This window comes from Epargyreus clarus, unplaced genomic scaffold (genome assembly GCF_041222505.1).
Source record: "Epargyreus clarus isolate Ecla_fem2 unplaced genomic scaffold, WU_Ecla_fem_2.2 ptg000002l, whole genome shotgun sequence".
Taxonomy (NCBI): domain Eukaryota; kingdom Metazoa; phylum Arthropoda; class Insecta; order Lepidoptera; family Hesperiidae; genus Epargyreus; species Epargyreus clarus.
The window spans coordinates 4,986,294-5,130,472 of NW_027332210.1; the positions used below are offsets into that span (position 1 = coordinate 4,986,294).

Below are 144,179 nucleotides of genomic sequence, written 5' to 3' on the forward strand. Positions count from 1 at the left end.
AGCATTTTTTAAATCAATTAACGAACATAAATACTTCAAAATAGGCGAATAGAATGCAAAAAACAACAAGCTCTTTACGACTTAGCGTCAATAAAGACAAACAGTTATCTCTCGCAGAAATCAGTTTCGTCCTTTGATCGGTACCTTTGTTAATACCTCTAGCGTTTGCGACTCAAATATCGAGTTTATGGGTCGGAGTTAGGGTCCATTATGTGAAACGTGGACTCTATTATGGGGCTTAGAATGGACCCCATTGTTATTTTCGTACGTCATAGTCATCAAGGAGCGATGAAGGGAGCCAGTTAAATATAATTAGTTGTTTGTTATCTCGATTTTACTATTCGCATTTGGATTTATATAGAGATGTTAAAAAACATTGTTTAAAACATGAAGATAATGAAGTTGTTGAAAATAATCAAAATAACTAAAGAACTTGTTCTATACTACATAACATTTAACTTCATATGTATGGGTATATATTACACCAACGAGTTGACTTATATATGAGGCGACCTTACTCCTTAGGAACAGCAAGGCTTCAATTAGGACCCTCCTTATATGTATCTAGAGCTGTTTAAGAACCTCTATGATCTACACTTACCATCAGTAGCACTGCATACTCATTTGTCGTGGATCTTACAAAAAATAAACAGGTAAGGTTGTAGCAGCTCTCTATAAATCTAAACAAACACGACAGTCTCTTATCACAAACTACAATCACGGTTGATGTGTGATGAATGAACGTTTTGTCATGTTAATACACAGTTTATATAAAACTACAGATCGTCTGTTTCTCTTTTAAAGCGACGTGGACCTTAGAATAATAACATTGGGTTTAAATTACAATGCGGGAAGATGGACATTTTGGACGTTATGAAATTTTGGCGATGATTCAGGATGTTTGGATTCTTAAAAACAAATACATACCGTTAACTGCTTATTTTTTATAATATAGGAGTAGCAGACGATCATGCAGTGCCTTTGATTGTAAGCAGCCGTCCATGGACATCTGTAATCAACCCCTAGATCCTACCTGAGGTCACATAGATATGCCGCTACTCCTGAGGACTAAGCTGAAACGACTCGGAACACTAGGTTTCCGTTGCCACAACCTTCAAACCAGAACACAGCAGCGCTTTACACTGCTGTTGTTAGGCAGAAATAGGTGTGGTGATGGTGCCGCCGGAGTCGAATCACAAAGGGTTCTGCCACCTTCAAAAGTTTATTTAAAGTGACGTTAACAGAATAGCCGTATCGTACATCCATATAACAAAGTAATATATTTAAACTGTGCTAAGTGATCATAAGCTTTAGGGAAGTGCATTACTCTTGGCTCTTAGGCAAAAACAGATATAGTGTCTCCAGAGTGGAACAACGAAGGCTACAACCACCTTTAATTTACTTTATTTACAATAGACATTTTCTTGTTTCATACTTTTAGAGCGTTATTTTTCAGTAGCTGCGTTTAAGTATTTGAACATTCTATTAATAATTTTGCTAAATAATATCACACACTATAAATCCTATATCGAACCCCCTGTATAAGCTTAAACAGAACACGTGTACAACCTTATCTGAGATTGCTTGTCAAAGCTTAGCGCTAAGCATAAAGTAGGGACGATTGTGTAAATTGCTCGCAAATGATTTATTAGACATATGCTGTAATTGATCAGCGTAATGTTTTGTTAAAATAAATCAGCACACTTAAACTTGACAGAGTATGTTAATATTAAGCTTAGAGTTAAATCTATCATTTATATTCTGTGTTGGTTTAAATTATGTTTAGTATATTGTAAGCAAATTTATTGTTAGTTATAGGTGTAAAAAATGTTGAAAATTTTGTATAGGTTTGTAATTACTTCCTTATTTCCGTGTGTGTATATATTTTTTGTTCATTTATATTTAAGATGCTTAAGCGCGTGACGACAATTATTTGAAGGTGAGAGAAAGTTTCTTGGTTCAACTTCTGAGACAACCGCCGTGAAAACTACTTCTGTAGGTACAGCAGTACCTATTAAATGCTGTTAAGTTTTTGAAGTTCTTTAAGACTACTTCACATACTTTGAGAATTTTTTTTAAAGACCTTTCAAGGTAAGCTGGAAGTTTCTTTACCATGTTTTCTTTTAACTCTCAAGTTAGTGAAAATTAATTTATTAATTTTTGATACACACATAACTTTAAAAAAATATAGATTTAAGACGTCTGGGATTTAAGACTTGGACCTCTCGTTTGACCGCGTTTCAACCATTAGGTCATCACTGCTATTAGAACACACAACCTTCAATTTCATATTGCATATACCATCAGAGTAGATCAGCGAACTATCACTGTATAAGCTCCAACTACCCACTACTACAACCATAACTATTTATAGTAGACTCTCCCCCGTAATTGAAGGCGATATATCACGCCGTTATTCGATCTGCCCACCGATTGATTTTCGGAAATCGTCCCGAATGACCCTCCAATAAAGTGATTTACACTTGGGACACACGGTTGCTAAGTTTGGCAACCAAAACAATGATTGTTTTCCCGAATAGTTTTTCGTGTCTTTCTATATTTGATGATAAATGGTTACTGCTGCCCTCATATCTTATCTGTAATCAACCGAAAGTAAGATGAGTTTCCTACCCGAGGTCAGAGCTGAGGTGTTCCGCTACTCCTAAGGACTAAGCTAGAATGCCTCATAAAAGAAAGTCTCCCTTACCACACCCTTTCAACCATAACAAAGCGGCGCTGAACATTGCTGTCATTAGGCAGAAATATAGGCAGAATAGTGAGGCAGTGGTACCACAAAGGGTTGTACCACCTCCCTGTTACCGTTCCCTCAGTATAGTAAGCGTAAGCGTAAAACAGCTAATCCGCTCTGAATATAGAAATATCGCGTCGCCATAGCAAGTTGTATGATCACACCCGCTCACAACAACTTCAGAGCGGACTAGCAGTTTGGTGCGGTCTGTACTTAATGTTTAATTAACCGTTTCCTCATTTTTTCATTGTAAATGGTAAGATACTAAATTATAAAAAGCTTTTTTAAATATTAAATTACACAATATACACTTTAGAGTCTTACTTTATAAATTACGTTAAATTGAATATCCGATTTATTTCCTGTATGTAAATTCGTTTGGTGTTCCAATCTATCCGACCGTATGTACCCTTCCGTTATCGTTTTCCAATCCGGCGTCCCGATAGGCTCGGTAATAACTTCATTATCACATTATGGGCTACTAATTTACGATAGCGCTACTCGTTTTTGAATTTTTATTGTTTCTGTTTTAACCGTTTTCAGTTAGGTACAGATAAAATTGTGTCACTTATATTGCTTTTATTCCCTTATGTTTGGACAAATAAATACATGTACATACTTAAAGTATGTAAACTAAACTTTATCATAATCATTAGGTAATGTTTCAAAGTTTTAGAAATAACACTCGAGCATGCAGTCCAGCTGATTATAAGTAACTACTGTACACGTAACTACATCTGTAATCAACCCCAGATACGATTACTACCCTTGAGGACTAAGCTGGAATTTCTCAAAAAAGTCTGCCTTACACTCTTCAAACCATAACACAGCAGCACTTAGCACATTCTAAAGTAAATACATAAATGGAAATATACCTATGTATATATAGAAATTTAATGTTTTAATTACATAACAATTTACAGCAGCCTCCAAAAACGGAGCGTCCATAAAACGGGAAGAGGCAGTGGAAATTAAACAGGTTATTAGTTGAAAATTACCGCGCTCCCGGTACATAATGTCGCCTGCAATAAAGCCTACTCGGCTATAGATGATGGGACAACTGGATGCGCCTCTGCTTTATATAATCCTTAATATTTTTGCGACATCTTTTGTTAGTAATATTGATAATAATGAAGGTGGTAGACAGGCGGCATCACCGCCACAGTTATTTCTGCCTAATAACAACAGTGTTGAGCTCTTTTGCGACACTTTTCCGTTACTAAATTATAATGATAATAATGAAGGTGGTAGGAGACTGTGTTTCGACTCCGGCGGCACCACCGCCACACCTATTTCTGCCTTATAACAGCAGTGTTAAGCGCTGCTGTGTTCTCATTTTAAAGAAAGTGAAGGCACATCCGAGGCATTCCAGCTGAGTCCTCACGGGTAGCAGCACGATTGTGGGCGACCTCAGATAGGAATCTAATTTTATCTGGGATTGATTACAGATGTCCATGGGCGACAGTAGCCACTTACCATCAAGTGGACTGCGTGCGTTGCTACTCCTATATCATATTATACGGGATACCTATATAGGTGAATAATAAATATAATATTACACAGCTCAGGCCACATTTAGTTATCTTACTTTCTTGTTTAAACAGTAAAAGGGGAGTAACACCCCCAATCCTGCCCTCTGGGGGTCGGAAGGGGGCGAGCGAGGGCTGTGGCCTTAATTACCGCCGCTTTTATAGTTTTAATGAGTTCATTTTGGACCCAGCCTAACAAGCGCCGTAATACCTATTTAAACCAATTTTGAAATTAATATTCTGAGGGGTGTTCGGTATTTATCGATAAATTGAATGCAAGTGAAAATATATTAGGTATAAATAATGATGTACCTACTTATCTATATTGTTATTGTTGAAATGTATCCATGCTGTCAATCAAGCGTATTTTCCCATACATACATACATAGTACTTACCTTTTTTTTTGTTCACGAGGGGGAAACCTTAAAAAGGTACCCGGCGCCGTGGGAGCGACGCAGGGTTATGTGGGATTTTTACCGCACTAAAACCCCCCCGGTGGCCGTCCTCAGCGCTGCGTAGGGGGCTCCGGGATCTCCAAAGGAACGCAACCGGAGTCCTCTTAGCGCGTTGCCCCGTCGGGCTCTGCCCAGGTGAGCTTGACGCTCGCCACACCATCTGGTGTGTACGACGGTATGCGACCACACATACCGCCGCCCTTCCCGGGGTCGCTTACCGAGCGGTTCGAGCTCCCAGACTTACCGCCCGCAACCCCGGAAGCCCCCTTTTAGTCGCCTCTTACGACAGGCAGGGGATACCGTAGCCCTATTCTGGTCCGTAAGAAAAATCGTAAGAAAAATTACACGCCAGCGTCGCGAGCACCTTCTAATTTTTTTTAAATAATTGTATTATATTATTTTTATAATTGTAGTATTTGTTTTTCTATTTTCATTAAATCACTTTTTCAACAATTAGGTAGTTTAGTAATAGGTATTAATGAATAAATATCGTAACACAATAATATCAGGCACATCCCTAAACCTTTATCAGCGCCCCGCTCGCGGTCGACTCGACTATTTTGTCGATATTAATTAAAAGGGGCCTACAAGTTAATATTTAAGAAAATTAAGCAATCTCCGCCCGCGAACTTTGTAATGAATTTTCACAATATAACAAGAGTCGCGACTTTACCGTCATAAGCGGTTTGCTTATACAGCGCTTTTTGATTTAACTTTTGGTTTAAACGGAACTTTGGTATTTTGTAGTTTGATGTTTGTTTTTATTTATTTATTTATTTATTTACTCTTTATTGACCATGTTAAAAACAATGTGGTGCAAAAGGCATCATGTGGGCAAAAGGTTAACATGTTTCTTTTAGATATACATTTTTATTAAGACCCTCTGTTTGGTAGGACTTCCTATAGTAACTATGGCAATGTTTAACATTATTTATGTGCCGGCCCACTACCATTGAATAAAAGGTACTTATATACTTATTTCTATTTGTCTTTCTTCTAATTTGCAATTCCTTATGTTGGTTAAACTAACCTATTATGTTTGTTTTTCTAGAGTTTGCTAACCCTTTTTTATTTTATTTTTAAAGGACGTTGCCAACTCGCATGCAGTCTATCGTGGTAAGTAACTCCCTATTACCACCCATAGACATTTTTAACCAATCCCAAATTAGATTGGAGTCCTGATGACGGTCACTGATGCATTTCTACCCAAGAGGAATATTAGAACGCCTCCGTTCGACTCCGGCGGCACCACCGCCACACCTATTTCTGCCTAATAACAGCATTGTCCGTTTTGAAGGGTGTGGTAAGGGAGACATACTTTACCGAGGCATTCCGGTTTAGTTCTAAGGGGTAGCGGCGTATCTGTGGCCGACCTCAGGTAGGAATATCTCTATCTGGGGTTATTTACAGATGTCCATGGGTGGCAGTAGCCACTTACCATCAGGTGAACTGCATGCTCATTTGCTACTCCATTATTAAAAAAGAAACTCTTCAAATCAGTATACAGCAGTGCTTAACATTGCGGTTATAAGGTAAAAACAAGTGTAGGTGAGGTGCCCCCGGAATCAAATCACCACGGGTTCTACCAACCTTTTGTTCTATTTTAGCGTAAAATAACTTCATTACTAATTATAAGTATATTGTATGCACCAAAGCATTTATATAGGTATCCACTGATTATAAGTCCCCATGAACTATACCTACGTTTATAGGTAAATACCCCTATCTCCCCTCGGAAGCTCAAGACGGGGAGGCAGGGGGTAATAGCCGCGCAATTATCGCCCTATTAAGTTGTTTAGGACCGCCACTGAGAATGATAGCCCCGCTGGGCTGTATGTACTAGCTTCACGCTTGGGTTTGTTTGTGGGGAATATAATCACTTTTCCTAGAATTTTTCATAGAAGGGTTTTTTGTTACTATTTCGGAAGTACCTTAGTATTTATTCACTACGGGAGAAGTTATTTTGCCGGACAATTTTAGTGACTATTCCGGACACCTTCTAGCATATTGTAGATAAATTTCAAAGCCTAGGAAACCTTTTTTTGTTATTTTATGCTATTAACTTAGGTAGGTAGTTATGAGACAAAATTCGTAAAATATAATAAAAGCTCATTTTTTGTAGAGCCAATGTGTGCATAAAAAAATCCATATTAGGAATTAGCAGGCAATTAGTTATGTAAAGGAAATTTCAAATAATACCTCATAATACGCATTAGGTATTATTTGAAATTGGAATTTCAAATGGGAATTTTATCAGACTATTTTAAAATGAAATGACTAGACAACATGTTAAATAAAAACCGATTAGTACCAAAATAATAATGTACCTAATAATAACATCGCCTACAAATGTACCTATAAAACGACCTACACTTACATTCAGTGAAAATCGAAAACCGGAACCGTGTACCCAATCGTTATCGCAACTACTATCATGCATTTCGTGCAATCAATGCAACAAATAGAATAATAATTGCATAAATGTACATAAGTGGATAATTGTGCACTTACAATTGTTTTATTAGTTACAGCAAAAATGTAGAAAATGTGACGTAAAATACATCGCACTTATACACTTTGTGCACCCCAATTCACTTTCAACAAAGTGGCTAGTTAATACGACTGATTTTCGAACAACACTTTAGAGAATATACGTCCTTTGGTTATTTAAAAATGGGGTCCATTGTTATAACTTCATTTGCTCTCTCAGCCTTTTGGAATATTGATTTAAAATGCCTCGTAAGTGAGAATGTAAGGAATTTACGATTCTCGAATAAGAAAAAATGATCGCCGTCCTCTGTTTAAAGGGTTTAAATATTATTGGCGTTTTACCATTTACATAAAGGTCGATTTTTACGTGCTTTTAAAATGTAGTGTAAACTTTTATTAATAGTTTAACTGTTAAAACTTTTCCTAAATAGGTATTAAACTTAAATTAGTACCCTAACATGTGATTTAAGTCAAAATGCGTCTTATAAAAACGTTCTCAAAAGTGTAAAGTGTACCAAAAGTGTACAAACGTGTTTAATAAAATACTTATTATCTAGGATCCATGGGCTACTTACTATTTGATGACAACATACCTTTTAACGGAGACAGAGTAAGTTTAGGTGGTAGAATCCTATGTAGTTCGACTTTGGCGGCACCACCATCATACCTATTTCTACCTTATAACAGCAGCGTTTAGCTCTGCTATGTTCTGGTTTGAAGGGTGTTAAAGGAGACATATTTTTCCGGGGCGTTCCAGCTTAGTCCTCAGGGGTAGCGGCGCATCTGTGACCGACCTAGAAATCTAACTTTATCTCGAGTTGATTACAGATGCCCATGGGAAGCAGTAGTGCTCATCGGATACTCTTAATTTATTAAAATACCATGTACCTACTGCTGTTTCGGGTAGAACTATGGTCCGTTTGCTTTGATCGATCAGTCACTACTCTTACCACAGTAGCCAATACCGATATTTATTTACCGGATATAGTTTATTTATTGCAAAAACGTTTTAGTGCATTATATTTATATATAGCTATTTTATTGCAAATTACTTTCCGAGCGATATTAAGACGATAAAGTTAATGTGGTAGTGATTTCTGACCACGGGGGTCCAATTCGAGCGCAATTTTAGCGCCCCGGGACACTGCCCGGCTAATGTAGTAAGAGCTATACCATATTTTCAATAAATACTAATAATATAATGCTTTACGAAATATCTACGTATTTATTTTGAAGTAGTAGTAATTTGAATGTAAACGATATGAATTTCAAAGTTAAGCAACATCGAGCAAACTCGCTCTCGCTCCTGTTTTCCACGTGGATTAGCCGTGCTACCGCGTATGACTTGTGAAGTGCAAAGAGACTACTCCTCAGGAAGATCAGGCCGTGCTTGCTTCCTTGAGCCCCGTGACAGCGTCGTGCGCATCACCCCGTCATGTTTGTGTCCGCAAATCAACTTGGAAGGCAAGGTTGGTGGTTTTATCTAGTCATCTGCTGGGACGAGGATTGAGTCTTACCTCTTACAATCATACACCATACAGTCCACTACATCCCCTTAGGATTGCGTGGCCGTGCCCGCATACCTACAATTTCGGTCTGTTTTTCGAGCTGCACAATATTTTCTGGCCTTCAAGCTGGATCGTACATATACATTATAAATATCACTGAAAAAGTGAACATTTAATATTTCCGCACAAGTGCCACTGACCCTTTGGCGCAATAACTCAATCAACATATTGTAAGTATCACAACCTATCACTTAAAACATGCGCTTAAGTTTAGAATAATTAAACCAATTCAATTGTGACCTTCTCAATATGTCAGATCCTCACGTCACGAGGCCAATACTTTGCCACACAAAATTGCCACACCGGAGCATGCCAACAATATTTTATTAACCGCTCATCAATGGGCAGATAATAACAGTTTAATAGACACAGATTTATAACTAACACCAACTTCCATACCGTTTTAGAAGCAAAACTCATTTGGCTTTGAACCATATGAGTGGATGGTAAGGGCGGGTGTTGCTTTAGTGGGTTTTATTAAGTTGGTTTTGACTATAAGAGGCATATCATCGTCATTTTGAATCACGTGCCATGATTCGGCGTTTTTATCAAAGCAACGCCGGACCACCAATGTGTAGTGCTCTATTAGTGATATTTGAAGAGGTGTCCCATGTCGATATCGATATTTTGCAGTCGATAAAGTACTATCTAGAATATAAATATTATTTAAATATTAACTTAAGTATTATTTTTAAATATTGCTTTTATATCTTATTGCATTTTTTATTATATAGGAATAGCAGACGAGCATGCAGTCCACCTGATGGTAAGTGGCTACTACCACCCATGGACATCTGTAATGAACCCCAGATAGGATTAGATATTCCTACCTGAGGTCGGCCACAGATGCGCCGCTACCCCTGAGGACTAAGCTGAAACGCCTTGCAAAAGTTTGTCTCCATTACCACATCCTTTAAACCAGAACACAGCAGCGCTTAACGCTCCTGTTATGGGGCAGAAATAGGTGTGGCGGTGGTGCCGCCGGAGTCGAACCACAAAGAGTTCTACCACCTTCATAGATTGAGTAACACAGTAGGTAGGTAGGTTGAATAAAATATATGCCTATGTTTAGCGTTTATGTCTACTCGCATGTGCTCAGATGTGTGTAATGTATGTTTGTATGTAAATATACATTACAATACGAGGTAATAAAAATGTAAAATAGTAATATTGTAATAATTAGATACGTACCTAGGTATAGTGCAAAATTATATGATTTGCTACCTCATTAAGCTAATTATATGATACTTAATGTACCTATATATTAGACAATTCATTATACATACTTATTGTCTATGCTTCATCAGTTTTGAAAAAGGCAAGCTGTATTATGAACCCTTTGTTATTCGACTCCGACGGCGCCACCGCCACACCTATTTCTACCTAATAACAGCAGTGTTAAACGCTGCTGTGTTCCGGTTTGAAGGGTGTGGTAAGGGAGACAGACTTTTCCGAGGCGTTCCAGCTCAGTCCTCAGGGGTAGCGGCGCATCTGTGGCTGACCTCAGGTAGGAATATCTAATCCTATCTGGGGTTGATTACAGATGTCCATGGGCGGCAGTAGCCACTTACCATCAGGTGGACTGCATGCTCGTCTGCTACTCTTATATTATAAAAAAAAATATAGGTATATATACGCATTATGCCTGAGCGTGTAAAGTAACAATAACGATCAAAGTAATCTAATTATCTCAATGAGTTTCTATTCTCAAGATTTTCCGAGAAATTTATCGTTGTACGCCACAATAAATCAAATTAATGACCTACAAACAATTAGATCACTCATCACAACAATACGACTAATTAACAAGCAGTTAGTTATTGGTGGAGTAATGGAAATCTCTTGTTAAGCTTACTTTTAGTTTGATCGACGTCTTCAACACATGCTTGCGTGATATGCCTTGCTTTTTGTTCGCTTCTGATCCGAGACGGCCATATGTGAAAATTTATTTTGCATTCAAACACGATCGTTATAACTTGTGTAGTCAAGATTTGAATTGATAGTGGCATTTCTTTGCGAGCCTGACTTTTTTTTTTGTTGTTGATGAGGGGGAAACCTTCAAAAGGTACCCGAAGCCGTGGGAGCAACGACGGGTTATGTGGGACTTTTACCGCACTAAAACCCCCCCGGTGACCATCCTCAGCGCTGCGTAGAGGACTCCGGGATCTCCAAAGGAACGCAACCGGAGTCCTCTTGGCGCATGGCCCCGTCTGGCTCCGTCCAGATGCTTATGAAGCTCGCCACTCCGTGTGGAGCGTACGACGGTATGAGGTCACACATACCATCGTTCTTCCCGGGGTCGCTAGCCAGGCGGTTAGAGCTCCCACTCTTGCCGAGCCTGACCTATCAAAATATTAAAAAAAATGTTTTTTTATTCTGTCACGACCAATGTCGGTTATGATATAGTTATGATATAATCTGACAATGAAAATATTCAAAATTTATCATCAAAGCTTTTATCACAGTGAAATTTATACAATTTTACATTTTTATAAATTATTTTACATTGATATACAAAAATATGTTTTACAAATTATGTTTTATACAAATTGTATAAACCAGATATTGCAAAATATCTATAGGAAAAAGGAAAATCGGATGAACGAATTTAAAGTTAATTTAAAAACTATTTCACTTATTTATTAATACTTAACAGCCTATCGATAACGTAACGCACATCACTACACAGCGTTACTAAAACGCGTTCTCAAGAGGCACAATCAAGACACATTGAATCTGTTATTGTTGCGAGTGATTTATTGATTGCGTCTCTGTCAACATGCCGGCACTTTACACTGAATACTTCATTTGATCCGGATTTTTATCGATAAACCTCTGTGAGTCACATCACTCGTTAAGTGTATTTAGTATACAAATGATACGAATGTCGGTTTCTCTTTATGTGAGGAATAGTTTGAATTCCTGGCCAGAATAAAATGTACGTTTGATTGTAAATTTTTGTAAAGGATTGATTGCGTGTATGAATAAATGGGAATATATTGGTGCTTGGTTTTATAGATAGAATTTATCGCTGTTTCAGATAATATTTTAACACCTACGATAATACTTATAGTTTTGGATCCTTAATTGTATCAGGCGTTACTTTGCGGAAATCCATTAACTTAGGAGGTTGACTTAGCGATTAACCGTCGTAGTCAACTTACCCTGATGATGCTCCGTTTTGGAGCGAAACACGTGTTGGTGGTGGTATGTATGGTGGTGTATATTTTTAATTTTTGCATCTGCATGCATCCTTTGAGGGAGGGAGGGTAGTACATACTGCAAGGTTTAAAATATATACCATCATACATATTTGTAGCGGATTGTTGCGAAGTAGTTTTAATCTTAACTTAATAGTTTTGGATCCAGTTAAAGTAAATCGCCACGAATGTTGTTCTCATTGGTGTTGTTATTCAATACGGCACATAAGCAGACTTTAACCAAAAGAGGCGTGCTGTCATTGTAGTCATTCTCTACTGTTCCTATATCTGAGCTTTTTTACGGATACATATTTACATGTATTTTAAGTTATTCTATTAGTAAAAGGTGATAGGATCCTTTATGATTCGATTGAGGTTATTAAAAACAATATTACTTAAATGCTTATGTGTTGTAGCATGAAAAGGCTTGTTATTGTTTGAAAGCAAAAACAGATTGGGTAGGTACATAGAAAGCCAAATGGATTTCAGAAACTGACACTATAATTATAAATTTGATACTTGCAATGAATTCTCATACACTTATAACATAATACTTAAAGAGAAAATGAAGAAAATACAACAAATTACATTAACTGTCAATTTGACACGAAAGCAAACATTTGTCAAATGTGTGTACCAATCTGGCGGATATTTGGTTGGTAGGTACTTTGCAATGTATTTGAATCTTCTAGTGTGTTGCCGCTTTAAAAATCAACCTTTATGCGCATAACTACGAAAATCAGGCTCCAATTTTCATCCAGTCCTTATTAGAAACGAATTCATACAACTAAGCTATTGCGACTTAGTTTCTAACCACATATTTAATTAAAAACTAATAAATATCCAATTGGAAAAAAACACCGCCGCTGCTGTCCAAGTAGCCACCAATTAGCGGGGCCGACAAAAAGTATGGCTTGTTATTCGCACATAGTTGCATCAAATATGGTGTACGTTTATTACTGTGGGTGGTCTTGACTTGAACCTCATTCTTTGTTTGTTACACGTGTCCAAACGTTTGTGGGAATTTGGGATTTAAATACTAATTTTGGTTTTGTTAAGCTTTGACGTGTGACGTCACCAACACATTGCACTGTACAGCTGCTTAGTTCTAGTTTGAGGACTATGGTAATGCAGTACGTAACTTTGTACATCCAAAGGCGGTTTCTAAGAAGTCTGATCTTGGTTCTTAAATGTTATAACGCATATGTGAGCAACTGTAAGCGTCTTCCACCAATCTAAGGTATTTGATGTTTACTAGGAATAATCTAGGAACGTTTGCTACTTTTTATATAAAGAAAAGTATGCATTTACATATGTAAATTATAATTATAATTAATTTACTACAAAATAAGTATCTACAATAAGACAGCATAATTTTCATTAAGCTTTTCTAACTCATTAGTTAGAAAATCTGAATGCAACTTATCCAATCTATATTATTTTTGTGTGTCTTTAGTCCAGACCTGCACCAGTTGGACTATCTCACAGTCGCTCATCAAAACTAGGTATTTTTTTATAATATAGGAGTAGCAGACGAGCATGCAGTCCACCTGATGGTAAGTGGCTACTGCCGCCCATGTACATCAGTAATTAACCCCGGATAAGATTAGATATTCCTACACCTGAGGTTGACCACAGATGCGCCGCTACCCCTGAGGACTTAGCTGGAACGCCTCGGAAAAGTATGTCTCCCTTACCACATCCTTCAAAACGGAACACAGCAGCTAACACTGCTGTTATTAGGTAGAAATATGTGTAGCGGTGGTGCCACCGGAGTCGAACCACAAAGGGTTCTACCACCTTCACCTTAGTTCAAATTTAACATGAAAGTACCTAAATATTGGCATTATTATCTATTTTTCCACCAGCATACTCACTCTACACGACATAACGGTCGATCCCACGTTGTCCCGATAATTGCCATTATTTACTGCATTATAATCGTTTCTACACTTTTTCTCGAATTAAGTAGGTACCTACAGTATACCCTTTCTCAACTTTGAAAAACAACGATAATCCGTCATGTCCTCATACGTCACTGTAGGCGAAAAACTAGGAAAATTCCTTAGATTATACTTTAGTTAATCATCGTTTATTGCCATATATGGTTAACTTAACCGGAGATTTCTGTCTTTCGGTATAACCACGCTCGTATATCGTATAATGTAGATTGACTTAGCTACATACCTATAGCTTAACTTACTTAACTTAACATACATGTCATGTGAGCATCTCCTTAAGGAGGAGGCAACGTATATTATTATCTGTGATCGATCAAATAAAACCGATGATCTATAAAGAGCTAGGCTACAATCCCCCGAAATCTTAAACAATCGTCTGTGATTATCATAAATATAGGATAGACTACACAGGATGTGTAGTCTATCCTATATCAGATTGTCAAGTTTATACATATTATATAACATATTTAATATATCTTGTCTGTGAACCAGACTTTACTTCTCCCAATCGTAAACTAATATTTGAGACTACATGAGGGGAGTATACCTCTTCCTAACTACCTAAAAACATGTAAGAATTCTGAATACATAACTATATATATATATATTTTTTCTACCTTAGTATATAGGTTGGGTGGTAGGTACGTGGAGCTATAACTTTAAATGCCTACTGGCCAAAACTTTAAAATAAAAATTCTCAGAGACAACCAAAGCCTGCAATATCCATGCTTATTTGAAATTCCCGCATTTGCCCCCATATTTTTTGCACCAAGCAATTATGAGATTAGAAAAAGATAAATTCAATGTCGCTACTGACATACGGAAACATACGAAGAACGATAACAGACGAAGCAATAGATAAAACGGTTCACATTCTCATACTAGACCTATGATTAATAAAATAGAAAGATATACCGCCTTGGAATTGAATGAACCAAAAGGATTTTATCATTTATTGTTTGAATTCTTGACAAATAAAAAATCATTTAAAAAAAATTACGTCATCATCATCACCATCAGCAACCCATTACTGTCTCACTGCTGGACACAGGTCCCCTCTCATAATGAGAAGGATTAGGCCATAGTCCCGCACTGGCCAAGTGCGTATTGGTAGACTTTTTTTTATTTTTTTATTTTATAAATCTCTCAGGTACGCAGGTTTCCACACGATAGTATCCTGTCTATAGTAGGTCTGGGAATCGGCTAGTATCTATTTTTCATACCCCTAAGTGGGTTGTTCACCCCCAACATTTTTTTATTTATATGGGAACACAACGTTTGCCGGTTCAGCTAGTACATCCCTAAATTCACACGATTTATATTTTTTATAATGCCGACATAATCTTCTGTCTGTCTAAATAACTTTGAAAAAATCAGCGTGCCTGGGATTTGAACTTCGTACCCCTCGATCGAGAGGCCGAGTTTCTTAGCCACTATGCTATCACTGCTTGATTACACTTTCTTGTTAGGAGTGATCAATCTATGTATTTACTCATCAAAGTACTAGACATAGATTAGCAATTCTAGTTTTTTGCTTATTGATACATGTAACTAATCACGTGGGTTCCGCTTTATAATTAGCACAGTTATTTATAAAGAGGTTAAAATAGAATTACATTCATATTATAACGTTTAAATATTTCTTCTACAATTTTACACACAAATTTGTTGTGTTCTGCCTTCTGGTTCGAAAGGGTGGAAAGTATTTCCAAGGTGATAGAACCCTCTATGGTTTGACTTTGGCGGTACTTAGGTACCATGGAACAAGAAAAGTGGGAAATACCATCGCCTCGGTTACTTCTGTCTTTTTATAATATAGGCAGAAATAGGTGTCTAATAACAAAATGTTACACGCTGCTGTATTCTGGTTTGAAGGGTGTTGTAAGGGAGACTTTTCCCAGGTGCTCCAGCTTAAACCTCAGCGGCACATCTGTGGCCGACCTCAGCTATCAATCTAATCTTATCTAAGGTTGATTACAGATGTCCATGTGCGGCATCACTTGCCATAAGGTGGACTGCATGAGACTGCTACTCCTATACTTCAAAAAATTATAAGGGGCTTCAGAAACAGCTAGACATCTAGGCACCGTATGTAGGATTCTTGTCCTATATAATTGGTAATAAATAACCATGTTCAATTACAATCAGGTGGCAGCTTGTTTGCTGCCATTTGGTACGTAAAGGGTGGTCATTGCCGCCCACGGACATTTGTAATCAACTCCAAATAGACCAGGTATTTTAACTGTAGTCTAGATAGCCTTACAAATGCTAGGTAGCTTTTTGACGAACTTACAACAGATAACTTGAAAACATAAATATACACTTTGAACCTATTAATCTTGCAACCTGTCTTACGGTTTTTTAAACATGTCGTTAACCCGTTACAGTCCCACTGCTGGGGTCAGGTTTCCTGTCAGAGTGAGGGACGTGGGACCGAAGTGCACCACACTAAACTGCGAATTGGAAGAGTTTATTATACCTTATTTTTTTTCTAAAAACACGTGAAGGATAACATTACGATGGTTTCCATCACGATTACAAATGTTGATAAAGCAATTTCTAATATGCATAAAGTCGAAAAATTGGAGACTTAGGATTTGAATCTCGGACCGCGAAACTTACCTAAAGACCGAATTTCATAGCACTAGGCATTATTAAAAATGTAAATCGTGTGAATTTAGTGATATATAAAAAATACAACACCTTGGCATTTTAAAGATCTTCCACCTGCGTGGTTTCACAGACTCAGACCACTTTTTTGATGAATCCATCATTTTGAGATTTAAATTTGTCTCTTTGAAAATAAATCCGGGAATAGCCATTGTATTATAACGATAATGTGAAAATGATTGACTTCCCATTGTTGGCTTTCAAGTGCACTGCACCGAGCAAAATCCAATTTTATTGGATAATTTTACTATGCGTAGGCGGTCCTGGTATAAAGACAAAGGGACATAACTCAGAAAATAAAATTTACGAATTTATCTGAACAAAAATTCTTCAAAAATTTTTAATAACTATCCCGTAATAAATTTAATTTGTCCTAGTTAAAAGTAACTCAGAATTCACTATGAATAATAGGTAATTTTAATCATTTTCATGCTGAGAGGAGACCCGTGCCCAGCAGTGGGACAGCAATTGACGACAAATAATTTTATTTCTATTATAGTGAAATATAATTGCCTTTAATAGTTGATCTAATTGAGAAGCATATTCATTATTTTCTTATAGATATTTAAAAGACATTCTACGAGTATTACATAAAAATAAACTATCGTCGAGATAGATAGATTTAGACATTTTTCACGCATTTTTTATGTAGGTATTTTCTATAACATAAAGTACGTTATAATATTAATACGTAATCCAAGTGTTGCCAAGGAAACAGTAAAATTAATTATAAAACACTAAAATGAATCATTTTGAAAATTCACATTATCTTACTTAGCTCCCTTTACCACTAAGGCTATTGGACAAAAGCTCAAAAATCCTTTGTTTACAAGTAAACCCGTGTTCGAAGTGACAGCCACGTCGCATCCGCTGGTGGCCACAATGCGCCAATCAAAGCACAAAGCCAATCTCAATTCGCCAGATTGGCGTAAACATTTGCCAAATGTTTGCTTACTTGTCAAATTGACAGTTGATGTAATTTCCGTTTATTGTATTTTTACATTTTATTTACTTACAAGTAATCAATTCTAAAATCTAAATTGTTTAAATAAAATTAATTTTAAGCAGCACATTATATTTTTACAAGTGGATAAATAAATAGCAATAAATGAAGAAATAGCAGGTTAAAGTTTTAATTATGAAATGAAATTTGGAAATTCTTCAATGAAAAAGATCTTTGGAATGCGAATAAGTATTTTCTATTGTACATAGGTATATTTAAATCAATATAAAATGGCACACATGGCAAAGCCTATATTTCATTACAATATACTTGCAAATTAAAAATAAATAACCAACAAACAATTTATTACGTACAACCCAATCACGAAAACTTCATTCCGATACAAAACTTTTATAACTAAGCTCATCGAGGGGATCCTGACAGCTCAATCTTAATCCTTTTACAATTCGAATTTGTAAGTTTCGGATTACAACACCTTACGGCAAACACGCTTAAGTCCATTTGAAGCCTTTGTGCTTATAATTGACTTAACAATAAGCCACGGGACTTGACGTTTCGATTTGACGTTTTGTTCCCTCATTGAGGATTAAAATTTTGTTTGTAAAATATTGAATGCGCCATTCTAAGTGTGGGCCCGAGCGGATTATTTCTGGGAAAACCTTGAATACAATTAGAGGAAAATATTATTATTAGGAAAAAATGGTTTGAGTTTCTTAAGTAAAAAATAAAAATTATCTACTTACATATTTGTATTTGTTGTAAAAATGACTAAAGGCTTAATTAAGGCTCATGCTTCATGTATCGAAGTATACCTAGTTCATCATTCTTTATTTCCACCGCCACACCTATTTCTACCTAATAACAGCAGTGTTAGGTGCTGCTGTGTTCCGTTTTGAAGGGTTGTGGTAAGGGGGACATACTTTTCCGAGGCGTTCCAGCTTAGTCCTCAGGGGTAGCGGTGCATCGGTGGCCGACCTCAGGTAGGAATATCTAATCCTATCTAGGGTTGATTACATATGTCCATGGGCGGCAGTAGCCACTTACCATCAGGTGGACTATATGCTCGTCTGCTACTCCTATAGTATAAAAAAAAGGTTTAAATAGCACTAGGATACTAAAATAGATCCCTTACTTATCTGTTACTAACATCCAATAACATGAATTTCAAGCCAATCATAGGATATAATGTTTACCCTGGTAACAAATTGTAACGCCTCATATTAGCAAATGTAACACAACTTACATATCAAATCCCGAACTGCGACTAAATATAACATTAGCGAATACATCTTAATATATTTTTATTACAAATCAATACAAACATAACCGTACTAATTCTAAAGGCCCTAAGTTCGATCAATCGAACTAATGACTTGAAAAAACGAATAAAAATTGTAATGGACGACAAAAAATCACCCGCCATGCCTGTCTGTTGACACAAACCACTGAAATGAGGCCGAGTCTTAACTAATTTCTTCCATCGCTACCGTATACAGTGTTAATTGCTGTGTGTGACAGAGATGGATATATTAAAACAGGGTGTAACAGAAAGGGATGGAGAGTCGCACGGCATCGAAATAAAAAAGTTGTTTTTACCAGTCTGAGCACTTACAGTAGCTGCCTCGTTAAACTCTGTCCAACCCTTTAATGACGGGTACATTATATAATTAAGTTTTTATTTATGGATACAGGATAAGTATTTATTGTGTTGCGTAATTTATAACTACTAGGCATTTTTATGTCTACGTTTCATAGTTTAGAACTGCGAACGGTAACAAATTTGAATGGTTAATTGTGTATGAGTGTCAAAATCATTATTTTTTTATTACTTACTGAACGGGCTTTTAGCAGCTGATAAATTATTTTAGTAGCCGGTTTAAATTCCTTTTTACTAGTATCGGTTTTCGATCCGTAGTATATTAGTCCTAACAGGCTTATAACATTATCGTAACTTGTATTTTTTTAAATAAATTTTTTAATTTTATTTTTATAATTTTAATAAAATGTTCCGATATTCTATTCACATTTTATCCAATAATTTTTCATAACATACGTCAAACATATTAAGGCTTTCGATAAATGATACACAAACAAATTCATCTAATACCTATTTGGAACTTATGTATTACAGATATTACTTAAAAATGAAATTACATACTTAAAAAAGACGTTGATTACTGAATAAATAAATTTATCACTATTGTTTGAGGAGACGGTGTACGTCTCCTCAAACAATACAAATGCAATATTTAATTGTACAAACTTTAAAAAAACATACAATATTTTTGCCAAGGGTACTTTATGACTGGGTACGCCACGAACGGGTTACAGGTATATATCAAACAGCTGACAAGTTGACAGCGATTGGCACCGCGCGGGCACATCGGCATTCGCGATATGGTTAATTAGTAATAAAACCTACTGGGGTCGGAAACGCACCATAGCGGGCGGGGGTTCAACATTGTAGTGCAAACCTTTTGAGTACCGTAAATGTTTTGCTGCGAGATATGAGTGTACTAATTGATGTAAGTTTTTACGGAAACTTTATTAAACTTAAGTATTATATAATAATGTAAGTTTTATAATAATAGTATGTTTGTATTTAAGTTTTATATCGATAGTTATTTTCGAAGTACGTTGATGCATGTTTTTATGAAATTGAAAATTAACATTTAAATTTAAATAAAATGTTTTTAGTAATTTTGTTTTTTTTTTAAGTGGTACCGGGTATAGTAAAACCGCCACACGTGTGACGGTGGTAGGTACCTTAACGAGGTGACCACCTCAGTCCTAAGGAGTGGCAATTCATCACTTATCAACTTCAGATCGACTCCCTGTTTTATGCAGAGTCAGTCACCCAAGTCCATGGGCAGCAGTATCCACTTACCATCAGGTGGACTGCATGCTCATTTGGTTTACGGAGATAGAGCCCTGTGACAGACAGACAACCGGACACCGGAACAACCGGCTTAGTAATAGAGTTGCGTTTTTACACTTTTCATACGGAACTCTAAAAAGCAAAAGAAAACAATCAAAAAGATAACTTCCTGTGACAGATCGAGAGACGGACAGATAGCAGAGGCTTAGTAACAGACTTGCGTTTTTACCCTTTTCATACGGAACCCTAAAAAACAGTAAAAAGACATTCTTAACCGATCAGTACACTTTCTTCAGTAATTTTGGCATACATTTTTTGGGTAGACCAACTTTTAACATTTCACTTATATTTCAGTGCTCATAAAAATTACCAGAATATTATAAAACGGTGCAGAAAAACAAACTCGCACACTTATCGCTCAGTGACTCGTAAAACGTTAATTGTAGGGGTAATTGCAATTAAAATTAAAACTTATTGCATTAATGTAATCTGTAGGTCAGGCCGATTAACTGAAGTACGATAGGACCATATCTATAAATGTAAATTGTCTGTCCGTTTGTGTATTATTGAATAATTTTAATAAAATAACTTTGATAAGAATAAAGCGAATAAGCGTGCTGTCATGATGGTAAGTGGTCAGCGCACAAAGACATCTGTTGTCTTCAACCCATTACTGTCCCACTGCTGGGCACGGGTCTCCTCTCAGAGTAGATTAGGCCATAGTCCACCGCGCTGGCCAAGTGTATTGGTAGGCGTCGAATACCTTTGTACATTTTTTTTAAAGATCTCTCATGTATACAGGTTTCCTCGCGCCGAATTGGTGGACTTGAAATACCGTTGAGAGCTTTAGTTTTTTCAAGATCTCTCACAACAGATACAGGTTTCTTCTAAAAGTTTTCCAACACCGTTAAAGCAATTAACTGCTTTACATAACTGAAAATTCAGAGGTACGTGTCTGGTACTCGAACCTGGGACCCCTTTATCGGGAGGCCGAGTTTCATGTCTATCATTGCCGGTACTTCTTGTTAATTTCAGACAAAACCAAGGGATATGCCAGTGCTTAGTTAGCACTATTTATTTACAGATTAGAGGATAAATGACAGAGGTCTTCACATCCGAGATTGGAGTCATTCATATAATTGCTAAACTCCAGTGACTGTAATGATATGGTTATTTATAGTCTAATGTTATTCGTAAACACTTTATGCGAGCATTTTATTGTCGTTCGACTCCGGCGGCACCACCGCCACACCTATTTCTACCTAATAACAGCAGTGTTAGGCGTAAGGGAGACAGACTTTTCCGAGGCGTTCCAGCTTAGTCCTCAGATGTCCATGGGCGGCAGTAGCCACTTACCATCAGGTGGACTGTATGCTCGTCTGCTACTCCTATATTATAAAAAAAAATGCAATATGGGTAATAATTATCTAATTGTTAGATACGAGAGCCTCCTTTTAACATTTTAGAGTACTTTTCTTTTTTTTACCCGACCGTGGAAATAAATCTTTTACAAGCGTGTGTATGTCACACTTTTTGGCTCAAACGGCTTGACGATTTTAACATATGAGGTCTTGTTGGATTTGTATAAATTGGGAGTATTTAAGGTTATATTTTAAAGCCATTGGTATTTCTTATTTTATAGTAATTGCTACTTTAAGTAAAAAAATTGTTTGTTATAAAAGGGACGAAATACTTTATAGCTAACATACTATGAATTAGGAGTAAATGTGGGTTAGTTTGAGACGTTTAACAATTTATCTTTATTTTATTGTCATTATTTTTGTGTTTTATGTTTTTTAATGTAATAATATTTTAGTATATACCTACTTGCTCTAGTACCTATTTGCTCTACGAGACAAACAAACAGTCACACATCTATCATACATATAGATACATCAGCAAACAAAGCACAAATTTAAAACCTATTTTGAATTAGTTCAAAAATAACATATTTTATAATCACAGACAGACACAGAATTTTATTTATATATAAACAATTATGTACAATTATATTCACACTTAATAGGAACAAATTTTATAATTTACAATTACCTGTTACAATACCAGATTTATACAAGGTGTGTAAAATTAATTTAAAACTTGACGACGGAAAAATACCTACGTTAATTAGTTACTTAAATTATTCGCTACTGTTAATTGATATTACAAAAAACAGTAACCTCCACCTGCTATCTTTGATAAACTATATAAAATGTCGGTGTGACTTCATGAATTTCTCTCAGCCTAATTGTTATGTCGGTTGCATATGAGATAACCTTTGGTTATGTAGAGTATGGTAGCGTGTAGAGCTTGCAAATGAAATTTTAACTTGAATAATATTTTCTTATTCTCAAATAACTTAAGTGTACTTTACTTACACTTATGATAAGGGATTATCGCGTTTTTATATTAGTATTAAGTTGAAAACTACCATACAACATTTCAAAATTGCCCACAACCTTTTTAATATAATAAGTAATGTGCCTAACTTTTATACTTGTAAATGCATTTCCTCCTCTCGTTCTGAATTTAATTTCTGAAGAACAATGTTACCTAATTTTATAAAGAAACACAAATAAATGTAATATTATTCTTATTATATATACTGATACTTACACATTTTTATAAATTCGATCCCAAAAAACATTAGATAGTTTCAAGTTTTTTATGCGTTACAATATTTTTTCATATATAAAATAACCGATGTTAAGAAGCTACATTTAGGTTATAACATACAACATTTTCAAATATTATATAAACTACAATAATCCACTTCTATCTATTCTAACACCCACATAATCCGTTCCCTGATACGGTATACATGTTTCGTAGAAATCCAATATTTGATATTCTTATCGGCGCAAGAGAGCTGGTCGGGGCGAGGCAATTTTGATAATTGTATAATTTATTGCAGCCTGTATATGTATAGCCTGCCTAATTATACACGGCTACCTCACTTTGGTTTTTAGATGAGCGGCGCGATATCCATTAGTGCACCGATATGCCGATATGGAATGTTAAACAGAGGATAAAGTAACGTTTCCATTTAAAACGTGTCGTAAATTCACGTCATTAGGGCTTTTTTGGGTTTAGGAATTCATAAAAATAATTTATACGACAAATCGTCTGTTTGGGCCTAAGTTATGAATTGAATCGTCTTAATCGTTTTCATAAATGATATTAAAGGTTATATTATATCTACATGTATTGAAAGCGAGACGAGCAGTGATAGCCTAGTGGTTAAGAAACGCGGCCTCTGATTTTCAAATTTATGTGCGTATTAGAAATTAAATATCACTTGCTTAAGTGGTGAAGGAAAACATCGTGAGGAAACCTGCATACCTGAGAGATTTATAAAAAAAACTCAAAGGTATGTGAAGTCTCCCAACACGCACTTGGCCAGCGCGGTGGACTATGGCCTAATCCTTCTCATTCTGAGGGGAGACCCGTGCCCAGCAGACTCTCAAAGGAAACTCACTGTCCAGCTGTAGGGCAGTAATAGATTTACGATGAAAACACAAACTATAGAAGCCTAAAACCCGCATATTCATAGCTAAAGTTATAATAAATTGGAATTACAAAGAGCTCCACCTTTAAACAATTATGCTAAAAAGGATGCAGTTACAAATGTAATGCAATTTGTGGCGTAACTACGTATCATTAAGGGTATTTTGTATTTATGAATTCATAGACATATTAAATACGAATACGATTAATCGCCTATTTGAAATCGACATAAGGTTTTAAATTCAGAAATTATCGAATTAATTATTGACGAGAAGTATAAGAGGTGGTGTAGCCAGTATGGTTGGTGTGAGAAGGTACCACCGTCACACTCTTTTCTGGCGAGAGTCACCTTTGCGTTTTTGTAGAAGAGAGCGAATCCCGGCTACTTAAACTATATTAGGCTACTATATTAGACTTACTATATCCTCAGGTTTTTGGTAATTATCAACATACGAGTATTTGTGATCAGCTTCAGATAGAATATGCCCTATGATATCGGCGGCAGTGACCACTGACCATCAGGTGGACTGCAAGCTCGTTTGGTACTCCAATCTTATAAAAAATGATTCCGAATACAGCTGTTACCAATGACTACCTATGTTAATTTTGCTGTGTTTTTTACCTCGAATAATATTTTACGACATGATCCTATGCTTTTCATTATACTTCAAAGAGAGTGCGATTTCTACGTAATATTACGTCAATGCATAATTCAACTTAATTGCACATCATCTCTATTCAATTTCCTACGAATACCATGACTAATGTGGTTTCACTACAAATCTATGGAGCATAGAAACATTAGTAACGCCAATTGGTAATCATGTAGACGATGCCGATACGAAAAGTAAAGTTAAATCTTGTTAACGACCTCACAACACGTGATTCTTGATGATATTTCAAAAAACGCGTGATTCGTTGACTGATTGGTACTGTGACGTGATTTTACGACTATTTTGCGATTTTACGACTATTCTGTGTACTGCTATAATTTATTATAATTTTAACGAACTCATTTTTCGATAGAATTAATTAATCAACGCGATTTCCCGATTACTTTGCGTCAAGACAATGAATTATTACTATTTGGTGACATTTATGTCAACAGAGATGACTTTACAATAAATCCCTCATTCTTAGGTTACCCAACTATTACCTATTAGGTATTTTTTAAAACAATAGTTCAAGTATATTAAGTAAAATATAATAAATTGATTATAAACAATATAAAAATATTTAATAAAACTTAGGCATAAAAAATTCAATTTGAATTATTGAGCTAGTATCCGACAAATAAAAATTCCAATTTTATTTATTAAATTACTGTAGTATTTAAATAATATTTGTCATATTTTTAAAATTAAAATGACTATTCTATCAGAATTGTCGCATATCGACATGGTCGCTTAATCGCACCTCCAGAAGTAGCTAGTCTGTTCTCCCCCTAAAGTATCACCGGAGTTAGGTAAATGGTTAATAGATGCGCGCACTAATATATGCAGTTATGTGGTACTCACCGTTCTCGGTCAAACCCATCAATCTATAACTATGTATAAATAATTAATTGCTAACATTGTTTGTTAACTGCTAATCGTCACGACAGCCGTTAAGGTGAAGCTGCGTTAAATTAATACTTATTTTATTTTATCTAGAAATCACTGACAGAACAGACGAAAATAACCTGCATAGATATTGGAACAATCCTTGAATCAAGAATGTGAATAATATCTAAAACTATTTTTTGCTGTGCAGAAAAGGCATTGTTTCGCTAAAAGTAAAAAAATTGTATGCTTTTTTACATGAGACTGATAATTTAAAACCGGTTTTAATAACGGTTTCATATGAATAAAACGGTTATATCGATATGATCTACGCTGCGTTTTAATAGACTCAAATAGGTTATCCATTTGTTCTATGGTCCAGAAATGTTAAAATTAAATACAGCACATACTCGTATGTCTAAGTGCCCCCTACTCTGACTTATACTATGAAATATAAAAATAACGACAAACCGTATAACAGCGTTAGCGGTTAAAAACGACAAAAGCAGTTATTTTCCACCGACCGTCAGCTGTGACTTATACTTAATTGGAAACTCAAAAAACAGTGGTTCGCCTTAACGAACCAATTAAACAGAAATCAGGTAACACGATATGTCAGTAGGGAACAATTTGAACTGCAGATTATAAAAAAACTGCATGTTCTAAACAAATTACATTTTTAGAATAATTACAAAACACTCAATTATACTTTTTAAAATATAAAAATGACAAACCGTATAACAGCGTTAACAGTTAAAAACGATAAAAGCAGTTATTTTCCAACGACCGTCAGCTGTGACTTATACTTAATTGGAAACTCAAAAAACAGTGGTTCGCCTTAACGAACCAATTAAACAGAAATCAGGTAACACGATATGTCGGTAGGGAACAATTTAAACTGCAGATTCTGAAAACTGCACGTTCTAAACAAATTATATTTATAAAATGGATTTGATCTAATGATGTAATCGTATATTGTGCATAATACCTAAGTACTCTCACTTATACTTTTTACAATATAAAATGAACCGTATAACAGCGTTAAAAAGTAAGCGTAAGCTGTGACTTATACTTAATTGGAAACTCAAAAAACAGTGGTTCGCCTTAACGAACCAATTAAACAGAAATCAGGTAACACGATATGTCAGTAAGGAACAATTTAAACTGCAGATTATAAAAAACTGCATGTTCTAAACAAATTATATTTATAAAATATACTACTATATACTTTTTTAATATAAAAATGACAAACCGTATAACAGCGTTAGCGGTTAAAAACGATAAAAGCTGTTATTTTCCAGCGACCGCTGTGACTTATACTTAATTGGAAACTCAAAAAACAGTGGTTCTCCTTAACGAACCAATTAAACAGAAATCAGGTAACACGATATGTCAGTAGGGAACAATTTAAACCTTAAATTACGAAATCTGCACATTCTAAACAAATTACATTTGTAGAATAATTACAAAACATTCACTTATACTTTTTAAAATATAAAAATGACAAATCGTGTAACAACGTTAACAGTCAAAACGATAAAAGCTGTTATTTTGCAGCGACCGTCAGCTGTGACTTATACTTAATTGGAAACTCAAAAAACAGTGGTTCGCCTTAACGAACCAATTAAACAGAAATCAGGTAACACGATATGTCAGGGAACAATTTAAACTGCAGATTTACTTCGCAATTAAACGCACTCGTTTCTTGTAATTACTTATCACATTTTTAGTGGCTTGGGTGCCTGTTTCACTTCCGCCAAGTAACGAATTGGTCGAGTTAATGATGCTTGAAATTTGTATTATTATGCCGAAGAAATTGGTATTTCTTGTGCGTATTTTTTATTTTACAAGTAGTAACGTGTACAGTCCGTTCGATAAGTGAAATTGTATTGCAAAGTTCATTGACATTTATAATCAATCGCAGATAATAATTGAGCTATATAATGTGGGACATAGATGCGTTGCTACTCAAGTAGACTAAGTAAGTCTTACCTACCTTTCAAACCAAAAAAGGTTGCCGAACTAGGTTGCCGGTGTCTCAAGAGTTGACCACGAGGGCTCTACAAATTTTAACATAAACACTGTTATTACTTGGGGCCATGCTAATCTTCTCTGTATCGTTCCAATTTTGGTACATGTACTGCCGAAGCAAGTGCTAGAGCAGTGATAGCCTAATGGTTAAGAAACTCGGCCTCTCGAACGCGGGGTCCGAGGTTCAAATCACCCTGATTTTTCAAAGTTATGTGCGTATTAGAAATTAATTATCACGGAGAGGAAAACATCGTGAGGAAACCTGCTTACCTGAGAGATTTATATAAAAATAATCTTAAAGTTATGTGAAGTCTACCAATACGCAATTGGCCAGCGCGGTGGACTATGGCCTAATCCTCCTCACTCTGAGAGGAGATCCGTGCCCAGCAGTGGGACAATAATGGGTTGATGATGACCGTATAGACACGACGTAATTCGTACTAAGTTGGTTTTTTCGTTTCGGCAATTTTTGTATTTACTGTTCAATAATTACGAAACACGACCATATTTTTTAAGAATTCTATAAGTTTCCATTCCAATAAGTATAACCTATCTATAAGCGTTCTCACAAATTATTTATTAGTTATCAGTACCATTACAGTATGAGTTTTTACGTTTTTACAAAAATGTCTGTTTTTATATTTGTTTACGTATTTCCCATACATTTCCAATCTTATACAGATACAGTCCGCTAGGAGCGCTGTTTGGAAATGTATGGGCAAATACGTAAACAAAGACATTTTTGTAAAAACGTAAAAACTCATACTAAGGGTCCAGTTTACCGACAATTAATTTTAATACATAATTTCTTATAACAGTTATACTTTGACTTTGCCAATAATGGTCCTTTCTTGGCAGAAAACGACCTCATTTTTTGCGATCAGATTTTTGATCGGCAATTTACTTCGTGCACTTTTAAAATTAACGTCACGATCTAGGTTTTCGGTTATTTATCTAACATCGTCTAATTTTTTTGATCTGATTCAATGAAATATTATACAATGTTTTGTCTAGTAATTAACCAATTTTTAGGGTTCCGTATCCCTAGTCAACGGAATCCTATAAGGCCCTGCTAGCCGTCCGTCTGTCACAGGGCTCTATTCCTTGTACAGTAATAAGTTGAGACTTGAAATGTTTACAGAATGTACATCACTATGGCTGCTTTCATAAAAAGAACTAAAAATAAAAAATGAAAAGGAGGTTTCTAAGCAATAAACATATTTTTATAACTTTTTCGATTTATATTAATAATGACACAAAAACGCATCGGTGGTATGGGACTCTTATTACGAGCCCAACTCACTCTTCGCCGATTTTATTAATTTAGATTGAAACTATATCTTGTTGTGTAAATAAAATGAATAAAACCCATTGTATCACAAACCTAATAAAACAGTAAAACAATTAAACTGAGACCTTGTCCTAAAACATTGAAAAATAAACTGAAATTATCAAATATAACTGAACACAGGCAGTTTATCAAATATAATTGATTGTAGTATCGATATCGAAGTAAACGGTATTTTGTCCTTATTATAATTATTATGTTGAACAATAATTAACAGAAGGGAGTTATACTTTACCGAGGCGTTCCAGTTTAGCACTCAAGGGTAGCGGCGAATCTGTGGCTGATTGCAGGTAGGAATCTAATCTTATCTGAGGTTAATTACTAATGTCCATAAGCGGCAGACACTTACCATCAGGTGCATGCTCGCCCAATATTATAAAAAAACACAAGAACAAAAAAAAGGAAGTAAATATCTATAAAACTAATGTAACTCTCAATGCCTAAATAATCTCTGAGACTGTCATATGCTCAGCAATGGACTTAATTATATACTTAAACCTATTTAAGAGGTAATGAATACATTTTATTATAACAATATTGGTGTATAATATAAGTAAGTAATAACAAGAAAGGAAATCATTGTGAAGAAGCCTATACGTCAGAGAGTAATTAAAAAAATAGTTCTCAAAGCTGGCGCTGTGTTTCAGACCATAGGTGCTGCCCATAGATTAGTAAAGATTACTCGCTCCTAACAAGAAAAAGTAATCTTTTGACAATTGTCACTGTCAATTATTTTCCTGTTTGAAAAATATTACAAAAGAATGTAGTTTTTAGATCGTTTACGAATGAAACGATATTTCTTCGCACTTTTTCTTCGATTTCGTGTCTTAACTGCGCATGTCGGCATTATTCCGCGTAAATTACACCATGACAGCCATTAAACGGCTGACAGAATTGTCAGCTGTTTAAGTCATTTAGTGGCTTCCTTCAATAGCAAGGCGATGAGATATCTATACTTATCTATGGTGCTGCCATAGACTACCGTGTCAGACCGGTATGGTGACCGCTCCGTCACACGGGTCAATAGTAATAATATTCCAATTCACAGCATTCAAAGAAATACGTAATCTATTTGTCGGCGCGATAAGCCTAACGACGCAGCGCTCAAAAACACACAAAAACTATCCAGTTATTCAAAATCACCTTCGAATAAACATAAATTAGAAGAAACGGTGGCAGAGACTTTACAAATTGTGCCGGGTCGAGTTTATAGTTCATAAAACTAATGCGAGATGAACGAAGAATTTATAATTAACATTAATGGATCCAAACTTTTAACGGCTACTGGAAAAAACGCCGAATAGAGACATAAAAATAAATAAATATGTAGATTCGTCGATAGAAGTTTATTTCGAATAAAGCGTCGTAGTGCTTGGTGTTGTTAAGAGGAAGCACTTTTTTTTTTTTTTTTTTTGATATTGCTTTTTTTTTGTCTGGGCGCGTGAAGACAGAGCTTCAAAAATGTTCACATAGTGTAGGTTGAGTAAGCCGAATTATATAAAAGAATAATACACTTGATGTCAAAAAATCACAGAACTAGGTAAAAAGAGTAAAAAATTAAATAGTTTTAATATTTAAATAGTATATCTTTCAAATATTATTTAAAGGTACGAACGTTTAAATTACGTAATGGTTCCAATTACAATGTGTGTGTATGTATGTATGTGTGTGTAGTAGGAAATGGAAATAAAAACATACATTAGTATACTCCCACTTAGTCTTCAAGGTATAAACTCATCTACGGTCGACCTGAGGTTGCATTCCCGTGCTATCTAAGGTTTATTATAGATGTCCTTGAGCAGCAGTGGCCACTTACCATCAGAACTGCATACCAGTTTGCCACTTTTATAAAATAAACCAAATAAATACATGAAAACGTTCCACAATCTCCAAACAAACATTGGCAACCATTTCCGTGGCTACCGAGAATTCCGAGTCCCCTTAAATCTCGTAGAAAGATAACGTTTTTGGGAATAGCTCTCCGTTAATTGGTATAATGAGGCGGTGTGTTTATTGGTCGGCATTTTTCTATGGGTGGGCAGCTAACATACGCCACTTCTTGGTAATTATATATTTTAACAGCTTAATAATGCTTGAAAGCACGGTTCATGTCACAAGTATAACAGTTTTAGAGAAAGTTGTAAGAGTTTTAATATACTTATGATTTTATTGAAAAAAATGGTGTGTATTATAGTGCATCTTATTTTAGGACGAGCTTTTGCCCGCGGCTTCGCGTTACGAAGTAATATTGTCACCCCCTATTTTATCCCCTTGGGGGTAGAATTGATCAAAATCCTTTCTTAGCGGATTCTTACGTCATAACATCTACTTGCATGCCAAATTTCAGCCCTGGGCTGTGCGTTGATAGATCACTATGTCAGTCAGTCACCTTTGAGTTATACCTATATATTTAGATGACTCCTAAGTGCATAAATTAATGAGAGATTAGTAAACAGAAATGCGGCCTGAAACAGAGGGATTCAGGATTCAGGCAATCATGTGCAATTTTTTTTATGGTTTCTGCATATTAGATATTAATTATTATCACTCGTTATTGTGGCGATGAATTACATGTAGAGAAGCTTTAAGAAGTTGGAAAAAGTTCTCAAAGGCGAATCACCTGTTTTCTTGTGGATTATGACCGAAACCCTCCTTAATCTAAGAGAAGACCAGGTTTACATTTAATAACAATACTCACATATTTATTATAAATTACAATACTGTTAATACAGGGTGTATACAGGGTGAATTTTTCAAATGGGCCTTCAGGGCCAAATCCGAAACTATAAGAATTAGCGCAAAATGCTGAAAGGAGTTACGAGGCCGATTTTGATAAAATATAAAACTGCATCATTAGTTTTTTAAAATACCTCTTTCCTTAGCCGGGAATCGAACGAGTTCATTTTGAAAAAAAATACACCCTTTATATTACCTATTCCACTATCGGATAGTGTTGCTTATAAGGATCGAATTCTGGGAAGCAGTTGGAAATTCTTAAAGTTTCGGATTTGGCCCTGAAGGCCTATTTGAAAAATTCACCCTGTATAATTGCAAAGACTATAAAAAATATAAAATATTTTAAAATAAATAGTAGCTGTAACTTAACAAAATAAGTCGTATACAATTTTAATATCTATGAAAACAATGTAATAAATTCAATCGTATACAGCTTTTTTATATTTTATTATGATCAAACAAGTTTATTTTATCCGGTTTTTATAAATATTTACTTAATTGTCAAATGACATCTCAATAAGAAAACACCAAAACTTGTTTTAAAACAGTAGTTCTAATACATATTATGACTATTTACATTTCTACCAGACATTTTAAATTTAAAGTATTTAGTGTCAAAAAATATTCTATACCTTTGTATATTTTTATTCCTTTGTTTATTCCTTTAATAAACTGAAAAATTTTGGTACAAACATTTATTGTTAATGAATTTTATATTTTAGCAAATTAATAAAAATGTAGGTACATATACAATGTAGGTATATTATGTAATATAATATATGGTAGACTACAGCATAACTTCTGTTATTGTGGTAAGGGAGACATACTTTTTCAACACGTTTCTATTTAGTCAGGAGTAGCACATCTACGGCTGACCTTAGGTAATTTTATCGAGGGTTTATTGTCCAGGATGTCCATAGACAGTACTAACCACCTAGCATCAGATTGCATGCCAATTTGCTATACCTATGGAAAAAATCGTTACATTTAGTTTAGTTTTAAGATTTTTTTTTTAAGATTTCAAAAGCTCTATGTTTTCTACTTAAACAGAATGATGTCTCTACATCGACTCTACATTACAGTTGCCGCAATAAACGTCTTACTTTAATTTAACTGCTTAATTTTATTTTCGTTTGAACAACAATAAAATTATATTAGTCTTATTAAAATACAAACTAAGAATAAATACGATTTGTCCGTGTACTTTAATGTTGGAAAGTAAATAAAAAATAGGTGGTACTCGCATTTGAAGGTGGTAGAACCCTTTGTGGTTAGACACCGGCGGCACCACCGCCACACCTATTTCTGCCTCATATCAGCAGTGTTAAGCGCTGCTGTGTTCTAGTTTGAAGGGTGTGGTAAGGGGGACATTCTTTTCCGACGCTTTCCAGCTTAGTCCTCAGGGATAGCGGCGGATCTGTGGCCGACCTCAGGCAGGAATATCTAATCCTATCCGGGGTCAATTACACACGTCCATGTGCGGCAGTAGCTTCTTACCATCAGATGGACTGCATGCTCGTTTGCTACTCCTAAATTGTAAAAAAATAACAAAAATCACAGTTCCCGAATAAAATTTACTCCAATAACACGTAAAGCCGCGGTCAAAAGCGGGCGTGTAAATAAAAATTCATTGCAACCGCTGTCGCTCCCATAGTTCACGGGAGTAAATCGGAGCCCATAAAGTTTTACTATCCGTTTTTATGTTTGTTTGAGGCTCAATATCGGTTTGACCCTCCGACGGGGTTTCGATTGCTGGCTATTGGAGTTAAGGGTAGGGTTACAGTGACAGCGGTAATATGATAAGCGATAGCCTAGTACTATGATTTAACTTTTTCTATGCATAACTATGAATCATACGTATAGATGTTGATTATGGTATGTAATTATATTAAAATACCTATGTAAACACATGTGTAAAATATATTTTTAACAGTGAAGGCAAATATTTTCATAATTCATACATTATTGGCAATCAATTAATAATCTTTCTGATTATAAGACGAAACCCATGCCTAACAGTGGCACTGACCAAAGCACGACTGAAAAGTATTATTAGGGTAAACATTCAATGAAGCCATAGCCGGCCTATTTGTGGTTTTTGAATAACATTTCTCAAACCAGATATGCCCAGTCTACGTTATTGCTTTAACCGCGGGAAGAGATATTGCAACAAATTTCTAAATCATTGAAATATTTAATAAATAGGTAATTTAAAATTTAAATCATGTTTAAAAGATTAAATAAAGCATCGCTCGTTAACTGTATTTTTTTCGTTTTATCTTTCACTAAGAAACAAATTCTTGATTATTTTATTGTTATTATGATGAAAAAGGGATAAATTATTTGTAATTCTAAGTTTCGATTATTTGAAAGTTAATCGATTATGGTTTGTTCCGAATGCTTTGAAGTCGCAAGCTCAAGCCGTCACGTGGTCGTAAACTGACTACTAAAAAGTTAGTTTAAAACATTAGTGACATTAGGATGGCATGTGTCACAATGGGCCTATTAAATTGTGACGACTATATAGTATAAGTAATATATTCTATTATTTACCTCATTGCGTCAATAATTCGTAAGCTTTCAATTATTCATAGTCCTAAATTTGACTATTTAAAATTAATGGTCATGAAATGTTTTTTTTTTCATTTAGTTGCCTTTTTATTTGTCTGAAATAAAGGAATTTTATTTATTTTTTTTATTTATTTACAGTTTTTCCATTTCACTAAATAGTTACCCTTATCGCTTTAACTAGCTTCTCTTGTAGTGTACTTCAAGGTTTACGCCACATGAGCAGCTCAGAAGCACAAAGGAGCCGAACACATAATTATCAATACGTGTTAGGACGTGTTAAGGGTTTTAAATGTGGAACGTAAAGTTTTTAGTTCCGTTTAATGGCTTTCAATGTTTTTATTTTATGACCAGTTTTAACCACTTTACGTTTACCCACTCGTACATGTACAATTAATTTTGGATTATTAAGTTGTAAATTCGTTTTATATTTTTTTATGATGAAAGTTTTGTTGATTTCATTAAGGCTATGAGAACATAAGCTCGCGGTATTTATAGACTTGACACAAATCAAAATTTTACATTTTATCAAAAATAAAACGAAAATACTAAATTTTACACATTCTAAAAAAATACTAATTTATTTATCAAATGGAAGTAGAAAATGGGCATCTATTTGATAGGGAGATGATGCTAACGCCCATGGAGACGCATGATCAACTCCAAACAGAATTGGAGTCCTTCCTGTGATCTTAAATCTCTGTTGCAGATGCCTTCAGGTTGAAAGAAATAAATCCAGTAGAGTTCGACGTGGTTCTACCGCCATACCAATTTCTAGTCCAGTTCTTGCTTTTCGGTGAAAAGGTCTAGAAGTTGGTTGACTTACATTTACATATCAGGACGCATCTTTGTCTGGCGTCAGGTAGGTACATAGAGTTGGTTACAGAAACCACTTATACTCATGTGAACTTCACGCACTTTTACTACTTCATTGCCATTAAAAAGACAGTCCTTCAACATAACAACTTCTACATTCCTAGAAGCAAAGCTTTTTCCAAGAACATGTAGAGCTAAACATTGTAGAGTTCACACAATTGTATCTCAAAGTAATTAAACATCGAACAAGCGATCATTCATTCCGCTCCATTCATACGTTCATTCATTCCTGAAATAGCTGTTTATCGTACGAAGGAAGTCATAAACATCTCAGCTCTACATCTCTATCACTCATTGACTTATGTCAACTGGCTTTTCTTTATTGTGTGAGGAAATGACTTGTGCAGTATATGTGAAGGGAAGATAAAATATAGAGTCGTTTTTATGATGCTGAGCTTTAAGCTTTAGCTTGAAAGGACATAAAAGAATCTCTACCTTTGATGGTAGAGCACTTTGTGGTTCGACTCGGAAGGCACCACCGCCATAATTATGTCTACCTAATAACAGCTGTATTAAGCGTTATTTGGAGGGTAACGCTAAGGAGACATATTCATTCGTGCGTTTCAACTTAGTCCTCAGAGTTAGCTACGCATCTGTGGCCGATCTTATGTAGGGCTCTAATGTATTCTGGACTTCATTGCAGATGTATACGGAAGGTGTCGGTGACATCCTCAGGTGGGCTGCATGCTCATTACCTATTTGTCACATTTAAAAAAATATCTGCACTCATCGCCAAATTCTAGATTTCCTAAGGTTACGGGTCGGGATTTTTTTCCCGACTCCCAGCCTATTGTATTGTATTAGTAGTAAGTCGTTGTATGCCATCAACGACTTACTACAAATTGATAAGTTATTCCGAAATATATGGGAACAAGTGTTCTTCCACTATATATTTCGGGACTTATTGACATATTAGGGGGAAGAGGGATAACACTTTTTGTTTTAAAAATATTGACAATGTCCGATAAATAGCTTTGCTTATGGCACAAAACCAATCATTGATTTTTGGTTAAAGTTATGAACGTAACCATCCATTATAATATGAACATAATAATACAGAACATGGCCATAGCTGAATAGATCCGGTAGAAAACTCAGTTTGTCTTTTTTCCATAATCAAGAAGTATTGTAGTATATTTATTATGTACTTCTTTTTGCCAAGGTATTTGTGGATTGATATAACATCGGTCAAACATAACGTTTCATTTTGATCGCACCACATAATTTGTAATGTTTATTTTCAGATAAAAAACTAAAGTACTTTAGCAATTCCTGGATATCACCGATAGCTTGACCTACTCGTATAATGTCCATTTAATGATGTTTATTGTTTCGCATAAATTTATATTTATTAATTTTTGATATATTTATTATCCGCTGCGAAAGTTCAACGTAAATATTTGCATGCTCTGACGGACATGCCGATAAACGAGATAATTATATCTTAATGTCTCTTTTACTGAACAATAATTGTTACAATATAATTATTATGGTTGCGCCAATAAATTATATCGTCGGTCATTAATTATTTGTGATTGAGAAATGTGTCTGTTGATAAAGTCTGGAGTGGTTATGTCTTTTAGATTAGTAAACACTTTAGGGGAAATAAAATGGAATATTATTATTTTATAGGATTGATAAAACTTATTTTATTTTTATAGACCGGCCGTGGAAGACTAAATAATATTTTATATTAAAGAATTGAATAAATTGATTGTAACACGGCAGGTAGAGGCAGTGCGTATCAAATTTTGTATTAGATCTAAAAAAACAAAATGTCTAAAAAAGTTCTAAAAGTGTGTGAAGATGACTTCACACCTGGTCAACACTGTGGACTTCATGAGAAGCCCCGTACCTGTCAATGGGACAATAATGGGTTGACGACGATATTCTTTCTTAGTTATTTGGGAAGCAGTTAAGAATTCCAACCCTATTTATTTTAAAATAGAGGTATTTATAGGAAATTAAATGATGTGCAAAAATTTCAAGTCAATTAAATATGAAAATTTCGAGTTTTGCACACACCGAAGAGAGCGACACTTACATTGCCGTGTGTTAGTGTGAGTGGTCTAGTGAGTAGGTCTATAATACAAGTTCGTAATAATATCCATAAATCATATAAACTATCCAATAAAAGTGCCTATTAAATCATTATTTGTGTACCCTTAGTATGAGGTTCTAGGTTTTTACAAAAAATACTGTTTTTGTATTTGTTTACTCGTAAGTATGTCCCATACATTTCCAATCAATTCTGATACAGTCCGCTAAGGGTGCTGATTGGAAATGTATGGGCAAATACGTAAACAAATACAAAAGCAGTCATTTTTGTAAGAACGTTAAAAACTTATACTAAGGGTACAGGCTTCAAAATAGAATAGGCAACGTGACAGATCGCCTTCACACGTCACTGCCAGTAAATAAGCGTGACTTACGCATTAAAATATTATTGGTATTAATGTTTATCTTGCTTTGAAGATATTTCTGTGAAATAATATAATTAGTTTATACGGCAAAACACAATTTTAGGTCACATTTGCCACAGATATAGGGAACTAACTCCTTATAATGCAAAGTATACTTAAATCAATAGGTATACAAAAGTGTAAAGTGATTATAATCGTAAATATGTACAATTGTAGACACATACAACAATTGAGATTTATTTATACTTATTTTCAAAGATAATAAAACCTGTCATCGTTCAACTCTGGTAGCATCAATTCTCTACCTTCGTTTTTTTTATAATATAGGAGTAGCAGACGAGCATGCAGTCCACCTGATGGTCCACCACCATGAACATCTGTATTCAACCAGATAGAATTAAATATTCCTACCTGAGGTCGGCCACAGATGCGCCGCTAACCCTGAGGACTAAGCTAGAACGCCTCGGAAAAGTATGTCTCCCTTACCACACCCTTTAAAACGGAACACAGCAGCGCTTAACACTGCTGTTATTAGGCAGAAATAGGTGTGGCAGTTGTGCCGCCGGAGTTGAAATAGAAAAGGGTTCTACCACCTTCAAAGTGTTGTGTTTTGTTTTGAGGGTATAGTAAAGGAGCTACATTTGTAGAGGATGTTTTAATTTAGTCCTCGCACTTGGAAGGTTCTGTTTTATCATCAAATTTTCATTTGTTTTTTTAGTATTTATTTTTTTATATGTGGCAACCATAAAAGTAAATGCATTTTGAAAATTTGATAAAACGAAACATATCGAAAAAGTGTTTTTTATATGGTAACCCCCACTTATTTCCAATTTTTTTTTATTTTTAGTATTTGTTTTATACCACCTTTATACATACACTGTAAAAATGTCAAGTGTCCTATCTATTACGGTTCAGGAAATAGAACCCTGTGACCATAGATATATTATCCTACTGATATAATATATCTATGCCTGTGACAGACGGGCAGACAGCGAAGTCTTAATATTAAGGTTCCGTTTTTACCCTTTGGGTACGGAACCCTAAAAATCTAGTTTTAAATTCGTATAAAATAATCTATTTGCCATTAAGACGTTGTGGACTAAATCACTTTATCCGTTTTGCTCGCCAATTGTGAAACGGAATAATTATCTGGCGACGTGACACTGCTGCCATCTATACGCACCATTGGCGCGAAATGAGCGTGTCTAAACCGTGTTCCTCTTGTGACTTACTCGTTTCGCAACTGAATCATCTTTGAAATATCGTAGCTGTATTCCACCGATGCACTATCGATATCGCCGTCAGACATGAGATTGAAATAGAGAGATGTAATACCTACATACATACATACAATTTTGTTTCGTATGCGAAATTACCTATAAAAAATGTAGCAAAAAATAGAGTGTAAAACTGACACTATATAGTCACTTTGAAAATAAAAAACAGATTTGTATTCAGTCTGTCTTGAGATCTAGGGATCAAATATCAAACATGGATTTCAGATTAATCGAAGCCATGCGCATGCGTATGAAATAATTGCTAATCACTTTATTTAATTGTAAAGGAAAACATCGTGAGGAATTTCCACACGTTGCTCTGTTTTACATGTCTAAAACTTTTCTATAAAAGTTCGGAGTAATATGAGAAGTCTATCAAACAATTTGGCTGGTAGATTATGACCAAAACCTCTCCTTCTAAGCGGAGACTCTCACAACGAATCAAAGATAACACATATGTGTTAATTAAGAGGCTAGTAAGGAACAGACCTAACTTCAGGCACATTTGCCAAACTGAGGCCCATGAGCAAGAACAAAGGTAAGCCTGTGGCCTCAAAATTAACAGGCACGCAACATTAAAGTGATTAATTTAGGCAATTAAGACCGAGAGCGCCGCTTTGCGTACAAAATTAATAAGTTATTTTTAATTACAGAGTAATTGCGTACACACGATGTTGCGTTCTTAAGATTAATTAGTATGAAATGATGCGATGAGTGCTGTCTGAGTGTCTTACTGTTAAGGGGCTGGCGACAAACTATTGACTATTTATCTCGCTTCCTATAAACATATTATCTTCTCAACAATTTCTCTTCTCTTTTTGCTGTTTTGTTGTTTTTTTTTCATCGTCGTCAACCAATTATCGTCACACTGCTGGGTACGGACTTCCTCTCAGAATGAGAATAATTAGGCCATAATCTACCGCGCTGGCCAAATGCGACTTGGTGGACTTCACATAGGTACAGATGTGCAGGTATCCTCAAAATGTTTTCATTTACCGCTAAAGCAAGCGATAATAAATTTCTGATACACACATAACTTTGTAAACTCAGATTGAACCTGGGATTTGATCCTCGAACCCCTCGATTGAGAGGCCGAGCTTCACCCACTAGGCTATCACTGCTTTGTTTCATAAAAAGTCTAAAATCACTTCCATTAATATTTTCCATTAGTAAAAATCCTTTAAGGTTTTTCAGTAAAACGGAAATCAATATTTAGCATTCAGATGCTTGGTCGAGGGACGAACTCGGAATCTTCTGCGTATCAGACCAATGATCGCATCTCCACACAAATTATTATTACCTAACAAACAAACAAAAAACTTAAACCATTTATCACAATAAAAACATATTTTTCATGTTTGAAATAGATTTTTTATTCATATAAAAGTGTTTTATTTTCATCGCTTAGCTTGTAGTTGTAACGGTAGAGCAAGTCCTTTACAACGAAATTAAATGGTACGCAAAGAGAATTAGTTCGAAATTAGTTTCCTACTGTGCTCTATTTGTTTTTCCTTGTACAAACAAATATTTCTGTGGTGTATTTTTGTGATATATTTCAATTTGGTAATTATTATGTAGCTAAATATTACGTGTTATGTTGTAATTATAAGGTTCCAAGATGTTGAAAGTCGATAATGTTTGAGGAAATAATGATGTTTATTTTTTAAGTTAGTTAATAAAAGAAACATAGTTGAACTGGAGCGAAATGTTAGTAGCCGTTTGTGTTAGTTTAATAATTAATACTTATAATATACCTATTTCTGCCTAATCACAGCAGTGTTAGGCGCTGCTGTGTTCCGTTTTGAAGGGTGTCGTAAGGGAGACATACTTTTCCGAGGCGTTCCAGCTTAGTCCTCAGGGGTAGCGGCGCATCTGTGGCCGACCTCAGGAATATCTAATCCTATCTGGGGTTGATTACAGATGTTCATGAGCGGCAGAGGCCACTTACCATCAGGTGGACTGCATGCTCGCCTGCTACTCCTATATTATATTTAAAAAAATAAGCACACGTAGTGTAGATATTTTTATAATATAGGAGTAGAACATAAGCATACAGTCCACCTGAAGGTGACTTGTCACTGCCAGGCATGGATATCTACAACCAACCCTAGATAGTTTTAAAGTAACATCTGAGGTCGGTCACGATGCGAACCTACCCCTGAGGTCTAATTTGAAACACCTCGGATAAGTGTGTCTCAATTACCACACCCTTCAAACCAGAACACAGCAGCGCTTAACATTGCTGTTATTAGGTAGAAATAGGTGTGGCGGTGTTGCCGGAGTCCAACCACAAAGAGTTCTACGACTTTTAAAATCCTATTTCACATTAAATACCTTTTTATAGAACGCATTAATATGTTTTTTTTGGTACAAATTAAATGTATCTAGAATTCATTAACGATCTCTAGAACACTTATATAATTATTATGATAATAAAATAAATTATTACAAAGATGTCACGTACGCCGTCTACGACTTACGAACTTAGACCATAATAAGCAATAAGTAATCATAATATCGGTATAATGATAAACAAAGCCATTTATATGTGGAACAAACAAATCGTCCATGTAGGTAAATCGGTTGCTATAAATTATGATAAAAATTGTTTTCGGACGCAAGAGTTAATTGTTGTAAAAAATAAACATACAGGCTGATGAACTGTTTTGTTTTTTTTTTTGTAGTGTTCGTCAAGTGTTCGAAATTTGAAAATTTGAAGATTGTTTTATTTATTTAATGTAGTCAATAGCTAATGACAAAGAAAAGAAGAAGCGTAGGTGCCTACTGAGGCTGAGGTTTTTATCTTTGCCTGTATTTATTTTTTATACAGTTAGTTAATTGTTTTATCACTTATTTTTTATATTATATCCCAGATAAACTAAATATTTTTGCTGTCCATACATTTCATCATTCTTTAAAAGCCTTTAAAAATCGAACATGAGATAGAGCCCTGTGACAGACGGACAGACGGAGAGACTGCGGAGGCTTCGTAATAGGGTAACCCCGAAGGGTAAACACGGAACCCTATAAAAGAAAGATTTGAGTAATTTTTCTTTGACAACCTCACTTACAAATGTTGTTAAGTTTTATTACAGTTGCTTAAAAGGCTTACAGCGTTTCTCTGGGATCCGGAGTTACATGTTTTATGTATTTTTTTACTATTCCCTTCTCTTTCTTCTTCTTCACATAAAATTTTCAAAATCAACACGTTCTAAGATAGTAGATCCAGTAAGACAGCCACGCCTATTTCTACTGTACAGCAGTTTTCGGGCAGGGCAAAGATACCGGCGTATTTTAACAGAGGCATAGATTAGTAAAGATTACTCACTCCTAACATGAAAATGTACCCAGTTTTGACATTTGAAATAGTTGCGTAAAAAAGTTTTGCCACGTCTCCGTGCTAAAATGTCCCTAAAATATCTGAAATAATTATTTATTTATTATTTAAATTACGCAGTATTAGTTATTTATTCGTTATTTTTTTCTAAAAATGTTTTTATTTGTCAAGAATTCAAAAAAAGAACTCACTAATAAGCCATTTGTGGCTTAATTCAATTTCAAGGCAGCGAAGTATCTTTACTAATCTATGAACAGAGGTAAGACCTTGTGATCAACTTCAAGAGGAACTCCTGCTCTAATTGGAGTTGCTCTCAAATGTCCAGTAACCTCGATTACTTCAAACATAAAAAACGTTTTAATCTATTATTAGGTATATAAAAATCAGTTATAGGCTAGTGGTTAAGAAACTGGCTCTTGATTGAGAGGTCAAAGGTTCAATCCCAGGCAAATTTCAAAGGCACGTAAAGTCTATCAATACGCACTTGACCAGCGCGGTGGACTATAGCCCAATCGTTCTCATTCTGAGAGACCGGTGCCCAGCAGTGGAACAATAATGGCTTGATGATGATTATATTACTTACGTATTTTATAGTTACGTACTATTATTTATGTAAGTCTGATTACTCCGTTCTGCAAATAGCCACTTGTCAATAATCCCAACACCCTTTAGGCACTAATCGTTATCGATACGTATGTGACCCGACCCCACCGATATGGGACAATTAACTTTAATTGATATATTTAAATTAGCCTCAAATGACAACATCGCTTATCAATTTGATATTACTGAGCTTAATTTGTATGATGTATGAGATTATTTATTTCTCATAATTCTGACTTATGTACAAGTAATGCTATTTAGTGGTGTAACTATAATATAGGATAGCTGCGGCAAATCCATTGCCTGGGGTCCTAAGAACCTTTCAGCTCACGAATACGTACTACAGTGATTGTTAGGTCCAAGCGAACTTTCTTTCGCTAATTTATTCACTTTTATTTGGTTATTTTTGAGCTCGCAGCATCTCGGGCCCTGCCACCCTATAGTCAAGCCACTGCTGCCATGTTCTCTTCTGTAGGTACTTACAAAGCCATCCTTTTTTATTATATTAAATAGATAATAGAATATATTATATTCTAGAGGTGGTAGAATACTTTGTGGTTCGGTTCTTACAGTACCGCTACAAGGTGGTTTGAAGGTGGTGAAACCCTTTGAAGTTCGACATCGGGTAGACTATCCCTACACCTATTTCAGCCTTCTATAAGCTGTGTTGTGTTCTGATTTGGAGGGCGTAGGGAGGCAGGCACTTATAGGAGCAATTTTTCAGTTTAGTCCTCAGATCTGTGGTCGACCTCGAGTCGAGTGTGACCTCGACCCGTTATTACAGATGCCCATCGTCAAGTGTGTACTTCCATCTTGAAGAAATAAGATTTTATAGTTGTAGAACCTTTCGTGTAATAGTAGGGAGGGAAGAAGTAACATGAAATACTTTTCAACTATGCCCTCAACTCTAGCAACGCATCTGAAGATTCTTATTCTGTTTGGAAATTATTTTAAAAGTCTCTGAACGGCAATACCTATTCGATTTCTATCAAGCGAACTGCATATTCATTTGTTAACAGACTTTTATAAAAGTACTAGCTGACCCGGCAAACGTTGTGTTGCCATATAAATAAAAAAATGTTAAGGGTGAACAACCCTTATCACTTTGGGGTATGAAAAATAGATAGTAGCCGATTCTCAGACCTACTGAATATGCATATAAAATTTAGTGAAAATCGGTAAAGCCGTTTCAGAGGAGTACGGTAACTAACATTGTGACACGAGAATTTACGACGATTAAAGTTAGTATCAAGGTGAAATATAAATAAATAAAAAAGGTTTTTCAATGTCAAATTAGTATATTTAACTACACAAGTACAAATAACAATGTACACATAAGAATCTATATATACAAAAAATTTCAGCGAATCTATAGTAAAATGAATGACAATTTTGTACTGAAATCAATATTTAGGGTTAAAATATCTAGTTTGGTTTACATTCAGAATACTTCCAAAATTAGTTATAATTATTATGTTGTTTTAATATATAGATAGGTACTAAACTAAGACTTATTCTATATTTACAAAATAATTTACATTTCCTTAAATTTAATGTTATAATTTCCCGTGACTATTCTATTAACATACTTATTCTATAAAATATTTTTAAAATATGGCCGAAGGGTCTATAGTATAAACATTGTATTACTCTTTAACCAAAAGCAATGGTAGAATGGATAGAAATAATAAATAAAAATATAGTCACTAGTAAAACCTCGCCTGCAGAGAGTAATGTTCGAGCGTATTTATGAATGTATGTCTCATTCCTTGGCACGCCCATCAACATCATCATCAACCCATTACCGTCCCACTGGGCACGGATCTCCTCTCATAGTGAGAAGGATTAGGCCATAGTCCACCGCGCTGGCCAAGTGCGTATTGGTAGACTTCACTTTCGTTTGAGATTATTTTTTTTATATAAATCTCTCAGGTATGCAGGTTTCCTCACGATGTTTTCCTTCACTGTTTAGCAAGTGATAATTAATTTGTAATACGCACATACCTTTGAAAAAATCAAAGGTGCGTGGGATTTGAACCTCGGACTTCTTGATCGAGAGGCCGAGTTTCTTAACCACTAGGCTATCACTGCCTTTAGCACGCCCTGCAGCCCAAAAGTCTTGATAGATTTTAACATATGAGGTGTTGTTGGATTCGTCTAAGTTGTGAGAGTGGCATAGGCTATATTTTTAAGCAGTCGGGTTTTTATTATATAATAATTCTCTAGAATCATATAATCATTTAAATACAATACAGTACTGTACCCTTAGTATGAGTTTTTACGTTTTGATAAATTTGGCTGTATTTGAATTTGTTTACGTATTTGTCCATACATTTCCAATCAGCGCCCCCAGCGGGCATCAGTAGCACTACCATGAGTTGGCATAGAAACGCCACTGTAGAAATTGTAAATAGAAAACTATTGTCATTTTGCTAGTGAATAACATAACTACTATCGTTACGGTATTTCTTGACAACGTCTGTCAAATTAATGACTCATGGGACCGAATTTGTATGGCAATAGATCATAATGACATTCGCTAGCGATTTGATTTCGATAGGTTTTTTTTCGTAACGAGTGGCTCACACTACGGAATTTAGTTCTACGAGTAACCACCAGAGGCGCTGTACAATTTTTTATACATTTATATTACGCAGTCGCTAGCGAGTAATACTTTTGTAAACTCATGGTAGTGCTACAGAACTGGAAATGTATGGGAAATACGTAAAGAAAAACAAAAAACAGTCATCTTTGTAAAAACGTAAAAATTCATACTATTATACAGAAAACACAGATAAACATTATATTGTTTTAAAATAGTTTGAAATCAAATATTACAATTTTACACGCAATTTTTTACATGAATAGTTTTTATTATATATTTATTGTGTACACTTTTACAACTACACTGAGCAATATTGAGTATCTCAGAACGATTTTTGAGTTTGTTAATATCATTTTTGTCTTTATTTCAAGTTCCAAAATAATTAAAATTATAAGTAGCCGTTGACTTATAAAAACAGAAGAATCGTATTGGTTACACTTTAATGGTCTTGTTATCATTATCTTAGAGCGCTTGTAGACTTGGAAACTAAATTCCTCGATTGTTTAATAAAATCGACAATTATCAAAATAATCAAGAAATACTAGATATTATTACTACATTATTATGTCGTATGCGATAATCCAGCATAGGAATTTAGTTAACTACGATAGTGTAATTCATAACAAAAACGTATGTAATTATGAAAATTATAAAAAAATGTTCTATATCACTGACAATGATACTGCAGCAACAGTACAAAAATGTAACTAAGTAAATACCGAGGATTTTCTGAATCAATCGTTTTCCAAAATGAGATTAATATACACTTAGAAATCTCTAAATTCATCTAAATTCATTCACTTAGAAATGTCTTGAGCAGAATGAATCCTTTCTGAACTGCAAAGCGGTATAATAACCACTAGCTCTACTAGATTTATACAGTTATAGTCCGCGTAAAACTGCTAGTCCGCTCTGAATATAGGATTGAATCGCGTCGCCATAGCAAATTGTATGACTACACCTGCTCGCAACAACTTCAGCGCGGACTAGCAGTTTGGCGTCGACTATACCATCGTTCAGTAAAAAACAATCTTTACAAGAACTACAAGCGCTCTCACAAAGAAATTTACAAATACAAAACAAAATCACTGCCCACTAGTTTGGCCACTCGGGGACGGCGACCCCGGTACTTGGGGCATCGCGAGGTGTGGTGGCAGACCCATCGGTGGTAGCGGCCTCCCCATCAGCGGGTGCGGGAAGTACTGCTGGAGGGGGTGGGGGTACATGTGGTGGGGGTGGCGGGAGAACTGCGCCATCTTGAGTTTCTCTATCTCAGCCTCTTGCACGCGTTTCGCTTTGGCTCGACGGTTTTGGAACCAGATTTTTACCTGTTGAAGAAGGAAGCTATTGTAAATAATGTGTTGTGTTTTTTTATGAAAACGAAAACGAATACGTGAACTTAAATAAATTTAGAAAACTTCAATAGCGTGTAGCGCAATCTTTTGTTGCCATCAAATCGAAACAAAATAGGTAGATATATATAATGATCATTAATAAAAAATAATATTGCTTAGTGGTATTCGTCTGAGTTGCAGAGAGAACAACAGAAGTCAAGTACACTGTTCGCTTAGCGATGCTTACTATCATGTCCACGATCTTAAGTAAGCTATTTATTCCCCAAATTTGTTTATGATCGTGATTTTTACCTATCTTTCAGAGCGAAGAACGGAACTCTGCTTGCTCAGCAATGCTAAAGCTTATTTTTTAGAATACCTTCGGTACTCTTAACAGCGTGGCCTCGTAAACTATTTATCGCTCAATTTCTTTAGTCTCATAATATTTACCTGAGTCTCCGAGAGTCCGAGCGAAGACGAGAACTCCGCTCGCTCAGCGATACTCAAGTAATGCTTGTCGACGAACTTGCTCTCGAGTGAACATAATGCAAAAATATTTCTTGCTTAATTTATATTAGTGTCGTGTAATTTACCTGAGTCTCCGAGAGTCCGAGCGAAGACGAGAACTCCGCTCGCTCAGCGATGCTCAAGTACTGCTTGTCGACGAACTTGCTCTCGAGTGCGCGGAGTTGTTGCGCGGTGAACGGGGTCCTGGGTTTGCGGTTCGGTTTGTGCTTGCGAAGGTTGCACTTCAGTTTCGGTGGCTCTCCATTGGCATCTGTGGAAGAAGAGTTTGAGTAAGTAAGGGTGTTTTTAAATAAAAAATTACGTGGTATAGATGTAACAAAAATACTGGTAGCTTAGGGAAAAATGTGAAACTTAAAAACGCTGTTATGACCAATGTGATTATACAAAATTGCTGCAAGAAATTTTCTACTAGAACTTTGTTGTTTGTAAATTCAAATAAAATTTATTTCATCATTATTATTCATGTAAATATTAGTAATAGTAATTATTCGTAATATCAATCGTTTAATCCAATAATACTAATAATTTTCTCTTCAATATAAACAATAATTTTGCGTTTTTAACCGTATTAGAGAATGCTCGGTGAAAATTGCCATCACCTACATAAATTAAAATTTATTTTAATCTAAGATAACTTTACGGAAAGTTAATAAACATGCTACCGAACAGATGTTTTCGATTAAAATATAAACAAACAAAAAACAAGTTTTCTACCGTTGATAGTTTTGATAGGAACAAATTTATTCAAGAAGTTTTATACGATCAACTAGCTATAACCCGCGACACCGTTCTCTTTAAAATGTATATCATTTATTATTAAGAATTTGATTCCATTAAATTATAAGGAAGTTTTTATTAAAATCACTTTTCAAAACTATATGTGAATGTTTTAATTTAATAGCTTTATGTTTAAGCAAGCCTATTATAATCTTTTCATCAGTATCTCATCTAATGCTTAATGATTGGATTAATGATTTTTTATAATAGGTATAGCACTGTGCTAAAGGTTTCATGGTAAGGTAACCGCCTATATGTAATTAATCTCAGATAAGATTAGATTCTTAACTGAGTTCGGCCGCAAATGCGCCGCTACCTCTGAGAGCTAAGCTGGAATGCCTCCCAAATATATGTCTCCCTTACGACATCCTTCAAACCAAAGCACAGCAGCACTACAAATAATAAAGACCTATAAATGCTTATAATAGACCTATAAAATAAACTTTAATACCTATAAATGAATGTAGGCATTCAATTCCCAAAAATATCTACACTACTAATGACTCAACTATCGAACCTCATTTTACGTCCATCTGTAAATTACCGTATAAACAGAAAAAAAACAATCTTCAGTTTATTCATAGCTTGTAGCAACAGTACTAAACGTTAATTAAAACGTAGCTATCTACCTCGCAGCTAATTTAATTAGCCATCAGGTGCAGATTAATACGGACATTTCAGAAGCAATAAAGAGTACATGGAGCTATGAGGGAGACTAATATACGTACTATGTAGGTAATGGGCAGCGCCTTATATAGCGACTTTTAAACGACTAGGTTAATATTTTTTTTAGTCAAATGTATTTTAAGATATTTTTGGCTTATTGGAGACTAAGGCAAAGGTTTCTTGTGGATTGAACCCGTGCCCAAAACTGGGACACATTAGAATTACAAATTTAATAAAGCATTAAATTAATGATATTATTATAAATACTGCGATAAATAAATACTTACGTATCTAACAAATATATCTTTAATCGATTAGATCTTAAAAAAAAAACTTTGTATCTCTTGTTATTTTATAAAGATAATATATTTATGATAATAACTGAACATTTAAAATAGTTAAGCAAGACGTAGATCCTATATCTTATAGAATAACGAAGACATCTTACGCATTGATTTCAGAAATCATTTATCTAAACGACGTCAGTTGCCGGTCGGGTTGATAAATGAGGCCACTCCCTTACAACTCACTAAAGGGAGCCGAAGTGTAGGCTGTGGAATGTCGCCCGTTCCTTCCATACCTTACTGGATTAATAAATCGCATAATAAAACTTAAAATAAAGGCGAAAGGAAGTGACCCGCGCGCCGGACCGATAACATCTACGAGGTAATTTTTAACTTATTTAGCGATGGAACAGCCGTATTAGTACGCAAATTGGTGGATTTTACTGCGCAGGCCGGTTAGAAATATTTGATGGACGCCCACGTGTAAGAATACCAAAGGTTTTATTCTACTATACTCGTACTTAGGGAGCGGTTCTTGCCGCGCGTGCGCTCGAATGCGTGCGACTTGTTTCCTATCGTTTCTTACGCATACGCATACTGATCATAGAGACTGCAATGAGTTTATGTGTGTGTGTGGGACACGCGTGTATGCGATAACATGCGTGTCTGGAAAAACGCGCTTAACACTATTATGAATTTGAATAACTTTTGTCGACAAAAACGTAAACGAAAATGATTTTTATGCATGTGTTTCGCTTACCTACGTCTTATAGAGATTAACCGAGATGGTAATGTAGCCATTTTGACTTTCAATCCACTTCTTTAAAATTAAAAACTACGACAGTCGAATAATTCTGGAAAATTATTTACTTCTCAAAAAGTCTTTTAAAATAACATCGCATATAAAATACAAATAGGTGTAGATGGAGCATTACAAATTGTTAGTAGAATTAGTCGCTAGATGTATTCCAAGATACAACAGTGGAAATTCGGCTTTCTGTGTCCAAATACAGCGAGATGAGATCTCTTGATAACGATTGCAACGGTATCTCGCGCGCTTTAGCGATCTCCGGCAAAATAAAATTAATACGCAATCTGAATGTTATTCATTCAAAGTTTTATTGTTGATACCAAAAGAATAAAGATATTGCTATTATTGATCCGTTTCGTATAAAAGCAACAAATTAGTCTTCCAGTGTTTATTGGTGTTTGCGAACAGCTCAGTTATTTTTACGTGGAAAGTTGTGCGTTGATGAAGTACTATACATACGTTTATCGTGGGACAAAGTTTCGGATGTAACACATTAGGTATACTTGTTGTATTTAGATTCTGCGCGCGTTGAAACACATAATTTATTTGTAATATTTATATTTTCCTATTGGTTGTTTGATTAGTTAAAACTTGTGTAAACTAGTAGTTTTGGAGCAAGCTTCGAAAATGTCCTTTTTTGGTGCACAAAAAAATCTCCGACTTTACAGCTGAAAACCCACGCTATGCAGCTTTTAGGACGAAAAATATGACAGTTGTTTATCGCGAAAGCAAGTGATAATTAATTTCTAACGGACAAAACTTTAAAAAATCAGCGCGTCCCTGGGTATTGAACCTCGGACCCCCGATTGACAGTTTTAACCACTAAGCTATCACTTTTCCAGTAACATTATGTTGACACAACTAATTAGCATTCCTCATTAGCTAGCAAAGTAGTAACGTTGCGTTGCCTAATTTAAATAATTTTCATATTCCTATTAATCACGGCTTAATGTTGATTTAAATTAATTCAAGATTAGCCAGAAACAGCCGTTTAGTCATATCTATAAACTAATTACTACAATGCTAATTAACTACTTGATTGACAACTTGTGTGAAAGTTTTGCGATAAAAGAATAAGCGGTGCTTAATAGGTGGTTGATGAAAATAATGATAAGGAACTTGTCCTATAGTTAAATAATAGTATGCGATAAAAGCGATACATAATAATAAATAGCAATAAATAGCAGTAGCAAAAGTAAATAGTGCAATGAGTTACGTCGATATATTTTGTAAAGAGAAATGGTTAGCGAAAAACGTACCAATTTTGTATTTTCTAGTTTACTACGTCGTTTTATTTTGGTCAGCGAAATGGCAAAATTCGTATTTTTAATATTTTCTACGGTTTACAAAATGATGATACAATTTAATCAAAATGCTGGACATTAATCCTCTTAAAATAAATTCAAATTTTATAAATTTTGTGGAGAATAATTGAAATGAATATTATTCAGAATATTCAATTCAGGTACACCAAAACATTGGAAAATTTCATTATTACGTTGTCTACTATTCTATTCCCATTTGCTATTACGTGTACATAGGTACACAAATATTCAGTTCACAAATATTCCTTCACCGAAATCTTTCAACACTTGCTAGTTACTCGCTCAAAGTGGACTAATTGTCTTATTCAGTAATGAGTAGTTGGTAATATTATTTGTACTGTGTGGGCATTTTAATAGATATAACTTGATCTAAATAAACATTTGCTTTATTAAAAGCGTAAGCTGTCAGAAGGTGTGATAAATGAGTTATTAAAACATATTAATGTATAAGATAATTAATGTCTAAGACTATCGGACGAGTTATCTGGCGTTGAATTGCTTTTATGAATAAACTAGTTTTTGCACGCGGATCTGTACCCTTACCAGGAGTATTTACGTTTCGACAAATATGACTGTTTTGGTATTTGTTTACGTATTTGCCCATACAAATTCCAATCAGCGCCTCTAGCGGATTGTGTCAGAACTAGGAAATCGTGTCGTGTATGTGTCTTCCAAAACTCATAACAACTTTTAATATATTTTAACTATCTATTTCATAAATTCGAGTTCAATCTCAGACTATCTTGAAAAACATTTGTGGTTCAGTGTACAATAATATTATTTCCGAACGAAAATATCATAATAGTGTCACGGCGTCTTAATATTAACATATCAATTTTGTCAAACAACATCATGTCGCTTAATAGCTAATGGGCCACAAAAAAGAGAAAAAAGTAAATTATGGGACAGACGAAAAAAGCCAAAGTGTATTAATGTCGTGTTTAGCGGACGTCAAAGCGCCTGCCGACGAACGTACTGAAATAAAGTTAGGGCGGCTACACACGTGCGACTTTAAGCTGAGCGGACAAAATAAAGAGTGATGAAGAGTTTGAAGGTTATTTATTTAATACATACATAGGCTTAAAACTAACATCACAGTCTTAGTGCACCAAGTAGTAATTTTCCAATTAATGATTATAGTAGATAATGTTAATTAAATACTTTTAAAATACGTTTTAATTTTGTGTCTAGCGTTTAACATGTGCGACTTTGAAAAGGGCTGTCGAAACCTATTACGTTGAAATTTACTGCATATTTAAATTTAGTCATTAAATATTGGACGACGGAATTTATGACTTATAAATTGTTATTATTATTAAAGTGTCAACGTCTAGTCACATTTTTGTTTAACAATAAACGAAATAGAAGACATAACTAAATTATCTATTCGATTTAGTTAAAACAAAACAATAAAAATTGGTCAAACCGCGGGAAAATAAATTTAGTAAGCTACTTTTATAATAAAAAAATTAATAAAGTGTTTAATGAAATCCCTAGATAATTTATATTAATCTGAAACCCTAGATTTATATTAATTTAAAATACGATAGGAATGTTAAAAATTTGGCAAATCCAAAAGTGCACGACTCATAATGCTCATTTAATTATGAAATGTAAAAAAAAAGAAAAAAAAACTTAAGTCGTTCAAATTTAATCATTCGCATTCAGTGACCTACAATCGTCGATTAGAATTAAAAAAAAAAATTAACTCAAATGATGGATTTTTTCACAAGTTACAGTGTTTTCAGGTTTCACACATGACGGACAGGAAAATTTTTTGACCTATTTTGGTGTTTTTTTCCAATTCTATTGCAGTAAATCAATTTTTAAAAAGTATGGAATTAATCTCCATTAAATTATCTTGACAATAGTATGCAAAATATCTTGATTCCGTGAACTATCAAGGCTATAATAATAAAAATAGCCGCCAAAATGAAGCGAAAAAAATTTTTCGATCGTAAAGCACTCTCTGAGTCGTGCAATAAACAAATCACACTAAAATACTTCTATCTTTTTGAGAACTACTTCAAACCTATTTAATTATATTTTAATGACACCCTTTCACACCAGAAGCAAATTGTACCACTACAATAATTGCACAGAAAGTCCTTCTCAACTTGAATCTTAATTAAAATTACTATTGCGACACAAAGTCGCGTTATGCAGAAAGCCTTAAACCTCGTTGCTTCTAAATTACCTCCTTTAAAAATACTTGTTGGGGAACTGTCGGGCCATTCTTGTTAATTGTTGAGAATCGACTGCAGATGTTAGCTTCTGGATTTACTGTGACTGACTCGCAGAGAGAAATATGAGACGTTTTAACTTTTACGCTTGCCATTAGGTGCGATTGTCGTACTGTCGTAAGTAATGTTGTTTAGACGTTGTTGATTTATTAACGGGAGTGCGACTTTCCGTTTCATTTTGTTTATAGGCGATTCTTGAAAGAGTTGAAGTAGGGCAATCTCTATTAGGTTAAAGGCAAAGATATATTAAATAAATTATTAACTGTGTAACATTAAATATAAATATGTCATGTAATTTATATTTATTACTTAGTGGCAGTAAAATACAAAAATTGAGACAAAGAAAGCATGAATATTTTGTTTAAAACGTTAAATATTTTGCGATCAAAGTATTTCAAAAAGATTAATATTACATATGACAAACTTTTTCGAAAATTGGCAACGTGAATAAATCACGAAAACTTTCTGTTTTTTCGATCCAACTTTATAAGATTTATTATGTACCTAACAGGTACTTACGATAAACGATATTCTTCAGGTACTGTCAATATTTTGACCCAATGACATGGATCGTCATCATTAACCCATTACTGTCCTACAGCTGGACAAGAGTTACCTCTCAAAATGACAAGGACTAGGCCATAATTTTTATATAACTAGATCGAAATATCAGTAGTAAAGAAAATTGAAATCGCCTATCATCGGTAAAGTCAGCGTAAAACTGCTAATCTGCTCTGAATATAGAAATAAATCGCGTCGCCATAGCAAATTGTATGAGTACACCTGCTCGCAACAACTTCAGAGCGGACTAGCGGTTTGGCGCGAACTATAGTTTATCGCGGAGCTAATTAAAAGATACTGAGTATACTAAGTACTTATTATACTAAACTACGTAAATTAAGTAAGTAAGTAAAGTATACTAAGTAAATTAAAAGATACTTAGTATACTTAGTATACTAAGTACTTAGTATACTAAGTATCTTAGTATACTAAGTATCTTAGTATACTAAGTATCTTAGTATACTAAGTATCTTTTAATTATCTCCGCGTTAACATTCAAAATCATATCCCCAATTCTTCAAACTGTTTTCCCGACCGTACCTAACTGCGCGTGGCTAAAAAGACACTTGATATATTAATGAGGATGTTTGCTTTTTGTGAACGATACACCATTAATCGTCCGAGGCGTGGTATGTCATTCATTCCAATATTTTAAACTCCATACTTGACGTTTTTGTTGTATGTACAAGAGGCGGACATTCTTTGCGTCGCGCGGGATTTAGCCGTTCCTTAACTGAATTATTGTAATGACTATCAATAACTGTTCTGTCACATTTTGACAATAAAATTTAACTGGTAACCCTTTAAGCTCTCAAGCTCAAAATATTGCAAATATAATTACTGAAAACAAGCTCGTTTGTTCAGCTGGTTTGCAAATATGAAACGTTAGGCATTTGTCGATTATTTCTTAAAAAGGTTTTTGAAATATGGCTCATGAAAATAAAAAATGGCTTTGCACTTCTGCTCCTACGTTCTGTTGTGAGTAGGTATACCAATGTATAATAACTAATAAGTTCTCATTTCCTCTACTATAATATTTTAGAAATAAGTATCAAGAGTATGCTCTACCTGTTATTAAGAGACGTAATACCTCAATATCTATTATATATCAACTCCGAATATTCTAAAAAAACCTATGCAGATACACTGCATCATGTATGTTCCTATCGACCTACTATACTAACAGTAAAAGTTATCAATCACAAAAATCTTGCTAACCCTACGAATTAAGTTGAAACACACATGTTTACGCTATTATTTATAGCCATCATCCGCTCAAACCATGCATTTTAACGATAATTTATGTCACCGACATACTCTAAATAATCTGTACGAAAATACAAAGAACTATTAACAAGTGTTCCCGAATTCCAGCGTCTCCCACAATATTTATCTGATCAAACGAGCCATCCCAAACTCTTAACCATTCAACTAAACCCAATCGCTCAAGTTGGGCCATAGAAAACGCGGAAGCACCGCTTTTAGATTTAAGTGCTGTTTATTTATAGACAATAGCGTTGCTTTTGTGTTTTTTAATAGATCTCGTGTCATACGTTATAAACGATTTGGGGAAGCTTAGATCTGTTTAAAGAGCGTTAGATATGTTTGTTATGTACTATTTATGTTGAAACGACGTTAATGATTTTAAAATAGTTTTTGTAAATGGTCGTTGAAAGATGAGATTTAATAAATGATACATAATGATGTGAGTACTTAAAATCGTGATAAAATTCAACTGTAATAATGATAAAAAAAATAGAATAACATAGTTGCTGCTTTTTCTATTTTTTATATTTTGCACGACGGGCTTTAGCTATAAGGAAAATTGATTGACAAACGAAAAAAAAAGGTACCTACTAAACTTTCTTTGTCTAGTTTCATAAGCAGAGAAATTCACACATTTTTTTCGTTTATTTTATTAATAACCTTTATCTCTCCATTCTTGTTAACCCCGTAAGTTGTATGGCCCGAAACAGTTTAAACTTAAAGCGTACAGCGCTGTGTCGATGCATGCGCTTACAAATAGCGCTATTCAATGGGGCATTAGTATTTTGGCGCGCTGCCAACAACGCTACACCGCTCAATACGCCTACAGCGCTTCTAGTTGCATGCATGTATTATGAAGCATTTTATAATGACACTTACACGAAATTAAATGTCAAGTTGTTTCTTTTAAATCGATTGTTCGATTTTTTCTTTTGTTTTCATTGTTCTTTTGTGTCTGTCAAAATAAACAAGTTTTTGCCTGTCAAAGATGAAAATTTCACTGTTTCTGTGTCACTTAAAGCCCCACAGTAGGATACCCTGTGTCGTGGGTACCATGAATACATACACAAAGACAAATACACAAACACCCAGACCCAGAATAGATATCTAAATTCACCATACGAATAGCTGTTTGACCAGGGATCGAATCCGGAGCTCTTTGCGCTTTAGACCGGTATGGCCACTCCGCCACGCGGGTCGTCAATTTCCCTCTACCTTTTACCACAATCGTCTAAAAAGTACCTACCAAATAAATATCGAAATCATTAAACGGGCGACAAGCGGGCTAACACGTCATTACACTAAGTATATTATTCGCTACTACTCTATCTCTTTCATTACCCATATTGTAAGACAGAGATAGACTATGACAGGACGTGGAATTGCATTCGCTGTACAAATAGCACTATTCAATGGAACATTAGTATTTTGGCGCGCGGCCAGCGACGACCATTTTTTTCTTAGCAAAACACTGATTTAAGCTGTTTTTTTAATGGCTGTCACGGATGATAGGTAATTGACTTTCGAATTTTATCCAAGAATTTTAACTTTTAAAATAGTAGGTATTTTTTTGTTATTTATCATGATTTATTTAAATGAGCTAAAATTTATGAATGAACAATTTTAGGACGCTTAAAAGTAATTATTTAGAATTATTTAGAATCATTTGCGTAGGGTAATAAATAATAATAAATGAGCGAATGTAAGCTTAATTTTAATAGTTTTGAGGTCAATATTATTTTGGCTTACTTGGTTCTGTCATACGAATAAGTAATCAACGTAAGAATTCTAATCACTATTTGTACTGCCACATCTAACAAAATACTATTAGAAGGAAGAGGTCACACAAAAAATTAAATTGAGGTATTAAGTATATATCCTAAATATAGGTCTATTGTTTCTGTGGACGGTACACAAATGAAGTGGTCTTGGCGGTTTTGTTGCGCGGTAATTGATTGGGAATGCTTCTATAATTAGGAGCGTGACTTGTTGCCGACTGTACATATACATAGTGTATATATGTTTGCGTCTAATGGGAGTGTTTTTAGTGTAATTGTATAGGTACTATTGGAAGTTTGAATTAATTTGTTTGATATACCTATTACATAGTTAATAAAAGGTCTGACTTCGTAAGTACCTAACAATAAATAATAGGTATGGTATAGTCCGCGTAAAACTGCTAGTTCGCTCTGAATATAGAAATGAATCGTGTCGCCATAGCAAATTGTATGACTACACCTGCTCGCAACAACTTCAGAGGGGACTTGCAGTTTGGCGCGGACTATACTTACTATAAAAAAGAAAGACGAATATTTTTTCAAAATTAGACGTCAGAGAAATAATGTCATAATTTAATGAACTACTGCTATTGAATGTTTTAATGTAATGGTCCTACAGGAATAATAAATTTACTCTTCGTTATCGTTTATACCTAAAATAATGTCAAAACATATTTATAGACTCATTATAAACTAAATTTATCATTATTTATTAATTTAATTTTACGTTATTATCATCAGAAGCGTTTCCGGGAAACAATTATAATATAAGTTTATATAATTACTTGTTCAAAATTATTAATATTTCATTTTAAATAGTTTAAAAGATTAGTTTAATATTTATGCCTATGGTGTATTTTAACCCTATACTTGGCAGAGAATTTTATCCTAAAAAAATTATACTTTTGCTACTTCCCTGCGTTAATTGGGTTATAAGGATATTAGGAAAAATAAAATAAAAAATCTCTGAATTTCAGTTTTCAGAATATAGTATGTGTCTTTAAGTGCACACTGCCACGTTCACGAGAAAAAAATATGTGTCTTTAAATGCACACCGCCAAGTACTCACTAAACTAAGAAATAATTGAAAAATATAAAAAATATCATACATTTTGAAAATACTAAAGATAAAAGTCTCGGAAGTTATGACATGTCAACAAGTTTTGAGATATTTTAGTTGAGTTGAGAGATTAGAAGACCTCCTCCCAAAAAAACACAGTTCCCACATAAAGCGACTCGAAACTTTTTGAGTGGCAATATTTTTTGTTTACCGCTGTTCCCATGACGAAACAGCAACTAGGAATTACAAACGAAGATGTCCAGGATCTGTGAAGACAATACTAACAATGGCCTATCACATTTGTACGCTATAAAGCGACTTGTCTGTTTAGACCTGCATCCATGTTTCCGTTAGAATGTTGTATTAAATTTGAGCATATGATTGGACTTTATTCCACTTGTCTGAAGGATGTGGTAAGAAGATATACTTTTCTGAGGCATTCCAGCTTAGTCTTCAGGGCTAGTGGCGCATCTATAGCCGACCTCAAGTGGGAATTTGGTCTTATCTGGGATTGATATTGCAGATGTTCTGGAATCATCATTATTGGAGATGTTTACATTTTTGACAGAAGACGCTATTGATTGGACAGGACTTGAGTTCAGGGACGTCTTTATGAGACCTAGACATCTGGAATTCATCTTTCTAGGGATTTGCTGGATTCTACATCCGATTTAATCACGCAATTTAGACACCAAAGCTAGAATTTTTCGGCCTCCAGTCATCTGAAAAAAATATTGCAAGCTAAGGACTGGGAATTTAGTGGAAACGGGGAAATATTAATTTCAGTCATGAATTATAAAAAAAAAAACTCTGTCTGAACTTTGTTCACCCAACCCCCTACCTTGTGTGCAGAACCTTAGTATATAGTAGCAAAGTTGGCAGTGTGCATTTAAAGACACAATATTGACAAACAGTAATATTGTATGTCGTTGGCAGTGTGCATTTTAATGCACACATAACAAAAGTCATGAATTACTATATATTCAAAACATTATATCTCAAAAAAATATCACCAAAACATTGCATAAAGCTTGCAGAAAGTAAGATTATATAAATTTCGTACATATAACTTAATTTCATTCAGATAAAATAAGATTCTTAGAGAGCATTGCGCAGGCGCTGAATGACGGCTCGCTATTTTGTTTACCATTTACAATGTGTGAACGAGACAGATATTGATTTCATTTTCTGACATAAAGAAACGTTTGCTAATTCGCTTTCAGTTATTATTAGTAAGATTCGATGTCGCATTATCCGAAAAAAAAAATCTGATTCTAATGTGCATTTAAGTGCACAATGTCAAGTATAGGGTTAAATAAATAAAATCGTGATGAATTTTACAACTTTATGCATTTTTGTGTAAACGACATGCCGACAAAAGGAATTGTCATAAAAATCACATTATTGTAATTTTGGACCAGCCGTCATAAAATTAATTCATTAAAATTCACGATTAATTCAGTATTTCACCAATAATTCGAATTTAGAACATAAATTTAAAAACATAATGAAACCCACGCGTCAATAAATAATTTTATTGTATCAAATATTAATTAGCGACAAAGTTTCGAAAACTGATATTTAAATTTATGATCGTTTGTATGGCGTGACTCGTTTTATGGTAAAACGTGATCGTTTTATCGTTTCTTTAATTAATTTGACCGAATTCATGAACTTGTTAAAACGAGTGTTCCAAATATTTAATTGGTATTATAAAATTGAATAATCACCATATGTTTATGGTCATTGGTTACAGTAACTTATCATAATTATGTTACAATCAACAAACGCATAAAAATAATGACCTTACACGTTTGATAAGAGCTGTGAGAACGCACGATCATAATTTATAAGGTTTTATGCATATCAAAGGAAATTGATTTCACAATTTCCAAAATGAAAAAATATTCAGTGCTGAGCTTAACTGTGAAAATATCGTTACGATTTCTGTTCCGGCATATACGTAGGTTAGTTACTTTTAGCCGAACTTGACGGCCTAAAGAACGCCTCGGAAAATTATGTCTCCCTTACCACACATACCACCATTTAAAACGCTTATCACTGGTGGTATTAGGCATAAATAGGTGAGGTGCCGCAGAGATTCACCTTCATAACATTTCGGTTTCAGTCAGCTTTAGTCCAGGAGCTTTAGCAAGGAGGTGTATACTCCTGACAAATTATTACGCAACCCCTACATTCCCAGCAGCGAAATTGTAAAGGAATCCCACCATGCCCAGCAGTGGGACATAAAGTGTTGAAGCTCCTACGTAATCTAATAAAAACTACGAAATTTTAGTCAAGTAGTAGAGACTTGTAGAGCAATTAATCTACTAGAAGTAAGTTGTATGATTTTATAAGCCACAAAATCCTTTGTAAGCAGACCGCACCGATCGGCTGCAACGTCACGGGGTGCCTTATATCAAGCCTTTTGAAGAAATAGACAGGGCTTTTATTTAATTAATAGATATATATTTTTTGCAAATGTTTTTCTCACCTAATAATATTCCTTATCATTATTTTTATTTATCCGTATATAATAACTTATAATACTTATATAATAACTAATGTATTTTAATTAAGTTTCTTTTTAATAGCAAAATTACGAATTATAAAAATTATTCGAAATGAATATTTTTGACAATTAAATCACTGTACATACACAATGATTTTTGACAACAGTTATTTATCTACAAGGCCAAAAGAGATCTAAGTATTTATCGATTTTATTACCGCATTAAATCGAATAAGTGAATAAAAAATATGTAACACAGGTAAAAACAAAAAAAAAAGTATCCTACCAGTCAAAGGGTAGCAAAGCGTCTACGGCCTAAATAAGCCCTACTAGTAGCCCTTTATCAGGTGGTCAATACAAGAAAAAATTATAGAACTTACGACCCTTATAGTATCTGTGGTCGTTATTAATAAATGAACATGTTAATGCGCGTGCGCAGCGCCGCGGGGTGTCCTGGACCATTTGGACTCCCACGCCGCGTGATGATATACTGTATACAAAACTATTGAAGCGAAATAATCCTTTGTACACTTATTTGGTTCTAAAGCTACACTTTTACTAGTAAGTTTGTAAATTGTTACACTTTTATTAGTTATCGGTAAAAGCTGTAGCTGTGTGTGTGCTGTCAAATTTGTTTTTCAAATTTGTTTGTCAAAATTGTCAAATATACGTAATGTTAGAGATTTGACGGATTTATTACTACTAAGAACTTGTTTACCGACGTTGTTATAACTAAATAAAAATTGCGGTTCATCTGATTTCATTGATCACAATAATCTATATGCGATATCTACGTCTGATACAAAATAAGTACATTAGAACATTTGTATTTAAAGTTTATAGCATAGAAATAACTAAAACCTGACTTCAAATTCAAGTAATGTTCCTATAAAATTTAAAATGTTCTTAAATATCAACAATGTACAATCACTTCATATATAAAGTAAATACATAGGTACATAAGTACTTCTTTAGGAATATACCTACACTGTACATATTTCTACAATTACATATTTAACACCTGTCTTTTCTATAGTTACATAATTCTTTAATCAAAGTACCTACAGTAATAATAAGAAATACAAATGATTAATTATAATGAAACATGTCAACAAGCCAATTATTAATAATTTAAATTGGCTATTAATCATTTTTTGCCATATAAGTCACAAAAATACGTTCTACAAAAATTAATTCCTACACAAGAATCTTTAACTAAAATTAGTCGCGATTATAGAATCGATCACACAATAAATCCGTCACGACCTTAAAATACAAAGGTTTGCCAAATTTATTGCTACCATTCTGAAGCGATAATTATGGAATATTCTAAACCTCTAAGCAGGGTCGGATTTAGCACCCGCTATTGCCCAGGCCCAGGGCCCCAAGATACCCTTAGAATCCTCCCTCAAGAGGCCCTTACAATAGAGACAAAAATATCCAAATTATGACGGGTGCGCTCCTAAGTGCTTTTCCAAACAGGCTTTTTAGCATTTGTACGGACAAAACTATATTATACTACAATAGATACTAATAATCGTTTTTTGTTGAAATAATTTGATTTGTTGGCAATATTTATAAATGACTTGACGGACTAATTCCACCTTTTATTAAGAGAAGAATTAGGGGCCTCCGCTCCTTCCCAGACCTCAAATCCGGCCCTGCTAAGGTTCCAAGAAGGTCCATTATTTACTACCCGACAACAATACGAAGCCGATTGCCGCCGATGACAAATTATCTAATTCGCCACACTCGATTATTTTAATTAACGAAACCCCGGACCATATGTTGAAAAATAATCCGCTAAAAATGACGGGAAGTTAATTCATCTGCATATTTCGATTTACGAGTATTTTGAATACAAATCGATAAGTATTTACAAGGAATTTATTTAAATATATTTGCTGTTGTGTAAATGTTAAGAGACTGATTTAAGGACTCTAATTAAACTAAGTACATTAAAATGATTCTCTACTGCTAAAACCTTTATTAATGTTAAAAATAATCCGCTAAAAATAACGGGAAGTTTTTAAGTCATCTGCATATTTCGATTTACGAGTATTTTGAATACAAATCGATAAGTTGTTACAAGGAATTCATTTAAATGCTGTTGTAAAAATGTTATGAAATTTTGGGAGTCTAATTAAACTAAGTACATTAAAATTATTTTCCACCGCTAAAACCTTTATTAATGTTAAAAATAATCCGCTAAAAAATGACGGAAAGTTATTAATTCATCTGAATTGATTTATTTTGAATACTAATCGATATGTGTAGTTGCAATTATTTGATTTAAATGTAAATATTAAATATAATGTGAGACAGTTTTTGGGTCGCTAATTAAACTTCATTAAACTGATTCTCTACTGCTAAAACTTTTATTAATAATTTGACATGCATTAGTAAACTTTAGAATAGCTGAATTAAATTTGAATTGTTTATAATTAATCGTTTATTTATTTCATTATAAATATTAAATAAAAAGTTAATTCTCAAAATTTACTTCACAAAATTTTGTCATCTGTTTTTAATTAAAGTCAGTTAGGGATTCGATACTATTTACATTGAAAGATTAGATTTAGATTTTAGAAAAAAACACAAAATGAAACATTTAGCCGTTCAAAAACGACAGAGATTAATTGAGGAATATATCACAATCAAACATTAACATTACTGCAAACATTTTTATTTTTAACTCAACGTGTTATTTTATTACTTAAGCTCTAAGGCTCTTGGTGGCTTGTTCGCAAATTGACGAATTCAAGCAGTTTCGTTTCGTGAAGGAATGCGTTCAAAAAGGAGCGAAGAGCGAATGTTTTAATGGCCATTTCTAATTGGTCATTGGAGACATTCGGAAAGTTATTTAAGCATTGCGACTTTTAGCTTTACTGTTTGTGAATTAGAGTGAGTTAGAAACTAAATAATACAGATACCATCTTAAGTATGAGCCGATTAATTTGATTTTTACTTGTAAGTCAATAAAAGCGATTTGTAAACTATTATCTACAATATCAATTACACCAAATCAAAGGGAATTACTAAATACTGAATTGGGGCCCTTGCGAAAATAAATCTTCATTTGAAATTTGTTAATTGATTTAGACATCAATAAAAATTAAAATACAAAGTTATGTATTTTTTTTATAATATAGGAGTAGCAGACGAACATGCAGTCCACCTGATGGTAAGTGGCTACTGCCGCCCATGGACATCTGTAATCAACCCCAGATAGGATTAGATATTCCTACCTGAGGTCGGGCACAGATGCGCCGCTACCCCTGAGGACTAAGCTGGAACGCCTCGGAAAAGTCCGTCTCCCTTATCACACCCTTCAAACCGGAACACAGCAGCGCCTAACATTGCTGTTATTAGGTAGAAATAGGTGTGGCGGTGGTGCCGCCGGAGTCGAACCACAAAGGGTTCTACCACCTTCATTCTATGTAGCAGTGTTTAAATGTTTAACTTTTGTCTTTTTTAAGTACCTACTAAAATGCTTCCATTAATTAAAAGTGCTAATTTTAAGTTTAAGTGTTACAGGAATAACATCAAAAACAAACATTTAGTTGCTTACAACGTACGACTTTGCAAGGTATTACTTCGCATCGATCATATACCACAAAGTAGTTGCCATAATTTACTGACTGTACCAGAACAGTAGTACTATTGTCTTCACTTGAAACGACGTTACCAACGTTCGTGGAACAACTAAAAATATGCAGTTTTATGTCAAGTGGACCGCCTACTTCGCGACGTTCCTAACAACTTTGAGCTCTATTCCGTTCGTAGCAAAGATAATAAGTGGAGCCAATTAGTAGATTGTTTGCTAATTTGCAGCCGGAAGCACGGATGGCGTCATGGGGATCCGAACACCGTATAATCTTCACCTCTGATGTTATCCGAAGATTTATTATTCTCTGTCAACGTCCGAGAGATGGCAGCACGCGTCACTGAACGCTACTGTTTATCTCAACCCTTTTATCGACTAAACTAACGTTCAAAGTGTAATTTTGGTTTGGGGTAAGGACCTCCCATACTGTACTGTGTAGTGTGTAGTTAAACGCGTTAAGCTGTAGTTTAAATAGATGTTTAAACGGATTCATCGTGTATAATATGAGGCGTTGTTACTTAGTCGTTATCTCGTAACTACTTCCACTAAACTGTATTGGTTTGTATGGTTTTAAATGTAGAACCCTTTGTTGTTCTCCCTTTGTTGACTCCGGAGGCACCACCGTCACATCAAATGACTAATAATACCAGCACTGCTGTGTTCTGGTTTAAAAGGTGTAAGGACATACTTATCCGAGGCGTTTCAATTTAGTCCTCAAAACTAGTAATACCTCTTCAGGTATATCTTATTAGGCGTTAATTACAGATGTCCATAGGCAACTGTAACCACTTACCATCTACCTGTTCATTTTCTACTTCTATATTATAAAAAGTAAGATCTATCACTTCATGCGTTTCACATTTAACTATTTTAATTTTCCAAATGAAATGGTTTTTATGCGCTATAAATTTATGCATTTCTCTCATTATTTTTAATTAATCAGAGTAATAATTATAATATGGCGTGTACATATTTCAAGTTACGACATAATCACGTGTGCTATAAATAATTATTAATATTATATTTATTTACTGTAAATGAGTAGGCTTTAAAACTTTTCGTAGTATGTTTACAGCGGCTATGCCCATACATATAGAATTATCGTAAAAATAAACACCCGACTACTTGAAAATATAGCATACCTCATACCGCATTCTCACAAAAAATATACACTAATCTAACGACACCTAATATAGTAAAATTTGCCAAAAAATGAGACATACAGACGCTACGAAAAACATTACCCTCTGAGGTAAAAAGGGGTGTAAATTTGGGTGTTTTGTACAAAAATGACTGCTTTTGTTTTTTTACGTATTTCCCATACTATTTTAATCAGTTCTGATATAATCCGCTAGGAGAGCTGATTGGAAATGTATGGGCAAATACGTAAACAAATACCAAAACAGTCATTTTTGTAAAAACTCATACTAAGGGTACTGATATGAAACATGTGATAAGGAAGAACTAACATAAGCCGTTTCAGTTTAGTCCTCAAAAGTACACTCCAATGATCTATTCGTAGGAATAATTTTCAATTCAAACTTGTAGTGTAGTTCGTAGGCGGTAGAAAATAGTGTAGCCTAAGTAGACTTAATTCCAAAGGGTCGTATAATTCCAGCGCTTTTAGTACAGTCTCAGAAAATATTTTTTCAATCGAATAATCGTTATTTACCGCGATCCTGGCATTCGATCGAGCGATTCGCACGCAAACGAATCGATTAATCGCTCCGTTACATCCAAGCAGGCGGAGTTACGCGTCAATAAAATACTTGTAAAACTATCGCAAAATGAATTAAACAGATGGTGCGCCAATTAGGAAAGGCAACCGTGCGAGTACTGGACGAAAAAAGACCTTAACTTTAGTGTGACTCACGCCTTATTTTATGTTCCGTAGGGTATCCATTCGAATGTAGCGCTGTTTTGTAGGGTTGACAGGGTTATGCGGATCCGTAACCGAAACTATCGGATAATCGAAATAAAAATATTCGAAAACGTAACCAAATCTTGACTACTTAATAACTTCATTTCTTAATTCACCGTTCTGTATTTTTCGATCTTTAGTGGGCAAACATTTTATAGATTGATTGATATTGGGCGTAATTGAGACACAGATTAAGTAGCCACGAGCGTTCCTTAGTAGGTAAATAAAATGAAATCAATAGGTATTCGTATATTTACAATTTCTTAAAAGTCGAAGATCTACCTAATTAATTAAATATCCGTAATTGAAACTATCGGATAATCCGAAATTCACGTCCGTAACCGTACCAGAAACCAATAAATTTTTCGTATACCCGTATCCAGATCCGAAGTTTCGTATCCGCACACCCCTAGTCTTGGGTTACAAGCGCTAACGAGTATTCTAAGTGCGATAAGCCTTTACAGTTACTGATAGACAAATATGGACGTATTTATCTTTAAGTTTGCACTCGGTACGGTTAAAGGCGCGTTATGTCATTATATCCCGCTAATTAGCTTAATGTAGAGGACTCGACAAATTCGCAATAGGCTGCCTAATTGGTTACCGGATTCAGCCATGATTTATTTGCTTGATTATGTAATCATTGTTTGTTTTTGGATTTTTGTTGTGCTCGTAATGAGATGGAGGTTTAAAGATTCTTATACCTACTCGTGTATCGTACCAAAATTGAGGTGATTTTGTGAAGCTAGAAGGTGTTTCGATTATTTTTAGATAGCTTACTTAAATTAATTTATTAATTTCATATTTAATAAAATTTATATAAAAAAGTAATCGTTTTTTAATAATTTCCGTGTGTGTTTTTATTTACTTCCATTTAATTGTGTTAGTATGGACATTGTACCTACTTAAAAACCTATGTTTTCAAATTAGATTAGTATTGTAAGTAGCTTAAATTACATTGTAGATGTTCTAAAAAATATTATAATTTCCTGTAATAATAATAGGAGGCAGATATGCTTGCATGAGGCGTTTAAAATTAGTCCTTAGGGATCACTGACTGAATGGGTTTTAATTTATTTGGGGTTGATGAGACATGTGCTTAAGCTACAGTGACTAATTAATTAGCTCGATTGGCTGCAACTTTTTACGTCCAATTACTGATTTTAGCTTTTTCCTTAAAACTGGAAGAAGTCCAGGTTTCTTATTTATAATATAGTAGAAAACAAGCATACTTTCCACCTGTTTGCAAGTGGCTACTACCATCCAAAGATATCTGTAATCAACTCCTGATAAGATTACGAGTCTTACTTGACTGCGGCCACATATGGCTTCTTACTTCTTAAAGACTTATTTGAAACGCCTCCGACTTGTATTATAATGTTCAAATATAGCAGACCCTAACAATGCTGTACCCTTACCATGAGTTTTTGCGTTTTTACAAAAATGACTGTTTTGATATTTGTTTTCGTATTTGCCATACAATTTCTAATCAGCGCCCCTAGCGGATTGTATCAGAACTATAGTGTCAGTAACGTAACATTAAATGTCTAAATTGACAAAGTGGCCCTTTATGTTTTGTCTCCCTTTTTTGCGAACATGTGAGGCAGACAAAAATACTTGAGCACTTACTTATTGTTACGTTTACTCAGTCTACTGAGCAAACGGAAAAGAATAATTGAGTAAACGTAACGTAAAATTGTGGGATGTTTTGAAAACTCGTGTTAAGGGTAGGTACTGTTATTAGGCTGAAATACATAAACTCTTGAAACTAGAACACAACAAGTTACACTGTTACTAAGCACTTAAAAGTCTGTTTATCACTTCATTAGCACCTGGATCTCTATAAACGCACCCATGTACTCAATAACTCAATAAGTGTGAAATTAAAACGTTTAATACTTATCAAAGTTATAGAGAACCTTAGAAGCAATTTCACATTAATGTAGAGTCGAAGTTTACGAGTCCTACGCTCTAGTAGAGCCTGCAAATTTCCTATTACGCCTCCATTGTGTGCTTAAACTATTATTTTATTGGCTAATATGGTAAATGAAAGCGATCCGTTTATATAATCGCCGACCCCTGTCGTAATATGTAATAATCAAATGTATGATTGTGTTCCCATGATATTGTAATATTATTTAGTGAAATTGTAATGAAAATGTTGACATTTCTTTTCTCGCTTGCATATTATAGATAATATTTGAGAGAAAATAGAAATGCCGCCTATTTGAGCAACAATTTGTTTTACCAAAACTATCAAAACAAAAATAGTGAAACGATGACGACGAAAATATAATGTCATAGAACACAAATTTATCGCTGAAAACGATTAGGTATTTTATACATAGTACCTATAAATTAAACATAAAATTAGACCAAAAAACTCATTTACATATTATTTTGAAATAATTCAGATAGCTTTAGATGCTTTTAATTTAAGTTTAAATTAGTATTTTTCTAAAATAGTTAATATAACTTTAAAAGTTTTTAATTTATGTTAGTACATATTTTATTTAAAAATAAAAGCTAGAAGATTACGATTATCAGATTTCAGTTTTCACTGAAATTTATTCGCTTTTAAGTAATAATATCACGAACCATAATTTGTCACATAATAATAGTAAATATAACTTTACCGTGAATATATCGCTGACATAAAAAGTTATGAGGGTAAACTTAATAAATTACCCTGTTAAGTACCTACTGAAATAACTAAGTTTAGGGGCATGTTTGAACCGTTTTCATGTATGTAATATTTTTCATTTAATATTTAAGTATTTTATATAATTAAATGTAATTGAATATACTGTAGATGTATAAAGATTAATATTTACAGCTTTTACTCAAAAGTGGCCTTTAAAAAGAACTGCTTTACTTGTTTGCGAAAGGTATTTTTCGAACGTATATATGTAAGTTGTATATATTTAAGTATGTATATAAGTATATATGTTTCATTCTTCGCCATTCCAGGCAGTTCAAACGGCTTGAATTTTAACATATGATGCTTAACAATTTAATTTTACAATGTAAGTAGTCAAGTTTATATTTTTATTATACTTCTCCTTATTGCAAATGTTGCATTGTAGATTTTTTTTTAATATTTTATTTATTTATGTGTCTTCTATTGTTTATTTACAAAATTAATACCAATATACAAAACGTCCTTAAAGACATATATATCGAAATTGTACCTTCATAAAAAGCATGTAAACCACTTATTTTCTCATAACAACTTACCCAATCAACGATTCTCAATCACACCGCAATACTAGTAGCATTATCAAGTAATTGGTACGTAATTAGAAAGAATCTTTCATTGAAACCATTAGCCAGTGCGATGGAGCAGCACTGATAAAGGTACAAGCAATAATTATTAAATCGAATCCATATTCCCTTTTTCTATTACTATTCAACCTTCGTGGCTATTAGGTTGATTACACACTATACTTTTGTTCTTTAAAAAGCACAGTTAAAAACCTACGATCCGATACTTAATTAAATATTATCATTTAAAATGTACAATCATCTTAAGAAATATCTGTTTCAATCATAATATAATACACCTTTATAATTATATCTAAGTGAAACATTGCAACTTATGAGGGATTACTAGGCTGCTGTATTGTACTTTAGAAAGGACTCTGTGCCTTATCTTTTAAAACCAGATACATTTTATTTATATTATACTACTTACAAGAAATTTATAAATGTTTCCAACACGTTGAAATGATTAAATAAGTATAATATATTTAGAAAACTACATTTAAATGTGAATAAAAATTCTAACATTTTAACCGCATAAAAATTCGCATGGAAAAAGTACAATAAAATTTGATGTACGGTTTTATATTGATCATACTCTTCACTTCACCATCTCAATTATTAATAAAAATATGTAGGTACCTCTAGATAGGAATATATGGCTCGTCCTAAATTAATACGAAATTTAATTAAGTAAACTGCATCCATCTCCATAATACTTTAGAATGCTTTAATTAAAATAATTATACAATAACCGAATATTAAATCTCAACAATATTTACATAACGGACAGTGGGTACGCAACTTAACGGTCGTAAACAATAAAAAAGTAGTAATAGTCGCATTAACGCATATTGTGGTCTTTAACTGCAGTATCGACGGCTATTGTGCGTAGGGCTACCGACTATAGGTACTATATGTACCTACATCTGTACCCTTAGCATGGGTTTGTACGTTCTTACAAAAATGACTGTTTTTGTATTTGTTTACCTATTTTCCATACATTTCCAATCAGTTCTGATACAGTCCGCTAGGGGTGCTAATTGGAAATGTATGGGCAAATACGTAGACAAATACAAAAACAGTCATTTTACAAAAACAGTCATACTAAGGGTTTTAGTCACGATACGGTCCATGGGGTCACTTTATGAGCGAATTCGTAAACGTTGAACGTTTTCGAGCAAACGTAAAAACTCATACCTACTAAGGGTAGGTACTGCTCTACACATACACATAATAGTGTCAGTTATACCCAATAGTACTACTACTCCTAATACTTGTGTATTGGCTCTGGCTCACATTGTATTGTCACAAAATTATTAGATCCCGAGAATAGCGCTATTTATCGGACTTAAATTCTTTCTAGGTGGAAACATCTAAAGGTACCCATCTACAGTAAGTACCTACTTTTACTTAATATTTCAGTAAATAATTCAGTTTTTTGCGATATTTATTTTCTTATAATTTTATTTATAACAATTTTATCACGGGCAAAAACATACGTGTGCTTTTTATAAAAATCAAAAACAAAACATAACTAAACATAAAAATCAAAAACATAACATGTACCAAGATTTTCTTCTGAAAAATACTGTGAACATCCGAAAAGTGGTGACAACCCTATTTGAGCGTCGATAAGAACCTGTTCCATTACGTTTTATTTTTCAGTGGTCGAACCACAGCGTACGTGGATCGATTTCGACCCAGATAGCTTGATACTTGTGAGGTGTACGAAGGTTCTTAGTATGGGTTCTTTTGTATGGTACACTCTTAAAGTTGCGAATATTTAAATTTCTACTTTGAAGTGTATACTTAGTATATCATCAACAACCCATTACTGTCCCACTGCTGCGCACGGGTCTCCTCTCAGAATGAGAAGGATTAGACCATAGTCCACCGCGCTGGCCAAGTGCGTATTGGTAGACTTCACATACCTTTGAGATTTTTTTTATGTATCTCTCAGGTATGCAGGTTTCCTCACGATGTTTTCCTTCACCGTTTAGCAAGTGATAATTAATTTCTAATACGCACATAACTTTTGAAAAATCAGAGGTGCGTACCTGGCTTAAGCTATGTATAAACACGAAACAGTGACTATTATTTAAATTTTATTATATTACTTTTTATTTTGAAGGTGGTAGAACCCTTTGTGGTTCGACTCCGGCGGCAACACCGCCACACCTATTTCTGCCTAATAACAGCAGTGTCAGGCGCTGACTGTGTTCCGCTTTGAAGGGTGTGGTAAGGGAGACATACTTTTCCAAGAGTTTCCTGCTTAGTCCTTAGGGGTAGCGGCGCATCTATGGCCGACCTCAGGTAGGAATATCTAATCCTATCTGGGGTTCATTACAGATGTCCATGGGCGGCAGTAGCCACTTACCATCAGGTGGACTGCATGCTCGTCTGCTACTCCTATATTATAAAAAGAAATCAACATCCACCTATAAAACTGCATGCAAAACCCAGTCCAATACGAACCTCAATAATAAATTAAACGCAAACCTACAAAGGTTTCGTTGACATTTTTAATCGTAAGCCGTTAATAGAAATAATTTTCTATTTATTTGCATCGAAACAAAAACTTACAATTTGCATTAAAGCACCTATCTAGAAAAAACAATAGGTTTAAATAATTGGCCAAGTGCAAGTCCAACGCGCACCACCGGGTTCCGTACCACCAACATTTTCATATATTTTTTATTTTTAGTATTTATGTATGTATGTATGTACCACTAAAGTAAATACATAGTGGAAATTTAAACTGTCTATCTATTACGATTCAATAGATAAAGCGAAAAACGTCGAGAAATAGCGGTTTCTTGTATAGCAATCCTCATTTATTTTATTTTCAACTTTTTTATTTAGTATTTGTTGTTACAGCGGCCACCTTTATACATTCTCTTTAAAAAATTTAATTGTCTTTCTATTACGGTTCAGAAGATAGAGCCCTGTGATAGTCGGACAGATGGATAGACGCACAGACGGACATACGGACAGACAGACAGACAGACGCACAGACGGCCAGACAGACAGACAAACAGACTCTAAAAACGGAAACCTATTACGGTTTCCGTTTTTACCCTTTGGGTACGGAACCCTAAAAACAATAGGTTTAAAAAACCACCGTCGCATGCTACCGCACAGTAATGGCTGCCTAACACGAACTGCTTCAGTTTTAGTCAATTATTTCTAATTTTTAATACATTTATTGAGTACTTTTATGGTAATCGTTGCAAATAAGCATGCTTATAGCGCGCTGTTTTTTATGTTTTTCAAAAGCGCCGACGGTAATGATATGCCTATGTATAGCGCCATTTGTAGTTTACCTACACCATAGAAAAGATAATTCTTTATGACTCTTGTTGGCTTTAAAAATGTAAATTGTATATGATATACTGTACTTAACCTGCAAACTATCTATTGGTATTTTAGCTCATACAACTTTTTAGGGAGAACATCCCTAAAAATATATTTTTTAATCATAATTTACAATTTCGAAGTATGTTTTCATATAACTGATAGAAGTACCAGGATGCAGTTTAACTAATCAGTCAGTAACTGACGCCCCTAGACATCTGCGATCAGCTTCAAGGAAATTAAGCAAAAGTATTTATATCTATCAAGTTAAATTCTTCTGTAGGTATCCTTGAAATCTAATTGAAATTTGGCTAAATTCTACCATATGTCCCAAATACGTTGTTATTCATAAGGACTAAATTGAAATACCCCGTGTCTCTATCATACCATAACTAAATACATCGTATAAAAGGAGAAATAAATAGGTAAATAATTGGTGCCTCCTTAGTCAAACTACAAAGGGTTCTACAACCTTAAAACAAATTGCACATAACTATATAAGAATACCAAATCATTATTAAAGATTTCTGTACCCTTAGTGTGAGTTTTTACGTTTTTACAAAAATTACTATTTTGTATTTGTTTACGTATTTCCCATCAATTTCCAATCAGTTCTGATACAGTCCGCTGGGGGCGCTGATTGGAAATGTATGGGCAAATACGTAAATAAATTACGTTTTTACAAAAACAGTCATTTTTATAAAAACGTTAAAGCTCATAATAAGGATACTTTCACAGATCTCCCCTCAGAACAGTTTAGACTATACTCTACAATGCTTTCTATTTGCAGATTGGCAGACTGATTAGGTACTAAACAACTCACATATACTTACAACAAGCAAACAGTCTTTGTTCATGGTAACATAATCGAGCCTTACGTCGCGTGTCCCTCTAACATTCGGTTAGCGTAAAAGCCTCCAACACGCCCGTTAGTGCCTCCGAGAATGTCCTACATGGAGATATTAGCGCGGTTTATTTGTTTATATCACGCCTTCATCCGGTTTGGGTATTTTTATCATATCGAAGTAGCTAACGGGCAGTTCACCTGATGGTTAGTGGCTACAGCCCTCATGGGCATCTGTAATGAATCTCAGATAAGATTATAGATTCTTACTGGCTGGTGTACTTATCGCCAAACTGCTAGTCCGCTCTGAAGTTGTTGCGAGCAGGTGTAGTCATACAATTTGCTATGGCGACGCGATTCATTTCTATATTCAGAGCAGACTAGCAGTTTTACGTGGAATATAACAAATGCGTTGCTATACCTCAGGATTGAGTTGGAAAGTCTCGGATCAAACGAGCATATAGTCCACCTGATGGTAGGTGGCTACTGCCACCCTTCGATACCTGTAATCAACCCCCATATTTATCTAGGGCAAAACATGATTTTTTTGAAACTGAAAAAAATAGGGCTTAAAAACTTAAAAAAATATTTTTTGCAAGTTCTTTCCCTGTAAAAAAAAACATTTTAATTCGATTGTATGCTACGTGGCTACCAGTTAAAAGGGCGTAGCTAACGATTAGCGGGTAATTGAATAACCGTGTAGTAGTGAGGACTGATCGCACGCGAAACTTTACATTCGTGTTACGAAGAATACGAAAGGAATAGAAACGATTTTTATAAAATAAAATGGAAATTCAACGCTATTCTACTCTATTTTTTGTAATGACGTAACAAAAGCGGATGCAGTCCACCAGATGTTAAGTGAGTGAGAAAGTGGTAGAACCTTTTGTGGTTCGACTCCGGCGACACCACCGCCACACCTATTTCTGCCTAATAAGAGCAGTGTTAAGCGCCGCTGAGTTCCGTTTTGAAGGGTGTGGTAAGGGAGACATACTTTTCCGACGCATTCCAGCTTAGTCCTCAGGGGTAGCGACGCATCTGTGGCCGACCTCAGGTAGGAATATCTAATCCTACCTGGGGTTGATTACTTCTTTTTGCTTATATATCTGACACATACCTAATTCGTAGGATTTATCCGCAATTTTCTAAGGAATTTGTGTGTATACTATAATCATATTAACGTATATACGCGACTATGTGGGTCAACGTGAAGTAGATGTTTCGTCAGACATCGAAAGTTCCATGAATCACTGCGCCAATGATATCATAATTGAAAGAGGTACAGTCGGCCGCAAAAACTAATGTACCTACGTGACTGAATCTAAGCACAACTTGATAAACGTCAGAAAAATATATGATTATTTTTATTCACAAAGCCAAAATTTATAGCGATATTTTTTCATAATTTATGTTTTCTATAGATCATTTACGTTATTCGTTTTTCATCGAAATATATGAAAGAGAGAGAGAGAGAGAGTAAGAATAGAGTTCCAAAAAAATGTATACCTACATTAAAATATAGTTAATTAAAATAACCGATGGATAAAATAGTTTGCACGAAACAAATATGCATTACAAAAATGTAGTCGGAAAATTATTGATAGCTTTCAAATGAAAAGCCTAATTCGTAGTAGGCATCTTGTTAAATTTTGCTATTGACTGTACTCGCTAGCATTAGCGGTAATAAATTGCGCTAAATACATTGAACACAGCTTCTTTATGTGTGATTTATGAAGAAACATCAACTAGTGAATATTGCAACAAAATATTTAGTTTGCGAATAAAATATTTCTAAAGTACCCAATAAAAAGAATGATTTATTTAACATTTCAGTTAGTAAGGCCAGAGATTTCAAAATGTCTAGTAATTCTAAAACAATAACAAATGAAAATTCTTGGACATTTAACTATCATAACATTTAACTTCGACGTCATTAGATGGTATTAGTAAACAATCCATCCATTTTTTCTACCAAAGATCGGAACGTGACTTTTTGTTAAATGTGATAATTAGCAAATTTGAAACTTTGTGAGCAAAACATCAACAGGTTGAGTTTGAATAACGGGGTTTATATTATAAAATAAAGGATAGATATTTTTATTCATCTTTAATAGATATAAGTTATTTTATCTTTCGAGTAGGAGTATTCGAAATAAGTAGTAAGGAAAAGATACATGAGGCATTGGAACTTGGTACCTACTCAAGTGTAGGAACGCAACTATGGGGAACCTTATATAGAACTGAAATTCTAATCTATTGAAAGAAAGAAAGATATATTTATTTGTAAAAATTACTACAACATTATGTGACATATAATAGTCATAGATTAGTAAAGATTACTCACTCCTAACAAGAAAATGTACCCAGTCTTGAGAATTGAAATAGTTGCGTAAAAAAGTTTTGCCACGTCTCCGTGCTAAAATGTCCCTAAAATATTTGAAATAATTATTTATTTATTATGTAAATAACGCAGTATTAGTTATTTATTCGTAATTTTTCTCTAAAAATGTTTTTATTTGTCAAGAATTCAAAAAAAGAACTTACTAATAAGCCGTTTGTGGCTTCATTCAATTTTAAGGCGGCGAAGTATCTTTACTAATCTATGGTAATAGTAAACATAACTTTAAAATCAGAACATTGCTGCAGTAAAATTTAACAAAAGGGTCCACACTCAGCCTCACCGCGGCGAACCACGGCCACTGATTTTCAGTGTGTCTCAATTCGACGAGTACGAGATTGGTAGTAGTAGCCTTTTTATCATCAACCCATTACTGTCTCACTTCTGGGCACGGGTCTCCTCTCATAATGGGAAGGATTAGGCCATAGTCCACCGCGCTGGCCAAGTGCGTATTGGTAAACTTCACATACCCTTGAGATTGTTTTTTTTTTATAAATCTCTCAGGTATGCAGGTTTCCTCACGATGTTTTCCTGCACCGTTTAAGCAAGTGATAATTAATTTCTGCTACGCACATAACTTCGAAAAATCAGAGGTGCGTGCCTGGGATTTGAACCTCGGACCCCTCGATCGAGAGGCCGGGTTTCTTAACCACTAGGCTATCACTGCTAATTGCCTGCCCTTTACCAATAAATAAACCATACTCGATTTGGTACTTCAATCAAAAAAATATATAATACGGAAGAAATACAACTACGAAGTAGATTTAGAGATATTCAAACTTAAAAAACCTACAATTACCTCCAACAGAATTATTATGCTCTACATTTTATAAAGATTATAAATCTATGTATAGACAATCAACATTTCTAAAGAGACGCCATTACAAGACGATAGACAATAAACCAGAGACAACTATGACAAATGGTATAGTTAGCACAACTAATGAACATTAATCTATTGCCCCGCCCTACGCCTGTTAGTCTATGCTTTATCTTGGTCTATGAATTATTCTAACGCAAAATTGCTTTGAGTCTATCTAGAAATAGCTTTATTGTATAAACTAAGGGTACGGTTATAGACATTTAGAATCATACATATTTATTTATTTTTTAATTTTACGATGTTTTCGCTAATTGTTTTTTGGCTCTAATAAATGTCTCATTAGGTAAATGTTTCTACCTACTGGTAATTTTAAAAATTACCCTCATATTTAATATTCTTAATTATCTATTTTCAAAATGGCGTCATAAAATTATGACAACATTGTCGTAACTTATTAAGGTTTCAATTATTAGACACGTGTTTTGTTAATTTTCTATTAAATATAAATAAGCAACTCATTTACTAATTCTGTTATATCAAAATAAATAAAAAATATTTCAATTTTTAATTAATAACTTTCCAATATTTCATTTTAAACTAAAGAAATACATATCTCAATATATTATTAAAACCGCTTTCAACACTTCAAACAGCCCCGTCAAAAGTGAACAGATTATAAAGTTACAACATTACAGCTGTTGAGGTATTTATGCAAACGCGGCCATGTTGCCGCCATCTTGTTTAGCCTGGATATTGTTTTCGCATTCGGACAGATCCGTTATTTATGTACGGCTTACTTGCCCCTACTTGTTTGTTTTCTGAACCGGTTTCAAGGGTTAGCTGGGATTTCGGGCCTCTGTTTCGCGAGTGGGTACTTACCTTTATCGATTCAAATTTAGAATGTTGAACATTGTGTCACGCAGACGAAATTGTTTTGTTTTTTTTTTTTAATATAAAATGATATAGATAAATAATTGCTATTTATTTTTATGGGTATTCGGATATTATTTTTTTAATGATTGTTAGTGTGCACAATGCTTTTTTACCTAATTATTTATGTAAAATTGTATGTAATTAAGTTAGTTATCCTACTAATCTTTTGCACATAATTTACTTATTTTTGAACTTTATAATTCTGATATACATATTTAGGTATAGTTTCTTATAGTAAGTATATTTTATAGATTCCTAGATTTTAAATCAACCAAACTTAATTTTAGTGTCATATTAAATATGTTTCAACGTGAATTTGAAGTAATTACACTAATATATAACAGTCTTCAATTTAATTCAATACGTTTTATTGTTTGCTCCAATTCACACGCAAATAAAATTTTAATATTAATTACGTAACCAACACATTTAATCTCTTATTTTCCGTATGGTAAGTACTTCCCAATAACAATAATAAGACATATTTACATATACGGCATGACGTATTTGTTTGCGATGTCAATTATGTCATTAAATTAATTACTTATTTTCCTACATAATTATGGTTTATTTATATTGAAAGGGTATTAGGGTATTAGGTATAGCTTATATATAATGAGCCAAATAATTCCCAGAAACCATGTTAATTTTAGAGGATAAGCAATATTATAATTAATTGAATTAAACATTTAATACGAAATACCTATTAATAGATATTTATTAGCAGATATTTTAAAAATAATTTATATAATAATATTTAATAGGATCTTATTAGTAAAACTTAACGTAACAAGACAATATTATTACTATTAACGTAATTATTTTATAATTCAAAATTTATATAAAACACGTTAATATTTGAGCAAATAAATTATTTGATTGATCGATTTAAAACAAAATACAATTAAAAACTGATTGTGAAATGAATTCATAGTAAAAATAGGTATTATTGTTGTGATGTCACTGAATCATTACAATGACATTTAGTAGGGCGCCCTACATAATATTTTTATGAAAATAGAATGTAAGGTGACGAACTAATAATGATTAGGTTCCTAGGAAAGATCGCAACAACTCAACTCAATACAATATATGGCCCCACCCTCCACCCACCAAAAAACAAAAATAAAGTATTCGACAAAAACAAGATATCTATTTTTTTAATATAATATAGGAGTAGCAGACGAGCATGTTGTCCACCTGATGTTAAGTGGCTACTGCCCCCCATGGACATCTGTAATCAACCCCAGATAGGATTAGATATTCCTACCTGAAGTCGGCCACAGATGCACCGCTACCTCTAAGGACTAAGCTGGAACCCTTCGGAAAAGTCTGTCTCCCTTACCACACCCTTCAAACCAGAACACAGCAGCGACTAACACTGCTGTTATTAGGTAGAAATAGGTGTGGCGGTGATGCCGCCGGAGTCGAACCACAAAGGGTTCTACCACCTTCATAAAACACACAATTGATATTACTATGTAGCCCATATAACGATATTTTTAGTGCAGTCTTCAATCTTAAACCTTTTTATTATGCTAGATGTGTTTTAAATGAGACAAATAGTAAAGTATATACCTATAAGTTAATATTATTGCATCGAAAACAATAAGGAGGAAACTATTAATTGATGATACATTTAAAATTATTTAATTAAATAATAATTACAGAGAGTAATTTCCGAGATTCCATTTCGTGGAAAATTAGTCATTACCTACCTACCTATTCATAAAATTAGGAAAATATTTATTCATTTCATAATAATAACTCACAAATTGTCTGCTTTTGCAATTTTTTGCAAAGAATGTTTGAAACACAGACCTGCCAATCAATACCTAATCAATCTATCAGTACTTATCAATCTATTCTAGAAATGCAGTGATAGCCTAATGGTTAAGAAACTCGGCCTTTCGATCGAGAGGTCCGAGGTTCAAATCCCAGGCATGCACCTCTGATTTTTCAAAGTTATGTGCGTATTAGAAATTAATTATCACTTGCTAAACGGTGAAGGAAAACATCGTGAGGAAACCTGCACACCTGAGAGATTTATAAAAAAAATCGTGTTAAAAGGTATGTGAAGTCTATCAATACGCACTTGGTCAGCGCGGTGGACTATGGCCTAATCCTTCTCATTCTGAGAGGAGACCCGTGCCCAGGAGTGGGACAATAGTGGGTTGATGATGATCAATCTATTAATTGCTAGTCCGCTCTGAAGTTGTTGCGAGCAGTTTTAGTCTTACAATGAATACCATGGCGACGCGATTCATTTCTATATTCAGAGCGGAATAGCAGTTTTAAGCGGACTGTCCCGACAAAGATTGTAATTTGACTATTTCTTCATAGTAGACATTGTCAAATTTACTTTATTGGGAGTAGCAAAGATTCAAAAATATAACGATTGAATAAACAACAACGTTGTTGTAGACTTCCATAATCGTTTCTTAACGAAAAAGTAATAAATCAAGCATGGGGTGCTTATAAATGGGCTTTAACGGTACAATTATTTGAAACGTACAATTAAGTTACATTAGAATATATTATATGAAGGTGGTAGAACCCTTTGTGGTTCGACTCCGGCGACAACACCGCCACACCTATTTCTACCTAATAACAACAGTGTTAAGGCGCTGCTGTGTTCTGGTTTGAAGGGTGTGGTAAGGGCGAGGCGTTCCAGCTTAGTCCTCAGGGGTAGCGGCACATCTGTGGCCGACCTCAGGTAGGAATGTCTAATCCTATCTGGGGTTGATTACAGATGTCCATGGGCGGCAGTAGCCACTTACCATCAGGTGGACTGTATGCTCGTCTGCTACTCCTATATTATAAAAAAATGATGTGTAGGTATATAATTATCTACAGTGCCTACAAAATAATTAAACTGAAAAACAAAACTATGTGTGAACTTCTAATTAAGAACTACTAACCACCTAATTAAACATGAAATAATTACCGTATATCGTGGTACCAAATAAAATATCTTTTCATCAAATTAGTCCATGAATGTACCAATTAACATTAATACCTAATTATGACCACCGAAGTGATGAGTGACGGTTATTTTTCCCGTGTTGACTGCGGTTACCACAACGATAATGTTACCACAAAGTGGCAAATTTAACATTCGATTGTTAAAACACCCGTTGAAAATATTCATAGATATATTACCTAATATAATAAATGGATTAGGTATTTGAACACGTTGTTATTGTGGTTTTAGAAATGGGGTCTCGCTAAAAATAGCATTTTTAGTTGATTCATGGTAAATCATTTGAGTTTGAGGTATTAGATACCTCCTAAGTATCTCTTCGTAAAACAATTATGTTTTTAAAGTAGCTGTACTTTGGTATTTGTCTTCTTGTGTTATATAAGACCTATCTAATAATATTATGTATATGCAGAAATCAGTAGGCAGGTAATAACATTACTATGTTTTAATTATTTAAAAAAGTGTTTCTTTAACATGATAATTATGAAATGAAAATTATTGCTAAAACCCCAACAGTAAGTTAACGCACTATAAAAATAATACTGTTATATCTAAATACTAGTAGGTACGTATATAATTAATATAATGTTAATTGGAAATAAAATTGATTTTCGTATTTTGATTTTGTATATTCATACAATTATTAGTCGTTATATAACAATATAATCTAATTTGTAATCAGTTTTATTATAATGAATTTTATAATTATTGCAGATATTAAAAAAATATTCTAAAAGAATAGCGAATAAAAACCGAAAATTAAAACATTATTTTAACAAAAAAAGGTGATTTAATCGCCAGTAATAAATACGTTACATAAATAAAATATTTCTTAATGATGAAAAACTACAACTTAAAATAAATAAAAAAGGTAATTGCTATCAACAAAAAATAACATTTAAGTTACGAATCAGAAAAGACTAGTGTTCTCTTAATAGTTAATTAATTCAAAAACAAGTACATTTATACTTAATTAAAATAAAAAATAATGTAATAACGAAAATAATTTCATCGTAAAAAATATCCACTAATTAGGTAAAATATTTAATTGGTTATTTTAATTATCGCTCGTGTTATCTACTTAACTACCTATTTAAAACAAATATAAAAACGTACATAATAGAAATTAATTATTATGCTACATTTGGTTACAGCACTTATTTAATTAGAGGAATATTTGTTACGCAACGAAATTATCAAAAGCTTAAAGCATTTTGATAGAGCTGACTCTACACGACTCTACACTGAGGGAAAATACTTTATGCCTATATTGATTTTACCTAAAAGTTAAAAAAATAATTGCTTCAAATTATTAACCATAACAAAATATCTCTAAAAATAAAGTAGCGCTACCATGCTCTACCAACATAGAACAAACGAAACAAAAAGATAAAAGAAAAGAAAATAAGACTAACCTGTTATATGTCCAACGGGAAAATGCGATTGGAAGAGAGGACCAAACGAAGGTACAACAGAGGGAGGGCCCGGCCACCCTAGCCCGTGGTACGCCGCCGCCGCCGCAGCCAGCGCGCTGAAGGGAGTCGGCCTGATCGGCCCCAGTCTTTCCTTATCAGTAGACGTTCTGTCTTCATCGTCACTCGCCACTCCATTCTGGAGGTCCTCAACATCAACTATTGAATCTTCCTGATTCACTGAGTCTTCGTACTCGTCGTCCGAAGACGTCACCGTCGCCGACGCGTTGAGATTCAACGGAGGCGTTTGGGAACAAGGCCTCGGCGATAGCGACTTGCCGCCGGGAAGTTCTGGCTGCGCTCCCGGAGACTGCCGCAATGGAGACTCTGGTATAGAACGATGGTGCCTTATCATCTCAGCGGTCTCGTCCACTTGGTTCGCCTTCGTATCAGCGAGGATGGAAGCCACGCTGAAGCTGATCCGCGAGGTCTTCGGTGGCTCGGTGGCCTCCGCCGGGCTGCTCGGGTACCTCGACACACTCTGTATCGCCATGTTCACTTCTTGCTCCTCGTATCTTTGTTTCTTTAACATTGACCGGTCAGTTCCATTTAGCACAGTTCACTATGAGCGCGATCGTGTGATCGTGTACGCATGCGGTCGCGGTCGGAGGTTGACTGGCCGGCGTGGCGCGGTAGAGACCCTCGGAGCGGTGGAGGGGCGTGTCTGGTTTAGGCCCCGCCTTCCAAATGAAGCCATCCCGCTCAGCCAATCGACCGTTCGTGGCCGAATTGATCCGAGCGGGGGCCGAGGGGAGAGCGATTTAGCACGCTCTTATCTCGTTAGTATCCTTTGTGATACTCGATTTTTTTTGTAGGAATCAAAACATAATTACCTTTTGTAGGGGCTCTCGCGTTTTGATCGCGCACTTTATGCGCCAGCAGAGGTATAAAGTATAAAAATATAATGAGCAGTCGTGAATGTCGCTTGTTAAATCCTTTTGAGGGTCTCCGGGCCCTTTATGAGATTAGCGTGTTTGCTGAATTTCGGGCGGCTGTGCACGGGTCCGTTTCAAATTAGCGACTGATTTACTACTGACATCGGCTCCTCCAAATTGTGATTTATTTATTTTGTGTTACTAACTACATGTTTTGGCTACCTACACAATAGTTTGGTGGTACCATCGTTCACTTTCAATTACGAATGTGACAAATCATTAGCGTTTTTCTTTTTTCTCGAATTAAATATAAAATATATCTACGTTAGTTTTATGTATTTATCATTTAAATATTAAGTAAATACTACTATACAACATAAATACGATCACAACCAAGTGGCTATAATCGTATTTATGTCCTGTTTATGGATGCTGTTTTTTTAAGACCAAAAGACGTCTAGAGCATACTCCATTGGATTGCTTCAATACCTACAGATTAGTGATGGAAAAACGCTACATATAAGATAGAAATTTGTTAATTCTGCCTACTAGAAATTATTTAATTTCGATCCTTTCTTGGCAAATTTTTAATATATTATTAATAACGGCGTTATTAAATGGTCTTGGTCTCTAACCAGGCTTAAAACAAACTGTCTCTTGATTTAAAAATAAATGAGCTCTTTAATTCACTTAAAACGCCTAGCGGTCACCCATCAAATTGTCAATCATGACCGATGTTACCTAACTTTAGATCAGTTACGATCTACACAATTCGCAAAGCTACGGGCTTTCGGTGGTTACTTCGATCATATTCGTTAGTAAGTATAATACCTATTTGGATTTCATTATAGATAGATTAAAGACAGCAGTAGGTACCTACCTAAGTTGTAACATCTAAATTTATACGTACATTTGATATTTCTTACATAGCTATAGGTAAAAGAAACTTTACATAGCGTCTAAGACAATGATGCTATACATTCATAGAACACAGAAAAACACTTATGACTAATACAATTTGGTGTTATAACAAACTAAACAATAGATTTCTAATAAAGAAACTAACCGAATAAACATTAATAAAGACTTATTACTAAATCAATTATGCCACTAAGATTAACAATAAGCCATTTATCATTCCCAACTCTAATACGGAAAACCGTACCAGTCAATCCTATGACGAAACTAAATTATTTGGTGCCAAAATCACAGAAATATAACTTATATGGCGCTTATAATACGCATGAAAGTCACGCATCAATATATTTGGTGTCTCACAATTTTTCTCAGCACCCTTCGTAATTAACTATCTTCCCTTCCGAACACTAAATACCTATTTAGTGACGACTCTGTTGAAGCGAGATAGAGATATGGTGTAGCCTGAGTGAGAAAGAGATGGAGATGATATCACCCTAAGTTTTGACGCTTAGGGCGGTTAGACGGGAGCCCTTGTATTTTTAGCGTCAACGTAGTGTGAAGTGATATGAAATTGTTTATTTTGAACCACATTAAGATCTTTTGTTTGGTTTCGTTTTTCTAATAGATTTCCCGAAGTATTTTGGTAACACTTTGAAGGAGGTTTTTATAGTGATAAGCGCGGTTGATACTGAAATTTTGTTTCTAAGGAATAAATTACGAATGCTTCCTAAAAGATTAGGCTAAAAATAATTTGTTTGTTATGTTATTTATATCTTTAAAAGAAAAGAGGTTAATAAAATTACATAGGTGAGTATTTTAAACAAATACTTTAACATTCTTTACTGACTCTATATTTTCACGAATAACTATAGTAGTATATAGGTTTTGTAGTTTTTCAATAAAAGTAACTCAAGCATGCAAGATTTTCGAATTATAGAACTTTGATTTATTATTAAATAAAACTTTTCTTTTAATTTTTCCAATAAACACTGAACTCTACAGCAATCTCTATAAACGACCCTTTATTCATAAATCTAGTCTTTACGCTATAGAAAATAATGTTTCTTTATTTACCTTAAAACTCTACCTCCGTACCTATATATTATTACTAGCTGACCTGGCAAACGTTGTGTTGCCATATAAATAAAAAAATGTTAAGGGTGAACAACTCTTATCAATTAGGGGTATGAATAATAGATAGTAGCCGATTCTCAGACCTGCTCAGCATATAAAATTTGATGAAAATCGGGAAATCCGTTTCGGAGGAGTACGGTAACTAACATTGTGACACGAGAATTTTATATAGGTATAAGATAAGAAGGTACACAATAAAGTTAATTGTGTTAAATTAATTATTCAATTTTTAACAGAAATGTAATATTATAACCTACATAATTAACCAACATGTACGTTAAGTTAACAACTTGAAAATTCTCTAACAGTGTTTTTGCCTAAAACATCAATTAGCAAACTTTTAACGTGATACCATATGTGTTATTTCTTGTGGTCCCTACAAATGATCTGGTATTCGACGCCGAACCCAAATATAGCACGGAATTTCTTGGGTAGATGGAATTTGGCTTTATGATTTATAGGGCGTATTATTTTTAAAAGGTACCTACTCTTACATACCTAATTAATATGAAAGGAAAATGTTTTTTTTGTATTTGGTTATTCTCTAGGTACCTTTTTTTAAATAATGTAGGAGTAGCAGACGAACATGCAGTCCACCTGATGGTAAGTGGCTACTGCTGCCCATGGACATCTGTAATAAACCCCAGATAGGATTAGATATTCCTACCTGAGGTCGGCCACAGATGCGCCGCTACCCCTGAGGACTAAACTGGAACGCCTCGGAAAAGTATGTCTCCCCTCACCACATCCTTCAAACCAGAACACAGCAAGAACACAGCAGCGTTTCACACTGCTGTTAAGAGGCAGAAATAGGTGTGGCGGTGGTGCCGCGAGTCGAGCAACAAAGGGTTCTACCACCTTTTAATGACATTATGAATTCTTAGATATTTTGCAACTTAGTTTTTTTTATAGTAAGGCCACTAACCATTAGACGGACTCGCTTGCTAATTTAATTCTATAAACAAGAAACTCATAATAGTTTTCTGTGACAACCATTTCCTGTTTCTTTCTACGATCCACCATAATGATGTATGCCACAGATATGAACTTTAACGCCATAAGTATTAACAGAACATTCCAGAAATACCACCCCACACCTGTGGGCTATTAACACGAATGTCAAAATAGAATTCAAAACCAAAATATTTCCTAAACTAACCACCCTTCAAATAACATCTTGAATTTCAGATTTTATTTTCACCCTTATTTTCAAAGCTCTAACCTCCAAAATAGGTACGGTACATAAAATGATTTCAAATTGAAACTTATTTGTTTCTTTCTTTCTTTCTTTATTTCATAGGTCGTAGAGTTTAAAGTTATGTTTTGTTTGTGTAGAGTTGGAACTTGTCATATTCAGCCTAATTAGTAAGGAAGTGTCTCTAATTGAATGGTGAATATTGTAGAGTTGCGAAGAGAATAAAAGAATAAGTTGTATCTATTTCTTTTTCACATCACTGTCTTTTATTAACTGTTCAATGCTAAATGAAACAGTTAAGGGCGCTGTCTTGTATCCTTTATTAGTAATCAATCCATTGAATGTCTTGCCTATACAAGTTCGACTTTTAACAATTTCTGCATACTAAATTTTTTTATTTTTTTATTATTGGTTATCTTTATTTTTATCGTAGAGAAAGGAGAGGGAGAGGATTTTAGACATTAGAGGATGATGATTGATTGGGGATGACAATTATTTACATGCCTTTCACTACAAAGCAGCTCAGAATGAAAATTGTGCACTTTTTAACAATCTATATTTGTCAAATAAAATAAATTTTACGCTTGCTTTTTTTAAAATAAAATTATGAATATCGATATCGCCCCATCCCTAATTATGGCCTATCCGAATATGAACCATAGACAATTTGTAACCTCCATAACGAGTGTCACGTTACACTGCTGTCATAAATCATAATATTTTTTTTCAAAAAATAAAAACAAACGCGGCAAAATGTGTGCTAATTGACATTTTCCGATGTATTCGAATCCAGTTAATTATGAAGATAAGACTTTCTTAAATGTTTTTCATGGTTAAGAATTTTATATTTTTATTAATGGCGCAAAGCAATATATTTTTATTAAAAGCAGTGATAGCCTAGTGGTTATGAAACTCGCTTCTCGATCGAGGGGTCCGAGGTTCAAATCCCAGGCTCGCACTTCTGATTTCTCAAAAGTTATGTGCGTATTAGAAATTAATGATCACTTGCTAAACGGTGAAGGAAAACATCGTGAGGAAACCTGCATACCTGAGAGATTTATAAAAAAAAAACTCAAGGATATGTGAAGTCTACCAATACGCACTTGGCCAGCGCGGTGAACTATGGCCTAATCCTTCTCATTATGAGAGGCCAGCCCAGCAGTGAGACAGTAATGGGTTGATGATGATTAATGGCGCAGGCAGAAAATAAAATAAATAAAGATAAATATAATTAGTGACAGACAGTCAGAACAGACAACAAAATATTGTAGAAGAATGTTCTGTAGAGACTTAACTTTTTTATTTTGAATTGTTAATTCATTTATTAAATTTTGCTTTTATTTTTTTAAGGGGAAGACGATCCAAAAATCTCTGAGACACATAGACTAAAACGAAATCTGATAGTTTGGTTTTAGTGCCTGTCTGAGTTAATCGACGTTTTCCAGAAGTGACGGTGTAGCTTCTGAAAAAAGGTCCAAAAGGCGCCAAAATATTTCATTCCAAAATAATCAATACTTTTAATAATGACATTCTTCACATCTTAAAAAAATTTAATTTCATTCTCACCTTTATGGAGGTTAACTTAAAAAATAGTCAAACTAAACAAAATTAGTTTTTTATTGCGCTTTTTTTTAAAAAAGAGACAGTATTACGGAAGTTTGAGAACCTCTGCCCTAGAATATCTCATGGGCTAAAACATAACTCTCCGTGAAGAGAAGCTTTAGCAAATGAAGTACAAATCGTAATATACACAGAGAATCTGATCTATTTATATCCGGCTACTGGGCACAGATTTACGATTACAATCCTTTATGATTTAAACTTCGCCTTAAATGTCGGCTAAATGATTCGGATGACATTTTTACGACATTTTTGTCATCTTTAATGAGACGGGAGTGTCTGGTTACTAATACCTATTAATATAATTTATTGCGTCTCAGTTAAAATATATTTTGGATGTATCATTATAATATTAAAATAATAAAGTGATACGTCTTAACAAATTTAACAGTTTAAGGTGGTAGAACCCTTTGTGGTTGGACTCCGGCGGCACCACCGCCACACCTATTTCTACCTAATAACAGCAGTGCTGTGTTACGTTTTGAAGGGTATGGTAAGGGAGACAGACTTTTCCGAGGCGTTCCAGCTTAGTCCTCAAGGGTAGCGGCGCATCTATGGCCGACCTCAGGTAGGAATATCTAATCCTATCTGGGGTTGATTACAGATGTCCATGGGCGGCAGTAGCCACTTACCATCAGGTGGACTCTATGCTCGTCTGCTACTCCTATATTATAAAAAAACGGCCAAATGCGAGACGAACGTGCATACGGAGGATTCCGTAGGTACTACCATAAGTTCGAATCAATTTTTCGAGCATCTGAAGGCGTGTTTTGGTCTTTGGCACGCTCGGCAGCACGACTTGGCGGATTTTATATGGGGTGTCGTAGATTCGTCTAAACTGTGGGAGTGGCGAAGTGACTGTCGGGTTTTGTTGTTCTTATAATCATTAAAATAGTCTCTTAATAAACCGAATATAATATCCTATATCTTTAGAATTTACTGTTATGGCGGACATAACCAGATGTGGTGGTCCACACAGCGATAATTATGCCTAATAAATACATAACATTGTAACAAAACTACAATGTTACAACTGAACTTCTAATTGAAGTTACAAGTTATCCACCGCGGCCATACTGCCAAAGGTGTCGCAGGTGTGGTCTAACATTTTTAAGCTGTCGGATTTTTTGTTTTTAAATAATCAAAATAGTTTATTAAAAACCTAACTTATGACCTATATCTTTAGAATTTATTGTTATAGCGCACCTAACTACCAAAAAGCGAAAATATCTATAGTAAACACATTACATTGTAACATTAATTGTCTAAATTGTGGGAATGACAATGACTAAGTAGGCATTTTTAAGCTATCGGGCGCTCTTTAATGTTTTGATAAAAATTAAATAGTCTCTTAACTTTATCCCTATATCTTCAGAATTTACTGTTATGGCGGACATAAATACCACAAGACGATAATTACGCCTAATAAATACATTACATTGTAACAAAATTACAATGTTACAACTGAACTTCTAATTGAAGTTACAAGTTACAAGCCACCGCGGCCATACTGTCAAAGGTGTCGCAGGCGTGGTCTAACAAAAAGTGGCTTATTTGTTCGAATCGAAAAAGGAATTTTAATCGGCGTCAGATAAAAGTTTTTGCGCTTCCATCGCACCGGGCGACCACATTCCCTTAAATATTCCGCGGAAGAGCCCTTTATCGCTCCAATTAAAATTGCCAACACAAAATGGCTACCCCGATCCGCCATTTTGATGTTACGTAAAAACGCGGTTCTGTTTCCTATTTTTGTACGAAATGAGAATGCCAATCTGTTACGGAAGTCTTTGTAGACGGATTCTTAGATATATCGAAATGATGAATTTAGTCAAATCAAATGAAATCAAAATTTTTTTTTTTTTCAAAATAGGTACTTTACAGCACTTTTTGAATCTCAATACAACTTTTTGAATGCCTGTATTAGGTCTGGATATATGTGTACTTGTGTTATCTGTGGAGTAATGATGATAATAGCTATCTTACATTATGAGAATCCCTTAAAGGTAATAACGCAAATATTAAAATATCTTTAGCGAATGAATAATTACCGTAGCTGTATTACAATTTCATTCGGCCAACAAAACTCTGTCTATAAGTATTTTGTTAAAACTACTCCTACAAAATAGTATAGGTGTCTTTAAAAACGGAATCATCTGAAAACTTTAGACTAATTCGTGTCTGTACTTAAGATCTTGTACAAAAATAATTGGATATTTAAATGTAAACTATTGTAACAAATGTGTTCAATTACTATATTCTAGTTTTACTTTATCTATGCTTAGGTACTACTGGTATTGAACGTAAATCAAAACCTATTGTAAGCATTTTTCTTTCCATTTTAAATCTTTAAAAGACAGTCAAAATAGTATAACTTCCCTACATAATAAACAGAAGCTTATTTAAAAGAGACATTCCCTTTGTATCAATAGAACAAAAGAAATCCCTTTGACGGATCTTATAGTTACGATACCTACACAAAATACCATTTTAATGATGTCCTATGACCCGAGACGAGTAAATAATTTCCTTAGAAGTTTTAATATGCAAAATATAGGGTACAAGTAGAGGTACATTAAATGTAGGTATAGTCCGCGCCAAACTGCTAGTCCGCTCTGAAGTTGTTGCGCACAACTATAAGCATATTATATTCCGTAGCAACGTAAGGGCATACTAACGCAGCTATGTACCCGTGGGCGAGAGCGACCAGCGGAGGGTGCCGGGAGGGGTCCCGTGCTGTCTTCGTCCCGCTAATATCTACAATTTGCTATTCGACGCGACTCGTTTTTATATTCGGAGCGGACTAGCAGCGTGGACTATACATATGTTCATAATAAAACAGTAGCAAACGAGCATGCAATCCACCTGATAAGTATCAGCTGCCGCACTTTGATATCTGTAACCAACTCTTTAGAGAAGAGGGGTTCTAGGTTTTGAAGGTGGTAGGTCCCTTTGCGGTTCGATAAATAAGTACTCTATAGTTTCAGAACAAAGAAGAAAAAATAGCATACGTAACATAAAGAAAATTTAGTGTGCTATACCCAAGGATAAAAACGAAACCCTGTTACTAACCCTGCGCTGTCTGTCCGTCTGTCATAGGGCTCTATCTCTTGAACTGTAATAGATAGACACTTGATTTTGGAGTTCTGAGTCTCTCATTGCAAAACAATTGTATATCCGTTTACGAGGGGGAAACTTTCAAAAGGTACCCGGTGCCGTGGGAGCGAAGCCGGGTTATGTGGGATTCTTACCGCACTAAAACCCCCCCGGTGGCAGTCCTCGACGCTGCGTTGAGGGCTCCGGGATCTCCAAAGGAACGCAACCGGAGTCCTCTTAGCGCGTCACGCCGGACTCCGCACAGGTGAGCTTGACGCTCGCCACACCGTCTGGTGCGTACGAGGATATGCGACCACACGTATAAGAGATAGACACTTGATTTTAGAGTTCTCAGACTCTCATTGCAAAGCAATTGTACATCCATTTACCTGAGGTAATAAAATGAAAGAGCCCTTGAATTATCCATGCAATTCTATAACCATTAAAAGCCTAATTTCACAGTAGCCCTTCAAACGTTCACGTCACAAATCATTTGTTTCAATACACTTTCGTTCTCAATAGTTCTCGAATGGCCGAAAAATAGAATTGGTCGGAATGGTCAAAAGGAACATTAGAAGTGATTTTCTGTCATATTTCAGATTTAGGCGTAAAGTTGGCGCCATGTGGTCGTAAAGGGCCTGTGACACGCTTTTGGGTTTAAATGTTTAGATGCATAGTATAAGTAAAGAATCAGTATAAAACATATTTTTGTATCAAGATTTCTTAATTATTTTTTAAACAGTAAAATAAGTGGACATAAACGTTAACTTACAAAACCTTTGTGGGATATACCTAAATAAAACTGTAGTTTTTTTGATATGTTTTTTGTGATATGTTTTATCATTATCTCTCTCTATCTCTATTCAATCAATGCTGAAAGTATGTTTTTGTAATTAAATGTCTGTTATTTTTGTTTTGTTTTTTTTTTTTGTATTTGTAGAGTATTAACAATTCTTTGCTTGTCCTACGTTGGAATGGTCAAGTTACCAATCAATACCAAATATTGGTAACGTATTATTATTCTGTTTGAAACAAAATGAAGATGATATAAGTAAAATTCTCAAAAATCCAAAAGTTAAAATTATTTGTTATTTTTGACCTGTGATTATTTAATCTTATTATTGACTTGATGCTTATGTAATTATTATAAATTATTATTTATTATTATTCAACTTATTTCCATTCAGTTTATTACATAATTTAATTGTAACTAATTTTAATTTATAATAATTTTGTTATAGTTTGCAAAGCTCATGCAGGTAGAACACACTGGACTATAGTATGCACATTATATCTGCAATAACTGTGTTCTAGCAAATAAAGTATTTGAATTTAAATTTAAAAAAAGTTTGGTCTAAAATGAATGAAAAATGTTTTTCCATTCTCTAGAACCGTAACTAGTAGGCGTCTAGACTAAGCGTCGATCACAAAACAGTTAACTCGATTCAATTTCAGTTTCAAATGATCTGCCCTTTTCCGTTTACTACAACCTCAAGTGGTCAGTCGCCCAGACGGAGCGTCGGCTGCACACAATAGACGAATTTGTTTCTAATGAATGGCGAACACGCCCACATCCCTCGTGCCACACAAGTATCTTAACTTCGGTTATTAAGTTAAAGTTACTTTTGACTCGAGAATTGTGTATTGTGCGTGATTTTATAGACTTAGTTATTTCATTTGTAGTTCAGTGTCAGGCGTTACTTTCGAAAAATGTTATTAAGTTAGGATTAAAACTACTTCGCAATAATGCGCTATATGTATGATGGTATATATTTTAAACCATGCAATATGTAGGTATCACCCTCCTTCCCACAAAAAATACGTACAGATGCAAAAATACATATATACCAATGGCCCCACCATTTACCATATATACCAATACCTACAATATATTTTTTATTTTTTGTTGGGTGTTCTGGGTCTGAGTGTTTGTGTACTTGTCTATGTGTGTGTCCATGGCACCCACGACACAGGGAATCCTAGTGTGGGGCTTTGAGTGTAGCATGCGTTTATTTCAAGCACCAAATGTTCATTATTTTATGAATATGAATTATTTATTGTTCTTATTTGTATTTATTATAATAGTTATATTAGTAAACGGATTGAAAATATTTCAACTGTCTTCCTAGTACCGTTTAACAGTTAGATTGAAAAATGCCGAAAAATACTGACTTGTTGTATGGCAACCTACTTTAATATTCAACTTTATTTTATTTTTAGAATTTCTTGTTATAGCGGCCACCGTTGTGCATTCTCTGAAAAAAGTTAATGTGTCTATCTATTACGGTTCCGGAGATAGAGCCCCGTGACAGACGGAGAGACGTCAGACAGCGAAGTTTTAGTAATAGGGTTCCGTTTTTACCCTTTGGGTACAGAACCCTAAAAAATGTATTGTTTTTCCTCTTGACCTTATTTTTCATGAAACAAATTTTAATATGAACTACTCTACGAATCTAGAATCAGTTATTTTGCTAACAATAACCTTATAATAAGTATGGTTTAAACAACTGCGTGGGCACCACTCCACATTTCCCATAAATCTTGTTCTGAACAAAAAGTATCGCTTTCTATTCATATTCCTGACCACAATAGACTTTATTTTGGTCAATCTTCAAGGTGGTCTCATTGTGCAAGATTTGTTCATAGAATAGCAACACATTGCGTATACCCAGTAATATAACTCAAATTAGTTTCCATTGTATTGGTCAGAAATACTTGCCATTGTGAGGCACGGGTCATCTTTTGAGACAGACACTTAAGTTGGCCAATTTATTTCGTTGATACATTGATTGACTTTTAACGGTCTTTTAAGGACTTTGTATAGACTCTACTATGGTCAAGAGATATTATGTGTGACAAATGTGACATGTTATGTTATGTTATGTTATGTTATGTTATGTGACAAAAAACTTATTTTAAAACTTATGTGTGTTTGTGATATGTGATATTTTCAAATTGCAATCTTTCTTCACATGTGCATGTTTTGTGCTAGATAGAGATTTTTAAGAAATAATTTGAATATTTTCAAACGATTACGAACCGGTCATTTCATAAAAAAAACACCTTATCGTTCACGTGGAAATATGTCTCTTCAAAAAGCAAATTTTCAGGATTAATAGACTTTATCAATCTGTTATATTTTTTTAGTAAATTATAACACCTCAATGTATATACGTAATTTTTACTTACAAAAATCGGAACTAGGCAATTTCTATTAAGCGTGTGTTACTTACAACCCTTTAAACTTAACACACAGAAAGCATAGACAATTTAGGCATCAACCAATTCATAATTTAACAATCCAACCTAACATACACTTCCATTACCTAGCGATTCTATAACAAACAACCGCGTACGTCGGTAGCACCAAGTATTTAGTAAAAGCAAACAGCTGAGCCTAATTCCAAGGCGGCGCGCTCAAAGAGTGTTTGCTCGCGGCGCCCGCTTAGCCTCAGGATAAGTACCGCTTACTTACAAGTGGTATTAGGAATTCGTGGTTTAAGGTATATGGTATGCTAGTTTCGGCCCGCGGCTTCGCCCGCGTTTAAAAGGAAATAATATAACATACTAATTGTAGAGTTTTAGGTCGCTGGTTTCTAATCCGAAATATAATTTGGAACCCTTGTGCGCTAGTGACGATAGTGTAGGTGAATATATGTATAAATACCGTAGAACTGTGCGGTGCTCCCTTCGGCGACCGATCGACCGTGATGCACACACACTCGCGACGTCCAAATAGGTCCCCAGGACCCCCGTAATAAATATAAATTATATTATACGTCCCGTGACGAAATCTGAATACCGACTGTCCGTACAAATGTGTGTTATGACAGAAACGTCAACCTTTAAATTTTGAATTTACTCCTTTTATTTATAATCAGTATTTCGACCAGTTCTAAATACTGAACATACCCCCGCCCGAGAAAGGCCAAGCCTTTATCAACCAAAATCCAAAAAATAAAAGCTTACACCGAACATATAATAAACATAAATTAACACAAACAAGTTTGTGACAACCCTATTCCGAGGGCAGCCTACAAAACGTAACCATAGGCCAAATAAATATAACCGATGTTGTTTTCAGTTTAACTATCCGAATAATACAATCTTTCTCAGGCAGTAACACAAAATCCACACTAATTTCCATTTTGAAAGAAGGCAAGTTCTCTTCTTTTAATAAAACTAAATCTCCAATTTTAAGTGATCCTCCAGGTTAAGTCTATTTACTTCTAGTTTGAAGCGAGTGAAAATATTGACTTCTCCATCTTCTTCAAAATCTTTTGATAAAGAGCTTGCGCCAATTAATATCTCTTTATCTATTATTTGGTAAATCCGCCAAGTTATGTTCCAGTTCCAATAATAAGGATTTACCGATAAACCATGAGGATCTTCCGTAACTACACGCAATAGTCTAGAGTTGATAACTGCTTCCATCCTGGTAAATACAGTTTCTAGCAGCTCTTCATATGTTAAAACAAGTTCACCGATTACCCGTTTCATTAAAGTTTTTGCTGACTATGCAGCCTGCTCTTCATCTAAATGTCTTCTTGCAGTTGTATCATTTGTCCCACAGTCAAACCGAATGACATGTGAAAGACCCAGCCGAGAAGTAAATGTAGTTAATGCTACAAGAAAACCGTCCGTCGTCAAATCGTTGACACTAAATGTTCATTGTACAACCTTTGCACAAGAACAAACAAAAAACCTACAAAATATAACACCCTAATGTTTTAGGATTCCTTAACCACGAAACCTCGATACTAATAAAGGAAATCTTTAAAACAAAAGTAAAGCAAAATCCGTTTGCAATGTGTCAATGATCTACCAATTGACCAAAAAAACAAAATAAAACAAAATATCCTACAACAAAAATAATAGACCTTTACCAATAAAAAGAATTGAATTAATTAAGAACATAAAAAATATATCTAAAACCGTAAAACCGCTAAATCAAATTAATATCTTTTTCCGAAATTTATTTACCGTACGTCGTTTTTCCATATCAGAGAACCGTTTTCTCACTGATGAAAAAGAATTACTTACCGTAAACGTATCTGGTAAATATGACGAACCTACCGCATATCGCCGTGTATCATCCCGTTGATGACTAATTTTATGAACCAAATGTCTCCAATCCGCAATGACACTAGGATTGTCGTTAGTGTCCCTAACCTTATGTACAAAATTATCCGATTTAACGTTTGTGAATGTTTGGCAAACATTAATATTCTGGGCACCTTTATGATTATTTACCGCGTATGAAAAAGGCCCCGACAATACATAACCGAAGATAGTTTCCATAGCACAAGGCAAATCATTGTTTATTTTAATAATATCCCCGAGCATAACCTCTCTTAATAAATCCGCACCGATTAAAATATCAACCTCCCGACTAAGGTAAAAATATTCATCCGCAAGAGGTAATCCTTTGTAATGACTACAAATCTCTTGAGGTAAATTGAAACTAGGCAACTGATTAGTTATTTTATTTAAAATAGTAGCGGTAGATACCAATAACGGTCGACGTGAAAACCGCGGTCGAATCGTTAAATTAACCCCATTTCTACCACTATCCACTGGTATGCCACTCAGTCCCGTGACTGTAGAAGCATTCGTCCTAAACCGCCTTAAACCTAATCTATTGGCACAACTCTCCGAAATAAAACTGCCTTGACTACCGTTGTCTAATAACGCACGCGCTTCTTGATAGTGACCATGTTCATCCTTAATATGCACCATGGCCGTAGACAAAAGAACCGTACGATTAAACATGTTACCTTCAATCATGTTAGAAGTCAACGAAGCACCACCTTGATTCGAAACTGTAATATTTGCCCTGTTAGATCCGCTAACAGATGCAGTACATGGATTATCCTCCACCCTATCCGTGAAAACATAAGAAGCATGTGCCCTACTGTTACCGGTCACAGTAGGTGTCGCCGCCGACCTTGCACTGCCCGATGCTGTCTGGTAGTGAGGTAAATCCATGTGAATAAGATGATGATGCTTAGGTGACTTACACTTAAAGCAAACCCATGAAGATTGACAGTCCGCTATCTTATGAGAGTTAAAGCATCTAAAACATAGTTTATTTTCTTTAATAAAGTCTTTCCTAAGACCCAACCTTAAAGATAAAAATTTATTACATTTGGAAAGATGATGTATTCCCTTTTTACAACATTTGCAGCCTACCTGCCTACTTTCCTGAAATGCCTCATGAGTTTTAGTAGTGCCACATGTCCGATGTGAATCACCACTTGACTCCAAAATCCTAAGTTCGTTTTCCAAAAACTTTATTAAATCTTTAAATTCCGGAAACTCCTTTCCTGTAAACCGTTCTTCAAAACCTTTTTTTAGACTATTATCTAATTTTTGAAAATTAATGTAAAATAATTAATGAGTCCACTGATCAACCGGAAAATTCATCTTTTCTAGCGCTTTCGTATTTTCTAATAATGTATTTAAAAATAATTTAATAGAACTTAAATGTTTGGTGACATGTGAAATATAAAACAAATTATAAAATAGTTTATCTGCTAACAATCTTTTATTATTATATCTATTGTTCAACAGATCCATAGCAACCGAAAAATTATCTCCCGAAATAGATAAGTGTTGCAATAAAACCTTTGGCTCTCCAGCCAATGAACCTAATAAGTAATACATTTTCTCCGAATCAGATAAAGCATTGTCTTCACATATCAAAGAATTAAATAAATCCATAAATGAAACAAATTCTTCTATTTTTCCCGAAAATGTAGGAATCTGTATCCGTGGTAAAACCACCCGCTTCCGCTTGTCACCATCATCCATTGACCTGAACTCCGAACCATGTTCAGTCTCCGAAGATGATATTTCTAAAAACTTCCTCTTGATATCATAATATATTCCATTATATTTTTTAAAATCGTCCGAATAATCCACATCAGAGCCTTCGTCCAATTCCGATTGCAGCTCCAAAAACATCGACGTAAATTCTTCATAATTACGATCCAAATCATGATACCGTATTTTAAAATTATTTTTATCTATTTCAGATTTAGGTTCCCGCTGAGAAAGATCGTAAATAGAATCCAAATTATGAATTGCTAAATCGTATTTTAATTTATTCAACCTTTGTTTAGATTTAGGAGCCATTTCAAAAAAATTGAAATAAGAAAAAATAAAATTAAATTTAAACCGATAGAACGCTGTCACAAAATTATATGTCAACCGACTTGACAAATATGAAAGCACAAAATATTACCGAATGTAAATTATAATCCGCAGTAATAAAAATCCAAACCGAAATAAAACCGACCGAAATAATAGAGTAGACAACGACCATGCAGTCCACCTCCACCTGGTGTAAATGACCACACGTGCGCTGTTACTCTTGAGGACTAAGTTGGAACGCCTCGATTAAGTATATCTCCCTTACCACACCTTTTTCAAACCAAAATACAGCAGCTCCAAACACTGCTGTAATGGCAGAAATAGATGTGGCGGTGGTGCTGCCGGAGTCGAACCACGTAGAGTTCTACCACCTTCAACCGACACAACCCGAAACAGGAGAATGCTCAATACAAACCCGACCGAAACACTAATAATAGTCCGAAAAAACGCCTAAAACCGTTGACGTTTCTTGTAGTACCCGATGTACATAAATAAAATAGGAGTCGAAATAAATACGTGTATCCCTACGTAATAATTGTAGAGTACACCCGTTTTTTGATGTTGTCCAGCCGCTGTAAATACTTATAATCCGGCAAAGTATTTACAAACGACGTGGACGTGTACCGATGTCTACACTACTGTTCACCAACACACAAGAATATACTTGCGAGCACGGAAACCCGAATCCGGCTCGAAGTGACCAAAATGTAGAGTTTTAGGTCGCTGGTTTCTAATCCGAAATATAATTTGGAACCCTTGTGCGCTAGTGACGATAGTGTAGGTGAATATATGTATAAATACCGTAGAACTGTGCGGTGCTCCCTTCGGCGACCGATCGACCGTGATGCACACACACTCGCGACGTCCAAATAGGTCCCCAGGACCCCCGTAATAAATATAAATTATATTATACGTCCCGTGACGAAATCTGAATACCGACTGTCCGTACAAATGTGTGTTATGACAAAAACGTCAACCTTTAAATTTTGAATTTACTCCTTTTATTTATAATCAGTATTTCGACCAGTTCTAAATACTGAACACTAATATACATAAAACTGAAAATTCGTACCTTCAACTTCAACTTGATCAAATGCATAGTTTACGATTCAATCCTTACTGATGTCGATTAAAATAATCGATGATTTGGGTCCAAAAGATCGATTCTCCGATTAATCGATCTTAGATCGTCATCCCTAGTTCCCGTGGGATTTCAGGGATTAAAACTATCCTATGTCCTTTCTCGGGTCTCAGACTATCTTTGTACAAAATTTCATTAAAATCGGTTCAGTGGTTTGGGCGTGAAGAAGAGACAACCAGACAGACAGAGTTACTTTCGGATTTATAACATTAGTAAGGATTTAACGTTTTTCCAATAGTTGATATACTTAGAATAATTTTTCTATCTTATAGAAACAGTATTGAGAGCTGTTGTCTCGTTTAACGGGTATAAAAAGGGAAGACATATTTACGAGGCAGTCCAATTTAGTTCACTTCGTTCTCAGTGGTAGTATACAGATACTACTACTAAGAACGAAGTAAGGATACAGAGAACAGTGTTCACCTCAGACAGGACTCAAACCACCATGAAAACACATGTCCATGAACGTTACCACCCACGTAAGGTGAACAGCACACTTTCCTATGAAACTGTGCAGTCCACCTTACGTGTGTATTATAAAAATGTTCCGCTGTTTTTTCTGTTTTAAATATTTTTAGTAACCAGTGAACTAGTGAAATAGTGAGAAAGCCGACGTAAATTAATTGCTTATTATGCTGCGAAATATCAAAATGTGAAACCACTTTGTATTTCTGATATTTTTTGAGCCTATATCTACAATAGGACTAATAATCCTGTCTTCTTAACGTACACATTATTTTTAAAATAATCCTATTGTATATTTATAGCTAGACTAAAACATAAATAATATATAGGTAGGTACGTTATAACTATGTTTATGGTCTTTTCTTGTATATAATAGTGACTGTTTATGATAGAGATCCTGTATCCAATTATTAACACTAAAATGAAACATAGCTATGACATGAAGGTAAGGAGGTTCAGTAGGTACAGTTACTAAATTAATTAAGGTAACTGTACTTAGCAGCAGTGATAGCCTTGTGGTTAAGAAACGCGGCCTTTCGATCGAGGAGTTCGAGGTTCAAATCTCAGGCACGCACCTCTGATTTTCAAATTTATGTGCGTATTAGAAATTAATTATCACTTGCTTAAACGGTTAAGGAAAACATCGTGAGGAAACCTGAATACCTGAAAGATTTATAAAAAAAAATCTTAAAGGTATGTGAAGTCTACCAATTCGCACTTGGCCGGCGCGGTGGACTATGGCCTAATCCTTCTCATTCTGAGAGGAGACCCGTGCCCAGCAGTGGGACAGTAATGGGTTAATGATGAACTGTACTTAACTTAAATCAATTTCAAGTGAAATCCTTAAACAGCTCAAAGATAATCGAAATGAACAAACAGTGCCACACAGTGCCGGCGCTCGGCATTCCTTAGGAATAATAATTAGAGAATCTGTTATTTAATTGATGTCAAATATTGGACCGGTCACGGCAATTAGTTGGACGGAGGTACCGTGACCCGAGCGCTTACCACTTACACGTAGCCACTGATAGTGTGGACTTGAGACATAAAATGATTCTCTAGTTGGATAGTTACTTGGTTAGTTAATCGTATCCTATCGTTGGGGTATCCTCGATCATAATGTCACATAATGATCATAATGAGCGCTTACCACTTACACGTGGGTACTGATACTGTGGAGCTGGGACACTAAATTATTCTCTAGTATAAGTCGTATCGTATTGTTGGGGTATCCGCAATAATTCAGTCAAATAATAATTATGTACCAAACTGCTAGTCCGCTCTGAAGTTGTTGCGAGCATGTGTAGTCATACAATTTGCTATGGCGACGCGATTCATTTCTATATTCAGAGCGGACTAGCAGTTTTGCGCGGACTATACGCTACTTACTTATCGATTAAAGGTACCAAACATGGAACGTGGCAGACAAAATCATACTTTTTTTTATAATATAGGAGTAGCAGACGAGCATGCAGTCCACCTGATGGTAAGTGGCTACTGCCGCCCGTGGACATCTGTAAGCAACCCCAGATAGGATTAGATATTCCTACCTGAGGTCGGCCACAGATGCGCCGCTACCCTGAGGCTGAGGATACTAAGCTGGAACGCCTCGGAAAAGTCTGTCTCCCTTACCACACCCTTCAAACCGGAACACAGCAGCGCCTAACACTGCTGTTATTGGGTAGAAATAGGTGTGGCGGTGGTGCCGCCGGAGTCGAACCACAAAGGGTTCTACCACCTTCAGTTTTCTATTGACAGTCAGGGCCCGTGGCTAAATAGTGATAGAAATGGGGCCGAAACTCAATCTATTACCTCACTACAATTACTCAATAAGTAGGTACCCACTTATATTTTCTGATTTTGTCTTACAATATAGGTATGTAACTACTGTCACTTTTTCTAAGCTACGACTCAAACTAATCTGGTATTTTTAGATCCATTTTCATATATGTTAAGAATGAAATAAATAGTTTAAAGAAAATTGAAAGCCTCAAAAAAGTAAAATAAAGTTATAGCAAACACGTTTCAAAATTGTATTTCAATTTAAATTAATGTTTTTTCCTATACAAAAATATATTATAAGTAAGTATTTGCACCTATAACATAATGAATGACAAAAGTTCCCAAGTTCACACTATAAGTACTGTTCAATTTTTTCGTATGAAATGAATTCTTTGCCATCTATTAAGCAATTACGTTTGACTTCGTGTGCCAACACTTTTAATAAACCATTTGGACACGCAAAACAATCTTAATTGCATTAAACAATTTGACTGGCATTTCGGTGTGTTTAGCTTAATCCATGTCTTACATATGCAATCGGTAGTAGATTATTGAATAAGTTATTTAAGTACCTACCTAGTGTTGTAGGTATCGCTAGAAATAGAAGGATTTTATTATTATTTTTTATTTAAGTATCAAACGAGCGTGCAGTCCACCCGATGGTGGTTGGCTACTGTCGTCCACGGCTGTTTTTAATGAATCCAAAAATCTAAGACATTTTTTTTAAATTGTAGTTATAAACAGCAAACGAGCATATTGTCTATCTGATGATAAATGGCAATCATTGATCTACATCGGACATAATATCGGATATAATCAACCCCAGATCAAATTACAGTACTACCTGGTGTCGACCACAGATACGTTGCTCCTCCTGAGTTAAGATGGAATGCCTCGTCTAAACATATCTCACCACCTTCAAACCAGAACACAACCGCGCTTAATAAACACGTGGAAATAAGGGTGTCAATGGTACCTAATACCATTAATAATTACCACCGCCACACCTATTTCTACCTAATAACAACAGCGTTAGGCGCTGCTGTGTTCCGGTTTAAAGGGTGTGGTAAGGGAGACAGACTTTTCCGAGGCGTTCCAGCTTAGTCCTCAGGAGTAGCGGCGCATCTGTGGCCGACCTCAGGTAGGAATATCTAATCCTATCTGGGGTTGATTACAGATGTCCATGAGCGGCAGTAGCCACTTACCATCAGGTGGACTGCATGCTCGTCTGCTACTCTTATATTATAAACAACTAATCTTATTTACAGTTAAGCTCTAACTAAGTTACTATCGATGTATCGTCAATCCATTACTGTCCCACTGCTGGGCATGGCTTTCCTCAAATTGAGAAGGGTTTAAACCAACGTGCTAACCAATGCGGGTTTCTGAACGTCACACACCTGTGAGAACTTTTTATTGACATCCAGAAACTTCCTTATAAGTGTAGTGGAAGCAACAAAAGGAGAAAACGGTTTACTTACGATGTTGTCCTTCACCTTACAGGCAATGATAATAATTAATTTCTAAAACACACTTAACTTAAGCTATACTTAATAAGTTATTATCTAAATGGCTATATCAAGTTATCCTAACGGTTGTATACATCGATGCAGGCACGTTATTTAGTTTTATGGTCGCTAAAGTGCATACAATTAGAGCGCCATAAGGAACTATCCCGGTGTACCTAATGATAACTTAATAATATCGGATTTTACGGCCTATGTAAGGATGTTGTCACACTAAACTAAGTTGAGACAACGTATTTTGTCGACCCGCGTGGCAGAACGGTCAGCACACCGGTCACCGGTCTCACGCGCAAAGGGTTCCGGGTTTGGTCCCCAGCCAAACATACACCTGAATGATGAATTTGGATATTTGGTTTGTATCTGGATGTTTGTGTATTCGGCTTTGTGCGTTTCAACATACTTAAGGGAGTTTGATTTACGCGTTACCTTATAGTTTTTTAAGTCATGTGGTTTTATATTACTTTATAATTATAATATGAGCGTAGCACATGGGTATGAGTTCCACCTGGTGGTGGAAAGTGGTCGCCCATGGACATCAGTGATCAACCCCAGGTAAGATTAGATACCTACCTGAGGTCCTCATAGGTACCCCTGAGAAGCTAGCTAAGCTGCTTCAAATATATTTTTCCCTTACTACCGCCTTCAAACCAAAACGCAGCAGCGCTAAACAATGCTGTTTTTAAGCAGAAATGGTTTTGCCGCTAGAGTCGAACCAGAACCACGTTCTACCGCTTTATTTCTTACTATTAATACTTACATTATGTCTACACCTTAATGAAGAAACAAGTCTTTAGGACACGTCTCGAATCTCGCTAAATAACTCATCAGCTAGCGTGTCCAATTTTATGAGCGCTAACAACCACGAGCTATGTCCTAGAAAATTGAGATTTTACTAGCCCATTATGCGTAGACAAAGAGTAGGAAAGTTAAAAGATAGAAGGTGATATTTTTATCATATACTTTCGTTATTTATCGAAGTAATAGAGCTGTTTATATTATAGTTTCGTTTAAAGTACAGATATCCAAGGTTTACAAATTTTATCTCCTATTCTAGCATAACTTCTACTTAATAAAACTCTTATAGTTATCAAGTATACCTATACCTACTTCATATTTAAACGATTTATTGTTGTACTTCGGACGTGCCTCCGCCATACTTTTTTTTTTTTTTTTTATAATATGAGAGTAGCAGACGAGCATGCAGTCCACCTGATGGTAAGTGGCTACTGCCGCCCATGGACATCTGTAATCAACCCCAGATAGGATTAGATATTCCTACCTGAGGTCGGCCACAGATGCGCCGCTACCCCTGAGGACTAAGCTGGAACGCCTCGGAAAAGTCTATCTCCCTTACCACACCCTTCAAACCGGAACTTATACAGGGTGTCCGGTAAGTACCACGACAAACTTAGGGAGAACATAGATGAGGGTCTGACCTCTCTGGGAAAAAAATTATCTTAGTAAAAGTGTCACCGTTTTTGCACTATCGATTGTTTTATATTTTTTAAAAAATTCAGCCCTCTTCATCTTCTTTCGTTAACTGCACGCTGTTTTATATGCTTATTCGATCTGGTTTTGGCTACTATCTATTTTTCATACCCCTAAGTGATAAGGATTGTTCACCGTTAACATTTTTTTATTTATATGGCAACACAACGTTTGCCGGGTCAGCTAGTTTACATTTTAAAGTTTTTAACGTTGTTAAGTAAATATTATGTTACATTTCCACCTCACCCATAATCTAAGACGGTAAATCACCTCCACATTGTCTTACATTAACTAACACTACTTAGTTTCTGAAGATCACATCTGAACTCTGTTATCTCAGCTGAATTCCTCAGATCTCACCCCACGACTCTGCTCATTTACGTAATTGTTAAAACAATCGCTAAACCACACCTATACAGGTGTCTTATGTCTTAATACTGAGACGAAACTTCAAATATGTTATGCGCATTTTTACCCGACTGCCAAGGAAGGGTTATGTTTTTCGCGCGTATCTTGTATGTTTGTCTTTCTTTATTCGATCGGATCTAACAAACGACTGGATGAATTTCGACGGTTAAGGTGTCATTATATTCGTGTCAATGACCCAAGTGTTCTTAGATAGGTGTTAGAATAAAAATCTAAATGGTGGATTTTTGGCGCGAAATAGTAACACATTTATAAAAAAGTTAACCGAACCTATCGAGTAGGGTATCAAATGAAAGGAAATTAAACGGAGAATATAAAAACATATTTGTATATATATAAAACAGCAAGGTGACTGACTGACTAAGTAAATGACTAATTCACTTTTCAGAAATCAACGTACAGCCGAAACCACTGACCTTAGAGTTCTATACAGCGTGAATGAGTACTAAGAAAGCTCTATCTCATACAATATCAAAGTAAGTACATGAAATTAACTGTCATCTGAAAATAACTAGTTACCTACGCAATAACATATACGGTAAACATGGTTATATTACTAGGCTCATTAAATAAATTCTAATAATAAGATGAACAAGCAAAGCGATACTCTAAGGCAGTATTCTTAGAAATAAGCCTTTAATAGAATCGTACTGAGTGGTAAAGTTGTCTCTTCGATAGCAAATCTTGCTGTTAATAAGTACGCGGTAAGGTCAGGTTGCAGGTATATTCTGCTATTTTAAGCTTTTACACTTTTAAGTATAGAAGTCTAGTACTTAAGATAGGTCTTAGAAGAAAAATTGTAACTGACAATTTGTATGTGCCACCATAGGCCCTGTAGTTCCGGGACTAGAATAGAGCTACGGTATCCCCTGCCTGTCGTAAGAGGCGACTAAAAGGGGGCTTCCGGGGATGCGGGCGGCAAGAGTGGGAGCTCGAACCGTCCAGTATGCTACCCTGGGAAGGATGGCGGTATGTGTGGTCGCATACCGTCGTAATCACCAGATGTTGTGGGAGCGAACGCTCCCCCAGGGCAGAGCCGATCCGGGCCTCGCGCTTGGACGACTCCGGTTGTGTTCCGTTCTCCAACAAGCGCTGAGGACGGCCACCGGGGATGTTTTAGTGTGGTAAAAATCCCACATAACATTACGAAGGTTACCCTCTCGAAAAAAAATATAGGTATTTCATTTCATTTAATTTCACTACTGCACACAATGCGTATTTGTAGACTACACACACACACACACCTTTGAGTATATTTTTGATTTTTATTGCGCACTTTACGGCATTTAGGTTTCCTTTATGATGTGTTTCTTTAACATTAAGTGATATTAGGATAATTAAGAATGTATGCTCCTTCTAAATACAGGATGTTTAATGAAAACAAATGACCATTACATGCGCAATCAAATTTCGATTTCGCTGTGAATTTGATATGATTGCAGTGTCTATGTGCTTACTTAAAATCTAAAATGTACTGTTTTTTCGAAGCATTTACACAGCAATTCTATGAAAATTAGACTAAGCCAAATTAATTTTAGTTTTTTCTCTATAATTGTGTTTGTAATTAATATGTACAAAAAAATAAAACAATTTTTACTATAGCATTTAAAAAATAATTTTAAACTGCAATTTTATAATACCATCAGAATAGCCCTGTATGGGAGGCTATCTGTGGAGTTATCTCCGGAACACGAGGCGAGCGGGCTCTAATTTGTAATTACGTGCGGGGAGCTTATTAACTTATAGCATAACATACTTGCAGGTTTCATGTGCAATAACATAATACACTAATAGGTACCTATTAAAAATTACAATACCTACCTAAATTTAATAATACATACTAATGACTGTTGTTTTATTAGTATGGCAATATTTATTTGTACTTAAATTGTGTTAATAATTGTAATGACCATAATTGTAATTGCAATATCTTTAGAACGCAAACTTTTGTAGACTACGGAGGCACCACATTTTTATTTCAAAATGTTTCCCAATTTTTGAAGGTGGTAGAACTTAGGTGGTAGACATACTTATTGATTCCATTCACCGCTACACCTGAGGACTAAGCTGGAAGGCCTCGGAAAAATATGTTTCTCTTACCACACCCTTTAAACCAGAACACAGCAGCGCTTGATACTACTGTTAATACAGACAGAAACTGACAGAAATAGGTATGCCGCCGGAGTTGAACCACAAAGGGTTCTACCACCTTTAAATCGACTCGTATGCGACTTCTATATTACACAACGAAAAACGTCCAAAATTGCCCAACTTCTTTAATATTACATGTAAAACGCACATAATACTAAGTGAGGTAGTCAGTCAGTGCGCTAACAGTGCACTATCCGCGCGCGATCGTCCAAAGGGCGCGTCGTGACTGGGCGGTTGACGCGCGCTAATGAAGTCGTAAGGCGCGCTCTCAACTGACCTGTGCTTAGTGTGGAATCGGCTTAAGTATTTTAACTTATTTTAATAGTAATACAATGCTTTGTTTTATGTAATATTTTTTCAGATGATAGGTACAAGCATTTGTGGTCTACAGATGCACCACCGTCAGTCCTCAGGGGTAACAACACATCTATGGCCGATCTCAGATAGAACTCTTATCTTACTCGAGATTGATTACAAATGTCCATGGTCTGTCGTAGCCACTTGCCGCCACGTGGACTACATTCTCGTCCGCTACATACAAATAATCATTCATAGTTATAAAAAAGAAAAGAAACAACACTGTAAAGGTAATTAGGTATGCAAATGCATAATACGAGTAATATAATAGTATGTGTGGTAGTCAGTCGGTGCGCTAACAGTGCACTATCCGCGCGCGATCGTTCAAAGGGCGCGTCGTGACTGGGCGGTTGACGCGCGCTAATGAAGTCGTAAGGCGCGCTCTCGACTGACCTGTGCTCAGTGTGGAGGCGGCTTAGGTAGGTATTTTATATAATATTTTTATTAATACAATGCGTCTTTTTTATAAAAAAATAAGTAAACACTTATGTAATAGTTTTTCAAGATGACCTGTGAAGATCCACTACGGATGAACCACCGTCAGTCCTCAGGTTTAGTAATGCATCTATGGCTAACTTCAGATAGAACCATAATCTTATCTGCGGTTGATTATCAATGTCTTTGGTCAGCAATAGCCACTTGCAACCACATGGACAGCATGCTCGTTTGCTACATTTAGAGACAAAAACAATAATGTAAAATTAAAATTAAAAGTAATTTTTCAAAATTGTTTTACATCTTAATAATATACTATTAGGCAGTTTACATAAGTGCACACTAATATAATAGTAATTTCGGTAGTCAGTTAGTGCGCTAACAGTGCACTATCCGCGCGCGATCGTCCAAAGGGCGCGTCGTGACTGGGCGGTTGACGCGCGCTAATGAAGTCGTAAGGCGCGCTCTCAACTGACCTGTGCTCAGTGTGGAGGCGGCTTAGGTATTTTTATATATTACATATATATATGTTTCATAATACAATGCTTCATAAGAAATTTAAGTCGATAATTATGTAAAATGTTTGATGTTATATAATCCCTTGTTTGCCTTTGCCCAATAACATCTGTGTTTAGCGCTGCTGCGAACAAGTTTGAAGAGTGTGGTAAGGGTGACATACTTATCAGTCTTCAGAGGTAACAGCGCCTGTTGGCAACCTCAGGTAGGTGTCTTAACTTATTTGAAGTCATACACAAAGACACGCACATACACACAAACACATATGCACACACGTGCGCAGGCCCATTTATTAAGTGTCTAGTCTTCCGTGAGAGAGCGATGGTAACGTGTAATTCTGGTATTTCTCACCTACAATAGAGACGCTGTAAGACTTTATTTGTGAGAGAAAATAAAGTATATTCATCTTTTTCCTACTTCAGTCAAAAGACTAATACAAAATCCATCTCCATACTCCGTAGCCGCGGAGCCCATACTCGCTGGGTGGCACTTATTACAACTCATTAGAGGTCCGGGACACTCGCGCCTAACTACACAATTATCCGTTGCCCGTCTCGCGGTTGTACGCGACTGTACTGTGGAAACTGAATTAACGTGCAGTGCGGCTGATTTGGCTGCAGTTTGTCTGTATCCAACTGCATCAAACTGTTAGCTCATAATAAAAGCAGTGTTAAGCGTTACTGTGTCCCTGTTTTAAGGGCATAATAAGGGAAAGACATGTGACGCGCCCTAACTTAGTTTTCAGGAGTAACGAAGCATCTGTGGTCAGCGAAATCCAACTACAGGAAACTGTTTAATTTATACGTCATAATAATAGCAGTGTTAAGTGTTGCTGTGTTCTCGTTTGAAGGGCATACTAATGGAAAGACATGCGAGGCGTTCTAACGTAGTCTTCAGGAGTAACAAAACTTTGGTCAGCAAAATCCAACTGCATAAAACTGTTAAATTTATATATCATAATAATATCAATGTTAAATGTTGCTGTGTTCTCGTTTGAAGGGCATAGTAAGTGAAAGACATGTAAAGTGTTCCAAATTAGTCCTCAGGAGTATAAAGTACAACAACACTGCTGTCGACACGACATAACGCATCAGTAACAAAATTTGTCATTGACTAAACGAGCTTGCAGTCCACCTGGTGCCAAGTATCAATGGCCGATACCCACCTGTCATATGCCTCAAAAAGGATTAGAATCCTTCCGGCCACGGAAACCACTATTCCTGAAAACCAAGTTGAAACGCTTCATATAATCTTCCTTATCACACCCTTCAAACCAGAATACAGCAGCTTAATAGATAGCAGCATGTTAATAGATAGGAATAGATGTAGCGATGGTGCCAACTAAAACGAGAAGGGTTCTACCACCTTACAAATCTCTTCTAATTTGCTGTTATCTGTATTTAAACAGATAATACATACGCTAAGTACATTCCGTACACATACAAAACGTTCTTCTTCGAATGACATAACATTATGCCACATACATTTGATATTATGCGAAATGTTTAAATTAAAAAACGGCGGGAACTTAGCTGCCAATTCATAGAAATACCTCGTGATAAGTATCTCTTCCTTTAAACTAAAGTGCAGCGTTTAACACTGTTACCATTAGCGGATGTGACAATGGTACCTGCAGACTCTTTCATAATGTCATCATAGAAATATCTTTTAATTTTCTGCTATCTATGTACCTACAAACAGATAATACATACGCTAAGTACATTCCCCATTTCCCAGCGCAGGTTCTCACAACATTTGGCGTTAGTTTACACAATTTGCTAATGTTATTCCCCTGTTTGCTCCAGCCAGTACCCACGCTAAGACGGTGTTTGAACAATTCACTTACTAACCAATAGGAAGTGCGTATTAGTCTTTATACAGGATGCTACTTTAAAGGAAAATCTATTAGATATTTTAAGTTGATATGAAAAAAACACCATCGAAAACAATGAAATACAAGTGCTTGCGATAAAAAAGTAGAAATATTAAGTTTTATTTAGGTTATCCTTTCTTCAAAATTAAGGAAGAATCTTTAAAATCATATTTTTATTAATCATTTATGATTGTCCTTACAAAATGTAGCAGCATGTTAAAACAACTAGTCGTTTATTAAATAATTAAATTATTACAAAAGAATAAACGTAAACATCTTTACATTATTATTTTCCATTCTTACCCATCAATAAATTTCGTAATATTATACCAAAAAGAAAAGATAGACGGAATTTCAAAGGAAACCAAAGCCAAAGAAAGGTAGTATCAAACTCAACCCATACAACTACAAGAGCACCCTGTACAATATAACCCAAAGACAATATTTCCCACCGAGGCGCGCTAATTCGTGATAAGTGAGTCTATTCAGGCTGCAACAGCCGTACACCTGCTATTATCGCCTGTTAGGGAAATTAGACCATCTGGGTTTCAACGGGAATAAAATTGTACCCACAAACCATTTTAGCGGTCTATCAAGAATTACTAAACTGTATTAATATGGTACGTTTCGTGGCTGTGTAATTGTAGGTTATACTTATTTCTGCCTTATAGCAATGTAGCGCTGCGTTCTTGCAGAATAGCGTTGTCATCTTCAACATTTTACTAACCCATTTCTGGGCATATGTCTCCTCTCAATCTCGCAAGTTATAGTTTAGTTAAATTGCTAGATTTCACACTACTCTAAGAATTAAAAAAAACTGTTAGAATAAAGTTCAAAATTGTCTCTTTTCCTACGCACAAAAGGACCTTATCATTTTAACTAAACCACACATCAAACCTACTCATAAAAATTCGTTGGAATTCATTTGTGTTTTAGTTATTATTTAAATTAATATTTTAATCCTAAGATTTATTTATCACGGGGATAAATAGCCGCATGGGATTTACGTATTGAATAACATCCATTCATTATTTAACCCAATTGGTAATTGTCCACCGCAATAAACTATTTACCACAGTTTTCCCATTATAGCATCATAAACATTACAATAACAACATGACCCATTACAAAAGCCACAGAATTTTTTGTCTTTACAAGGATAATAATGTGCTGAGTAATTTTATTTATCAATCATTTATTTAAATTTGCTGTTAGTTCGTCTGTAAAGGTCAAATGTTGCAACTGAATTTTAAACCAGTTAAACCTAATGATTGAAATGTTTTGCATACATTTTTTTTTATATAATATGTAAGTAGCAGCGATCATGCAGACCTCCTGATGATAAGTGGCTACTGCCGCCTATGACCACCTGTAATCAACCCCAAATAAATTAGCTTTTTTTTTTAAATAAAGGAGTAGTAGACGAGCATACAGTCCACTTTATGCTAAGTGGCTACTGCCGCCCAGGGACATATGTAATCACTCCAGATAGAATTAAATTCCTATCTGAGGCCAGCCACAGATGTGACGCTATCTCTGCGGTCTAAGCTGGAACGCCTCGAAAAAGTATGTCTCCCTTACCACACCCTTCAAACCAGAACACAGCAGCGAGCGTATGTGTATGATCAAGTCTTGAAACTGTATTTTAAACAAGTTAACTCAAACTGAATGAAATTTTGTACACACGTTTAATTTGGAAGACAATCTATGATTAATTTGTTACGATATCCTTATCCAATATGAGAACTAAGTCTTATAAACGTTGATTCTTAACTTTACTTTGTCTCTCACTACATTTCCTTTAAATAATAAAGAAAGTGGATATTAATTTCTAATAACTGATCACGACGTTTTCTTGCAACAATAAAGCAATTGGAAATTGTTTTGTAATAACTTAAAAAAATCAGAACTTATACCCAGGATTTGGACCATGGACCACAATTTAATTATTCAACATCCTAACCACTAGGCTATCACTACTTTAATATGACGTGTTTATTACACACTTAAATAATATTATACATAATTATATTATTTTACCTATATAGTGGGTTTTCTAACATACGTACGAGTATATTTCTATAATACGTGACTTTTCTCACATACGCTAAAACAACACCTACACTAGTGCGATCATCAATACCTTCAATTAATATTTGAACTTGCAGTTATAGTAATTAAGAATTCGGTAACTAATAAGGATCCGGTAAACTGTTCATCAAAAAGCAGTGATAGCCTAGTGGTTAAGAAACTCGGCCTCTCGATCGAGGGGTCCGAGGTTCAAATCCCAGGCACTCACCTCTGATTTTTCGAAATGATGTGCGTATTAGAAATTAATTATCACTTGCTAAAACGGTGAAGGAAAACATCGTGAGGAAACTTGCATACCTGCGATTTATTAAAAAAATATCTCAAAGGTATGTGAAGTCTACCAATACGCACTTGGCCAGCGCGGTGGACTATGGCCTTATCCTTCTCATTATGAGAGGAGACCCGTGCCTAGCAGTGGGACAGTAATAGGTTGATGATGAAACTGTTCATTTTAAATTTGGAAGTGATAAGTATTTATTAAATGTTGACTGCCATGATAGTCAAATACCGTTTTATTAGTAAAGCAAAGGATTAAACTACAGTAGCGCTTAACACTATTAAGACAGACATAGGTCTGAGTGCAAACTCGAAAATTTCTACCATCAAGTACGAGTCCTCAAGAATGGACCTATTTCTGCCTAATAACAGCAATGAAAAGCACTGCTGTGTTCTGGTTTGAAGGGTGTGGTAAGGGAGACATAAATTTGCGAGGCATTCCAGCTTAGTCCTCAGGGGTAGCGGCGCAACTGTGGCCGACCTCAGGTAGGAATATCTAATCCTATCTGCGGTTAATTACAGATGCCTTTGGGTGGCAGTAGCCACTTACCATCAGGTGGACTGCATGCTCGTCTGCTACTCCTATATTATGAAAAAAATGGACACATCTGTGATCGACTTCGGGTTGAACGCCTTTCAAACGAAAAAGATTGCAAATGTCCATGGACGGGAGTAATTACTCACATCAGGTAACTATGCCCAAACAGAAATTTATTATTAATTTTATTAATCACCTGACAATACTCATGATTCATTTCGAATTCATTATTTGACTCAAAATTAAGAAACGTATGTTAATATTATTTTAAACTGCAAACGCATTAATTAAGGACAAAACATGCAAATAATTGACAGGATGTTAAGTACTTATAAACAATCAAGAGCTTACTGTTAACAAGAAAACAGTAAAAAAGCAATGTTTGTTTGTTCACTTGTTCGCATGTTTAGCGAGACTGGGTGACAAGGACAAAGATAAAATATCGGTATTATACGAACAATATTTATATAACAGTCCTTTTTACGCATTTAAAGATAGTACTTTTTAATAACATAGAAGTAAAAGAACATGTAGTAAAACGATAAGAGGCTACTGCCGCCCATGGACATCTGTAATCAACCCCAGATAAGATTAGAATCCTACCCGAACGACCACAGGTAAGTTGCTAATCCTGAGGACTATGTTGGAACGCCTCGAATAAGTGTATCTGCCTTATAACACCCTTCAAACCGGAACATAACAGCAGAAGCTTATAAGAAGCGTTCTAATTTATCTACTTACCTGTCAAGCGTAGCAACTAATATTTGGTTTACCTCAGATAGCACTTTGATCTGGGATTGATTATAGATGTCCATTAACGACAGTTGGCATTATACGACAACAGGGTAGACAAAAAATAAGTATATTTCGGCGTTTGTCAATATATTTTCTCGATATTAATAATAAAAAAACGTCTAACAGTAATACGGAACCGTCGTTTGCGAATGGGTATGACTCGCACTTGATCGACTTAATAAAATTGCTTTTTTAAAGAAAAAAAAAACAAAATCTTACATGAGATTAAAACGCTCATAACAAGTAGGTATTATTAAAACCGTGATACATCAGCGATCAAAACTCACAATAAACATGGTCTTATTATGGATGGGGATATCACACTTGGAAATCGATTAACGATCCAGATAAGGCCTAAATTAAGCCGTTTAGCGGTAGATTAAGTGCTTCAACCGATTACCCTTTGCATATTTTGTCGCTTACATACAAGATGGGAAACTAAATGCTGTTTTATCCGATCATAATAATAAGTTTTGTCCGTTTGTGTGTGTGTTGAAGAAATAAAAAATAAGGGCCCCTTTATAAGTAAAAGTACTCAGGTCAGTAATAAAATGTATATACAAAATATAAGTAAATACAAAATATACATTTTTCTTTTTAAAATCTTAATAGATCGAAAGATTTTTCAAACTTTATAAAATAATTTTTACAAAATTTTCTTAAATAAATTTTATAAATTGTTTTTCTTGTTAGTTTAAAACACTATTACATAAGACACCATTTAATAAACACGTACCTAGTATTCTTAGTTAACAAAATCTTTTTACACTTACAACAAATTATTTGTCGAAAATTTTACAATTTTGACAGTCAAAAAAAATTAATAGATTAATATTTTCGCATTTATTCTTTCACTAGTATGGCTATGAAATTCCCTCCTTTCTATAGTAAGTAGTAAACAACTATAAAATCTTGAATATTATCATGCTTAAAACAAACCCGGTTTGCTAATATAATATAGGAAAAATCCGCATATCATGGCAGCACCAACAGTAGGTATCTATATAGAGGTGATAATACCCCAACAGAGCTCAGCTTTATCTGTCAACTTAATCTTTGTCTCTGCATACTGGCAATTAGCGGACCGTTGGCAATTATTAATGCAAAGTACTGCCTTTGTCTCATAATCTGAACAATGGAGATGAAGTGGTATGTCTTGTTGACTGGGTGATGTGAAGGATCTGTATAGAGCTGTTTGTGTTTTGATTTGGTGCAAATTGTAACGTAAGAGGTACTATGTTTTAATTGTTAGCAGATTTTGTATCCTTTTAAAATGTACCTCCTTGCGTATTTACTAAACAATCTTCTTTGTACGAGTATTTTTAACTGAAGTTTTATTTAATTAAAGTTAAACCATACATGTTAAATATTTTATGGATATGACGAATAAATATCCAATGGATCTCTTCATGAATGCTGAAAACTTTTAACGGCAGATTTAAATTAATAATTTTACTTTGGATATAAATGCCATAAAATGCTACCGTTATCCTTTGGTAGAGTCTTTCAGGTTGTTTCGTAGTTCTACGAAATTCTAACTTAATCCTCAAGAGTCGCAACCTCGTGTGATGAAGAATCCTGTTCAGGGTCCATTACAAATATCAAAGGGCGGTAATGGCCACTTACCATCACGTGGACTGCATATTCTTTATTTTACTTTATTACTTTTATATGAAAAACAAACTTCCTATATTCATGACATTATCCCATCTCTACCATTTAGCTCTAAACCTTGCAGTTTCTTAAGTAACCAATACATCCAAATAGCCAACAGCTGAAGATCAACCGCACACAACTATGCGGTAGTCCACCAAAAAAGGAAAAAAATAATATCCGACCTTCATTAATATAACCTCGACAAAGGCACCTAATGCGCGGCACACGTCCACACAGACGGCAGCTAAAAAAGAAATTATTCTTAATTCAAAATAAATATCTCGACTTGGTTCCGAAAGGTATTGGAGTCAGTCACAAAAGGATCGGCTTCACGACCGGTCGACTCAAGGAGTCATTTAAAATATATTGAACCGAACGACAAAGCGCCAATTGTCCAGGTGGCTATAAACTTGACGTTTTTCTACGGTGAATTAGTGAAGATTATACTCGAATGGGGACTAATAAATCTCCGTTATGGTTATGTCCATTGATTCGGGTAGGCGTGATTGGTGGTAATCTCCATAAATATAGCGAAATCAAAGAGTCGAATGGTAAGGCACTTGAATGAGAATATCGTATTGTGCGTTCCATATCATTCGCAATCACTCATTCATGACTGAGTATTATGAGTTATAGCGGCGACGTAATAGTATGATTTGAAAGGTAAAGTAATTTCAGGTTCGAATGATTTATATGCAATTTGCCCATTTCTTTAAATATAATTATGTAGTCTCACCTTGCTGGGTTTTTAACCGACTTTCTAAAGAAGAAAGGTTCTATTCGTCGCGTATATATTTTTCTTTTTTACTGATATAGAAATAATGAAGAAGTTACGTAAAACAATGTAGTTGAAAATTCATCCATACGTGTAACAATTTGAACTGTAATCTTGCATATCATGGAACATACAAGAATAAAAGGAAATTTCTGATATTCCTGCTCAACCCATTAGTGAATGAAGAACACAAGCCTGGGTCAAGCTCTCACAGGGAAATTGGCGAGGTTAGGTTGCAACTTAGTCTGCAGAGGTCACATCGAGGGCCGACCTAAGATCTCTTAACTGGGGTTAATTACAGATGTCCATGGAAGACAGTGGCCATTCAACGTCAGGTGGACTGCATCCTCGTTTGCTACTTCTTATAAACAAGAAAAAAATACAGACTTACTTTTAACAAGAAAACAGTGAAAATACGAAGCAACGTTTGTTTTTTTCATTCGTTCGCATGTTAGCGAGACTCTGTACCTATAAAAAGTAGGTAAGCTATCACTGCTATTAAAAATAATAAATAAAAGAAAGATATCAATATTAAATATGAAAAAGTAAAATCAACAAGACCACCGGACCGCGCCAGTGACTATGTGGATACCGAATTAGCATAAAGTTGTCTTAAGGCAGACACCAACAAATGCCTTTATCTCTCGCCGGCCGAGATTGCTCGAACACAACTCTTAATTGGTCATCAATATTCGACCTAATAAGTATGCATGGTTGCCAGTAAGCAAAGTTTAATTTAGTGCGGAATTTAATTTGGACAAAATTTGTCTACTTTTGTAACGTTTAAGTGGCCCTGATTACTATAAAATGACGCTTCACAGCTCTTAGTTGTTCATCAATACTCTAGCTAATAAATCTGCATGGTTGCCAGTAAGCAAAGTTTAATTTAGTGCGGAATTTAGTTCAGACAAAAGTTGTCTATATTTTTGTAGATATTATTCCACTATGGGGTAATGTCGCTTATAAGGATCAAAATCTCGGAAGTAATGATAAACAACAAACTTATATAGAAGAATACATGGGTGTTTCTTTTTTCAAAAAGTCTCGTTCGATTGCCGGTTAGGGAAAAGATATTATAAAAAACGAATGATGCAGTTTTATCGAAATCGGCCTCGTAACTCCTTTCAGCGTATTCGCTATGTCTATAGTTTCGGATTGGAACCTGAAGGCCCATTTGAGAAGTTCACCCTGTACATCGCTGCAAAACTGTCATTTTTGGTCATTTAGATGCATATTGTTAAGGATGTAAATGGCTTTATCAGTTAACAACCAATTACCTGAAAGTTAAAAATATGTGCCATTTACCAATACTAGGTACCAAAACATAGGCAACATTTCTAACCAAAAGAGTACCTATTTTAAGCAAAATTCCCATGTACCTCAGAACATCGTGTATGAGACACCAATTGTCATTGTATCCGAAGTCAGCTTGTTATTTAGTTGACATTTCGGAAATACCTTAATGATGCTGAATTCCCTTTTAAGTGTTGACATTATTGGAGGCTGCTGATTGATCACCCATTGAGATATGATCTCGCGAGATGTTAAGTTAACAGTGGACCTTATGAGTCATTTCGTGAGGTGTAAATGGTATTAAACTACGTAGAATTGGAATACCAATGGTAAGAATTTTTGGCTTCTACTTTTGACAGTCCTGGGTTCGAATCTAAAGAAACTATATCACTCCAGTTTCTAATACATTAAATATTTTGTGGTAACTTTCCATTCCATTTCCAACTTTGGTCAATTTAGGTGGATTCTCAATTTATAGATTTTTGAGTTTTCTAGTGACAAATATTTTTATCTCACCCTTTAGTGACATCTGAATCTCCCTGTATTCCTGTCCTATATCATTCATATGCATAGTCTCATCAAAGTTCATGCACCCATTCCATAACGATTTCATACAGATAACTAGACGTAATTTAAAAACTAGTTTATATTACTCCCAAAATAAACAATACAGCCAAATAAAGTAAACTGCATCTAAAGTGTCGCGCGCCCTGCGCTCGCGCTGACCGCTCGCTTAATTAAGATGTAGGCAGAACGGCGCGCATGTCCGCTAACGAGGACCAACACATCTGCTGCGGAACCCGGCCTATACACCTTATAGACCTTGTGTACCCCTGGACTGCGGTGCTCAAACTATTGCCCACTGATTATGCCCAAGTTTACGCACAAATAATGTATTTGCATGCTTACTACCTGATAAGTAAGGATTTCAATTACGTTTGAAAACCTTCGAAAATAATCTGACAAATTAATTGTAAAGAAGTTATTATCAAACAGTTGTGAAACAGTTAATCTCAAAATATAATCTTACACAGACGATGGAAAGACAACGCACATCTTTGTCTGATCGATTTAGAAACGTGAATTTTCCACTAAAGTTCTTAAGGTTTAAATAAAGTGGGTGAGCACGAAGAAAGGATTTTGGAAATTGATCCCCTAAGGGGATTAAATGGAGAATGAAATCTTGTAACATACAATTATGGTCGTCTTACTAAACTCAAGTACCTAAGCATTGAAATCTAAAGTGTCGCGCGCCCTGCGCTCGCGCTGACCGCTCGCTTAATTAAGATGTAGGCAGAACGGCGCGCATGTCCGCTAACGAGGACCAACACATCTGCTGCGGAACCCGGCTTATACACCTTATAGACCTTGTGTACCCCTGGACAGCGGTGCTCAAACTATTGTCATCTGACAATGTTGGAGTGCAGATCCATAAAAGCTGTAAAATGTAATATGGCCAATAAAGACGTGAATTTGGTTTAAAAATCCGATTAAATTTTATTCCGAACAAACGAGAAGCAAGAATTTTGCACAAAACTTCTTTCAAAACTCACAGTGTAAATGCAAGTATCTTCTTAGGGACAATATAGTCTTAGGGTCAGTATTAGACAACATAGCCGCATTTAAATATCTCCGAATAGTACTAGACAAATATATATTAACTCTCAAACAGTCTGTCGAATAATTAATCTGTAAATAGTTTTGCACTAACATAGTAAAAGAGGTCAAAACACTGATTGAAATATAGAGCCCATCTTAAACCGATCGAACTAAGAAGGGTTTTGCAGAAGCAAGGACAAAGGATTTTTAAAAATTCATCCCCTAAAGAGTCTAAATGGAGCATCAACTTTGTAACATACAATCTTAGTAAACTCAACGAAGAAATTAATAATAGAATCGTTTTCCAATCGCTAGTCAAGTTTGGGAACCACTGGCTTATAGTAAAGTACTGTAATTACGCCGGGCCACGTTAAGGGCTAAGTCGAAATGTTAGTACCGATCGCGCGCGAGATTGTTTAATTAAAGATATCTAGCTCCCTAACTATATGTCTTAGCACTCGTGGTATGCTAATTGAAAAGATTTTTCCATATTCTCCACTTTTATTAATTTACCATAATAAAAAATATAAATACTCGTAAATATAGCTTTGTTGAACATTCTAAATTATGTTGTATTTTTATATGTAATATAGGGGTAGCAGACAAGCATGCATTCTACCTGATGGTAAGTGACTACTACCGCCCATGGACATCTGTAATTAATCCCAGATAAGATAAGATTCGTACACGAGTACCGCTACCTCTGAGTATTGCTCAGATTCCTCGGAAAAGTACCTAAACCTTTCAAACCAGAACACAGTAACGCGTAACCTGCTGATATTAGGCAGAAATTGGTGTTTCTTTTTCTACCACCTTTAAAATAAAGTCGTGACTTTTCATGTTGTCTAGTAAGAGCTACACCTACCTACTAAAACTTCTAACTTAGCCCTCAGAGGTAGCAACATCGGTGGCCACCTCAGTTAAAGTTCTAAACCTATCTCAGGTTGATTATAGATTTCTATGGGCAGTAGCCACATACCATCGAGTGGACTACATTCTCATTTGCAATTTCTATATAATAAAAAATATTAGTAGTAAAAATATCATTTTTTCTACATTTCCAGACAAGCCCATAAGAATAGTTGTTATAAATAATTAATAGTGAAATCGAAAATGTTAATAGTGATCATTTGCGAGTTAATTAAATTAACGTAGGTGTTTATGGCCCTTCGGATATTTCTGGGCTTAATTGGTTAACACTTTCGGTGTCCGGTATGCTCATTGAATTAATATTGTCAATACGTCTTAAAGGCAATAACCGTTTTAGGGTTCCGTAGCCAAGGTATAAAAACGGAACCTTTTTACTAAGCCTTCACTGCCTGTCGACGGACGGCAGACGTACCACAGGGCTCTATCTCATGTAGGTACCGTAAGCTGTGATAGCCTAGTGGTTAAGAAACTCGGCCTCCCGATCGAGGGGTCCGAGGTTCAAATCCCAGGCTCGCACCTCTGATTTTTCAAAGTTATGTGCGTATTAGAAACTAATTATCACTTGCTAAAAACGGTGAAGGAAAACATCGTGAGGAAACCTGCATACCTGAGAGATTTATAAAAAAAAATCAAAGGTATGTGAAGTCTACCAATACGCACTTGGCCAGCGCGGTGGACTATGGCCTAATCCTTCTCATTATGAGAGGAGACCCGTGCCCAGCAGTGGGACAGTAATGGGTTGTTGATGATGATGATGATGATGACCGTAATAGATAGACACTTATTTTTTTACGAAGTATAAAGGTGGCTGCTATAACAACAAATACAAAGAAATGGGGGGCGCCATACAAGAAACTGTTATTTTCGGTGTTTTTCGTTTTATCTGTTGCAACGTAATAGGTAGATAGTTAATGTTTTCACAATGCATTTCTACTTCCATCGCAGCTACGATAACAAATATCCAAAATAAAAAAAAACATGAAGATTTAGTGGTACAGAACCTTCTGTGAGTGAGATCCACTGGCACCTAACCAATTATTGTAAATGAATTTCTTTTAATTGTCAATGCCTTTTTCGGCGTCTATTTCTCAATGGGCAGCTGCGTTTGTGTCAAAAATATGTAAAAAGTAATAAGTAAATGTGACATCCACCTGATGTTAAGTGGTCATTACCACCCACATCTATAAACTGTAAATAGTACAGACCTGGAGTACCATAATTTGCATCACAGAAACGTGACTTAGTACAATTAAAAAATATAACAATACAATAGGAACATCTCTTATTCCTAAACCGATCATTATAAAGAATTGTACCACGTCAACCTCTTCAAAAATACTGTTTTTATGCTAAACTTGCTGATGTAACATTACAAACGATGAATGTTTATGATGATAATAATGTATCAGTGCTGTTACTCTACCATCACTCAATCCATAGGTATCTGATTGTACCTCAATCCACAAAAAATGTAACCCCTTGAAAAGCTCTGGAAGCTAAACATAAAATACAACAATGTATCTATAATGTCACTTAACTGTGACCCACAAGAAATTGTACCTCAATCCACAAAAATGTACCATCTTAAAAAACCCTTAATACTCACAACGAAAATATAAAACATGTATGTACAAGTGATGTATGTCGCCCCAGACTCGATCCACGAATTGTACCAGAAACCATTATTGTACCTTCTCTAAGATATAAAACACAAAAGAAAACAAAACACTCCACAGATTTCAAATCATTCAATTAATACTTCATTGAGGGTTAGTTAACTGATTTCACTTCGCATTGTGGTTTCGTCATCCAGGCATACATTAAGCAGGTATAAAGGTGTTTATAAATCAATTGAATTCTCTACGGCCGATCGCTGCATCGATTGATACGGGTGTGGTCCGAAGTGATCATTAGAATGGAAACATACGGGTGGAAAGTTGTGGCGTGTCTGCAATTATTTACTTTATGTCATAAAGGTCGCAACTTACGTTTTAACTAAAGTACTTGAAAATTGTTCTGTGTAATGCTATGTTGATAGGTACTTTGATGGAGATTTTGAAACCAATATAACGTACACAATGTTACATAATCATAACGCTTAAAATGCGGAACCAATAAAATAGAATACGGTAAAAATAAACATTTCACCACATTTTTACATTTTGAGTATGCTAAATGTACTTGAACTAAAGAACTAAGACTTGAACAAAATGTGCTTACTACTTACAGAAAGGTCGGAAGCACGGTTTATACCTATTATTTTTGTAAACAGAACAAGTTTCTTAACAATTTAAGAGCAGGAAACAAGATGAAGAGCAATATGAAGCAATATGAGCAGCTGAATATTAAATAAACAGAACTAATCCTAATAAAGATGATTTATTCATATCCGAAAGTCAATTAGATAATAATAATTGCAGTTATTATTAATAGTAAATTCGAAATCATCAGATATTTACAATGTTTGTATATTAATTCCGTAACGTTTAACGTTATACTATCCTTCCGTACGTTTTCCATTTTAAATATTTCGAAAGACACACTTAAACTCAATATAACTTCACTATCTATAGATTAGTACACACAATTTTAACACCTTACACGCTTGTTATAAATATAAAAATGGCGTGAATATTTTTATTTTTGTCGAGTTTTCTCTTAGGTAGATTGTACTGTGATTAAGTAAATTGTGTTCATAGCACGTGGAAGTTGTTTAATAGAGTTTTATTAGACGTTTTATGTGGGTGGTGATTAATGAATTAGCTGGATTAGTTTCCGGATGAAACACGAATTATGTGAGAACTTATATTTTTAGATTAAACTTGTATTGACGGTTTATTGAGTCCAAAAGTTGAGTTGATCTCTTCCGGCAAGTCTGTATCTACCAAGTTTTCTCACGGCCTTACAAGATATTTTCTCATACTTTTAATATTTTTCCGAATTTATATTTTGATTGTAGAAGTGTGAAAACTAAGTAAAATACACTCGTTTGTCAATTTGTGATTATCCAGAATAATATAAGCTATAATTATAAATGTGATATTAAAAAAACACATGTAAAGAAGTATTCGAACTGTTGACTTTGCTACGGTTATGTAGTACGATAATAAAAGTCAACAGCAACTTCCTCTTTCTAAGGAAAGCATATTGAATATTGAGATCCAATCCCTTATAATCCAAAAACCCCTCACTCTGAGAAGAGACCCATACCCACCGGCTATTGTCAAATCATTACAACTTAAGTTGAGTTTAGTGGTTTATTGTCCGTTTTACTCTATTCTTTGTAAAAAATCATTCTAATTAACTATTAAGCATACTAATAGACCAGAAGACAAAACATCATGAACTGGCAAATTTAAGAAAACACAAATTTAATAACTTCAACTTAATAAATCATTAAAGCTTAAGATAACGACCTCACAAGTACGAAACGCAACCTAATCACTCGACAATATCAATAATCGATCGCCTGAACTCGATCAATTCGAAGCGGCAACGTAATCAAACCTCATTAAGCCCCCATTAATCTTTGAGAATCACTTAACAAGTCGCTCAGATTAGCCTCCCGCCGAAAAAACTCATAAAAAACCATCAGTCGTTAGCGAAAAGCGGTAACCCTTTTGTTGGAAATTAAATATCGAATAACATAAATATTGCTTTACGCAATGTTTTTACACTAGCGTTGTTGTGAGCGTTTGAAGCGTTGCGTTTAAATAACTGCTGGCAATTTTTAGATTAATTGTTTTTAGACCTGCTTAAGAAACTCGGCCTTTCATTAGGGGAGCCCGAGGTTCTAAATCGAAACACACCTCTGATTTTCAAAGTTATATACACTTTAGAAACTAATTATCACTTCCTTAAACGGTGAAGGAAACCATCGTAAGGAAATCTTAATCTTTAAGAATCACTTAACAAGTCGTTCAAATTAGCCTCCCGCCGAAGAAACTTATAAAAAACCATCAGTTGATAACTAAAAGCGGTAATTTGTATACTTGATTTAAAAAAAAGGTGTTAAGGGTGTGTGATGTACCTATAGGTACTTATTTGCACTTGGCCAGCGCGGTGGGCTACGGCTTAATCCTTCTCACTCTGAGAGGAGATCCGTGTTCAGCAGTGTAGTTCAGAAATATGTAGTCATACCTCCCGTACAGCATTTTATTATCGCTAGTATAAAAGTGCAGTTAAATATCGACACAGTATTCAGCGTTCCCGATCACCCTTTGTCGTGGTTTCCAAAAATCTCTTTGATCATAAAATTCCACTGTATGGATTTAAATCCAATCTTTTAGTAGTATTTTGGTTGAATATGATTTAATGGCGGCTCGTGCGCGAATTAAGAATTTATAAATTGAAATTTATTATTTGTGAAACATTTTGATTAATATGCTGACAATACGAGCGATATATTAGGATTACCTACCGAATAATATTTTGTATCGGTTAGTTGTGAACCTGAATTAGTTTACTCGTAATTTGATCGATATTTAAGCTGTAGTTATTATTATTCGAGTGTTGGACATTAGTTTTAAATGTGATTTTTTTTATATTATTGGATGTCTTTCAACCTACACAACACCTAAGGGTTATTTTAACAAATATGATGAAAAAAATGTATCCTTATTCGTAAACAGAAAACTACGCACTACAAAATGTACATAGTACTTGGCTGAGTTTTACAAAAAAAAAACTTGCTATCCTCTTAATGAAGCAATATCTTTAAATTCTTATTGAGTGTCTACTTCGTATAAAGAACCTCCTATTTTGTTGACGAGGGGGAAACCTTCAAAAGGTACCCGACGCCATGGGAGTGACGCCGGGTTATGTGGGATTTTTACCGCACTAAAACCCCCCCGGTGGCCGTCTTCAGCGTTTGGTGGAGAACTCCGGGATCTCCAACGAAACACAACCGGAGTTCGTATAATGAACCTACTAGCACTTTTTTTTATTTACAGCTCTAGTAATTTTAGTATCTGCCTTGATGAATCGTTCAGCTAGGAAAAGTATTTTTTTTTTCTAAAAGTTCTAGCCACCTTGAAAAAGACACCCTATTTCTAAAATATAAATAAAATAAAAATAGTTTTATCCAACCCATGAAAAGCTTTCCAAAATTTAAGATTCCATACCTACTTCATTAAAAGTCAGTGGCAGTAACATCCACCCACTAAGTACATTAGCGGACCCTTGCGGCCCGCTTCTGAGGCTACCTGCACTCGGTCACACTTCGTTAGCAAATTTGTGTGCGGGTCCCAAATTTGAGTTACGGCCGCTTTAAGAATACCGACTCTACTTTTGTTGGTTTTTGTTGCACATGTGTTCGTGACCTTAGTTTGACCAGTACAATGTATGGTTAAGTTTTTGTTAAATTATATTTAGTTAAGGAAATTAATATGAAGAAAAATTACAGACCACATTTAAATATTAGAACACTCTTCCACACTTGTAATGAATACAAAATGAACATTATGTTAAATGATGCTTTTTCTTTAATTTGTTTTTAAAATATAATAATATATTTTTTGTAAACTCTAATAGTAGGTTTTATTCACACAGGTTATGTTTACTTCAAGAAAAACTTTTATTAAAATTATTATTTCTTGTTTCTTCACATTATCACGTATTGATAATTATTTCAGACGTGTAAGTTAATAAAGTAGACATATGTACCTATTCAAAATTAAAAAAACAAATCAAACAAATCAAAATTTAAAAAAATTTTTTTGCAGTATACCTATTCGGCAACCTTACTCTAGAGTAACTAATTTCGACGCTAAATTTCACATTAATCGTACACTTATAACCCTGACCCGCTTAATCCCGAACACACCATAAACCCCTAAGCAGCCGTATCGTACCAACAAAAACCACAGCAGGATATCCCGACCGCTAAATCTCCGCTTCATTAGAAGTCGGCACTGTTAAGCTTGGCCCTGGGCGGGGAAGCCCACTGACCTGTGACACTTGGCGCCATGGTTTTTTTCATGTCTGGTCTCAGGCGCATCCTAATATTGGTGATAAGGGTGGCATTTGTTGTCATCCTTACTAATATTATAAATCCGAAAGTAACTCTGTCTGTCTGGTTGTCTCTTCTTCACGCCTAAACCACTGAACCGATTTTAATGAAATTTTGTACAAAGATAGTCTAAGACCCGAGAAAGGACATAGGATAGTTTTTATCCCGGAAATCCCACGGGAACTAGAGATGGCGATCTAAGATCGATTAATCGGAGAATCGATCTTCTGGACCCAAAACATCGATTTTTTTAATCGATATTGGTAAGGATTCAATCGTAAACTACGCATTTGATCAAGTGAAGATTTTTAGCAAAGTTGAAGGTACGAATTTTCAGTTTTATGTACCTACGTTAGTATGTTATATTTATTAACGCAGGCGAAGCCGCGGGCAAAAACTAGTTTAGAATAAAATATAATAATTAACAATATATAATTAATAAAATATAATTAACTTAGAATAAAATTGTAGAGTAATCCTGATACATATTTTTGTTTTATATATTAATCAAAATCCTATATAATAGATTAACTTAGATAATAAGTAGTATTTAGGTAGATAGGTACTTTATAAAAATTGAAATTGTAAATGTTAGTTAAAGCTTGGTTTGAACGGATAGGTCTAGAAGCATAAAATTGTGCAACGAAATTCCTCAAACTACAATATGAAATAATATATACGAGTAACTTAGATGATATAACTTGAAATAACTTAGATGATCACTGAATAGTATATTTGAAAGTTTATCACTTAACAAATGTTATACGCATTATTGTTGGGCGAAAAAATCCTTTCTTTTGAACTAACTTTAAAGAACTGAATATAATCTGCCAGTTAGTATTGAAATTTTATACTACACACCGAATTTACATTATATTTAATTTATTATATACATTTTATATGAATTATAATTACAGAATAAGTAAATTATATGAAAATAAAAATGTTATGTAGAGAATATCACAAGATTTTTAATGTATCTGAGACAAAGAGGTATATAAATTTTCCCTTTAATAGACACCTAACAACAATAAAACTGATATTAACACACGTTTAAAATTCCTCACCGTTACGTAGATCGGACATATCATTAATATAGCAACAAATACATTGTCTTCGCAACCTGCACTATAAACATTCATCTACATTCTACGTCACAGGCTCCATCAGAATATCTGCATTGTAAAAACACGACAAACCAGTCTGCTAATATGCGCCCACTCTTAAACAAAGAATTAAAAAGACAGAACATATATTTTTATGAGCTGCGACTTCATTCATAGTTACATTCATAATATAACGTCAAATGTAACATCATCACTCGAATCAATCTCATTGGTAATCGAAAATTTTCGACTCCGCGTAAACGTCATGAAAATTCTCAAACAGATAGACAAAAAATCTAAAAATGATAGAAACTACTGCTAAATCTACAAACTCGCATAGCTTATCTTATTGAAAATAGTTGCCATTGCATTTGCAACACCAGAGGAGTTGTCATTGCGTTGCTGGCTTTCGAGGAGAGCTTTCTTTGCACCTCTTTAGAATTCCCTACCCAAAGGGTAAAAACGGAACCCTATTACTGAACCTCCGCTGACTGTCCGTCTCTCCAAAATCTATCTCTTGAACCATAATAGATAGGCACTGGAATTAAACAGAGTATATATAACCATTACGGACATAATTTAAAATATACTAAATACACTGAATAATACATACATAAACATACATACATACATATACATACATAAACAAAATTATAGTAGGTACAATTGTATTTAAATTCAAAATAAATTGTTAAAAGTATTGAAACGAATCCAACGCCTCATATGTTAAACTCCGTCATGCCATTTGATGCATGCCAAAGAATGAGACTTAAATACGCTCGAAACACATTACTCTCTGTGATCGTGTTGTTATTAAATATAATTATATTGCTAACGCTAGTATAACAACCTTAGTACCATCTAGCCAAACATATCCTTGTTCAATACGCAGCTTTCTTCGCATTTCGTCCACAAAGCCCGAATACCGTTAAGTTCCATTAAATTGAATTGACATTCAAACGCCTAAAGCTATTCTTATCTTTAAAAATAAACACAACACTCGTTAAGACTAAAACAATTTACGAATGAATAAAACATGAGGCAAAACTGGAGAAGTTCATATATTTTTTCAACGTTACGTTTTTTGCCGGCGTTTATTTTTTTGCCGCCGTATGGAAATTTGTTAGGAAGTGTCAAGATACAATAACGGGTAATTAGCGTCGGGACACATTTTTGTAATTATGACCGTTTTTTGCCGCCCTGTCATATTTTTAATTTATGTTCAGGATTATTGGAACTGTATGCGCCATGAGCGTTTCATTGATTGATCCGACTTTTTTTTCTGTATATTATTTTATAATTTCTGAGAAGAAAAGTAGCATGCAGTCCTGATGATAAGAGGCTACAGTCGCCCATAGACATATGTAATTAACTGTAGGTAAATCTAGATTCCTAGTTGAGGTCGGCCACAGATCCGTCCCTATCCTGTACCCTTACCATGAGTTTTTATGTTTTGAAAAATATGACTGTTTTGGTATTTGTTTACGTATTTGCCCATATAATTTCCAATCAGCGCCCTTCGCGAATTGTGTCAGAACTTGAAAATTGTATACGTAAAAAAATACCAAAACAGTCATATTTGTCAAAACGTAAAAACTCATGGTAAAGGTACTGACGACTAAGTTGGAACGCCTCGGATAAGTCTCTTACCATACCTATCCTTGAAAGTGGCATCCAGTATCGCTTAATACTACTTTTATTACGCATAAATAGGTTTGTTTGTACTTAGCGAATAATAAACCTGGTTTATTGTAATGGTATGCCACTTTTTAGTTCAAAAAGGTAAACATTTCTTCAAAAGGTAAAGAATTATTTTCATATAAATAGAACATACATATCTTAAACCTATATTTCATCTGAGTGATATTCTATAATCTTTAATTATTACTTATTTAATGTAACCCAAAAATATTAAGGGTCTTTTATATCTATTATGAAAAATATACAACGCTAATCCCCTTGAATTAGCCGTATTTTACCTCGTATAAATGGTTCAATGGTTAGCTACCTTCAATGGATGGTCATTAAAATGAAATCCCATAATAAATGCACACGGAATCGTTATAAAAAGTATTGTTATAACGTTTATGCTTGGAGTTATTTGTAATAAATTATAGAATAATTCGGAAGAGCAACAAATAAATCCTTAATAAGGTGTCGTTAAACTTTATTATTTAGTAACTGACTCCACTTTGGGTATTGTAGTTCCCCTAACATCTGTTTGATACGGTATAATGGAAAACTACAGATAAAACTTTGACAATTTAAAAACGTTCACGTTATTTTCAATTTACGATAGAATGCATGTAATTTATTTACATATTTATGTAGGTAATTGGTTATCTGTGTAAAATATTGTTCATATTGTTATAACATTTTATGTAATACCTAAAAAAATTTTGTAATGTTATTAGTTAAATTATTTTTTAAACTTTTAATTTATTTTTGTTATTTTTTATGTAAGTAAAATAAATAGTGAGATTTTATTGTAAATTAATATATTTTTTACAATATGTTAAACCAAAATATACACTTTAAAATGCAAATGTGAACACTTAACAAAGAAATGAATAATATTTGAGAGCATATAATAATCAATCTATTAATTAAAATTAATTTATTCTCGATACTACCAGTATGATGTCTATTAGCCGTCATATTTTTTCCTCCAGACATTTAGTTTTATCTGTCACCCTTACATGTACTATGCTCTTCAACAATATTTATAGTTCATAGTACTTTATAACGTCTATTGTGCTACCGTGGAGCAAGCAATTATTATTTGATAGCCACTTTTTATCCAGAAAAGCATGACAAAATATGTATGCATTATTATTTTTTGTGGCAGACCACCTAAATGACAGAATTATAAATATTCTAAATATTTGTAAGCGTGTGACAAGTTTTAATTGAGTAGGTATTAAATGTAATATTTTACAAATTGTAAATAATTGGCCAAGTGCGAGTCGAACTTATACATGGAGGGATCCGTACCATCAAATTTTCATTTATTTTTTGATTTTAGTAGTTATTATCATAGCAGCCATAGAATTTAATGCATTGTGAAAATTTGAACTGTATACCTATAACGGTTCAATAGATAACGCTAAAATTGCTGAAAAAAATATTATATGGCGACCTCCATTTATTTTTAAGTTTTTTTTTTATTTTTTGTATTTATTCACCATTATACATATTATTCTGTGAAAATTTTCAAGAGTCTATTGATTTCGGTTCCTGAGATAGAGCCCTGTGACAGACACACAGACGGAGGCTTAGTACCTAATAGCGTTACGTACCCAAAGGGTAATAACGGAACTCTATTAGGTACTAAGTCATAAAAAAATTGCCCAACAGTGGGATATATTGCTGGGCATAGGTTTTCTCTTTCAATGAATGGTAATCTATAATATTTAACGCTGCTCAAATGGGAGTTGGTAGAGTTCATACACTTTTGTCAACAATGTTAGCCTCGTAAATATATAAGTTTCCTCACAAAATTTTCCTTAAGCGTTGTGGTAAATAATTTAAAGGAAAGTAAAAAAAATGAGGTCTATTTGGAATTCTAATCACAACCAATAGTAATGTCAATATTCGATTATTCATTACCTAAGCTGTCTTTCTTACAATTATTTTACCTCACAATTAAGTGTAGATTATTAAATAATTATAATTATACTAAGACAATTTCATGAATTTGCAACAATAATTATTTAATAGTTATTATTTTAAATTACAAAAAGATAAAATTCGTTGTGAAATGCCATCTGTTTGTAATAAAAGCCATGTAAAATTATGAATACAAAAATAGTCAATTAGGAAAAGTTAAAGGTTTTCCCTGCAAACTGTACAATAGGTACAGAAGGGTAAAACGTACTATAGTTACTTTATAATGGACTCCGTATTACTTATTCTTAAACACAAAATGATTTTGAAATTCGATGTAAAATGTCATCTGTATGTTAATACAAATTCATTTGAATCATTAAAAACCATACTAAATTATTAATGGAATACAAAAGTACAAAAAATAGTCAATTAGAATAAGTTAAAGGTTTTCCCTGCAAACTGTACAATAAGTACAGAAGGGTAAAACATACTATAGCTACTTTATAATAGACTCCGTATTACTTATTCTTAGACACAAAATGATTTTGAAATTCGATTTTTTTTTTTATAATATAGGAGTAGCAGACGAGCATACAGTCCACCTGATGGTAAGTGGCTACTGCCGCCTATGGACATCTACAATCAACCCCAGATAGAATTCCTGAGGTTGGCCACAGATGCGCCGCTACCCCTGAGGACTAAGCTGGAACGCCTCGGAAAAGTTTGTCTCCCTTACCACACCCTTCAAACCGGAACACAGCAGCGCCTAACACTAGGTAGAAATAGGTGTGGCGGTGGTGCCGCCGGAGTACAACCACAAAGGGTTCTACCACATTCAAAAATGGCATCTGTATGTCATAATAGCCATGCAAACTTATGAATGGAATACAAACGCATACAAAAGTAATCAATTAAAAAAAACGTTAAAGGTTTTTCCTACAACTTACAATAAGTACAGAAGGGTAAAACGTACTATAGTTACTTTATAATGGACTCCATATTACTTATTCCTACACAAAATGATTTTGAAATTCGTTGTAAAATGACGTTTAATTGTAGTAAAAGCTGTGAAATTATGAATGGGGTAAAGGATTCGCTTACAATAAGTACTTTGAATGAAAGTAACCAGTCATCATGGATCAAATGGACTAAAGTATCAAATCATTAACAAACTAATGATAGAGACATGCCGACGCCTATACTAGGGTTGCCACTGATATTATAATATCGTAATATATCCTACAATATTATTGTATTAATTATAATATCGTACTATATTTTAGTAATTGTAGTCTTAGATGAGTAAAATACATCGTATTTTACGTATCGAAGACTGTAGTATAAAAAAATAATAACATCTAGTAAATTACAAAATTAATACATCAACAACATCCTAAAAAATATTTTTTTTTTGGACGTCAACGGTTTCTAATACTAACAAATAGGTAGGGCGGCAGAAAAAGATAGTTGTCAGAAAAATGTCTATTGTATTACTTCTGTTATTAAAAATGAATCTACCTTTTCGTCTACCGGCAATTGAAATTTTACAATTATTGCCTATCTACTAGAAATTGTTAAATCTGACAGCCAAAAAATTGTGTACATTAATTTTTAATAATCCATATAGGTTAAATTTTATTTTTCATTACATTTACTATATTTTTGTATTGTTCTATAAGAAATTCTATTATTTCAAAAAAGTGGCAACCCTAATCTACACCGCCCAAGCAATTCTAAACTCTATTTACACACAGTTCAGAATAGACTAACGTTTAAGCACAACCATAACCCGTTCAGTGCTCTAAAATACAAAATTTGAAATGTAATTAATCTTTCAATTGTGTCATTAGCCGAATACAGTCGTGTTTACTCGTGCAATATCGAGTCACTTCATTTTCTCTCCCTTTAAGTCTCATTTTAATGATTAATGATTGAATGAAATTAATGATAAATGATTTTTGGTTACCGATGAAAGGATCTACCATGTGTCGGGTTTCTACGATCTCTACAAATGTCAGATGTTTAGATTCTTCACAATTTCTAGGAGTCATTCATATTTTGTTATTAATGATTTTGAAGTTACACGGTAGACTATTAGATTAGAGATTTTAAATTCGTTTTTAGTGACGAACGTTATCTTTGGCAGATGTTAAAGAAATGTAAGAACATTAGCATAAAATGGATGAGATGTTTAATCTTGTATCTGTATAGCGCCATCTTTTATTTATCTAAAAAAAGTTATCGAAAAATAACATTTCAATTTTGCAGTATCCAACTATAGGGGGGAAATGTTGCAGTTTAAAGAAAAAAGAAAAGTCAAGTATTGTTAAGCAATGTTTCGATACTCGCGCACACTCCGCCGAGTAACTCGCCGAGCAATGACGAGTAAGACACTGGGTAAGAATACAGACGCATCATTTTATTCGCGCTGAAAAATATACACCGAGCAGAGAACGGATGAGCATCGTGTCGAGTATCGAATACATGCGAGGAGGTTATTTACATACTCACTTCGGCAAAAAACCTTGTATTACAAGAGAACGTTTCGTCTTAACTATCTAGAGGAATAAGAATGGGACTTTCAAAACAAAAATCGTACGAAATCTATGTTCCTTTTTTATATTTAAACCTGACGATAAAGCAGACGTGCTACCTGATGGAAAGCAGTTAACGTCGCCTATGGACATTTGCAACACCAGTGGAGTCGCCAATGCATCGCCGGCTTTGAAGGAGAGCTCTTTTTGCACCTTTTTTGAAGAGCCTAGGTACATAAATTTCTAAATATTATTATAAGCTTAAAGGATTATGAGGTTCACAGTACCTGGTTACTTATCATCAGATGGACTGTATTCCAAAAATAATATTATTTATTTAATTATACTAAGTACACAGATCAATTCGAAGTAAATTATGCTGAGACAAGCATATTTTAATATAAACCCAGGGGATGTCGAGGGGTGTAATAATGGTCCCCGCGCGACGATAAATGCATTAAGTTGATATTAAATGCTGTAGCCACGGTACTTGATATACGATATTATACACAGTATAACTTATATATTTCTTTATTATTCGTATTGACTACCTATATAAAATACATTTAATTTTACCGTTCTTTAATACTAAAGTTAAATCGAACTTATACTAATTTTATCTTGACTGTTAAATAATTAAAAAACTCAACTTACATGCAAAATTTATTGCAGTTTTAGCCTCTATGCTTTTTAATATAATAATATGGACATGTTAATGTGCTAGAAATAATAATTGTAGGCCATGTACACTATTGTAAATTGTATATTTATTTATCAATCCATAATGGCTATGACACATAACATAAGCCAAATAAATATAAAAAAATTATCTACAGTTTTTTACAGTTACTGATCCCATATTACAGTTGATGTAGTAATGCAATCACGATCTATTTTGAACAAATGTATCACATTTGCTACAAGTAAGAACTGAATGCAACTATTAAACCAACCAAAGAGTGGCACCAATAATTGAGTTAGGAAGCATATGTAAATGTATGAAGGCAAACATATTTTAATATACCCGGCTATAGCGAGGGGACGTCGGCTCCGCGGTAAACGCGTTTAGTCGGTATTAAATTCGATATTTTTCCATATCATTGTACGGGATGCTGTTTAGGGAGAGGGGGACCGCATTATGCGAAAGGTAATACGCATTAGAATCAATTATTTAGTTTTAGTAATAGATAATTGAATTTTTAATAAATACTCGTTAATGTGTTATCGTAATTAAACTCATTGTTCACTTACGAATATATTTCTAACAAATGTGTTTTTCAAGTAATTTCACGCTTAAGGCATAATGAATTCATGCTGGAGTTATTATCTATGATAGGTCACCGTTTAGTCTATTTGAACCCAAAAATATCCAATATTCAAATTATTACTTACTATTTTTTATTATTTTACCATACGAGTATTCAACCTTTTTTCACAAACACTTATTTGTAAGTTAACCAGTTTCAAAAAAAAATAGATTAATTATATCATTATAAACCTCAAAATTAATACTACAATTTCCTTATGAATTTAATACTACAATGTCATTTGACTGACATAACGGTGTAGTCTGAATTAGCTCCAGCTCCACATGTACCATTACGTTAAGTTGACATTGTAAAAAACATTTTTTTAAAGATGTGTGTTATGGAGTTTCTTTCGCCGCTTCTTCTGCATAACGAAACACCTTGTGAAGTGGTGGTAGTTGTATTGACATTCAAAAAGTGCTCTGTAAAGAACCTATTTTGAATAAAAAAAAATGATTTGATTTGATTTGATTAAATTGCAGAAAATTACTAAATAAATCTGAGTGCCTAAAAGTGATGTTTAATTTATTACTGCCTTACTCTTGCATTACTCTGAACTCGGATAAGCCCCGCTTGGCTTGGCTTAACGCAGTAACTGAGCCAATAAGCAGGGGTTGCATTTATGATTTCACTTCATTAATACGTTTCGTTGTGCTAAAAGGTGGTAGAGTTTTGTGGAAACACAAAAACGCCTATTTCTGATATTAGATCAATAAACCGCTTCTATTTTCTAGAATGAGATATCTACTTTTGTACGGAATCCATAGAGTCAGAGGTTATTTTATTTCTTACTTTGGTGCTATTAAAGATCCTTTTAGGTTAGATTTTTAAAATTTAAACCTTATTTTCTATGTATTTATAAGTTGCACGGGGAAAACATTAAAGTTAATACATAATTTTTTAAATAAAATTAAACTTTGTCGATAGACGTACAGTAGCCCTTACGTAAGTACAAAGCATTCTCATTTAGTCTTCAGAAATAATTAATTTCGTAGATGAGTACATTAAGTTCTTGCAAGAAAACGGCAACTGTTCTCAATAAATCTATATTTTTAGTACCTTTTTATTTGAATACGCTTTGAATAACTTTGTTTGTCTGTCATTCTGTTCCGCTTTTTGTTAGACATGCAAAAATTGAATTTTTAGTATACTTTTTAGTCTAGAGGTGGTAGAACCCTTTCTGCTTCGACTCCGGCGGCACCACCGCCACACCTATTTCTGCCTGATAACAGCAGTGTTAGGCGCTGCTGTGTTTTGGTTTGAAGGGTGTGTTAAGGGAGACATACTTTTCCGAGGCGTTCCAGTTTAGTCCTCAAGTGTAGCGCATCTGTGGCCGACCTCAGGTAGTAATATCTAATCCTATCTGGGTTTGAATACAGATGTCCATGGGCGGCATCAGCCACTTACCATCAGGTGGACTGCATGCTCGTCTGCTACTCCTATATTATAAAAAAGAAAACATAACTTTAACTTAGTAAATACTCCTAGAAACGAGGTACAAACAAACAACCGTTTACTGTCACAACCATATCTAACTCAACACAAAGCGATTAAGCTAATAAAAAAACCGATACGTAGACGTTCCAAATCGGTCGATTACGCATTATTGTGGGACCCTTCGGTACTTTGGCACCCCATACAATAGGGGCCCGCACTGATTGTCTATTTATTTAGTTTTATACTCACATAAATAAAGTGGCCGGGTCAAAAGGACATAGTCAGTGAATGATTTGACAATTACTGGCACTGAATTTATTGAATAAAATTGTTTGGTACGGAACTTTTATTAGGATTACGGTTCATATTCAAATTAAAGTAGTTATGCTTGTTATGATGGTAAGTGGTAGGAATTTTATTCGTTGTACGGTGAATAGTTTCGTTTAATATTATTAGTAGGTTATGAATGTGATGCACTGAAGGTGTTTTTCTGTAAAACCTTATTGAAGCGTTGTTAAATTTCTTCAGATAATATTTTCAAAATTTTTACAGCTCATTCATTGCATACATAATCTTGTAGGTACCTATATTCATTTAAAAGTTTTTAGATTAGCTTGTAGGCCTGTATTTAAAAAAACAGATGGGCAATGAATCATTTACTTTCATGTTTTCATTTCGGGCTAGGAAACATACAAGTTTAAAAAATGCAGTTATTTTAAAGCACACTTATATACTCTTTATCTTCCTATTTATGTAAATGAATCAATTTTTAGTTATAATATAATTATATATTGTAAATATGTTTTTCATCAATAATGAAATGTGAATGTGTCATATTTGAGTAAGTAATTTTGAACTTTGAAATTAAATAAATAAGTTATTTTTTTAAATATTTTCATTAAATGTGTATAGTCCGCGCCATACTGCTAGTCCGCTCTGAAGTTGTTGCGAGCAGGTGTAGTCATACAATTTGCTATGGCGACGCGATTAATTTCTTTCTATATTCAGAGCGGACTGGCAGTTTTACGCGGTTTTACTTTGTAAATGACAAATCAGAACCCCTTCAGCGACCCTTTAGCATCAGTATAAACTATTATTTCAACGGGAAAACAAAACTATATTACAGTACAGTCTTATGTAACCACATATCCACGATAAGCCCGACCATACTATGAGGCAGTTAAAACCCACAAATAAAGTCCGTTACACAATAGAACATTCTCTTGTGGTTTTCCTGTTGACAAAAACGGCTTATTTCTGATTATACAGCTATAAGCGTAACGGGATGAGTGTGTAAATTTACTTCTATTAAAAATTAATTAGTTTGCTATAACGGTGAATGAAAACATTGTGAAGGAGTTTATTTAAAAAAAAGTTCTCGAATGTTCTCTTGTAATACCTAATGATGTAACAAATGACCATGCAGTCCAACTGATAGTAAGTGACTAAAACACATAAAAATCTGTAATCAAACCCAGGTAAAATTAGTCTTACCTGAGGTCGACTCCTGATACGTTGCTACCCATGCGGTCAACGTTAGAACCCATAGCCTTACGCTACAAAGCGAAACATAGCAACGCCTAACACTGCTGTTATTAGTCAGAAATAAGTGTGGCGGTGGTGCCTCCGGAGTTGAAGCAAAAAGGGTTCACCACCTAGATAGAAATAGGTATGACGATGGATCTAGATATAAGCCTGAGAATTCTTTGAAAACTTCTCGGAGGTCTGAGAAGTCTAACAATTAGCATTTGGCCAGCGCGGTGGACTATGGGCTTCTTACTCTGAGAAGATACCCATGCCCAGCAGTGGGACAGTATTGGGTTGATAACGACAACGATATTCGCTTATTTAGGACAACTATTAGTAAAGATATTGTAATTAATAGCCCGTGATTTGAATCCTGGAGCTTTAGAACGCGAGAACAAAAATACCAAAGGCTATCAAAATTAATGTTATTGTATTAAATTTAACTGTTAATGAACCAATTATAGTTATTATGAAACAAATATTTACGTAACAAAATAAATTATTTCCTATTATTTTAAGATAAATCTAATTATAATTTTGTTTTAATCCTTCCTATTAGTATCAGGAAACAAAAATAAGTGATAACAAATTGCCTAATTAGAGGAAAAAATTATTAACGAGGATAACGTAATAATATTTACTGTTTTAAATTTTAATTGTAATTAGCGCGTGGGTAATATTATCCTGTTTGTTCGTTAGATTTAAGGGGGCTTACACACGAGTGGCCGGAAACTTACACGGTTTGGTTACGTTTTTCTACGCCGTTGTCCATCCATCTATCCTTCTGCCTTTGAAAGTCCACTACTGGATAGGGTCCTCTAATCTGTTCCACTCAGACCGGTCTTGAGCCGTCTGAATCCAGCCGTTTCCCGTCCTCTTTTTTAGGTTTATTACGTTTATTATTATTTTAAGTTATCAGATCATTTGGTTGGAAAGCGTCCTGTACTCCTTCTGCCCAATACCCTTACCATGAGTTTTCAAAACATCCCACAATTTTACGTTACGTTTACTCAATCCATTATTCTGTTCCGTTTGCTTCAGTAGACTGAGTAAACGTAACAATAAGTAAGTGCTTAAGTATTTTTGTCTGCCTCACATGTTCGTAATAAAGAGAGACAATATAAAGCGCCATTTTGTCAATTTAGACATTTAATGTTACGTTACTGACACTGTAGTTCTGATACAATCCGCTAGGAGCGCTGATTAGAAATTGTATGGGCAAATACGTAAACAAATACGAAAACAGTCATATTTGTCAAAACGTAAAAACTCATGGTAAGGGTACTGATGTGGTTGTCCGAACGATGTGGCAAGCCCATTGCCACTTCAGCTTACTAATGTTGAGTGTTATGTCGGTAACTTTCGTTCTCCTACGATTTTATGCTTTAATATAAATAATAATAATAATAAAATCATTTATTCACAGTTGTAGCCACATGCACACATACATAAAAATAAAAAAAATAAAAACACAATGATATAAAAATAAAAATATACACATCACTTTGAAAAATCAGAGAAGGAGGGAGGTCCTTAATCTTTTTTTCTACATTAAGCGAAAACTCAATACGTTCTGATACAACGTAAAAAAGTCCATAAAATATCGTTAAAATTATATCGTTTGTTATTATATCAAAAATTCCGCTATTCCGAAAACTTTCCGTTAACGCGAACCATATCGCATTCGACAACGATCGCTTCACACAACGATGAATGATTGTTATACTAGATGTCGACAAATTATCCCACTGTGTTATCATATGTAATTCGTGATACTTCTTATGCGGAGTACAATTTTTAAGATATTTTTTTATTAAATTACTTTTACTTTTCTACATTTAAGCGGAAACCCCATATTACACGATATATCAAAGTATTATGTAACAATTTTAGGTACATAAAATACTTACTTAATATAAAACATCACCACATCATATCATAACGTTATTATATCACATCATTTGATAAAACATCGTTATTATATCCAAACGTTATCTTATTGAAAGCTTTCCGTTAACGCGAACCATATCGCATTCGACAACGATCGCTTCACACAACGATGAATGATTGTTTAATGTACTAGAAGTGAGCAAATTCGTTTTTAAATGGCCATCAGTCGGTCATTAAAACGACTGTGAATGGTTTATTCCGAGCGGGCTATGGGTGCCGTTTTGGGAATGTAGGGTGGCTATGCGATTTGCTTATAATCGTATAATTCCAAGAGAATTACGTTTTGCTACTGCTGACATATTTCAATTATAGTATTCTTAGACTAAGTAATTTTACTTAATAGCAATATTATGCCCAGTTTCATCATATTATCAATATTTTATATTTTCAATATTACGTGAAAGTCTATTTTAATTGATAATAGTTAATAATGAACTGTATGTAACTGTTAACGTTTACTGCTTCCAAGACCTACAATTAAAAAACCTTAAGTACTTATATAGAGAGAAACTTGGCGAAGAAAATGTTGTAGATAAGTGACATTACTTTTTGAAATTTAGACGTGAAATATTTATTTGTATAATTTACTAACTCTACTTAATATTTTAAATAAAACGTTGATTGTAAACAGCATTACTTACGTAAACTTACACGGGAATGATTTAAAATGAAAATATTAAACTCTTACCACCAACTCACCTTTTTTTTTTTTGTTGACGAAAGGGAAACCTTCAAAAGATACCCGATGCCTTGGGAGCGACACAGGGTTATGTGGGACTCTTACCGCACTAAAACCCCCCCGGTGGCCGTCCTCAGCGCTGCGTAGAGGACTCCGGGATCTCCAAAGGAACGCAACCGGAGTCCTCTTAGCGCATTGACCCGTCGGGCTCCGCCCAGGTGAGCTTATTGCTTACCGCACCGTCTGGTGCGTACGACGGTATGCGACCACACATACCGCCGTCCTTCCCGGGGCCGTTTGCTGGGCGGTTCGAGTTCCCACTCTTGCCACCCACGACCCCAGAAGCCCCCTTTTAGTCGCCTCTTACGACAGGCAGGGGACAGACCGTAGCCCTATTCTTGTCCCGGAACTACAGGGATATACCACCAACTCACCTAATTGTTGGATTAAAATTGTTTCAACATACCAATTTTTTTTAAAACATTTCAAGTTCAAATCACTCGCCTGTAACTGTAGTAAATTTCTTTACTTTTAAGGTATTTTTTAGTAAGTTTGTTTCAAAATTAAGACCCTAAGCGTCGAAACAGTCCTATATTCATATACTCCATGGTCACTCCCGCAAAGTTGGCGTGCATTAAGTAGCTTCCCATAATAGAAGCGACAATGGTCGACGTTTGTCTGCACAATAGCCGTCGAGTGTGATTGTGTGGACATCTGGCCTCTAATACTTTAGCACTCTACGGTATCCATCCAAATCATATTGCTGCTTCATTTAGCGTCTTTAGCGGTTTTGTGGAATTTTTGAAGTATTGTAAGATGATATTTAGTAGTGGGTTATTGTCTTATTATGGTCAAAGGTGGATTTTTATTTATGCTCTCATGGTTATAGATATTTATTTATTTATTTATTTATTTGGTTTACCAACAATTGTTACATTCTTACAATAACTTCTTACAACATAACCTATAATATAGCTAAATGCACAATCACTTATAGGTAAACACTGCATGCAATGAACATAATACCTAAGTAACAGAGGCGCTTGACTTAAAACAATGTTTTACTAATTTAATAACTATATTAATGTAGGGTAATTCTGATTTTAATAGTAATGGTGGAATTTAATATCACTAACTCTGATTGTCCCACTGTTGGGGTTGTACGGGTTTCCTCTCAAAATGAGATCGGTCAGCAAGATGAGCAGTAACTTAAGAAGACTTACCTTTGGTAAGATTGTAGAACAGAGAACTTTTAGAATGAATTCCTAATCTTTTAGGGCTAAAAACGCATTATGATCCATAACGATGGATACCATGGACCCCCAAAAGAGTACAAAAACCCTTAGACTACAGACATGATTCTGTGCCTAAGATTCAGAACAGAAATCTAATTCAGAATTCATTCTACATACGTCTACCTAGTCGGAGATCGAACCCGGAACTCAGCGTGTCAGAACCGTAAGAAAACCACTCTAAGAGTAAATGGTAATCATACATCATTTTTCTTATTACACTAAATGAAACAAGCAGTCTTCAAGCGTCATGCACGGCCATTAACTGTTTTAATTACAGAGAGTAGTTGATAATTGATTTATTAATTACTACAAAATAAACACGCCATCATTCCTACAAAAGTTACTCCACCGTAACGCCGTCAGTAAACAGCATTAAATTTGAACAAGTCGGTAATCATACGAACACTTTAAAATACCCCACCTCTACATCAACCAGTATAACTTGACCCTCCAACCACCCACTTTGAATCATTTTAATATTTGAAGCTTCAACTGTAAAGAAACAGGAAGGCCAGCTTACACTGGTTAGGGTAACACCCCCAGTTACCTATTAAGTGATGGGTAATTTAGGAATACATAAAGTACATAATAGGGTCCTTAACTCGTGGTTAATGAGGTGAAAACTGGGACGTTTACTGTTCCCCTGGCTAATGTTTGCTAGAACGTGGTGCGTTTATATGCTCCTAGTGAAATATTAGTGACAGTCATAGAATAAAAATATAGGTATGATCACATATCACACATGCATACGTATTCATAAATTAAAATTATTTCTCTCAAATATTTATTGAACGCATTTTTACCATTTTGAGAACTTTATTTTAATTTAAGTTTTTTTACAAATATTGATGAAGCAAATAAACATGCAGTTCACGGATGGTAACCAACAGGGATTCTACTTGAAGCTATACATAAGTTGTCATACCTGAGGATTAGTCCTAACTAAAAATTAAATTAGCTACCAAAAGTAGCTGATACTCAAGATACAGCTGTATGTGATGTGATGTCAAGATGTGATGACTGCATCATGTGTAATTCAACTAGCATCCACTCTCTTCCATTGTATCTGTACGGCCACCCTTAGTACGACCACTTCACATGCATTCCATTTCTACTAATAATTCTTTAAAGAAATTAATAACGTTTTATGAAGTGATTTTTGCTAATCTCCTGAATTAATTTCTTTGGACGGTTCCTACCATATCCAAAGGAGGAAAGGAAGTGACCATAATTAGCATACTACAGCTAATATAAGTTGTAATAATTTGCAACAGATTATTAAATACAGATAAAAACTACACGATATAAGTGTAACTAAATTATTTTCATTGTTAAGAATACATTCCAATGTAACTTTTAGAAGCACATTTTTTTAAATATTTATCACACAGGTTTTTTTCAAAAAAAAAATCCTTTCAAAGCGTGAAAATCGTAAAACGTCGCAAACTTCAAAACCATTATTCCCTGTTCTCAAATAGTTTCCAAAATGTACCATGAACCCTTTAGGTTTTTTGATAAAGCAAAGCAGATGTTCCAAATGCGATTTATTACGATTTAATACCATAAATAATTTGATTAGTCCCGTATTTATCAACACGGAACCATCTCATGGAAACGTCACGCATTCATTTCGATTTATTCATGGGACAGATAGAATCCATTGAGAACAGGACAACCATTTAGAAGCCACTAATACTATCTAAATATCTTTAAGGGGAATAAGACGTCATTTTTGATATAGTTCACCAACTTAACAAAGACATTTAAAAATAAAAAAACTATCAACTCTATACTCTATGGTCTTGATATACGTTCGTCTTAAATCAAAATGGCGGAACACGATTTGGTGTTATAATTTTATTGTTGTTTATGACCGTTTTTTCGCGTCACCTTTTGTATGGCGTGTGATATCAAAAGGTCTTCAAGATGTCCTTTGAAAAGGACAAAGGGATTTTGCACGTGTTTGTAAGCACGCGTTCAATTCCCTTCGCTTCCTAGTCGTGTCTTTTGTACTTTTTGTGGATTAGAAAAAATGCTAGAAGTAGGTACTTACTTATATTTGTAATGGAATTTGTTTTCGATCTTCATACTCGTACATATTAAAATTATAAAAAAGCGTGTTAAAAAGGGAGATTTTGTCTTTACTTCGTGAGATCATATTTGCAATCGCTTACTTCGAAAGAATCTTACAGTGGAATACAAAATCTCCGTTTCGAAGTCGGTTAAAAAACTCACAAAACACATACACACTCATAGAAATATATTTATCGACATGTAAATAAATATAACCTAATAATATGTATTGGTTTACTGTAATTGTCAACAATTTCGCGTCAAATCAAAACAGCTGTATAATGCTTCATTTTTCCTCTGTCTGATATTTCTATAATTACTTAATATTTAAGACAAAATTAAAAGAATAATAAATTAATAGAAGATTTTAGATTGAGTTACATAAACTACTCAAGCTCTAAAATAAATAAGGTTTCTACGTGAAACTAGAAAGAGTACGTATTGTAAGGATCACATACAAGTAATGCCGCGAACACAAACTTTCCATT

General features: G+C 34.7%; 1 protein-coding gene and 1 pseudogene across 1 annotated transcript; both read right to left on the reverse strand.

The window, feature by feature from the left end:
• Nucleotides 1–27,575: 27,575 nt before the first annotated feature.
• On the reverse strand, nt 27,576–27,669 carry LOC140747786 (uncharacterized; annotated as a pseudogene).
• Nucleotides 27,670–45,416: 17,747 nt separating this feature from the next.
• Nucleotides 45,417–82,663, reverse strand: LOC140746421 (uncharacterized). The gene is made up of 3 exons (XM_073078562.1): nt 82,005–82,663; nt 47,245–47,429; nt 45,417–46,645 (listed from the first exon to the last, which is right to left on the reverse strand). Exons 1-3 carry the CDS (start codon nt 82,591–82,593, stop codon nt 46,403–46,405), a joined length of 1,017 nt encoding a protein of 338 aa, XP_072934663.1. The 5' UTR covers nt 82,594–82,663; the 3' UTR covers nt 45,417–46,402.
• Between the last annotated feature and the right edge of the window lie 61,516 nt (nt 82,664–144,179).

Excerpts from the sequence above, each read along its gene's own strand:
- LOC140746421 (XM_073078562.1), bottom strand. The coding sequence starts at position 82,593 with ATGTTAAAGAAACAAAGATACGAGGAGCAAGAAGTGAACATGGCGATA. Across the intron at positions 47,430-82,004 it reads TCCCGTTGGACATATAACAG|ATGCCAATGGAGAGCCACCG; the intron begins GTTAGTCTTATT and ends CTTCTTCCACAG. Across the intron at positions 46,646-47,244 it reads TCGGACTCTCGGAGACTCAG|GTAAAAATCTGGTTCCAAAA; the intron begins GTAAATTACACG and ends CTTCTTCAACAG.